The sequence below is a fragment of the Medicago truncatula genome, chromosome 3, assembly GCF_003473485.1.
Source record: "Medicago truncatula cultivar Jemalong A17 chromosome 3, MtrunA17r5.0-ANR, whole genome shotgun sequence".
In the NCBI taxonomy this organism is placed as follows: Eukaryota; Viridiplantae; Streptophyta; class Magnoliopsida; order Fabales; family Fabaceae; genus Medicago; species Medicago truncatula.
Genome location: NC_053044.1, coordinates 52984331 through 53124511, shown reverse-complemented (window position 1 = coordinate 53124511; position 140181 = coordinate 52984331). Strand labels below are relative to the sequence as shown.

Sequence of the window (140181 nt, the reverse complement as noted above, 5' to 3'; positions counted from 1 at the left end):
GATTATATGGAGGATTTCTCTAGTATGACCATTATTTTTTTCCATAAAAAAGCTTTGAATTGCATAAAAAGTGGTTGGGAATATTTTGTTGGGAAGAATAAATTCTTGGAACCTGGTGTTGAAGTACTTATTTTTCTACATAACAATGCTCAAAGTATGAAGCTGAAATATCTAGAACTCTTGTGATGAGTGAGAAAAGTAAAGTTTCAATACTCACATCAAAGCATTAGAATCATGAGTCATGAATTGCAAAGATTTCAAATTCCAAATTAACTTGTCTCAAAAAAAGCTTAAAAAATATCAATGCTTGGTTGGTGAATTGTGCACACAACAATTCTCCATGTGTCTACTGTGTTTCTCGCAGTTCGCATCACAATAGCAGTGGCTCTAGCATCAAGGCCTGATGTTGGTTCATCTATGAAGATTATTGAAGGGTTAGCAACCAATTCCACAACAATAGAAAACTTAAAATAAAAAAATTATGGAAAAACATCATTTCAGATTATATAATCCGGAATGCTCCGAAGGTAAATTTGAAAGAAAAAAAAATAAGACACGCGAAAAAAGACATAAGGTGGGAAAAGTAATGCTCTAATTAATTTAAGGTGATGAAACCTATTTGATATCATCCTAACCTTTGTAACATGCTATTTCATCCTTACTAGTCTTCTTAATATTTAACTTGCTGTAATTTTTAGAAAACTGTAGAAAGATGATGATACTATTAGTTAACTAGGTTGAATAAAATATAATTAGAAGGAAAAAAAATCCTCAAATTTAAACATGACTCTTATGTCCTTCAAGCAATTGTTGATTGTGACGATGTGATTTCTCATAAAAAGATGCGCCCTTGGGGATGGTTTATTACGATGGAATGAAAGAGTTTAGTTATTAAAATTTCATCAAACATGACAAAATTAAAGGTTGGACCGACAAAATTAAAGAAGAAAGAAGACATGGCATAAACAATAACCGTGGTTTTATGTAAACGGTGAAGGTGAGAAAAAACACAAGAAGGGAGGTTGAATTGTGTTCGTTTTTTCTTCTTTTTCTCCTAATTGAAAGTACAGATCAGAAGCAGATAGAGTTCTACTTCTGAAGAGATATTCAGACTAATTGCAGTGGATAAAACAGAGAGAGAGAGAAGAAAGACACAAACAATTTATACAGATTCCTTCCACAAACCGGAAGTCAGTCCTGTCCCCCTTGCACTTCCAAGGAGAGTTCACTATGTAATATCTCATTACAAATGCTAACTACTAAACTTAGTAAGAGACTTCAAATGTTAAAGCACAACTGCAAGAGACTTCCTATGCTCCTGAACACAATCAAGAGACTTTTATTGCTCAAGCACAACTGCAAGAGACTTCTGAATTCAAACAGAATTACAAAGAAAATTGTTTGAAGTTGAACACTTGATATACAATCAGTGGTGTAACACCCCGTTTTTCCAACTTAAAAATTTCAAACATATAATAAGAGTAATCATCACATAAACGGAATGCTACACTTCAAAAATCGTAAACAAGATAATTAACTAATTATCCTTCAACGTAATTCAAATTCCAAAACATTGCAGCGGATAAATTCATCATCATAAATAAAGTCTTGGCACGCAAGCCTCATCAAAATATCTCATAAATTCAGTTAAACAACTTATTCATAAATCAAATACGTAAAGAAACAAGAAATAGCCACAAAAGATCTCATCCCGTTACGTATCAGAGCACCTAAAAGGACACAGTGAGGGATAACCACTCACGACAGCAACTCCAGCTACTTAAATTTGATCACCTGCAAGTTACTCATACGAAGAGCAACATTTCCAAGCAGAAGAGGTGAGATTTCACAAAACAATAATATTAAGCATATAATTCAACAATTATATTTAACAACAAGAAATCATCATAATATTCATCATAGATAATAATGTATCATTTATCATTTCATTCATAGTTATATAAACAATCACAACTTCACAACTTAACATCTTTGACTCGACAAATGCGACTATGCAACTTAAACCTCTTATATGCATGTGGTACCAATCAACGTAATAAGTATTAATATACTTTCAGGGCATCAAGCCCCCAACATAATTGAGTTAAAGCTCCAGGGCATCAAGCCCCCAACGTGGTGAGCAAAGGCTCCAGGGCATCAAGCCCCCAACAATGAATGCTAATGCATGGACACAACATCTTAACAACTTAGAACAACATCATCTTATAAGTCCAATAATTTGGAACATCATCATCATCATCTTAGACCGACTCATGCAGCTTAGTTAAATAACAAACAGCAACATAGGCAGTATGCAAATCATCATGATATAACAATATCGAATGCAATCAACAAACATCTCATTTATCAACATAATCCATTTAAAGTATATACAGCATTATATACAACATCAACTCATATGCATCAGTCTTACTGGAACAATGACAGCAAGATAAACAACTTAGTTTCTAACCTCTAAGATCAACTCACATCAACTCGTGCGACAAAGATCGTATTTAACCTAAACAAGGCAGTCTGTAACACAAGTACTCGCGAGGCGAGAGCCTCTGCTCGCCATGGCGAGTTCAGGTTCAGTTCACAATATTTCATTCTAAAATCTTTCCAGGTTCAATCTCATTCTCTAATCTTTCCTAATCATTATTAGACATGTTCAGGCGCTCAAAACATCTAAGGATCAACTCAAAAGTCAAAAGTACGAAATCTGGATAGCTCTCTGGTCATGCTCGCTATGGCGAGTTCATCTGTTCGCTATGGCGAGTTGCGTCGTGCAACTCGCAAGGCGAGCGATGAACTTCATCACTCGCGAGGCGAGGATCATCGTTCGCGAGGGCGAGCGAAGAATGTTGGCTCGGGCAGAAGTGCAGTTTTCACGAAAATTCATATTTTCTCATGGTTTTAAGCCTAACATTGATTCCATAATTCATCTTACACATTATCTAAGGTCTAGGAACAGTTTCTACATCAATCGAACAAGTTTCCACCGTTTAATCATTAATTCTACAATTTTGACCTAGTTTTCAAAACCTCTAAAACTCATCCTACATCATGTTAAACCTAACCATTGAATCACAGACTTAATAGAATTGCAAAGTTAGTCTCACCCTTACCTTATAACTCAAAATCGCAGCCACTAGGTCTTCTTGCTCCTCTCCTGGCTTTTTCTCCCTTTTTCCAAAAACTGATCGTACGTACGTTTTATTTTTCTAATTAGGTCTTTCCTATTTATATCTCATCTATCTTATCTTATTTCTCTTTCTCCCCCAAAACTCTCTAAAATCTCAAAACAACCCCTAAACTCAATATTTATTTTATTTTCAAATCTTATTTTATTAAATAATAAAATAAGTCACAACTCCTCATAAATCACATAAAATCACCTCAATCATATAAACTTCTTAAATCACACATATATCATATAAATATAATATAAACTCGTCTTAATAACTTCTAGACTCAATTAAATAATTAAATAATTCAAAGAGGGTGTTACAAGTGGTGTTCACAATACAAATCAGATACAGACTCTAAAGACTCTAGAATTTCTAAGATATGAGCTTTGATAAGAAATTCTAAGTGAACTTTGAAGTGGAGAACAATTTCAACAGAGTTTTGGCTTAGCTAATGCTTGGTATTGTTCTTATGAAACTCTGAGTCTTCACTCCTTTATATAGAGGTGTGAAAGAGACGTTGAATTTCCAGCACATTCAAAATAGAGTCGTTTGAAGCTTTTGATAAATCACCAATGATCCTTTGCCTGATATGATTATTGTCTTATGAAGGATCAATTTCAAATGCGTTCCCAATGTGAAGGAACATTGTTGCAGGCAGAGCTGTTTTTCTTGTCTTGTAGCAGAGACAGAATCAGAGTAGTGGAGATAGTGGTTGTACACTTCGTACAAACGTAATATGTCAATGCTCTTTGAAGAATATGTCTTTCAATCCTTTCAAAATAGTCGTTGTTATACTTTTCCAGTCTTCTGCAATCTTAGACGAGTTTGAATCCTTGAAACAACTTTTGAAGCTTTAAGTTGCATCTCCTGATGAACTGCAGCTTCTGGTGATTCACAACTTATGATGAAATTGCTTCTGATGAACTTGCTTCTGATGACGTCATCACTTCAGGAGCACTTTGTCTTCAGGAGCACTTCAAATTTCAAGAGCAGTTTTCTTCAGACGCTTTAAGCTTCCCTTTTTGTTGATGTAATTGCTCTTTATTTGTTCTTCCAAGACCATTTTAAGATGTCAAATTTTTGTCTATAGTCATGTACACTTGAAAAAATATTAGAATATCCAATTGACAATTTTTAATACTTTGTTATCATCAAAACTCTTAAGGATTATTTTTGCTAAACACATTTTGTTCCAACAATCTCCCCCTTTTTGATGATGACAAACAATAGTATTTAAAATGTTCAATTGTTGTTAATCTAATTAACACGTTGATTATTAGGGTATGAGGTTTGTAAGCTCCCCCTGAGTCCAATAGTACTTTTAAGGTGAGGTTTGTAAGCTCCCCCTGAGTTCTATCCATGTTAATTAAATTCATCATTAAGAACGAAATAACACTCAGAATGATCTCACATTCAAAGACTAAGAGTTTAGAAGAAGGTCCTATCAATTTAACTTGATTAGAATTAAATTAAATTAATGGGGCTCAGAGCCTATAAATACTATACATCTACTCCCCTTTTGTCATCAACAAAAAGTAGGTTTAAATATGTCTTTAGTCCTTGCACTTTCATCAGATTTTGGCATTGGCCCCTACACTTTTTTTTTGTTTGGAATTGGTCCCTGCACTTTGTAAAAATATTGGTATTGGTCCCTCTATTAACTTTCTGTTAAAAAAAAAACACAAAACTATTGGTATTGGTCCCTGCACTTTGTAAAAATATTGATATTGGTGCCACGTGGCGTGAAATGATTGGGCCACGTGGCACTCCGTTGGTTGTGTTTTTTTTAACATAAAGTTAACAGATGGACCAATACCAATATTTTTACAAAGTGCAGGGACCAATGCCAAACAAAAAAAAGTGCATGGACCAATGCCAAAAAATGATAAAAGTGCAGGGACCAATGATACATTTAAACCCAAAAAGTATAAAATAAAGACAAAAAGAAAGAGATGAGAAAATAGTGAGAAATTCTGTAATTAACTATATTAAGAAGTTCACAGTGAATAAATATCAGAGTGAATAAATTACTTCAGAAGCAATTGTTGATTGTGACGATGTGATTTTTCATAAAAAGATGCGCCCTTGGGGATGGTTTATTACGATGGAATGAAAGAGTTTAGTTATTAAAATTTCATCAAATATGACAAAATTAAAGGCTGGACCGACAAAATTAAAGAAGAAAGAAGACGTGGCATAAACAATAACCGTGGTTTTATTGTAAACGGTTCTTGGCTAAAAAGACACAACTTAATCAAATTGGTCAAAAGTCTTTCAAAATCAAATATGTGAGGATAGCAACTTTCGTTGGATTTGCACGATTTCATGTTTCGTGCACGTGTGCATTTTCCTTTTGAATAATTCAAAATCGGAAAGGCACAACATTATTGATCTCTCCCATGATTGAATCTTTGCCATAAGTATAGTTGAATCCTCCCAAGAATTATCAATCTGTCACTAGTACTTTTACTACTAATTTCTTCGTCATCACTCACTGTAACGATGTGTTGCAACCCAAAGCTAGGGGATGTTATGTTGTCCATTGGAAAGATCTGTCTTGAATGCCACTTGGAGTGGTAATGTAGTGGTTTCAATAAAAAAAGTCAAGTCACAATTGGTTTTAACAGAATGGAAGAAAAAAAAAAAAGCACGTGTAAAAATGGTGTATAAAAAGAGAGGGAAAGGCGTGAAAAGCACGATGTCATATTCTTCTCCGTATTCTCATCTCTAGATTCTCTTTAATTCTCTGTTTCCTTAATGTACTCATTCTAGCCTATACAGTTATGAAACTTATCTTACTTCAACAATTCAATAAAGCAGTTCTAGGGATTCTACACAAAGATCATCTGGTGTCTCTATCTACAACAAAGCAACGGTTATGTAGTACTTATTGTCAGTGGAGCGTGAACATGTCAAATACCTTATACGACATTGTCTGGTGACATAAGTGAAGCACACCAAGACTCTGGAATACTTTGCACGCCATATGACTTGTTCACTATTTGACGTAATAAGTGAAGCATATGATAAAAGTGGTAAAACGAAGCATTTGGTGTTGCATGCATCCCACAATCTTGGTTTTTTTCTCTCCATAATTAAATGGCCAAAACCAAGATCTTCAGCTATATGTTTTGCTTGCATAAATAAATCAATTAATTCCTTTATTTGTCAAAATAGTCGGTTAATTACCTAATGTCAACTGATTAATTGTTTGAAACAACAATGTATTTTATATTGCATATAAAAAAATTGTATTTTTTTAATAATAGATACATATGTGCACATGCAACTTCTTAGCTAGTTAAAGAAAAATATGAAACACACCTAACCTAAACATAGTTGCAAATTATATCAAAAAACAGAAAATAATTCTAAATTACAAAATATTAGAAAGATAAAACAACCAATAACGAACACTTCGACAGCGAACCGTGACTGGCGACACTTGACAAGCCAACCAAGCATGAACAAACTCCCTGTAAATCTGCATCAAATTGGTAACATACAGTTTGGAGCTTAGACATGTGAGTTGATTGGCAAACCCTCCAAGTAGCAACTTAGACAAACACATACATTGTTGGTTGTGCTATAACAGCTACACCTTAAAACGATTAAAAACAACTACAAAGAAACTCGTATTCAACTAAGATGACAATGAACTTGAATAGACAACATTAGCTGTAAAGGAAACTTGAAACGAACAAAATAAAAGGTAACGGAAGAGTTATTGAACTGCAACATGTACATAAAGTTGGTTGTTCAAATCAACTTCTGAAATTCTATAAAAAAAAAAAAAAAAAAATCACCTTCTGAAATACTTTGTTTGCGCATGCCTTCCGATAACGAAGTCAAAGCTTGATTAGCTCCGCAGTAATCAGAGTAAGTGCTTTACATATATACACAGTGGGGGGAAATCAATATGCATCATACTTATTTGTTGGTATCATCTTAACAAATAATTTCTTTCCACGAGCATTTTGATACAAGAGTCAAAACTTGATTATCTCATCGATGATCACAGTAGAATAATCAGAAACATAGTCAACATCCAGAATGGCCAAAATGAACTTCATAATATCTTTTGAAAAAATGCATAGCTAATTAAGCTTTCGAATTGCCAATATGAGGTTGTACATCAATATCAAGGCTATATGTTAGCATTACAAAAAAAAAAATTGACAGTTAAAAAGCATGTATCTGTTATGGTAAGTTGCAAGATTAGCAAAATGTATCAGCCCAATTCATTCGAAATCAGTAGATGTACCCATAAACTCTAACACCCTATAAACAACAAAATCTATTAGATACTAAATCAATAAAACGAATCTATCCTGGACGAGATCAATATTAAAACTATGTTCTATCTATCTCAAAGCAGTCAATTCATGTTCAAAGTGTTTTTCATGAAGAAGAAGAAAATACACACACAATAACGGCAATGAGTATTTAAATCAAGATATAATGGCACACTGTGAATGTGTGACATTGAATACCAAAGGAAAGTCGGTGGGGGTTGAAGGTGCTCGGAACAAACCCAAAAGAAGAGTGGAGGGCACAACAAAAACGACCATAAAACCTTGAGAATCTTTGCGGATCGTGGAGAACAAAGGCAAAGTGGGGGTAAGTAGAGTACATATTGTACCAAGGACAAGGCTCCGCCGAATAATAGGGAGACCATGTGTCCAGAAATAGCAACACAATTAACTACCCTAGTATTAACACCTTGCAACACTCTGGCATAACTTGCTTTTCAACTATGGGGATAGAGTATTCAAGTCTCATGCAGACAGTCCACGCAAGGCATGCAAGTAAATAAATACATAAATAAAATAGACTACCATTTTCCGAATAATGCTTCAGAAGATCATCCATACAAGGGTTGTGCCTGCAGCTTTTGAGCAAGTTCATGTTCTGGCACATGACATGGCAAGTGTGAACTCTAAGCACACCTGAGATATCCAATATATTTGGAAAGCACATAAACAAGCATAAGATATCAGAATTTTCTTATCTCTGAGATTATTATTGGTAAATGTCACCAATTATTTTGCAGAGAGAAAACAAGGCAAACCTAGCATCAATTTAGCCATTGGAAGCAAGGCATGCAAGCCTCCGACACTGGCCCTGAAAATGATTTTTGATTCATCAATAAAAATCAATAATCAAATCGTGGAAAAATTCCATACTACAAAATAGACAACAAATAAAATTCGTTGAAATGATATTAAACAATATTTTAGATTGAGTTGTACTGTAATAACCATAATACATGAAGGTGTTCATCATTGTTTGGCAATTAAATGATATACATAGTATCAGAAAACAACTGAATAAACAATCAGATGAATTTCTCATAGCACTTTAAGGTATGGAAGCTCACAACTTATAATATTGTAAAAAAAAAAGACAACAAATAAGATCCAGAAAAGGATATATAAGATAAAAGTGTTGTAGCTTGATAATTGATATGTACATATTGAGTGTGGTGTCATAATTTCTAGAACAGAATGAATAGGAGAAGATGATGGATCAGAAAAATGTTGTCTTGTTCAGAACCTAATAATGATGTACATGGGTTAGCAAAAATGAAAAATTGTATAGAAATTTCCCCCAAGTAAACATTTAAAAATTGTGACTAGATGAAACTAAGTTCTTTATCCCCATCAAATGTTCATCATTTGAGATATTTAGTGAAATACGAAGATTAGTCAATAATTCTTCTTTTTCCCAACTTAAAGGACCAGAAGCATACATTGCGCCTAAGGTACGGTGATATGCAATCAATTCTAACCTATGGATTCTTTCTACTACAACCTGTTTTGGAAAAAAGGTGCAGCCTTCGTCCACATCTTCAGCATCTATAGATTCTGCATCATCGCTGCAAGAGGTATCTTCGTCGTCACTTCGGCAAGGACCTGCTAACATATCACCATAAAATCCACCCACATCTTTAACATCTAGAGATTCTGCATCACTGCGAAGGGAAACGTCATCTTGGCAAGGACCTGCTAATGTATCACCAAAAAATTCATTTGCGCTACCACTTATTACACTACAGCTGCCAACTGAACTCATATTACTAGAAAAATCTGGTTCTTGAATGGTTTCAGGAAAGTGTGTTTTAATATTACAAGGTTTCTCCTTCCTTGTTTCATTAGTGAAGGAATAATGCATATATTTTTCACCCATAGTATTCTGTGGGTAAGCAATAGCATCTACCTTTTCCAGCAATGGAGCAGCGGACACTGCTTTGAATCTTTTAGACTCGCCCATAATCACAACTGCGCTCCTCTTTCTAGGATAATCCCCAACATAAGAGGACACACTTTTCAATGTTGAAGGTGAGTATAGATGTAGACAGCTAGCATCCAATCCAGGTGAACAAACATTCTTAGCTTGCTGAACTTCGGGCATCGTCTTATAGTTGTTTGGAATCAAATTCTGGCTAAACTTCACGACTCTAGACTTTGCTGGTCCCTGGATCAAACACAAGCAAATGTAATAAGGAAAAGACACGGCAAAATTTTCAAATTAACAGTAGAAAAAAAAAAATCATCTCAATTCCCAAGTAACAATGATACTAACTTGATGCATAAAACAATAAGATATATTATACCACTAAAAAACTGCTAGTTTGGATTAAATTTTTGGAATAATTTTTTTTATAAGCAATAAAAATTACCTTGGGACTTATGATCCATTGACCATTTTGCCATGATTGGCATATCCTCGTGAGAATTTTGTGGACCTTCAGCTCCATGCAAGATCCATGCACCCTTACCAAGTAGAACTCTTCAGTCATGTCCGTCAATACAGTAGCTTCTTTCCAACAGCCAGCATCCCAAACCTCCACGGTGTCATTACATTCCCAACTCCCAATATTTTCAATAGCAGGGGGGCATGGTCTGATGAACTTCCTTGGAACTCTGTTTGAAAGAGGCTTTGCGGTCACACTAGGATTGTCGTATTCAACGTTGTAAGAGTGCCCATTACCAGAAATAATACGGGCACAATGCCATTCAACTCCATGACCCTGGGTATTGACAAGGATCTCCACTTTACTTCCTTTTACTAATCTCATGGTTACTACTTCAATTCAAACTCAAACCTGTGACATGGCAAACACAAAACTTACAATTATTAACAGTTAAAAGAAAACTTTCAATGACATTGTCAGCTATTAAAAACAATCATATCTTGTCAAAAAATGAGTATTAACGAAAACCTATGAAGTATGATGAAGCACCAACACAAGGAACAGACGCTGATCATGACACTAACACCGACACCGATAGAAATTAGAGAAAACTGAAATAATTGAGTGTAATCACATGTGTCTGTGTGGTATCCACATCGGACACGGAACAAGTCTTCGATTCGGTCCAATAGAGCAAAAAACACGATGGCGATGGCAACACAGATCAAAAGAACACACAAAAACAATTACACTCTTAAGCATAGTTTATCAAGATATCATATTAAAGCTTATGCTATAATAACAAGCACAACAGCAATGATAATTAGAAATTCAAAATCGCTACATTAAGAATATGAAAATGAATCGAAATTTAACGGATGATGAAGAGAGGGAGATAACAAAATTAAAATTCACAAATGCAGATAGAATGATTCAAAGAGTAAACACGATTACTGAAAGAGAATACACGAATTGAAAAAACTAAAATCATATAAAGTTCGAAGAAGATTGATGCTGCTGACCTTTGTCGACGATTGCCAGTTTGATTGAGCCTGAACTCTTCCGATTCCGATTAGTCGCTTCGCTGAGGGTATTTTCCAGATGAAGGAGAATTGAAGCAAAAAGCAAATTAAGATTTAGGGTTACCTAAATTCAAAGATTGAAGATATAACAGAATGTGCTTGCTTCCAGGGGAAATCGATACTCTGTCTCTATAGCTTGGTGTGCGGTACAAGTTTGGATCAACACCTTATGGGCCCTCTTTCGGGTATATTCAGACCCGTTTTGTTAGTATTTATTTATATTCTAAAAAATAGTTTTTATTGAGGGAATATTCTAAAAAATAGTTAGAAATTATAATATTCTCAATTGTTTTGTTGATGTCGTCTGAACATCTTTGTAGCATAGATAGTTTTATAAACTCCCGGAATTTTAAGGTTAATGGTCAAATTCTGACTCTCTATGTAAATAATAACATATTTCTTCAAAAAAAGTAAAACTTATGTAATAACATAGGACATATCAAGAATTTATAGATTTTGGTCGTAAAATAAAGAAATGATCACAAATTAGTTCTTCCAATAAACTTAGAATTAAAAACGAAATGTCTGGTATAATAAAAATTTGCATGTGTAGTTTGTTAAGATGTTTGAGCCATATAGAAAAAAGTATTTAAATAAAAAAAATAATTGTCAAGATGTTGACGGCAGGTGTGCATAATAAACATAAACAAAAATTAAATAAGTTCTCGAAAAAAAATATTGCTCTAAATTATGTAAAAATAAATTAGACATTAATTACTCATACTGAAAAATATTAGATATTAATAAAATAAAATAAAAATTAATTGGAAAAACACTGCTTTTGGTTTTGTCTTTGTAATTGTAATCTTTGTAATATTTTGGTCCTAACAATCCTTATGTTATTATTGTGTGTGTTTACTATATTATTTTTGTTGGTCTTTTTTCAAATAAAAAAATATCGGTGACGGTTTTACACATGCAAGTAAAAGAATCAAAATTAAGTTGTTTGTTCAGCCATAATAATTCCTAAATGTTGTGATTTATATTACTGTGACTATGAATTGAGTTTATGAGTAGTTAATGTTCAAACGAATATACTCCCTCCGTTCACATTTATAAAACAAAAGTCAATTTTTTAGGTTCATTGAATAATTATTGTATCTGATCACATTTATAGATCATATACATTTTTCATTCAATAAACTTAAAAAGTTATTTTTTGCTTATATGTGATTGGAAGGAGTAAGAGATTAAGGTTATGTATGAGAAGTAGAAATTACCTCAGGTTTAGTAGGAATCCACTTAGACAAGTAGGTCTTATCTCAATTTTTTTCCCCTTCGGATGGGTAAAGACTTCAATGGATGAGAAGTAGAAACTTGGACTCTTCAATGGTAGATGTCAAGATTAATTTTAAAGATCCGGCTTATATCAACATCATTTTATTTTTTGGTTAAACTGCATTTTTCACCACCTAAGTTTTAAAATGTTGCAATTTTGACCCATATTAAAAAAATTGCAAAAGTGACCCAATATTTAGGGAAATATGCTCTTTTGACCCCTAACATAAGGAAAATATGATCTTTTGACCCCATGTTGCGATTATGGCCCCTGTTTTATGACACATGACGTCATCTCAGCAATTTTGGGATGAAATGGGCTAAAATTGTCGTTTTTATTAGAAATGGGTTAGAATTGCCATTTTTATTAATAGGGGGATAAAATCACAACATTTTGAAACGTAGGGGTGAAAAGTGCAGTTTAACCTTATTTTTTTTATGTATATATTGAGAATTGTATCTTACATTTTGTTTAAGGCAACGATTTAAACTTCTCTGTAATTATACTCAATAACTTTGTATTATCCACTATCAAATAATAACACCATGTTTCATATTCCAGAAACTTATATCATAGTGTTTTATATAAACATTACTTATTGTAAAAGGGAAGTATTTTTCTCACATCCGGTTTTTGTTTATATCTATGAATTTTTTGGCTACACAATAAAAAGAAAGAAGAAAAAAAAAAAGTCTCTCAAAAAGGTCACTCTTAAGTTATCTGCAAGCAAAGCAGAGCAAAGACAAGACATGCATTCTTGAACCATTATCAAAGGTTCAACACCATTTGCTTCCATCTTAGCTAAAACTATATGCACATTCAGCGGCGGAGCCTTCATGGGCTGGGTGGGTCACGGCCCACCCGGAAAAATTAAAAAATCAACGACTATAGGTCTATTTTTTGAAATTTTATGCAATTTTACGTCGGTTTTATGTTTTGGTTGATCCAAATTCCTGCAAAGTGGTGTAGTGGTCCACCTGAAAATTTAAATAATTCAATTATAGATCTATTTTGCGAGATTTTATACAATTTTATGTCGGTTTTAGGTTTCGGTTGATCCAAATTCCCGCAAATTGGTGTAGTGGCCCACCCGAAAAATTTAAATAATTCAATTATAGGTCTAATTTGCGAGACTTTAAACAATTTTTCAATGATAAATTTTAGTGGTCCACGCTGACATTTTTTTCTGGCTCCGCCACTGCCCCTTGTCCAACTCGTGGGGTTTATTGACAGCATGGTGATGCAAATATCATGGTCTGAATATCGATGACGGTTCTCTTGCAAACTCGTGTAAAGTGGGCTTTGATGGTGTGGTTACGAACTACGAGGGTTTTTCCAGATTGCATTTTATGGCAATGTAGCCATTTTGAATGTGTTTCATGTTGATATTAAAGTAAAGCTATGTTTAAAGTCAATGGTCAAGGGCCATGCAAGGATTTGCTAAACCAAGCAATCGACTCATAATTTGCAGGTGAGTTTGAACTGCAGCCACTGTTGAGTCTGTAATAGGTTGATGTTGATCACATACAACGTTATTTTTAGAACATTAAATGTTCCACATAATTAATGAGAGTATAATGCTTAAATCTCTTACCAAAACCTTCACCAATCTACAAAGTTATCAAGATCAATATTCAAACAAAGAGACAAGGGATCCGCAAATAATAAATATAAATATCTATAAACATACAAGTTATTTATAATCAAAAATAAATATAAAGATAATTCTCAATGAAATATTATAAGCTACTTAATAAAATGTTACAAGCGTCCTTTACAAAAACGTAATGTATTTTCACCTAACTAAACACTACTCCACTCCATAGACAAATAACAAATTACCAACCAACTTATTACACTTTGAGGAAAGAAGCGAGATGAGATTCTACTGCAAACCAATCCAAGCCCAATCCATTTGGTTCGGAAACGGCCCTTAAAACCCTAAAACATCAAATCTCACCCACTGCACTGCCATTTTGCCCCTGCATCACAAACTAGTTAGAGTCGCACTCAACTCAACCCCGCCGTTAAAACCACTGGAAAAAGCTGCCGGAATTCTTCGTCGTAGCAAGGAATCCCGCCGACAACTGTAAGAATATCCACTCTTTCCTTTTCTTTATCTTTTTCTTCCAGGTTTTCCTTCGCTTCTCATCGTGCGGCACCGTAGCGCGCAAGGATGCGATTACAGTGCGTCTGCAGAACGCAACCACCGCGATCCTGCAATCAAGCGGTGCACAGAACGTGGCGTTGGATGAACGATGTTCTTATTTTTTATATATGTATCAATTATTGCTATCTATTTATTTTAAATTATCTGTTTCAAGTTGTTCATGTTATTTATACTTGTATATTTTATTTCTCTATGTTTATTAGATCTGTTATTGCATTTTGTTTAAGTATTTGTTTTATTTTCTGTTAATTTTTGCGAACCTGTGTTTTAAGTATTTCGTTTAAATAAATATAAATAAATTTTGTGTTCTATTTAAACTAGAAGCGACATTGATTGTTGAATTTGTTAGGAGAGTGTCAGAATGCAATTGCCAGAATGATACACGCACGGAGTCACGTGATGATTTTAAGTGAAATCATCTAAGCCCTTGGATTAATTAACATGAATGGATATGATTTACTTAAACTAGAAGCGACATCGATTGTGGAATTTGTTAGTAGAATGTTGAACGAAATTGCCAGAATGTTGCTCGCACGAAGTCACATGATGATTTTAAGTAAAATCATCGAAGCCCTTAGATTAATTAGAATGAATGGATTTATTTAAACTAGAAGCGACATTGATTGTGGAATTTGTTAGGAGAGAGTTGAATGCAATTGCCAGAATGGTCACGCACGTAGTCACGTGATGATTTTAAGTGAAATAATCTAAGCCCTTAGATTAATTTAAATGAATGGATAGGATTTGGTGTCAAAATAAACCTCGACACTCAACGAATCCTGACTCGTTGATGATAACTCTGGTACATTATGGCATATTGTATTCTGCTGTTTTATTATTTGTATCTCAGTCCCAATTGTATTGTACTGGTTTCCGATGCCATATTTCCGCTTTCTTGCTGATACATTTTATATGCGTAACTCTAAATGCTTGCTATTTGTTCCCTTATTGATGCTTATTTCAAAATAAATGAATAAATGACATTTTATTAATAATGCCTTGTTACCTCAGGTCAATGATTGCACTGTTTTAAATTTGATTAGTAAGATGAAGGCCATGACTAAGAAAAAGAATCCCCTGGTGTTTATGGATGTATCTATCGATGGGGATCCCGTTAAAAGGATGGTTTTTGAGGTACTTTATATTCTTTCTATATATTAGTTGTGCTGTAGTTATTGTAGTATACAACCTAATGTGTGATCATCATGCTGTCACAGCTTTTCCATGATGTTGCTCCCAAAACTGCAGAAAATTTCCGTGCATTATGTACAGGTATTTTAAATTTTAATTTGTTTGCTGACTATTCCTTTTTGCTTTCAAAAGTTGCCTTTTCTTCCATCCCAGTCTTTTACTATCCAAGCAAACAGGTTTTTGGACATGTTTATGTACTATCCATCCATGCAACTATTGTTTATGCTTTTGGTTGCAAGTTGGTCTTCACTTGCAATTTGTCTACCTATTGAACGGTGCACTTATCCTCCCCCACCTTTCTGTGATTGATTGTTTTCAGGAGAGAGAGGTATCAGTTCAAATACTGGAAAATTGCTTCACTACAAGGGTTCTTTCTTCCATCAAATTATGAAAGGCTCCATCGTGAAGGTATGTTGTTTTATCTGGTCCTAAATCTAAATTTTTTGACAGTATTTCTATATATGCCCTTTCATTGTGGTTGAACATGGCTTAGCAGTGGTTTCCCATTACCCTTGTTTATGCTGTAGGATACACAGGGCTGATGGTCACAACTTCTTTTCTTGTGATATAGTTTTAAGGTTGTACTTACAATGTTGTTTGTTGCACTTGCAAAGTTGTACATTGAACTTACAAAACTGTCCATCATCATAACTCTAATAAGCTTCTTGCCCAGTTTGTATGCATTATTGTACTGTTATTATGTGTACTAACTGATGTTTTTACTTTTATACAGGGTGGTGATTTTGTCAATCGTAATGGTACGTATTTTATCATTATTATTATATTGCATCCATTACTAGTTTGCTGTCCATTTTTTGATGGTTGCAATTTAATACAATATATGTAGTCACTTCCTTTGTGTTTTTATTATTTGATCATTCAGTTGTCCGAGTTGCAAGCCTTGTTCCATTTGCATGTTTCCTGTGACGATGGTAATTTCTTTTCTAAGTCAATTGGGAACATCTTTAACACAGTTCCTTTACTTGAACACAAATTGGCCTGTAACTGAGTAGGGCTATTATAAATTTTTTATTTGATTTAGAAATTTGGATTAGTTTTGAAATTGGTAATATTAATAGTAATATGTCTCTTAAATATGTTGATTTATTTATTTATAATCTGAGTTCTGTGCTCCATATTTTTATATTTTTGAAAGCATTTCCAGTTGATTAAATACCATATCTTTTGGGTGTTTCGTAATTTTTACTGTCATGGCTTAAAGATTAGTCTAGGTTAAAGTGTATTCTTTTTTATTTCTCTTGATTTGTTGGTTTTTTTTTACCTGTGTCCATTATTTTTCAACTCATCTATGCACTGCATTTTCAGGGACTGGTGGAGAAAGCATATATGGTTCAAACTTTCCTGGTAGGAATAATACGTTCTTCACCCAACATCATACTAGAAAGTGCTGCTTTTGCTATTTCTATCTCAACATTAACGTGGTTTGTATTTTTGGTTTATTTTAGACGAGTCACCTAGGCTAAAGCATGATGGCCCTGGGCTTTTGTCAATGGCAATTGCTGACCGTGATAAGCTTGGTTCTCATTTTATTATCACTTTGAAAGCTGATCACCATCTTGACAGGTTTGCTATTCTAATATTTTTTGGTGGCATTTTACTTCTTACTCGGATTTCATATTTTGTTTGTGAGGACAATGTAAGGTAAATTGCCTGATTGTGCTGCTGTGGGGCAATTTTGCAGGAAATATGTAGTCTTTGGGAGGCTTGTTGAAGGGCTTAAGGTATTGAAGAAAATTGAAGATGTTGGGGATGATGAAGGGCATCCAACTGTAACTGTTAAAATTATTAACTGTGGTGAATATAATGAGGGTACGGATTGCTTAGGTCATTTTGAATAATACAGTTCTACTCCTAATATGAATTCCAATTAACCTACTTTCCGAAAATTCAGTCTCCAACTCTTTTAATTGCACAGTTTTTTTTTTTGTTTTTTTTTTTCCCTCTTCAATTGAAGGTGCTCTATTCTTTACCACTCTTTATTTTAATATATTATTAACCCCTTGATTTGAATATTCATATTTTCAGATGGGAAGAAGGTAAATAAATCAAAAACAGGAAAGGATGGAGCCTGTGAAGGCAATAATCTTGAAACACGGAGGAAGGGAAAGCTCAAGAGGTCTTCAAAAGACAGAAGGAAAAGGAAAAGATACCACTCATCTGAATCAGAGAGCTCTTCAGATTCAGACATGGAATCTTCGGAAACTGATAGTGATTCTGACTCAGATATGTCCTCATCATCTAATATAAGTTCATCTAGTGATGACAGGCGAAGAAAGAGAAAGAGATCCAAGAAAGATAAATATAAACGTGGAAAAAGAAGAGATAAACGCCGTGACAAAAGGCGAAGAAGACGGGATAAGAGATCGAAGCGCAGATCAAAAAGGTATTGAATACTTAGCATTGATTAAATCTTCTGTTATCATGTACAGATTCCAGATTTCAGTAATTTATCTTTCTAGTGATGAATGTATTCTCATGCATGGTAATACACAATGGTAGAGGTAGGTTATTTCCGATGTAGTGCATATTTATACGAATTTCTCAGCCTTTAGTTATATGAGTATGGTTGTTGCTCTATGTATTTTTCTGTACCAATTCTCTTGATGTGTACTATGTATGCATTGAATGGTCTATTGCGGAGATTCTTTATTCGGTTTTTTACATTTTCTTGTGAATGATATTTTCCATGCATTTTTAACAGTTAGAATTCTTTGATGGTTCGAAGTGTATGAATTCGATCTCTGATTTTAACTATCCTTCTTTCAATTTACAATCTTGGATGCCTGGTTGATTAATGTGATGGTCATTTTAATTTGCGGTGTATTCAGAAAATTTTAATAAAATATATTGTAAATTTGCACATTGTCACACATTTAACTAGTCATACTTAGAACACATTTGCCTAAAAAAAACTAGTCATGCTCTACGAAGCACAGATACTGACACGGACAAAGGACATGCCGACACGGCTAATAATTTGAAAAAATCACATAATTCACTGTAATTACAAGTGTCGGTGTCGTGTCGGACCGGACACGACACATATCCGACACCGGGACACACCTAATCCGAGAAGTGTCCGTGCTTCATAGGTCATGCTTAAGGACACATCTTTTCAAGGTCTCATACTGAAGGTCTTATTTTTTTGGGAATCTGGCAGTGATTCAGAATGGTAGAGGTAGGTTATTTTTCCCATTCTGTGCATATTTATACAAATTTCTCAGCCTTTAATTATATGAAATTGGTTGTTGCCATATGTATTTTTCTGTACCAATTCTCTTGGCGTGTACTTCGTATGCATTGAATAATCTACTGCAGAGATTCCTTATTCAGTTTTTTACATTTTCATGTGAATGATGTTTCCCTTGCATATTTTACAGTTAGAATTTTTTGATGGTTTGAAGTGATGATTTTGATCTCTGCTTTTAACTATCCTCCTTTCAATTTACCATTTTGTATGCCTGGTTGATAAATTTGTTGGTCGTTTTAGTTTGTAGCGTTCTTCGGAAACTTTAACATAATATATTGTAAATTTGTACATTTTCACACATTTAACTTGTCATATTTGCCAAAAAAACTAGCCATGCTTAAAACACATCTTTTCAAGGTCTCAAACTGAATGTTATACTTTTTCAGGGAATCTGGCAGTGATTCAGATAGCGAGAGTAGCAGTAGCTCTGATGATGAAAGTCTTGATACTCAACAGCAAGAGCTGAAGCGAAAAGATCGTTATCAGAAAAAAGGTATATTTCGAAGTAATTTAATTGTTTTTCCACATAAATCTCTCTGTGACCCGTAGTTTTCTTTCAATAAAACAAACTGTTGAATACATCTCCTAAATGTTTTTCTTTTTGGTTGAGTTTAATTCATTGAATATATGCGAAACATTTTTCTCTCCTTTTTTATGTCCAGCTGAACTGAAGTCTCCCTCAGTTGTGGAGAAAGATGCACCCACCATTCATCATAGAAAGGAAGAGGCAGGTATGCCAGCGAGCAATGTAAAAACTGTAAAGGAAAATGGAGAGCGGCATAGCAATGGTACTGGAGCTGCCTATAGATCTGACAGAAGTGAAGAGAGGCAGCCTGACGTGATGGATGTTCATTTGGGCAAATCTAGGTCTACTTCCCTCTCTTGTCATGCCTTAGTTATTTATCCTGCTTACCATTTCTTTCACTTATAAAAAATTAATGAGCAGGAGTCGAAGCACAAGCCCTAAGCGACCCATGAGTAAGAGTATGAGTATTAGTCCTAGGAGGAGTAGGAGCAAGAGCCGGAGCATTACCCCAAAAAGAAGATTGAGAAAAAGTCCAAGTGTCAGTAGAAGCCCTCCTCGTCTATCAAGGAGGAGTTTGAGCAGTAGTCCTGTCAGAAGCATGGACAGGAGTCCTGTTAGGAGCATCGGCAGGAGTCCAAGAAGAAGCATCAGCAGGAGCCCGGTGAGGGGCAGGAAGGGGAGAAAGGTCGATAGAAGTCCTGTGATAACTCGTTCTCTTAAAAGTGTCAGCAAGAGCCCTGTAAGATCCCGCCGGAGCAGGAGTTCTCCCAGAGTATCATCACGAAAGAGCGTAAGTCGCAGTCCAGTTAGATCACCTGCAAGAAGCTTAAGCAGAAGCCCTGTAAGAGTGTCAAGAAAGAGCATAAGTCACAGTCCAGTTAGAGCGCCTGCAAGAAGCTTAAGCAGAAGCCCTGCAAGAGTGTCAAGAAAAAACATAAATCGCAGTCCATTAAGGAAGAGTTCAAGTCGCAGTCCAATTAAATCACCTGCAAGAAGCTTAAGCAGAAGCCCTGTAAGAGTGTCAAGAAAGAGCATAAGTCGCAGTCCAGTTAGAGCGCCTGCAAGAAGCTTAAGCAGAAGCCCTGTAAGAGTGTCAAGAAAGAGCATAAGTCGCAGTCCAGTTAGAGTGCCTGCAAGAAGCTTAAGCAGAAGCCCTGTAAGAGTGTCAAGAAAGAGCATAAGTTGCAGTCCAGTTAGATCACCTGCAAGAAGCTTAAGCAGAAGCTCTGGTAGGGTCCCCTCAAAGAGAAGCATTAGCCGAAGTCCTGTCAGGGCACCCAGTAGAAACAATCGCCGCAGTTATTCTAGGAGTCCTAGCCCTGTACGTAGGAGAAGAACACCTCGTGGGGGTAGTTTGTCTAGAAGTGCTTCACCTGATGCTTCGCCAAAGCGTATCAGAAGGGGAAGAGGTTTCAGTGAACGATACTCCTATGCAAGAAGGTATAGAACCCCTTCCCGGTCTCCTGTGAGGTCATACCGGTACAATGGAAGAATTGATCGTGACAGGTAAAGTTATATGCAACAAATTTGTTACCTTTCTGCTGGTATTTAGATTTTATAGTTGAATGATGGACTGAGCATTCTGTCCGCAGATATACAAGTTACAGAAGGTATTCCCCTAGGCGTTTCAGAAGCCCACCACGGGGAAGAACTCCTCCAAGGTTTTTTTCCTCATTACTTATGACAATTACTTTTGTGTGTGTATTATTTAGTTTTTTTTTTTTTTGCTGCATAACTTATGTTGTTATGCCATTGTTAGTTCCTTGAACCATATTATTGATAGCAGTTGAGTCCATATAATTATTTGGAAATAATTTGGAATATACTTAGGTACCGAAGGAGAAGCCGATCACCATCTGTTTCGCCCAGCCCACGCTACCGAGCTCGAAGATATAGCAGAAGCCGCAGCCCAGTTCGCATTCGCTCCCCAGTTCGGAGCACTTCCCCCGATCGATCTCGCCCCTCTCCTCGTGTAGAAAGGCATTCTTCGTACTCCCGGAGCAGGAGTCCAGTGAAATCTAGGTCTTCTGTAGAATCACCATCTCCAAGAAAAGCAAGTAGAGACAGGTCAGCTTCATCATCCAGAAGCCCAGATGGAAAGAGAGGCTTGGTCTCATACGGTGATGGTTCTCCTGACTCGGGCCAAAGGTGAAATTCTTGGTCCCCTATGGTTTTGGGTATTGTTGTCATCTTTTGTGAGCTTGGGGCTTCAATTTTGGAACTTCACCTTCTGCTTTGCTTAATGCTGGAATTTGTGGATGCCAATATACCATGTTTTATTTCTTTGTAGACAACAATGACATGTTAAAGATTCTAATGCTAGAATAAATAAGACAGTACTTGTGAAATTAGGATATGTCCCTGGTGGTGGAGTTATTGCGGTATTTGGTGGAACTGGAGTTAAGGAAAACTCGTATTTTGTTGCCTGCCATGTCCTCGGTAGCACAATCATTTGAGTTGAATTTATAAAATTTTGGAAACGCTATTAGATTTGATCTATAATGCTCCTCTGAAAATTTGAAATCAACCTCCCCTGCCTACACAGTTTGTTTTTTTGAAGTAGCTGTGTATTTTTACCGAAATCTAAATATTAACCGGCTTTGCTTGCTTAAAATTTACTTTAATTGACTTGCACATCAATATATTCTTTCATTATATACTAGACTAAATTTGGATTTAAAAAATTGATCCTGTAGAAAATTGAAGGTTAGTGTATCATGAGTCATGACTTGTACTAAGTACTGACCATGAGATGGACTAAATTTAATTTCATCAATGATAAAAACTTTAGTAATTTGAATCATAATGTAAAGTTTTTGTTATTTAATTATTTAACTGTTGCTAAGCTGAGGGGCAGGCACAAAGAGATGGACTAAAGATCCAAAGAGTCGGACAAAGATCCTAATGCGTAGCAGTTTCCAATGCTAATAAAACATTGTAACTATCAAAAACCCCTTTGTTTTGTATAGAAAACTCATTTGCGTTCTTGTTTTAGCCTTTTCCTAATTCATATCAGCAAAGATATAAATCTAAGCTTAAGCTAATTAAACACTCCACAACTGTTGTTGAAATAGACACCATAGATCAGCGTTGAAATGTCGGTATCATCATCATCATCATCTCGTGTTTTTGACACCATTAATGAATGTCTCATACTGGTACAATCAGATTCTCATGAAACTCAGGAGAAAGGTCTTCAAACATTGGCTGCCGTCACCAAGGTAAGTCCCCAGAACAGAACTTTGCTAGCTCAGATAGATGGAGCAATCTCAACATTGGCCACACTCACAAATGCTTCCTCCTCCATTATCCAAACCCTTTCCTTGTTGGTCCTCTTTAACCTTTCCCTCAACCTTGATCTAAAGCAATCTCTTGCAGATATGGAAACCATTTATCACCTCAATTCTCTCATTAACTCATCATCATGTTCCATTGATTCATGCAAACTTGCCTCCTCATTGATTTGCAGTTTGGCCATGTTTGATAAAAACAAAGCCAAATTTGGGGTAGCAGGTACTGTTCAGTTGCTGGTGAAGGCCATTGAAAGTTCTCTTCTTGATTCTGCCGATTCACATCACCTTTTGAGTTCTTTGGCTGAACTTGTTCAATTCCATGGAAATTGTACTTTGGCTGTTCGAGGTGGAGTGGTTCCGGTGCTGCTTCAAGTTGTTCAGAGCACTGATAATAACAATGAGGATTTAGCTGGAACATCTCTTACTGTTCTTGGTCTGCTTGTGAGGTTTGATGAAGGGTTGAATGCAGTGAAGAAAACAAATGAGATAATAAGTTCAATGTTAAGTGCGTTAAGAAGAAGGTCTTTGTTGTGTAAGGAAGGTGCAGTTGATATTCTTGTTCGACTTTTTGATGACAGTGATGAATGTGTTAGAGAGGCTTTCATGTTTTCAGAATTCTCAAGTCTGTTGGCTGATATTTCTGTAAGAGGCTCAGCAAGAGTGAGGGATAAGGCTGATTTGCTAATGAGGAAGATTGCAAAGGTGAGCTTAGAGACTAACATGGAATTAGCTTGCTCCCTGTATGATTATTAGCCTTAATCAGGTTATTATTACAAGTTAAATGATGCCATGCTTCAGAGTTATTTTAATCAATTCTATCGAGAATTATGCATATTTCCTTTTAATCTTACACGATTACATCATCAAAATTCGTTGTGATATTCGGTTTTATCTAACACAAACACAAACTAAATAAGCCTAATGCATGTCACACAAACAGATATTAGTTCTATCTGCCTCAAGTATAAAAAATAAAATAAGGAAAAATATTTATAGACACCCAAAACTCATATACTTCTCGAGCAAGATAGGAATAAAAGAGATTGATGTGATAGGAAGAGAAAGATAAAAAAAAAATTGTTGAATGAATGTATGAAGTTTATGGGTGATCAAATATATGAGTAGTAAAAGTAAGTAAGTCTTTGATGTCAATAATGTTTTCATCTCACCAGAAACTTGAATCCACTTAGTTTAATACTATCTGCGTTATTTTTTTTTTCGTCATAGATTTTCTTTATTAAAGGTAATGTAATCCTATTTAAAACATTGTCACATGATAAATGTGTGCTTATTTTTCAGCTGGGACTTGAATTTTGTCTGACACGTGGGAGCTAGTATGTTCCGCTAGACCCGACCTTGTTGGTCCTTTCCATTACTTTTAAAGAGTAGTCAATTTAAAGTTGTTTATATAAGTTAAGAAAAATGATAAATATTTAAAAAAAAATAAAATATTTCCATATATTCCTTAATTTTTCTCTTGCAATAATAGATAGTTAGAAATATCATTGACATGATTAATATAAAACATGTTCGTTAGTATAAAATAGTTTTGCACACGTATCAAATTACATCACAAGACACGTATATCTGTTCTCTAGAAAAACATAAATCTGCGAACATGTTTTAAGAATTAACATAACAAATTAACATAATGGTGGGATATTTTTTAAATGCATGTGTATTTTTTATTCTTTTTACAATGACAATGCAGAATTTAAAGCTAATTTAAAAGTTTATTTCATTATTTATTTATATAATAAGTTTAGATTACCGTATAAAGCGTTGAGTTTAATATGCACGCAATGTCAATGTAAATTAAAGTACACTTACTTTTATCGTCTCCTACCCTTTCCCTTATGTTCTTGTTGCCTCCGTATTTTTCCTCCTATTCTTAGCACACTTTGAATAATTGTTATTAATTATGTTTTTTAGTTTGTTAGAACAAAGATAGTATATATCTAAAATTGTAATTTTTTTAGCGGTATTTATTTATGTATATGACAGTATACCGATTTTCTGTTATTTTATAGTAGTAGTAGATATTAGATTTCTAGAATACTTTTTTTTCTTTCAAATAGTCTTGAAACGAAGGAGTAATATTTGCCGTTAATTTATCCGGCATCCATGGATAATTGGATATGATTTCTTTTCCTCCTCATTCCAACGATCAGCACTGGTGACACGCATTTATAAAGTTTTTCTTCTTTTTTTCTTTTGAAGCTGTCCAATATTCTACAGCAAATCAGCAACATAACGACGTAATAACTTTTTTCTAAGCATATCTCACTGATTTTTCAACCAGTGCAAACAGTAAAAAGCAAAGGCTAGTTTTGTTTAAAATACTCATTATCACAGTATTTACTCTTTCATAAGTCAGAACATTAAAAATGTGTCTAAGACCCGCGTCATTGCCAATGAGATGCAGATTACAGAATATCAACGGCGCAATAATAATTTAAAATCTATCAAGATGCCCGACACATACCATTCGAAAATGAGAATTTCTACGGTGTGCAAAAATCAACTACTCGGGTTGTTATTAAAATTATGGTTAAAATGTTTATTTATTTATTTTGACAAGAATTATGGTTAAAATGTTTAATGAGTTAGCGTAGCTAGTTAGTAGGGATATTGTATATTATATGCAAGGTCGCAGTTCAAAACACACTACTTCTTTACATTTAAAATGGATGAGTTTTAGCCACTAAACAACTCGAAAAAAAAATAAAAAAATCTAATGAATTACTTTTGTTGTTTGTACGGTGAAAATAATACAGCTGAGAATATGTACGAAAAAGTAAATATCCTTGTTGGATGTTTACCATGTATGTAAGACGAAACTCACCTAAAACCATTCAGTTGTGTCAATTTTAATGGTTACACTACTCCACCTATAATATTATTTTTGTCAAAACAGTAAAAATATGAAGAAAGAAAAGTTTTTAAAGCGAAAACTCTGGCTTTTTTTATCTACACAAAAATCCACGTCAAATAACATTTATGGTAACAACTCTAAACATGTTTATTACAAATTACCTTGCTTATAGAAATGAATAAATTTGTTAGTGTCAGACCAGATGAAAAGCGTCGTAAGGCTGTGATTTTTATTTTTTTTTTAAACATGCTTATAGCATTTCATTGATAATTAAGGATTCAATACATTCGGGTATATCATAATAAATAGCGGGACTAATTAAGAACGTGACTTCTCTTGCAAGTGTATGAGCAACCGCGTTGGCTTGTCGCTTAAGAGTATCCACATTTATTCCACCCATATGGGTGGTTTAAATGGACCCCACTTAATATATTATATTACTTCACACTTCTCAATTATTTAAACCACTCAACTACATTTTTCAAATATCCATGCCACTCATCCAAAACTCTAAAATGGGTCCCACTAAATTCATAATATACTATAAATATATATTTTACATTAATATGTATAATTCAAACAAATTATTTTAATTATATCAGAACACATTAAAAAGAAAACAACATATATTTAAAACAAAATTAAAAATATAGAAAAAAATATTAAATAGCACAATACACGAACATTTTGTCACAAAAAAAATAAAAAATGCAAAGACATTAAAATAAACTACTAGTGCAGTTGGTAATAAATTGAGAAGGCAAATGATATTTTGTTTGAAAAAGTGTTGGTGAAACAATAAAAAAATAACAAAGGCTACCGTGGTTTAGTTTGGCAACTGTGGAAAAGTAGGATACCAATTGTTGATGCAATATCAATGCTCCCCTGACACACAGTGTGACATGTAGACCAAAAAAGGCAAAAGACACCATGGATAATCATGCTCTAACAAACTCCACCCTATAGTTAGAAAATAAAGAACTAAAAAGCAAACGACAAGATGAAATAATAGAGTCAAATTCGGATGTGTCGTTCCTAGTAGACAGAAAAGCGTCTGATGTCAGCTTCGAATCAGTTTCAAAATCCACACCATCCATCTGCATATCACTTAGCCATTGTAGAGCCGAGTGCAAACCTATGAAGATGAGAAAAACACAAGAAGCGGAGGTTGAATTGTGTTAGCTTTTTCTTCGTTTTCTCCTAAGCTGAAAACACTGATCAAAAGCAAATAGAGTTCTGCTTATGAAGTGATTTCCAGAACTAAATAACAGCGGATAAAACAGAGAGAGAGAAGGAAGAAAGACACAAAGCAATTATACAGATTCCTTCCATAAACCGGAAGTCAGTCCTGTCCCCCTTGCACTTTCAAGGAGAGTTCACTAAAATGTAATATCTGATTACAACTGGTCACTGCTAAAACTAGCAAGAGACTTCAAATGCTCAAGCACAACTGCAAGAGACTTCCTATGCTCCTGAACACAATCAAGAGACTTCTAATGCTCAAGCACAACTGCAAGAGACTTCCAAATTCAAACAAAATTACAAAGAAAAATGTTTGAGGTTGAACACTTGATATACAATCGGTGGTGTTCACAATACAAATCAAATACAGACTCTTAAGACTCTAGAATTTCTAAGATATGAACTTTGATAAGAAATTCTAAGTGAAATTTTGATGCAGAACAATTTTGATAGAGTTTAGGCGCTTTCAAATTGTTGTTGAGTCTTGCCATTCTCTAAGTCTTCACTCCTTTATATAGAGGTGTGAAAGAGACGTTGCGAATTGCCAGCACATCAAAATAGAGTCATTTGAAGCTTTGATCAATCACCAATAATCTTTTGCCTGATATGGTTATTGTCCTCTGAAGGATCAATTTCAAATCCATTCCATGTATGTAGGAACATTGTTGCAGGCAGAGCTGTTATTCTTGTCTTGTAGCAGAGACACAAACTGAGTAGTGGAGATAGTGGTTGTACACTTTGTACAATTGTACTTTGTCAACGCTCTTAAAAGAACAATCATCCAATGCCTTCAAATCCTTTCAAAATAGTCGTTGCTTCACTCTTCCAGTCTTCTGCAATGCTTAGACGAGATTAAATCTATTGAACAACCTTTGAAGCTTTAAGTCTTGCATCTCCTGATGAACTACAACTTCTGGTGATCTTCAGCTTCTAATGAGATGCTTCTGATGACCTTGCTTCTGATTGCGTCATCACTTCAGGAGCACTTCTCTTCAGATGCTTCAAGCTTCCTTTTTGTTGATTCCATTGCTCTCTTTTGTTCTTCCAGAACCTAATAATGATTCCAAATTTTTGTCTATGGTCCTGTACACTTGAACAAATATTAGCATATCCAATTGACAATTTTTAATACTTTGTTATCATCAAAACTCTCAAAGGGTAATGTTAAACATAATTTTGTTCCAACAACCTAAAGCTTCACCCACATCAATCGAAACCATACAAGGATATGTGACTGTCTTGGCTAACACAAAAGTACCATGAGTCACGAACATAAATTCCAATACATGTGCGATTGAATTGAGAGGAAAAAGCCGCGTCAATGTTGCATTTGTACCTCCCCGGGGTAGGGTGCTGCCACGTTTGAGTGGTAGGTTGTGCCAAAGTGGAAGCCCCCAACGCAAGGGTCGGTGAAGTGCAAGAACCGCAAGAGTATTAGCCAGTTGCCAATCAACGACCATATTTCTAGCACGCTCCACTACCGTTGCACTGGTTTCTGTGACATTATCCCAAACTCTGAGGTTCCGGTGTTTCCAAATGCTCCAAAACACTGTTGCCAGACGCTGAGCTAATTCCACAGACAGTTGCTATAGTAGGGAGAAAATAGCATATGTAACCGAAACAGTAGAAGAAAGAGCATGTTGTACAGATCCCCACAAGTCGGTTCTGTTCCACACCTGTACAACAAAAGAACAATAAAAAAACACATGCTTAAGATCCTCATGGTTTGAATCACAACTAGCACAATCGGTCGGACATACAACTCCTCTATCTAACAAACGGACTCATGTTGGGAGGCAGCCCTGACACATGCGCCATAGTAAGTTCTTGACTTTTGGTAGGGCCTTTAGATTCCAAATCGCAGACCAATATTCTGGCCGCCAGTTATAAGAAGAGTCGATCAAATCAGTTACACATAATCTGTATACACTACGCACAGAATACCGACCATGCTGTTCCGCTTTCCAAACGATTCTATCTTCTGTAACCTGATGTATAAGCGGGGTATGAAGTATTTTATCTGCTATATCAGTACTAAACACTTGTTTAATCACCTGTTCATTCCAGCTTTTGTCATACAAATTCATCAAGCTATTAATAGTAAAATTTTGAACAAAAGGAGCACCTGGAATCTCGCTACTAATAAACTCCCCATTGTGTAACCAAGGTTCGTTTAGGATAGATATAGATGCACCTGAACCTATACTCCACCGAGCACCACCACGCACAAGGAATCTAGCACGCATAATGTTGCGCCAGACATAGCTAGGGCTATGCCCTATTACAGCCGTGAGGTAGGAGCCAGAAGGGAAATATCGAGCTTTGAAAATCCGAGAAACCAAAGAATCTGGTTCTGTGATAAACTTCCAACCCTGTTTTCCTAGCATAGCTAAATTAAAAGCAGATAAGTCTTTGAAACCCATACCTCCATGAATTTTTGGGGCGGATAATTTCTCCCAATTCATCCAGCGAATACCGCGTTGTGTTGTTCTACCATGACCCCACCAAAATGAGTTCATCATCTTCTCAATTGAGTCGATTAAGGTGGTTGGTAACTGAAAAATGGGCATCACATATGATGGGATAGCCTGCAAAACAAATTTTATCATAACCTCACGACCTGCTTTAGAGAGACACTTACCACTCCAAGAATTAATTTTCTGCCACACGCGATCCTTTATATAAGCAAACGTTGCATTACGATCTCGACTTATCATATAAGGTAAACCCAGATATTTACCTGTGCCCAAAACAACCTGAACTCCAAGAATAGTAGTAATAGTATGTTTGAGAGTGTCAGACACATTACGACTACAATAGATATAAGATTTTGGAAGGCTAATAGCTTGACCTGACGCTAACTCATAAGTAGAGAAAATATTTTTCATAACGTTCACCTGCATCTCATCAGCTTTGAAAAAAAGAAAACAGTCGTCCGCAAACAAAAGATGGGAGACAAGTGGTGCGCGTCGACAAACTTTTGTACCCGTGAGCTCACCTCGTATCTCAGCATCTCTAATGAGCGAAGATAAGCCTTCAGCACAAATAATACACAAATACGGGGAAAGAGAACCCCCTTGATGCAGACCACGCCCCGGAATAATGGGACCAATCTGTTCACCGTTAACGAGCATAGAATAATCGACAGACTCGATACACATACTCATCCAATTAATCAAACAATTATTAAATCCCATTTTATTCATAACAGCCCTCAAATAGTCCCAACCCATGCGATCATAGGCTTTGCTAATGTCAAGTTTCAGAGCAACATACCTGTCTTCGCCTCGCGTCTTGATTTTCATAAAATGCAAAACTTCGATTACGACCATAGCATTATCTAGGATAGACCTCCCCGGAACAAAAGCAGATTGGTTATCAGAAATGCATTGAGACAAAACTTTCTTCAACCTGTTTGCTAGTACCTTGGAAATAATTTTGTACAAGACATTACAAAGTGCTATAGGGCGCCAATCCTTCATACTAACATGCGCATAACCTTTTGGAATAAGAGCAATGTTAGTAATATTCAAATCAGGAGGGAATTGTCCCGTATCTAACCAAGCACACCATTTCTTAAAAACATCGTCGCTGCATAAATTTCAAAAGTGCTGATAAAAACCCGGATTATAGCCATCAGGACTGGAGCACTTGTCCGGATGCATAGAGAAAATTGCATCACGGAATTCGACCTTGGTAAACGGAGCAGTAAGCATGTCATTATCCGAGTCGGAAATAGCAGAATTAATAACATTTATAACAGAGGCAAAGTCACCAGTTTGCTTTTGGAAAATATTGGCAAAATATTGTTTTGCCACATCTCTCAAGCCTTGCTCATTAGTAACTTTATTACCGACATCATTATCAAGAGAAATAACGCGATTTACCTTTTTCAAGTTGTAGCAGGGGCTGTGATTGTTATACATATAGTTTTGTTCTTTTTAATAATATACATATAGTTTTATTTTACGCTTAATTAGACATTTGGTCTCTTGATTAATTTACAGGTTATGTTTTGACCCCTAAGTAATAAATATTACGTTTTAATCCCATAATTCCATCTCTGTTTATCAATTTGGTCTTATTCTGTTAATTTTAACCTACAATGTATAAGGTGGATCAATATTGTATGTGGTCCACCATAAATTTTATAATTACGACCCTTTTATGTTGAAAATGTGCCATAATCATGTCATATTATATGTTAAAAATAATTCAAAATTATGATCATTAGGAAACAAAAATACCCCGTTTTGTTTTATAGAAACTAAAATCAAAATCCTCAAAATCTCCTTATCTTACATGTCAGTTTTATAATAGATGAGTTAGGTTCAATATAAAAAACACAACATGTTAATTATTATACTTTTTTGATATAAGGATATTTTACTTTTTTTTTTTAATTTTATAATCGAGAATATTAACCTTTTTTTGTTCTTTTAATAATTTTATTATAATATCAATTTATTTTTTGGTCAGGTAACCTAGTGGCTAGAATTCACCTTACAAGGTGAATAAGTGGGGTGTTCGGGGTTCGAACCCCGGCCCCTACATATAATAATGCATTGTCCTACCAACTGAGCTATGCTCACGGGACTTATAATATCAATTTTAATAGGTATATATTGTCTTTTTATTGATATAATTTATTATTTTAACAAGTGTCAGAAGACTTAGTAGAGGAGAAATATTTAGTTGTATGAATACAATTTTATTCATCCGTTCCTAAAAAAAAAAATTCATTTGTAATCTTTTAGTACTAAAGGGAGGGTTTATATTTCATCAAATAAAAAGGGAGGGATTTTAAAAAAATGAAAAAATAAAAAGGGAGGGTTTATATTTGTTGTTTTTGCTATGTCCTTTCTTTATAAGAGAAAATTTCTTTGAGTTAGAATGTCACATCATGCTTCAATATTTAAGAAAAGTGTTTACAAAAGTACTTATAAATTGTCTATAAAAAAAGTCATGATGTTGACTGCGATCTAAACTGTGGTTGAAAAATATGAGTTAATTATTTAACAACTGAGTCAATATTTATCGACAATTTTGCTATATTCTTTGTTAATGCTAAATGTGTAACAAAAAAAGGGAAAGTCGTGGGAACTAGACCAACAAAGGCAAGTCATGAAGAAAAGCAAAAAAGCCCATATGCTTTAGGTTTTGTTTCTCACTCGGTGAGGTTTGTGGAAAGAACATAGAATCAAAGATATAATTTTTTATATAAATTTGTTAATGTTTTTTTTTAGAGATAAATTTTGTCAATGTGTTTTTTTATACAAATGTTCACAAAAAAAAATAAAAATATAATGATTTATATACAAGAGAGAAATATATAGCAGAAAGTTGATACCCCCAAGTAGGAGCGACATCATTCAACTAGTGCAGGTTTCAACTTTGAACTCTATTTCCTTAATTAATGCAACTATTTTACATGCTAATTTCATTTTCTATTGGGAACAATGGAAGGTGGCAAATGTCAAAGAAAATAAAAGGTTTTATAATAGCCAAAATATTCTTCTTGTTTTCTTAGCATTCCAATTACTTTACTTAATTTCAACAAGCATAGATTCTCCAATCTTATTATTCTCTTTGCCATTACACAGTAAAATACTTACCCTTATTCATTTTTTGCTTCATTTCTTGTGTGTGGATTCTAGCTCACAACAAAGGGTTACAACTTTTATTTTTTAAGCTGCTTTAGTTTCTATTTTTTAGTGCTTTTCACTTTCTGTCTATTTTTCATGAGGTTTTAGCTAGTTCTATAGTAGGGTAGCTGATGCAGATTCATTGATATTTATTTATTTATGTTTTCATATTATTCTCTCATTTGGGTATAAATAGATGTTGCTAATGTTGGTTTTCTTCATTCCAGAAGCTCAACAACATAAGCATTTTGCCAATTACCCGTTTGAGTTGAAAATATGAGCAACAGAAACTTCTCAGCTAGTTCTGGTTAGTTGCAATGTGAACCAATGCCATCTCTATTGCCCTGCATCTACATTCATGGATTTACTAGTTTTTTTTTTTTTTTTTTTTTTTTTTTTGGATATAAAAATATCACTAATTTAGTTATGTTAAGTATTTTCTCATTCATCTTGGGGGGTTTGTATCGGGTTGTTATATTGGGTCTAACTCATCTTTACAAAATCAGCATGTAAGATGAGGGGTGCCACTCTTTATAAACTCTAGTTGGTCTTATCTTTAATCAATGCAGGATGCCATTTTTTCAATACACCCCTCACGCCCAACACTATTGGGCTTGGTGCGTGTATATAAGTGGTGGGTGGCCCGAATCGGTAGGCTCCAATACCATGTTAAGTTTTTTATATTAAGCCTTAGCTAACTCATCCCTTATAAAACCGACTTTGTAAGGCGAGGGGTGGCATAAACTCTAGTTAGGTCTTATCTTTAATCTATGTGGGACTTGGTTTTTCCAATAGTTTGAACTTCGGTCTTTTAACTCCTGCAGCTTTTTTAGATTTACCAGTTAAACTTTGTAGAAACTATACCATCTAGGATTAAATGTACTTTATTGGTTTCATGTATCAGGTAGTGGAAATGCTAGCAGGACATTTGAGTTTGGAAGGACTCATGTGGTTAGACCTAAAGGGAAGCATCAAGCAACTATTGTTTGGCTACATGGTATTGGCGATAACGGCTCGAGGTATGTTGCTAACTTGAATGTTTATTCTATGAAGCGCTGACACATACATCAGACACAACACTGACAGATCGACTCTGGTAATAATTTGAGAAAATGAATTAATTGAATGTAATCACATGCGCTGGTGTCGTGTCAGTGCTACAAAGTGTTTTATGCAATCATGATTCAAAGAAGGATACTCTCTTTATTAGAATTTAGAATTGGAATACATTTGAAGATTTATTTGAAGGAAAAGTTTTATTTTAAATAAGCTGGTTAGCAAATGGAATTAAAAGTTATATTATGAAAACTGATTGTGCTCACAGCAATCGATTACCACGCATTTTCTCAATGTCCATGTTAGTGTGCATGGCTTTTCAGTTTGGAGTTGGTGTTATTTGGAACTTTAATATTTGAAAAAGTTTATTCCTCTTTATTGGTAAACTTAGTTTGTGTTGATACCTTCTCTTTGTGCTTGAGAATATGCCTTTAGAGAAACAATAAATTTGTTTTCTTCTAGCAAATTTAAAAGGAATAGAGTAAGGGAATGTCAATATCTTGTCTTCTTCTGTTGAAGTTTGTTTATTAGTAAGTTCTTAAACTACAAATCCTCTTTTAGAAAATCTTACCAATTGATTTGGTAGGATAACACAAAAGGTACTGTCAAAAAAAGAGTTATTATTAATACACCAGCATTTTTTTAAGTACAGTTTATAGTCTAGATAATGACAACTAATAAAGAACACATACAGTCCCTATACATGTAATAAACTCTTGACTTCCATAATTTTGAAATCATGTTGATCAGTGCAGTGAATCATATAATAGAACTCATGCCATTTATAAATATGTGGTGTGGTCCCAAAATAAGGTAGGGGTATTATAATTATAAAGTGTTTTCTTGAAGAAACCTTATAATAGTTTCAAAAATCATCTTTACTAGCAGAGCTCTTAGACCATAAATAGTTCTTATATTTTTGTCAAGGGTCATACTAAAAAATGCCACAAGAGCACCAATTAAGGAAGCCAAAAATAGTAGTTTTGTATAAGAAAGAACAATTTTTAAACTCCTAAAAAGTTGAAGGCAATACTTTCCCTCACACCAATGCCCTAAGGGCACACTCATTAGTATTTTCCTTTTATAAATTAACTTGTTTTTTTAATCAAGTTGACAAGTTCAAGATTGGCCTATGGTGAATAACATGGACTTTATTCTGTCTTGCAGCTGGTCCCAACTATTGGAAACTCTTCCTCTTCCAAATGTAAGAATATGTGTATATTTGACATTGGCATTTTTTCAATAGATACGTTAATATTTGGAAAAGTCATGTACTTAAGCAGCTACTATTTATGATCTTGAAATTTATGTTTCAGATTAAATGGATTTGTCCAACTGCTCCTACGCGGCCTGTAGCCTTATTTGGTGGATTTCCTTGCACTGCTTGTAAGGCTAATTGATTTTAAATTCTATATTGTTCACTTGAAAACACCATTGCTCTTTGACCGTTTTCCTTTGGCTGCAAAATTTGGCTTCTGTATATTTGGTCTAGAACAATAATACCGACTCCATTTCCACTGTAGACAATAGTCTAATTTGATTTACGTAATGTTACCAGGGTCTGATGTTGGTGATATTTCAGAAGACGCTCCTAATGATTTGGAGGGTTTAGATGCTTCTGCAGCACATGTTGCCAATCTTTTGTCAACAGAGCCTCCAAATAGTATGTTTTCTATTATCCCTCGAGAAGAATATTGGTGTGATCTTTCTATTATTTACTTCTTCATATTGACTAAAGTGAATATAGTAGTGTTTTTGCTTATTTAAGAAATTAGAGCTAAGCAACCTTATACATTTATAATTTTAGATTATATACATTGGACTGTTATTACTAAATTTAAGGGACTTGTAATTTGACTTAAATGGTACTGTCCACTGTACAGTCATACTCGGTATTGGTGGCTTCAGTAATGGTGCTGCAACTGCACTGTACTCAGCTACATGTCATGTTCTGGGACACTATGGAAATGGAAACATTTACCCTATTAACTTAAGCGCAATTGTTTCATTAAGTGGCTGGCTTCCTTGTTCAAGGTTTGGTTTCTACCATTTGTCAAGAACAATAAGGCATATCCACCCATAATTTCCTTTTCTGTAAGCTATATACATAACTCAGAAGGTGCTAATTGATACAGGACCTTAAGAAACCAGATCGGAGGATCACGTGATGGTATAAGGCGTGCAACATCGTTGCCCTTATTTATCGGCCATGGAAGCGGTATTTATAATTTTTATCACTATCCTTGTTAACTTGAAATTTAAAATGTTATAATATTTCCCTTTCTAATAATTTCGGTATAAAAGCATGATTTTTTCATCTGTCCTCCCACATGATTTCTTAAATTTTCTATTGAGAGGCCTGCACATTGCTTGAGTTTTTTTTTTTTTTTTTTTTTGCATTAACCCTCCGGTTCCAGGGAAAGGGGCCTTGGTAATCCGGAGTTTGGCCTTGAGGTAAGGATAGCCTGGCCAATAGTTCCTGCGCTGTGTGCTCAAAGAAAAAAGAAAAACGCTTTGCAAGAGTTATTATGGGTTAAGACTCTTAACCACTACTTAATACTTACCCGAAAGGTCAACAGTATTCGTATGCATGGAACTCCTTGTTTGAGTCTTTACTGATTTATCACAAGCTGCAATTACCATTCTAAATGGAATGGTTCTTACTTCTTAGACATTTTTCTGATTTCATTGAATTATCTCAACATTTAACAAAAATTTGGTTCACTTTTTACACATGTATCAACAGTCACTCTGAAGATGTGAAATTGATTTCGGTTTGGAGGTTCTCTTGAATTGATTCTAACTTGAAGCTAGGATTTGTAGCTTTTGCCTCTAAATGTGATTATTACACTCAAGTTTATTATTCAACTCACTTTTAACTTAAATTAATTTTACAAAATCAATTCAATCAAAATCAATTTTCACGACCTTATTGTAATTCAAGCTTCAAAGCTGTTTGTACAATCTTAAATCACGGAATAGCAAACTGATTTCATGCATGATGGCCACGTCGCAGATGTTTATATTTAATGTTTTTTTGTAGCTGATGATGTGGTTGCATATGAACATGGAGAGAATTCTGCAAGGACCTTAAGCTCAGCTGGATTCCAGAATCTTATATTCAGAAGCTACAATGGGTATTCAATTTATTTTTTCTTTATTTATACAAAGTCTAAAGGCGATAATATTTGTGTATGACATGAAATTAATCTTATATATTATTGGTGTGCAGGTTAGGTCACTATACAGTTCCTGAAGAGACTGATGAAGTTTGCAGATGGCTAACTGCAAATTTGGCACTTGAGGGGTTAAGGTTGAACTAGAGAAGTAAAGCTTAATCATCATGTTATAGATATAGAAGCATACTTTCAATTTAAGCAATTAAAAAAGGGGTTACAGAATAGATAGTGGTGTGGGGTATATTGGTAATGGTATAGCCTCTTCATTCTCTCTCTACTATTATCTTGGCACTAAATAAAACTTTTATTTCTCCCCTTCAAGGGTTACTCATTTTTATTCTTCTGTGGGATTGGAAATGCTTTGGTGGGAAGACATGGACATGGATAATTTGCTCTACATCTAGCAAATTTTTATTCAGCCATGGTTATGTATGTTGCTTTATGTATTTCTATTATGTCTTTGAGACAAAATGTAATAAGCCAAACGTGAATAAAACGAGTGCTAGAGTTCATTATATCATTTGACATTTTATTAAGATGTTTTTTTTTTTTTTTTTGGGGTAAACCAACATATTATCTACGCACAAATGTGAAGACCAATCTCTTAAGGCGCAGCGAGTACATCTTACCACAAAATTTGCTCGATTCACAGTGATGTTAGTGTGTTTGTCCCTATATCTCGTATGAATTTGTGCTTATTAGAAAGAGAAAAAAGGGTGCAAAAAGCAAGTCATTGTAGGGACTAAGAATACATAGTTAAGGCCCGAGAAATAAAGAACAGTCCATGATTTTTGCTAATCCTAACCAAATACAACCGTCCACTGCCGAAAGAAAACCAACGCAAAAAAGAAAAATGAAAACTTGTAATTGCATTGTGTATAGAAACATAAAAAGTATATTATATAGTAGTAATTAGTGAGGTATTAGATAATTGAGAGATCGATATTAATTGTTTGAAGCTCGTGCACTCAAAAGATCAAGGAAGAAGGACATTAGGGTCAAAAACAGTGAAAAATCAAAGAAGATGGACATTTGGGGACTCTCATGAGCATATTATAAAAGATTTTGGAGGTATAAAAAGTAAAAGAAAAGGAAAAACTTTTATCATTATGAATTTATGATGGCGTCACTCACGTCTTTCTACCAACTCACGTGCATGCAACAATTAAAAACAAAACTATGTAGATGTAACACATACCGAGTACTGACATACATATATACGTATTTTTCTCATTTTGAATAATAAAAATTGTGTATTACTATTATAACTCTCAACGAGTAAAAATAATAATATTATAAGCTCGCTTTCAAAAAATTATTATAACTCTAGAGGCAAGTACCTTAGGCGTTCTTGTCAGAAAAAAAATAAATAAATACCTTAGGCGTTTGTTTTATGAATTAAAAAATTATTTTTAGGGTTAGCTTACCTGAAAATTTGTTTTATGGATTCAAAATTGAAAGTTATAATTTAAAAAAAAATCCATACAGTATTTCATCAGGATGGCACATTTTTACTCTCACATGATAATAGTCCATGTAAATTTTAAAAGTTATATGATGCTATTCCATTCTTGAGAACCTCTCTTCCTAAGAATACTTTTTTTTCTTAAACTTTTAACAAATGTGAATATAGTCATTCTTTAACTATATATTTTTTAAAATGGAATTCGTAGACTTGAAACAAACACACCTTAATATTACGTCATGTATAGAGAGATGGACAACACTAGCAGATAGTTCAAATGATTTGAACTAACTATCAAAGAAATTGAAGTAAATATAAAAGACGGGTTATAAATGCAAGTAAACCGGTGATTATTAAAGAAAACTATTTTAAATGTATATGCAAATTGAATAGTTGTCTAATATGGATCCAGTGTAATAGTTAATCCTCCTATTTTTAATAAGTGTAATAGTTAATCCTCCTATTTTTAATAAATCCAATTTTACTGTTCTAGACCGACAAGAAACCTGCAAAAGCAGGACCCATAGGACCTACACTTGAGGAACCATAGACAACACGACGAGGGAGCACACCAAGCTCTATTCGGGTAACCACATAGACTCCACTGATCACACCACATTTTAAGTGTCTTCATGCCTATGTAAGGGTAATTTCTCATCACCCTCAAGGTACAATTCACTTTCACCATTTTTCTGCACTTTTCCACATCTCTCAGATTCTAACTTGAGCGTTAGAGTGTTAACGTGCCTGCAGACATCTTTCACCTCCGCTGTAAAGATTCAACCTCTGTCACACTGGAGCACCATGGATAACCACTACAATTCATCGATCGTCACGGGACCGACCCTTTACCTTTCTTTGACTTTGAGAAAGATCCCACAAATCGTCCTCCATTGACATCATTTGGTTAGTTTTATCATACACTCTTCTAATCCAACCCAAATCGTGTGGTACTTTTTCCACTTCCCCTTTCCTAGTGAAGGAGAGAAAGTTTTACAAGATCATGCAGCTAATAAGGTCTCATTGCAAAAATGAGTGACGACTAAAATATAATTTATATTCTTCCTTTTTTTATTATTATAAAATTCAGTTTTTACTAAAAATAGTAGATGTATACATTTAGATCATTTTTAGTACGTCCATATCAAACACATTTGTAGATTGAATATATTAATATTTAAAACTATATATTCATTTACGTGTTCACGCTACATACCTAGGTAGCTAGTAAAATTTGTTGAATGCGCTAAAATTTAGAGCCTCCTATTAAATTCATTGCATTATTTGATATCAGGTTTTCACTATGAATCACCCACTATTTATATCCATATCCAAATCTGAAATTGATGGACGCGAGAGAATATGTTAAAAAGTTCCACATTAGATGAGAGATGGTATATACAAATGTTTATAAGTGACCGCAATCATCAACTCACAAATCAATTTTATGAAAGTTGTGTTAGACTCAATCATAATTACTAAGATACCATATTAACAATATGATTAAAAAAAGATTATAAGAAAAAGATAAAGTAAATATAGTAGCATATGTATACGTTAGGCGTCCATGGGTTTGATGATATGGCCATGCATGGAAGCATTTCCCAATGAGAGAATCGAATCAGTACTCTCCTTACCCTTTCTTTTTGCTTTCAACAGCTTGCTGCAGCCTTCTTTACCCTTCCCCAAGAAATTAAAATTGTGGATGATTTCTATTAGTTAGATTTAATATTTCCATTTTTTTTATTTAGTTTGGGGGATTTTCGTTGCTATATGTTTTCCCTATATATCTCTCTCTTTTTTGTTCACAAAAGAGAAAGGAAAAGGGTGAGGGAATATATGACAATGTGAGAAAGGAAAAGGAACATGACAGCGAAAAAGCCATATAAGTGTAACGAAGGGGAAAAAAGAAAAAGAAAAGATGGTCAAAATATGAACCTCGAAGACTTCTCTTCCATCATCATCTTCAACTATCTTTATCGAAACTATACCAAGTTTTGTTCTCCTTTCTTTGGTTTTTGAACTATTCCTTCAATTCCAATCGACATTTAGTCATCAATGAGAATCGTTTCTCTTTCACTAAATGGTTTCCTAGTGCAATAATTTGAAAACCAAGGACGTTCCTTGAAGTAATTGCCATGCAACTTTTACTTTTACTTCGCCTACGTCTTGGAGCTATACACATTTTTGGAATATATGCTCACTTCACATATCTACATTTTTTTACCGCACTCTCTTTTGCACTCAATTTTTATGTTAGAAAAGAGAGAGGGTGAAATTTAAAAGAGAAATTCAGATTTCAATCTCTTTTTACTTTTTGCCATAAAAGATGGATGTTAATTAATACTACATCAAATAATTTGAATGGGAGAAAACAAGAATTCAACGTCTTAGAAATGGTGGTTGGGCCGAACACAATTCCATGAAACTGACTAATTGTGAGGTGAGGATCGTCCCCACATATGAACACATTTTCACGACCAACACTATTGGGCTTGGTTTATGGACATAAATGGTGGGATGCTCCGATAGCAGAAACCTGATAGCAGGTGGTCCAATGGATCTTGAAGAGGCTCTAATACCATTTTAAAAATGGTAATTGGGTCTAACACAACCCCACAAAACCGGTTTGTGAGGTGGGGATTGCCGCCACTTATAAACACATTTTCAGCCATCTCCTATCCAATGTGGAACTCTTAACACAACGATTAATAATTACAGTACTCTTGATCTTAGCTTATAAAATACAAGAAATGGTCCAGTTGGAACTTTATTAGGAAAATGCTTATTGTTATAAAGAGATATTAGTCGCGCAAAAATTTATAAGAGATACTCGCACAAAAAATCAATCAGATTGAACCTAATCGGTTAGCTTCACAACTAATTGACCATGGTCAATCATTTATAAGGAAACTTTAATCAATAAAAGTTGATGTTCTTGAACAAAATTTTAAATTAAATACATCAAATTTTGTTGATTCAACTTTTTCGTATAATATTATCAAAAGTAGTATTATATATGATCTCAATTATAAGAAGAAAAATAAATAAAAAAACCATCAAAACCAATGAGTTATATTTATTAATGTTGTTTTTGAGTGTTTTATCGATACATATAATAATTTTAGAAGATATTTTCATTTAGGGACAACTTTTAATCACTATTTGGGACCGCTTACAAAGAGTAGGGTTGATGCATAACGTTGATAAATTATCATCTACATAACTCCTAACATATGTACCATAGTATCTTATCTTTAATGTGATTTGAAATTCCATTCAGCAGACCTCAAACATTCGACTGAATCAATCCATCTCTCCTGACGGTGAGGATTTTGAGACTTTTTCAACGGAATTCTAAACGTTCACATAGTAGGTTTTTTTTTTTGTTTTTTGTTTTTTTGTTTTTGTCATGGGACTAAAATGAACTGCAAAAAAATTGTAAGGAATTAAATTGTCTTTTTTTTTATTTACACGCCGAACATTGATTTAATTAGGTTGCTAGGAGGATTGTAGACATTTTACATTCCGTGATCTTGATCATTAGGAGCATCTTCAACGAGAGATGTTTTGTCTAATAGCATGTAGAATAAATAAGAAGGGTTGCTATTGAGATGCAAGACTTGTATAATCATTGTTTCTCTCTTGCGTAAATGTGGTTCTATTGCATTCTTTATTCAATTTCTTTCATCATATTTCAAATAAAAAATTAACGAATGAATTCAATGTTAAAAATGAAGTGATTTTTTAAGAGTTATTCCGTTTGAGGAAATGAGTGTTTATTAGACATTAAAATTAAAGTTGAAGTGATTATTTGATGTGACTACTTTAAGCTACCTCTTAATAAGAGTACCATTGAAGATGTTAGTAAGTAGGTTAGTAAGAGGAAGTATTAAAAAAGAACATTACCTAGCCGTCACCCTTGAAGCTACCTCTTAATAAGAGTACCATTGAAGAACCTTTCTTCCTCTCTCTCTTCTCTCATTCTCAAACCCTAGCTGTCACCTTTTTCTTCTTCTTTTTCTTCTTCTTTTTAGAGGGGTGATTTTTGGGTCAATTTTGACCTAAAAATCACCCCTCTGAATTGTTTTTCCTTCTATCCTAGTTGAATAAGTGATTTCACATATTTTTTGTTTTCTTTCGTTTGTTTTTGTGATTTCGTCGTCTCTTTGTTTGTTTTGATTTTCCGTCTTTATGCGGTGTGTTTTTGATTTCCCGTCTTAGTGCGGTGTTTATTTGATTCAGGTTGAAAGATTAGCTTTTAGCAAGTGCAGATCCGATCAATGACAATGACTTTGGCGTCGTCAACGTTGCAGATCCGGAGACATGAGTATTCCAGAGACATGAATATAGTCATATTTGTAGGCATAGGTACTTTGCCGTTTTATGCTATTAACATGGATGATGTGGGATTGTTCACAAATTCATCCATTTTGTTTTTAGCGAATTTGGATTTATATTGTATCGATGTACTCTATCAATTTGAATGAATGAATATCGTTTATTTTTGTAAAAAAAAAATAAAAAAATTACCCAATGTGGCTATGTGATATTATAACCATTTTGACTTACGGCAAAAATAAATGAATCCTTTATAAAAAAAAAAAGATAGAAATTAAGTCTCTAAGTACAAAAAGAGGAATATTCAAAATTGTAAAGCATGACCGATTTTTACCATATGGTTTGTGACGACCTCATAACTCCCAGCCTAGGTTATGAAAACATAATATTCAAAGTGAGACGTGACACCTCCTTACAAATATTTTTGAATATAGTTAAACTGCATGGGCCATACTAGTAAGCACTGGGGTCAACAATCTCTGTGATCAATCTTAAGGTTTTTCCTTGAAGTGTGAGGAATATTCATTTTGTCGGCTGATAAAACAAATGAATTGCGTTTCTTCTTATCCAAATTTTATTGTGATTCTTTCCCCGCCAATTAGGACAGTCAAAAGGTCTTATATTATATTTATGACTATACTACAAGATTTAAAATATAGGGCATATATGGGCAATGCAGTGTCTAGAGATTACAGTGCAATGCTAATTTTACTTTGTGGAACGAAAAAGCGCAGCTTGACAAAGTTGAACAAAACATACTAAACTTCAATAGTTATTACAACTATTTTTTTTAATAAGCCAAAAATAATATATTAAAACCTCCCCTTAAGCACAAGATTGTTTTTCGGTCACCTGCGAGCTCATCCATAAAGTTGAGCATCAAGCCTAATACCTATGTCACACAAATTATCCATTAAACTAATTTGTTTCACAATCTAGGTAATTTCTGGTTACCGAGAACCATTTGTTTATTCTTTATTTGTCGTATCTGATATCTCTACACTGAGATTAATCTCTTTTATGCGTTTTTTCATTCCATCACCATTCATTTTTTGAAACGGAGACTTCACATGAATGGTAATTTTTTTTTTAAAAATTTCTAGATTTCCCTTACATATTTTGGGATGTTGAATGAAGAAAATTTGCTGCATTTTTTATTTTATTTGAAAAACATGAAGGTTTTCAATAAAGAGATGGAGAGTGTTGGGTGCTAGCAAGACACTTTCAATTGATGGAATCCATATAAATTGAAAAATAAAATAAAAGAGTGCATTGACAATTGTGTTGCTAGCTGATTTGTGCTGATAAAAGAACGACATCCGACTAGCAGCAACGATTGTGGAGCGAGTTGGGGGTACCAAAAAGTAAATGAGGTTTCGAGATAGAAATAGTGTGTTTCTTGTGGAACGATCAAGGGTTCTTTTTATAAGCATGGGAACAGAGCTGTTGAAGAGCGACGAAGTTCAGTAAAAGTGAAAAATTGGGTGATTATGATGGTCGAAAGTGTTATGGATTATGGAGAATTCTAAGTTTATGACCGTTGGAATATTTGTTCGGTGCATATCTGATGCAAGAGTGGTGTAGATAACAATTGAACTATGTTGGACGAAGGTTCCATTAGTGTCAAAGAAGTGGTTGGGCCCCCTTGAGATTGACATTCTACCCAATGTCAAACAAGTTTTTTAAATACCAATGGCTTGTGTTAGATGTTTCATTGGTAAAAAATATGGAGTATATTTGGGGGGTCTCACAAAGTTTGATGGATCAGTATAAAAGAGGCAGTTGCGTGCGGAGGATACCTAAAAAAAATATTGAGGGAGTATAAATGGGGTAAAATAGAGTGGCCGTTGGAAAACTCCTTATAACCTTTTTTCGAATATAGTTTTTGATGACATAGCAATTGGTAGAATTAAGGAAGCCAAAAAGAAAAAAAATTAATTGGAGAGGTTACCTTACCCTACCCTAGTGCGCACTGGCTGGCTAGAGATTTGTCCGAGAATCGAGGGAGGGACTTGAATAATTTTGGCAGTATATAAAGCCACCATAATCTCAATTACTCTTCTCATCACTTTCATTTCAACTTACTCACTACTCTACTTCTCTTCTCTTGTACTACTCAACTCACTCACTCACTCACTCAAGTGAGGTAAGTAAATATTGTTACAACTGAATTTTGTATAACAGAATGAACGTTAAAGTTAACATACACATTCATTCTAATATTTGATATTTGTGTATAACAGAATTAAGAAGAAAGATGAGCAGACCAGGAGATTGGAACTGCAGGACATGCAACCACCTCAACTTTCAAAGAAGAGAATCTTGCCAACGATGTGGGGAGTCAAGAATGACTTCTGGCTGCGGCGCCGTTGATTTTGGTGGCTCCTTTCTTGGTGGAAGAGGCTCTAGCTCCCCTTTTCCTTTCACCACCGGCCCTGATGTCCGTCCTGGTGACTGGTATTGCACTGTTGGAAACTGTGGAGCTCACAACTTTGCCAGCCGCTCCAGCTGCTTCAAATGTGGTGCCCCTAAGGATATTGATACCTTCTCCTCTGACTCCTCAGACATGCCACGATTATTGAGATCACCATACGGTTTTGGAGCAGGCAGCGCTGGTGGCGGTGCCTCCACTCGCCCCGGCTGGAAATCCGGTGACTGGATATGCACCAGGTTTCATGTCAATCATTTCTTTCATTATACGTTGCAATTTCTTCTCATATCATATATACTTCGTGATACTTTTAAAAATATTGTGGTTGGACCTAAATCAATCCCACAAAACTAGTTTTTAAGTCTCACTTATAAACATGATTATCTCTCGTCCAATATGAAACTCCCACTAACATTACCAAGAACTGAAATGTGTAGGTCTGGGTGTAACGAGCATAACTTCGCCAATAGAATGGAATGCTACCGATGCAACGGTCCAAGGGACTCTAGTACTGGAAGATCTTCCTATTTATCGTGAACTTTCTCCATCTGGTAATTCATTCAGATATCATTTAATATATATATATATATATATATTAAAGTTACATTGCATGCAATAATTAATGTGCTCCTTTCTTATTTTTAATTCCAGGTTTGATGTCCAAGAAGAGATAATTGAGAGAGGCTATAATATTTCCTAGAGATAGTTACTTATTTTTGGTCTCTATCAATGTTTACTTTCGTTTTTCTTTTGATTTTCTTGTATCCAGCTAGCTAGCTAGGAATCTTTAGGTTGGAATATTTTGATTTTGAGTATGGTTGGCGCTGATTAGTGTAGTATCTCGGCAGTTAGCTATGTATCTAGCTAGCTAGCCCATGTACTTTTTTTGAGTATCAACGATTTTAATAATATTAGTGTTAATGTGTTCCTTCAGTACTCTCTCTTATGATTAATTTGATGCAAAGATATGTTCTGAAAAGAATAAAAGATGCTCTCTTCTCTTTTTTAGTCCCTCAGCGACGTACCTTTATATTCAATAGAGCATTACGCAAGAGAAAGCTAATTTTATGCTTTTATTTTGGTTTCTGAGAATGCCACCCGAATTTTATGATAAGATAAACCCAACCCATAATCACTTTTGAGCTTAGTGAGAAATGAGAGGCAAGGCCTTAAACAATGACTTTAAATTACTTAGCTTGTAGTTAATGAGCTAATATCGTAACTGATAGCCAAAACATATTCTTTTAATTAAGATAATGAAGATAAATGTGAAAGAAAACGTCGATATAAGCTCAAACAATGGTATATGTTTGTAAGAGAAAATTGTTATCAAACAGCTCAACCTTAGAATACAAATTTTTGCACCATTAATTATCCGTTATAAGTTAGTGTTCTGCCCTTGTCAAACAAACTCCAGATGTCTTGAAAAATAAAAATAAAAATAAAAAGTTAAAGTTGATTACATTCATGTACAAAATGAATATTTCTAAAAAGAATATTCTATATATAAAGAGAAATGATATTTGTAAAAATATTTTAAAATAACTCTTGGTATAACATTTTATTCTCTCTTCTTTTGGGATAAAATTAATAGAGAGTAAAAACAAAATAAGAGTATGAAAGAAAAATAATTGTCACAAAATAATTATACAAGTATCATTTTTCATACATAAAATAAAATAGATGCGTTAAATACTCAACATATTTTTGGTAATGTATGTGAAAGTTAAAAATAAGCTTAACAAGAGAAAAGAATAAATAGGAGATAGTAAGGTCTATTGCAATTGCGCAACGCGGAAGAACATAGGTGTAGTGTGGCATTATTGGTTATCAAGTTATCATGATTTGGACCATTTCTGTTGCAATTTTGAATAAAATAATAAATCAACCGTGGTCAGAAAGGTTTAACTCAATTGACAATGCCAATATTAATAAACTGAACATTTTCATTTAAGTACGACCCGGTGTTATTATATGTTGTTACCTTCTTTGTTTTGTTGTTGTTGGCAAATACGATGTTCTCATGCTAGTTTTTGTAGTAGTTTGCCTCTTTTTTTACATATCACTAATTTTTTGGAAGAGTTATTTAAAGTGTTAATTTGTGATGTTCAAGTTTGTTTGGTAAAAAATGCTCAGTTTTTTTTTTTTTGAGATAAAATGTTTCAACCCTTTAATCTCATATTTTTCCAACATATTTATCACACAAAAATGGATAAATAGCTTAAAGTTCCATTCCGGGCCCCTGCAGATAAGGATTCGATATCAAGAATCCAAGTCATTTAATCAATACTACCTCAAACTAATTTCTTATTAATCAACGGAGGGGGTTAATCATATATGTTACTTAATCAAAATCAAATTAAGCTTCCTGGTTCCAATCAAGCAGATAAAAAATTAGTATTAATTAACATAGGATTCCATAACTTTACAAGCTTATGATATATTCCCTGGGTTTCCCCATTGACATGTTGGATTACGTTTAATAGCAACATTTATTGGTCAAAAGTAACCACAACTTCATTAGTGTCTGCTACTACACTCCATTATATAGCTTTTAACAAGATTCTCTAAATTCACTTTAGTCTAAGCTTTATGTTACTTCATATGCTTTGTTCAATCATGTGCTTTAGTACCCTCCTGTGCTACCTAGCTTGCTCAATCATGTGCTTTGAGGTTCCAAATTTTCATTCCATTGCAATTCATTCGTCATCATTATTGGTTGAGGGAGTTGCATGCACTCATTACATGAAAGCTTAAATAAAAAATCATATGCTAAGGATTGATCCTTGAAATATGTGATTAGGGGATTTGGATTTGGTGTAGTAAGTGCGACGCAGTTATTGATATCAACCATCCAATCTCAAACGGCTAAGATCATTTAAAGCTATGTCTAATATTGTTTGAGTCGATTTGATCTCGAATTAACGATCAAGATTGTTTACTGTGTGAAACTGAGTGGAGTTGCAAATGCTCCTGATCCGGGTTTTAATTGGGTGGAGATTTAATTGAGCTATTTGTTTAAAAATAAAAAATAAAAATCAAGTGTTGGAATATTTGATGTTTTGTTTTCAAATTATAATTTAAGTTTTCAAGTATAAATGATTCATAACTAGAAACAGTGCGCATTCATATACTCTTTATAGTCGAGTGCTTTTTCTTTTGTGAGTGTTTGTGTGTGAATTTGTCTCTTACATGCCAATCTAACAAAGACAAGACCTACCAAAGAACTTTGTTCATGAAAGCATTGAAAAACATCTTTAATCATGAGGATTTTGTAATGTCACATAGGTCCCTAAATGCCATCAAAACTAAACTAGGTCAGATTGAAAATCCTATACTGTGGCAGTCAAGGTTAGCAAAAATAAGAGGACTTTATATCCAATTCCATGCACTAAAAATATGGGATACACTTTCAAAAGCTTTATTTTCCCTTTTCTTTTCCTTTTAACCCAAGTAAGCATGTTTAAAGGCCTCCTTTTTATTCCTTTAAAATAAATGGTTATAGCTTTGGTTTACAGGTCAAACACACTACGCCTCTCAAAGTAATACATATATAATTGAGATTCATATTATGTGCTAGTGCTACGTGGGAAAAAGCAGGGAACATCATGTACCCAAACTCAAAAATAAAAGGAAAAAAGTTCGTATATCAATAAATTTTTCTTTATCAATTTCATATATTAATTGTATTGTAGCTACTCAAGTGAAACATGGATTTTGAGTTAGAAAATAAGATAAAATTTCACTACCAGTTATTGTTTTAAAACAATTGTCTGTTAATCTCAAATTTGGTTGGAAGGTAAATATATATAGTCTAATTAAATATTAAGTTCAGTCGAAGTGGTTTCCAAAATATCCCTCCGGACAGGGAAGTGGTTTCAACTAGATTTCTATTTTTTTTGCTTATATATTTAGTTACTGGTTATAAACCTTTCAAATTACAAATCTAGTTGAAACCACTTCAGTTTCTGCTCTACTTAGAGTCATAGATTGAGACAATTTCACTGATAATTTTTGGACAATTTTTTTTTTTAAACCAATCCTTAGACGCTGCTCTATTGAAGGATGCTAATGCAGAGGTGATTAGAAATCAAACCCTTATTGTGCATGTGCTAAATTCCGTTGGTAAGAAAGGAAGGTTCATCTACAATGACAAGTTTTATCTATATAATTTTTTGGCAAAATTACACAATTAGTCCCTTAACTTTATTTTAGGTAACACTTTCGTCTTTTATCTTTTTTTTGTCACGATTTAGTCCTTTATATTATAAAATAACAACATAGTTATCCTTTTTTATGAAAAAAATAATCAAAAACTCCAAAAAAAAAATCATCAAACTCATAGGCAAACGTAAATCTTCATCATACAAGCATATAAAATCAAATTTCTTTGAAAAAAATCTCATAAAAAATGATGAGATATTGTCATTTTATAACATAAAGGACTAAATCGTGACAAAAAAAAGATAAAGGACGAAAGTGTTACCTAAAATAAAGTTAGAGGATTAATCGTGTAATTTTGCCTAATTTTTTTGCTTTTATTGGTGACACTAGTGAGAGTTCAAATCAAGAGTCAAGACCTATAGAAAATAAATTAAGAATCTACGTTTAGTTCTATTATTGGAGTGAATACTATAGGAAGTACTTAAATCCTACCAAGAACTTGTCATTTGATTAATCTTAATTGGAGCTTAAAGCTCAAGTTGTCACCCAACAACTTAGCAACTATAGTTACCGACTGACAGTACCCTCATCCTGATTTTTTTTATCTCAATTTGATATATGATGCGTCGTAGATATTTATCTAAAGTTTTTTCTTCTACAAGGAATTATTTTTAACTCAAGATATGTACAAAATACAAAAATTGTGTAAAGATGCAAAAGTACATTGGAAAAATATATATAAACAACCCAGTTTTTGCTTGACAATTGTTCTTTAGGCACCCAAGAAATCCGAAGAGTAGTTAACTACTGCTTGAGAACACTTTCTAAATCAGGTGAACCGATTTAAAAAGAGCCAGATGGCAGTTAACTGCTGTTTGATTTGTGTATGAGAGTAATCATTGTGTGCCTAAAGAGCAATTGTCGCAAAGTTTTATTTGGCAACATGATCAAGTTGTTTTTTTATTTGGCAAGTTACAGGATTGGTACGTGTATAATCTCTCAAATCTCGTCTCTGGTAATGAATTAATGATAACTCAAATTAGCTACAATGTGATATAAGTTATGAAGATGGAGGAGCTTAGACATTCATGCTGAGAACTTTGCTCAACCAACTCTGCCCTAGGATCTTGTTTTTCATTTGGTCGCTCGCATTAATCAGGGCACTAAGCTGCACGTTCGCCATTTAGAGAAGAACAGGTTGGTTAATATCAGTCTGAGTTCCCCTGGTATTGGATGTCTGAAGTTGAACAATGATAGTGCTTCTAAGTGCGGTGCTCTCTCTGATAGTTGTGGAAGTTTGGTCTGGGATTAAAAGAAAAGATGGCTATGTGGTTTCTCCAAACACTTTGGCTATTGCAATGCCGTTTTGGCGAAGTAGTGGGTTGGTTTTAAAGGTTAATGTGGATTGATCATTGTCATTCCTTTGCAAAATTCGTGATCTCCTACAGCTTGATTCCCTATTGTCATAGACAGGCGAATATTTACGCAAATAAGGGTTGTCTTCAAGAGGTTCCCATGTTTGATTTATGAGTATCCCCCCACTGACTTGGGACAGGCTTCACTACATATGATGTTTTGGGGGTTAGTAATCACTGTCTTATTCCACTGTAATCTGTATCTTTGCGCTTAGGCCCCTTCTTTTACGAAAAAATAATATTTATAAGTTACATTTTTTTGAATAATTTGCTGCTTTAAATAACAAAAGTCAATGTGGGAAACTTGTAATAAATTGTTATTCACTTTCCACGCCAAAATGAAGCTCAAGTAAAAGATGCAGACCATCAGCAGTTTGTACATCCTATCAACTTTGAATTTGAACTACTATCTTAAATTCACACATGATTTTCCTTAAAAAGAGAGTATAAGAAAACCCATGTAAGGTCATTGATCTAGTTATGAAGGAGTAGGTAGTAATGAAGATCTATTACGGCAAGCATTGCTGCAGCATCAATCACATCCTCATTCTATCTAGTTGGAGTTCTATTACCTTAATTTGATTGGTTTATCTTTTTTCACTTACCACCATGTAAGGTCATTGATCCCCTGGTTAATTATTGGGGGTTTCATAAATCTTTCACGCAAAACACCTATTTATATAATATTAGAATTTCAATCTAATACAACAAACATGATAATGAAACCATTGGAACAAACAACGTAAATTGGTGATAATAATGTCAATAATCATGAACTCAACAATGATTGAACTTACTACTAGTACTTACATTATACTGCTGTACAACTTGCAAGATAGAACAAACTGATTGAAGTAAAGAGAGAACAAGTAGTAAAATTCCAGCAATGGAAGCAGCAGTTTGCCAAGGAGTACTGCCATAATCACGCCTGAGAGTAGCCTTCAGTTTATGCCAAGGATTATTACAAAAACCATCAAGTCTTTAGGAAGAAGACAGAAATGAGAACTGAAATTTATATGTGAAACATTTTTCCAAAGACCATTATACAAGTTTGCCACAGAATCACTGTCTGCAAGCATATTATCCTGTATTCCTCTCTGAACAAGTATATCCGCATCCCTACCGATATTTATAAGGTAATCCAAAACAGAAATATAATCATAAATATAGGAATCATGAGGGTAATGAAGCAACCATATTCCAAATAAAGTTACGGTCCGGTCCTCAACTCTTAATTGAGGAATTTCAAGAACTCGTCCGGAAAACCTCAAGTCAAGTAAACATGTAGTTTTAGTGTTCACTTTAAACCTAACTCCAGCTTCTAACAACTCAGTGGTGCTGGGTAGATATATCATAGATTTGTCGAAGTCCATGATGATTCTACCCGGCTGCCTTTCAATAGGATGTTCCAAATGAAATATCCTAATCAGATCAGTGAAGTGCCTTATACTAATATCACCGTCATCAAAATCCAATTTTGATTTATTAATAATCAAAATAATAAAAATAATAAAAAGTAAGTTTAAGAAAAGAAGGGATCTTAGACGTAGTGATATAAGTCAATGAAAGAATGTAAATATTTTCAATAACGAAATAGGGAAGCTGATTTTGAAGTAAACAATAAATCTAATCTTACAAGACTATCTAACAAAGGTTTTAAGAGAAACCCATTATCTTAGGACCAATGATCACAATAGGATCTCCAGAAAAGCTCAATTATGAACCCGGAATCAATTAAGATTAACTTAACAAATTCATCATGAGTAAATTGTAGGGTTTTGGAATAAGAGTGATTGAAATGAGATAAGATGGAATCTATGTAGCAGAACAACGTGTTCAAACTTCTCTCAGCACGTTGGAGATGTTCCATGTTTTGAAGGTGGGGGTGGTGACGGTGGTGAAAGGGGCCAGTGGAAATGAGTTTGGGGTGTATGCATCTTGGTTGAGACAGTGAATATTAGAGTGAAGATGTGACTGATTAATTATTGAGATTCCACAAGTACTTCATGCAAAATCACTGTACATGAAATTGCAGTTTCAATCTAAAACAACAAACAAAACAAAGATACCATTGAAGCAACATAAATCGGTAATAATTATTACAATAGTTATGAATCCGACAATGATTGAACTCACTAGGAGTCATTATATTGCTTCATAACTCGCAAGACAGAATAAACTGATTGAAGTAAAGAGAATAAGTAGTAAAATTCCAGCAACAGAAGCAGCTGTTGCCAACTAGTGCAAAAATCATGCCTGAGAGTAGCCTTCAATTTAAGCCAAGCATCACTCAAAAACATAAAGCTACATTTTTTAAAGATCACATAGAATAGAGTAATGAGAACAGAAATTCAAATGTGCAACATTTTATAAAGACCATTAAGCTACTTCGCGGATTTTCTTAACAATAGCTCTGAAACGGTTATCAGTTGGAGATTGTATCGCAGCTGCCCTAGCACCCTGATACCATCTACCATACTGGATTCCATATTCATCAAGTATGATCTTCACAAGCCGTAGTGTGGGCTCATGGTACGGAGCTTTGTAAATAGGGGCAAGTTGTGACAACTTAATATCGTCAGAATAATTAGCAATTGTCAATGGATTAATATTTCCCTTACAGTAGACACAAAGTGGACCTGCAGCAATCTGTGCAGCTAGACCAGCTTGATCAAAATTCCTATAAGCTCTTACAGCTGCTTGATCAAAATTCCTATAAGCTCTTACAGCTGCTGGATCAAAGTACCCATAAATGGCCTTATAGGGCATGAGTTGAAGAGCTTTCTTCACCAACGCAGGGCTGGATAACCTTACTAGCATGTATGAAAATACATTGTTCTCAGCATTGATGTCTCGCAAGGTCAGCATGTCCATGATTTTCCCAACTGAGCCAGCAGCATGAATTTCCCTGCAGATGTTAACCAATCTTGTTTCACTGATAAAGTTGCCACTTACTTACCTTGGTAAATGCATCATAACATTTTAATCTTCCATCACTTATATCATGACAAAAGGCATGAAGGGCCACCTTAAGGACAAGATTTGTCATCCTCTTCCCATTTGACAATGTCCTACTTGAAATATTAGCAGAAATGTCTTTATCAACTGTTGCCAAATCACCCTTATCAGCTGGGATCATGTCTGTATGAGCCAACATAGAAACAATGCAAGCAAAATACCTATCCCTCGCGTTAGTGATATCTCCTGAGTTATCTTTCAATTGCATGGCAACAGCATCTGCATTATACCCATGATTCTTAATCTCAAATCTCGGATATGAGAGATCAAATCTAACAAACGTATCAATCTCACTCAATGACTTTAACTCTTCAGAAACATTTAAATCTATAAGCATATCTTCTGAAAATTTAATCATTGTATTTTCAGGAATCACCACCTTGTAACGTTCTTAATTCTTAGTTCTTTTGAAACCTAGTAAACAAAATTTGTCCATTTATGGGAATGCTTGAGGGAGTGTAAGAGTTCGAGAATAATAATGACAGTAATGAGCAACCATTTGAAAAAGGGAACCAGCAGAAATTTATCGAAAATGATAGAAACCAAAACGACAATCAAAAAGAATTTTGGGGAACGTTATGTGGGTCCAGGCAGCAATGAAGATAGGCGGCAAACAGTTGGAAATTCCAATTGGGATTCCCAATAATTAAGAGTTATGATCGGGCCTCATATGCAACTTTTGGTAAGATGCACTTACAGAATCTACAATGAAGACCCTCAAATTGAAGATCTTAAATGGATCTCACTTGTACACGTCACTTTTTTATTATTTTTATAATAACAGTACCTAATAGGTACTCTCCAATGTAGATCTTCTAACAAAAAGTCTAAATGGATCCCACCACTAACTCTTAATCATTTAAATTTCACCACTAACATACTCCCTCCGGTCTCAAATGTAGGGAGAAAAAAAAACACACCAATTAAGAAAATGAATTGATTACATTGAAGTCATGTTAAAAAAGTACAACTTTTCAATTTTGTCATTGTCATGTTTTAGTAATAATTAATGAAAGTGACTCTTGAACTCATGGAGATGGGGTAAAATTGGAATAGTAGCATTTATTAGGTTGCTTTTACTATATTTTTTCTTACATTTGAGACCACAATTTTTTTTGTTTTTTTCCCTACATTTGAGACCGGAGGGAGTATTATTTTAATAAAAAAGTGTGTGGGGACCACTTAAAGATGGAAGTCTTAAGTTAGACCCCATGTCTTAGAAGACACCCAAACTTTTTTCCACAATGGAAGTACCTATTAGGTACTAGGTCTTAAATGGTGAAGACCTCACCATTGTAGATGCTCTTAACTAACACCCAAAATATTACACCCTCGTCTCAAATTATATGACATTTTGGAGATTTCACACGTATTAAAAAATGTAATTAATTTTGTGTGAAGAAAGATATTATGAGTTGTTTTGAGAAATTATCCTTAATAAATGATACGAGAAAGATAAAAGAAAGAGTTAAAAAAATAGAGTAATAAATAGTTAAGGATATAATAGGAAAGTAACATTAATGTTTCATTAATAAATTGGCGTATAATTTAAAACAAATTTTTTTTTTTGAAAGCGACATATAATCTAGAAGAGAGGAAGTAGTTGTACCATGGAGACTCTTCTATTTTGCTCATGTTTGAATTATATTGTCCAAAAAATAAATCTGAAAGATATCATAACACAGAAGACCAAGTATTTTGCCAACAAATCAACAAAAAAAAAGTTGTTTTATATTGTAAAAGAATTATAAATTATATTATAAATACTTTGTTATCTTTAAATAACAGAAGTTTAGAACATATATTTACCTTATTTGGGGCCAATTGCCTCTATTCCTTAATATTTTTCTGACCATTTGCAAAAATATCTTATCATTTTAAAATTTTGGTAAAATTTACGCATGAAATTATTTTTTCCTAAATTTTCTTTACCTACTTAAAATTTTAGGAAGTGTCAAAATTCTGTCATTAGGATTTCTCTTCTGCCCTCCAAACTGATAGAGGAATGTGCAGATTCATATTCGATACCTTGTAGCAGTTTGCTGCCAGCCTGCAACCAATCTCATAGTTGATACATCATAGCAGATTAAGTGGTATTGTTTTCGGCAATCATGCCACGTAATTCTTTGATGTAAACCAAATTCTCTACCAACATTAACAACCAAAATCAGTTGGCACCATTAAAGGAATTGTTAATCACTTTCTAAGCCAAAATCAAACTCAAGTAAAAGATGTAGACCATTAATAATTTGTAGCTCCAATCAACTTAGTGTTTGAATTTGAACCACTAGATAAACAAGATAACTTTAATTCACATATTCAAATAACTTTCCTTAAAAAAAATAAGAAACATATACAGTTGCAAACTTGCAGAGGTAGTTATCTATGAGTTCTACTCCAGCAAGCATTATTGCAGCACCAAACACTTCATTTTATCAAGTTGAATGCATATTGCATAGAAGAAAAAATAAATAATCAAATACCAGAAATGCTAAATTTTACAAATTATTCAAGTACTGAAAGCACCAAAGTCTTAAACTTAATTTGACTGGTTTAACTTTCTTTCACTTATCTCCTTGTATGGTCAACGATCCACTGATTAACTATTGGGGTTTCATAACTATTTCATGCAAAGTTTATTTATATGAAGTTGCAATTTCAATCTAGTACAACATGCAAAATAATGAAACCATTGAAACACTTAAATTGGTAATAATAATAATCACAATAATTATGAATTCAACAATGATTGAACTTACTATGAATCATTATATTGTTGTACAACTTGCAACACTGCACAAACTGATTGAAGTAAAGAGAGAATAAGTAGTAAAATTCCAGCAATGGAAGCAGCAGTTTGCCAAGGACTGTTGCAATAATCACGTCTGAGAGTCGCCTTCAATCTATGCCAAGGATCATGACAAAAACCATTCAAGTCTTCACATAGAATAGAGTACTGAGAACTGAAATACAAATGTGTAACATTTTTCCAAAGACTATTAAACAAGTTAGCCACAGAATCACTATCCCCAAGCCAATTCACCAGTATTTTCTTCTGAACAAGTATATCCACATCCTTGCCAGTATTAATAAGGAAATCCAAAACAGCAACATAATCCGTAATGTAGGACTCACTAGGGTAGTGACATTGCTCCAAAGCAACCATATTCCGAAACAAAATTTCAGTCCAATCCTCAACTTTCAATTGAGGAATTTCAAGAACCCGTCCTGAAAACCTCAAATCAAGTAAACACTCACTTTTAGTGTTCACTTTAAACCTCACCCCAGCTTCTAACAACTCAGTTGCACTCTGTAGATGTTTCATTGGTTCATCAATTCTAAGCGGCCGTCTTTGCAAAGGATGTTGCAGGTGGAAAATCCTAATCAGATCAGTGAAGTGCCTTATACTAAAATCGCCATTATCAAAACCCAAGTTTGATTGATTGTAATATGCAAAATAATCAAAACTAAGTTCAAGAAAAGAAGGGATTTTAGTCTTGGGAACACTAGCGTTAGTAGAAGTAAATGAAAGATTGTAAATTTCTTGAATAACAAAAAATGGCAATTGATTTTCAAGTAACAACAAATCTAATCTTATGTTAGAAGCTAACCAAGGTTTTAAGAGAAACCCATCATCTTGAGACCAATCGTCATAATAGGATCTCCAGAAAAGCTCAATTATGAAACCAGAATCGATTAAGATTAATTGAACAAGCTCCTGTTGAGTAAAGTCTAGGGTTTCAGAATAACAGCTACGAAAATTAGGTATAGCAGAATCTATGCAGTGAATGAAGGTGTGTAGAGTTGTCTGGGTTCGTTGGAGAAAAGCTTTGAAGTAAATGAGTTTGTGGCGCTCCATGTTTTGGAGGTGGTGGTGGCGGTGACTGTGGTGGAAAGGGCCAATGGAAATGACTTTGGGGGTGTATGCGTCTGGGTTGAGACTGCGAATAGCAAAAGGTACTTTATAGATGCAACAGTCGCTGGTTACCGGTGGTTCTGCTTTTTGGAGCATCGAATTAATATTATTCACCATGTCATCGTGGTTCATCATTGTTATGTTTGGTTTGAGAAAATGAAGAAGAAGCTGTTTTTGTACAGTTGAATTTCAAGTCTTTTTTACTAGGCGAAGCTTCTCTTTTGAGAATTGTTTGTTATGTCCACATTGTGCGACACTATTAAAATACGATTTTGTCCTCTCGATAGTTAACGAATTTGAAATCTGGCATTGTAGTTTTGCGGTTGAATTGTTTTTTTTTTTTGTTAAATTTCGATTATATAGGTTCGATTATATAGATTTTAGATTAATTAAGTTTTTGATCCTTATAAATATCTGCAGTTTTGTTTTTAGTCCCTATAAAAATAAATCACATTTTTTAGTCCCTACAAAATTTTCCGTTAGTGTTTTTAGTCCCTGTTAAATTAAAATTTGTTTAATTATGCTTAAAATTTTAAAATTTTTAATGATTTTTTACATACTTGTTTAAAACATAATAAAAGGTTCAGCCACAATAAATTAGCTCAAAATTTTATTTTTAGGTCCAAATTTTCGTTAGTTTTATCTTGAATTTTTAGCGTTTTAAAAAAATTATATTTAATTCATTACATGTTAAAAAATTCTAATTTTTTATAAAAGAGATTATTATAATGTTCTTAACATGTCTGTTAAAAATATAAAATTTTAAGTATAATTAAACAAATTTCAATTTAAGAGGGACCAACACATACTTTTAGTCCTTGTAAAATTAAAATTTGCTAAATTGTGTTTAAACTTTTAAATTTGTAACATATTTTTCACATACTTACTTATAATATTATACAAAGTTCCTCCACAAAAAAAGTAACTTAAAACTTTATTATTAGGTCCAAATTTTCATTAATATAATAATCTTGAAAATTTGGATTTTAGAAAAATTCATATTTAATTCATTACATGTTAAAAAACTAAAAAAAAATTACAAAAGAGTGACTTACGATGTTATGAACATGTATGTAAAAAATCTTTCAAAAATTTAGAAGTTTAAGCATAATTAAACAAATTTTAATTTAACAGAGACTAAAAACACTAACAGAAAAATTTGTAGGGACTAAAAAGTGTGATTTATTTTTATATGGACTAAAACCAAAACTGCAGATATTTATAGGGACCAAAAACTTAATTAACCCTAGATTTTATTGATTTTATGATTTTATGATATGTTAGGATAGTTTAGGTTAGAATTGTTAGAGAACTTTTTTTGAATTGTTAGGTTTAGGTTTTGATGAATCCTTGTAGAATTGTTAGAATTTTTTAGGTTTAGGTATAAGTTTTGATGATAGTTTAGGTTTAGTTTTTGATTTTATGATTTTATGGCATTGTTGTTTAGTTAGGTTTTGATCGCCATTTGTTTTTAATGTAGATATGTCTCAGAATCAGAATCAGGGTAACGTTCAAGGTGATGAGAAGAACAAAGAAAAATCGTCTATGACGTGGCACGGAATTGTTTGCGATGGTTCCGAAAAAAATAAGGGTAAGGTACCGGTGTACAATCACTCGAGGTTGAGGAGGAGCGGGAGGACATGCTATTTTGGTCCTCAACCAAAACAAGGTGCCGCAGGGACTGTAGCGGGAAACCTGATTGACTTGTGTGACGAGAATGAATGAATGAATGCGTAATTGTTTTCGATTTTTTTATGTTTTATTTTTGTGTTCAGCAAATTTTGTTTGACATTATGGTACTTAGAATAAAATCGCATTTGGAATAATTTCGATTAAAGTCGCGTTTTTAATAATTGCGTATTCGAATAAAAACTAATTAAATCTAACGTGAATCAAACTAATTAAAATTGTGTAATGATAAATAAATTCGAAAAGTGAATAAATAAGATAATTATTGTTCCATTCAAAACAAAATATATGTAATCACATTACATTGCATTACACATTACATTACATTTCGGAATGTACCTTCCAACTGCAATAGTAATCTTACCACTGAATGGGGCAAATTCAAACTTGCTATCCAGCAGGACTCTGGTATTCAATCAGCATCTTGAATGCTGGTATTCAAGTGTCAAAAGAATGAGGTGCATTCCTTGACACTTGAATACCAGCGTTCAAGACGCTTATCGGATGCTGGAGTCCTGCCGATTAACAAGTTTGAATTGTCCCATCCAGAGTAAGACAATTATTGCAGTTGGAATGTGCATTACAACTGCCACAATTGTCTTACCTTTGAATGAGATAAATTCAAACCTGTCAAACAACAGGACTCAAGCATTTCGCTCGACATTCATGTTTTTCTTTGAAAAGAATAAATTTTTGTTAGGCTTGCTTTAGATGATGGTATTCAAGTGCCAACGAAATGAGGTTCATTCCTTGACACTTAATACCTTCATCTAAACCAGCCTAACAAGAATTTAATCTTTTCAAAGGAAAAACATGAATGCCGAGCGAAATGCTTGAGTCCTGTTGTTTGGCAGGTTTGAATTTATCTCATTCAAAGGTAAGACAATTGTTGCAGTTGGAATGCACCTTACCCTAACTAATGACGATCTTCTGGCGGAATCAAGTTGTTGATGATATCTTCAGTTGATCTCAGCAACGTCACCCGCATATCGACCCACTGGAACATACTGTGCTCCCAAAACATGCTCGTCACGTTTTCGTCGTTTGTTAATTCCACCCAAGTGAATGAAACTCTCCCCTCGTCGAGCGTTGGACGTTTATATCGAAGGTGTTCCACCCTCCTTGTGTCTCTGGGGTTGACTCCTTGGTTGAATTCAGTCAGTTGATCCTTGAGACCTCTTAACGTTACACCAAGGCACCGAACCTTCAACCTCTGAGGTTCTCCGCCGTTGAATTACGCATGAACGTCGATCCACCCGGCCATTGTTTCAAATCTACACAATAAGAAATTAAAAACAATCAATGAAAAACTCATTCAAACATTTCATCAAACACTTGATGTGCACATTATACATAGACTCTAAAATTCATAAAAATAACCCTAAAATTATAAATCATACTCCCTCCGTCCCAAATTGTATGTCGCTTTAGAAAAAAAATTTGTCCCAGATTATATGTCGCTTTACAATACCAATGAAATATTTATGTTACTTTTCCTATTATATCCTTAACTATTAATTACCCTCTCTTCTTTCAATTATTTCATTTATCTTTTTCATACCATTTATTAGGGATAATTTTGTAAAACAACTCATAATTTCTCTTCCCCACGCAATATTAATTACATTTCTTAATACGTGTGAAATGGCCAAAACGTCTTACAATTTGGGACGGAGGGAGTATACTCTTACTAAAATAAAAAAATTAATCATATAATATAACATAAATCATTCAACTTATGTTTAATCATATAATATAACATTAATCAACTAATCTAAAAATGATTTATAACATGTAAATCTAATTAAAAACTAAAATAAAAAAATAAATATAAAACAACAAAATAATAAATAACCCTAAAATTCTAAATTATAACATAAACATGATGCAAATATTTTAACAACATTAATCAACTAACATCCACCCTAAAAATTAATTATAACATGTAAATCTAGTCAAAAACTAAAAAATAATAAATGTACTCAAAAACTAAAAAATAAAAACATTTATAACAACTAAAATGTAAGTTAATAGCATTATAATTACTTACTTGTGATTTTGTTGAATAAATTTGGTTGTGTTTTTTAGAGAGTTTTGCGAGAGAAATTTGAAGAAGATGAGATGAATAATGAATAAGAGAGCTTATGCCAGATTTGTAGCAGAAGTTCCTCGGCAGTTAACTACCGAGGTTTTTCTCGACAATTAACTGCGGCCGAATTTCAAATTCCTCGACAATTAACTATCGAAGGAGCAAAATTGTATTTTATTAATGTGGCACAGCCTTTATCTAAGGTGAGAACAACAATTCTCTCTTCTTTTTTACTCTTCAGTTTATTGAGAGAGAATTTGTCAAACTGTGGACCCCACTATCCAAGTCCTTTTAAAAAAAAATAAAAAAAAATGACAATATAAAGAGAAGATTTTTTCTGTTAAAAAATAGTACAGTAATGTAAAAAATGACCACAATAATTTGAAAGCATTTATACAAAAAGATAGATCCATCATAAAAGGGTATTGCTTATGTTTGGATTATTGTAGTGAATCATTGGTTTAGCTTTGTACTTAAACTTTGTAATGATTTGAATTGTCTTTATTCAAATCCTTTATGAATATTGCATCTTCGTTGTTCTCGTATTTTCTGCTTCATCCGAATCCTTTATTCATATGTTCTGTTAACTTTGCATCTTCGTTTTTCTCTTAATTTATTAAACAACTTAATAGGAATTTCATTTTATTCCTCTCTTTTATTTGTGTTTAAACTCGTCATATATATGAGCTTTCTAACAAGAGAAGGAGTAAAGACGGCTTTATATATTTGCACTTGATAAATATCCACAATTGTGCTCCGTCTCTCTTGGGAGATTCTGAATTTGTGCTCGATCCCTCTTGGGGAGCCGTCCAAAATTTATGCTCGATCCCTCTCGAAGAAAGTCGAACTTTATGCTTAATCACTTTTGTATGTATTTCCCTTTTGAGTTGGAAACAATACTTTTGGTTGTTAAGGCCTCAACTTCCCCCCAAACAGTATTATATTAATATAGGATTACCCTTACGAGATATTTGGTTTGCCATCAAGACATGGGTTGAGGACTACTACTACAAAGATGATGACGCAATGGAAGAGGATCATGGTGACAAGAAAGATGAGCCTTGGTGGCCAAAGATGCACTATTATTATATGGATTGCTTCAACTCTCCATGTTGTTGTCAACTTTGGACATTATCCATATGGAGGCTATCCACCAAGCAGTTCTACTCTGAGTCGGTGACTCATGCCTGAAAAAAGGACTCAAGAATACAATCAACTTGTGGAAAATCCTGACAAGCCTTTTTTGAAGACAATTACTTCACAGTTTCAAGCTGTTCTTGACATTTCACTTTTGAAAATCTTGTCTGGGCAGAGAGAGACCAAACATTTAACATCTAATGTAAAGGCATTGGATTGGAGGCTTTTTGAGAAGTTTGACAATAAACTTGCAGAAATTGAGAAAAGGATTGTGATAATGAACAATGATGAAAAACTAAGCAAAGCAACGTGTATGGTCCAGTCCAGTGAAGGAGGACGAACTGGCATAGGGATTCCTAATAGCATCTCAATTTAATATGGTTGAGGTTCTTGTATTAGATATAGAAAACTTAGTTACATGTTAGTTAGATTAGTTAGAAGCTAGTTTGCCTAATTTGGCGTATGTTTGTTTCCACGTCAACCAAGTCCCTAGGCGCACGTTTTTTCCAAGCAACAAATGATATCTTCTCATTTTCACAGCAAATTGGTGCTAGATGCTTGGCTGCGGCAAAAAGTTGATCCAAACACATAATTAAGCTTGCCTAGTGTCTAGGTTCAATCCTTGTTGTCATCATTGTACACAACAACAAAAAAAAACTTACTCAAGAGAATTGCAAAGGTGTTGAGACTTCAGACAGAAACACAAGTTGCGTACGATTTTCTGATGTATATTCAAGCTACAAACCCCTCCATAGGGTCATGTGATACCAGTGAAGTTTTTAGTAACCTAAACCCTTTTTTACGAGTAATGATACATAGACACCCTTTATTCCCATACACCCTTGTACACGTCATGCATTAGGAAGAGAAAAGAGGAGAGAAAAGAGAAAGTGTGCTTGTGTGGGATCCACGTGACTACGTGTCAGATTTTTGTGTGGGTGTCAAAGGGTGTATTGCCACCTAAGGGTGTCTATGTATCATTACTCTTTTGTTAAATTGCAATTCACAAACATGTGCTTCTATAATCTTGTGCTGTAAATTGGGACGATCCTAGTAAATGCTAATTAATATTCTCGCTCGTTATTGATTGAAACCCTTCTTATCCAAAAATCACATTGAACCTTTTATGAAAGACGAACTAGGGAGTTAGTTAAACTCCTCCATCACATATACCTGATCAAAAAAAACACTTTAGGATATCAGTTTCCAATATGTTTTTTTACACGTGTGCTTCCCTAACCTTCAACGACATGCTGATTATTTAATATGTTTTTTTATACTCCTTTCAAAAAAAATATATTAACCATTTTATATATAAATAAAACCTCTCCATCAGTTATCTTATCTACATTCTATTCTGATATCATTAACAAACATGAATTGAATAACCATTTTTATCAATTACTTAAAGCCGGTTTGTAGAAATTGCTAAGAAGTATTTTTGTTACTTTCTACAAATTAAAAAGCTCAATCAATTAATGCTAAAATGAAAGTTTAACAATTCTGGGAAAAAAAATTGAACTATGTCTCTGTGCCAAAAGGAATTTGGAAGAAAGGCGTACAAGTTTAACATGTCAAAATGAGAATCACTTATTTCAGCTTAGACTTTGATGAGCTCTTAAGAGGTTTCGCAGTGGACCGGACAGGGGCCGCCCTAGCAGTAACCTTCTTCATATCATACTTTACAGACAAGAAGGCACATATCATGGCAAACACCATTGTTGGGTAGACGTAGACAGCTTTCGCAGGATCGGTATTTACTGGCTTTCCTAAAATTCCTTCTTTGACCAGTCCCCATATCACAAGAAGTGATCCAAACATGCTCATTCTCCCGGGTTTCAGAATACCAACAAGTGCTCCTGCTACTGCGAAGTAGCTTCCTGCAAGGACCTGATAAATCATTGAAAAATATCCAGGTTAGCTGAAAAGTGTCAGCATAGACCTGATGGAGATAGAATATGTGCTGCAATGAAAATAGCTGAAATATCCAAAGGGACTTGTTACAAGGCAGATGAAGGTATACCAAAATGCAAATAGACAAAAACAACTAGTGAGCATATTTTATGCGAGTTTTAGGAATTTTTGTTCCTTTAATTTATCAACAGCCTATTCTAATTGCTGTAAGATTTATATTATACCTTCCTTGAAAAAATGGCTTATGCAAGTAAAACTTGAAATCCAATAATCAGTTGCTATGTGGGTGTTCAACATACATGAGCCATTTCAAAGGAAATTGTTTAAAAAAAAAATCACAACCAACCATGTTTGAACAAAATACTTAATTAAGCGCTTGTGCTATAAGCGTTTATCAAATCAAATATACTCTTTTCGGTCACATTATAAGCAAAAATTCACTTTTCAGATTTATTGAATAACTTATATATCGAGAAAAGTTATTCAGCGAACTTGAAAACTGAAATTTTGTTTATAATAATGACCAGAGGGAGTAAGCTATAACAACTATAAGTCATTTTCATAAGCAATCATGAAGAACTTATGGAAACAATCTGGAAAAAGAAAGAAAAAAAAAAAAACTATTAGACATGTCATAAGTTGTTTCCATGAACTCTCTCAAACACTCTCACAAGTACTTATGCTAGAAGATAAACTCAAATAAACTAATCCAAACAGATTCTAAATACAGAACAAGAATGGAATTTGAATGCAATGATCTAACCTCCAAGCGTTGAAGATCGGTTACTGCAGAAGCTTCCTTGATGGTGGTCAAATTATACACATCCAACAAACTATCCCAAGTAGGAACAGTCATGTTGTGGATGAGGCCATTTAAAGCAGCACCAGGGTACAAAAGACCCTTTACAAGTGGAACAGGAAACACATCACTTGCAACTAACTGGGATGATGTTACATGTAAAGGGGTTGTACACAAACCAGATCTGCATGTCACCCTGTAATCAAAATGATAAATTTTCAATTCAAATATGCTCAATTTTGCTATAACCTTATGTATGAAAATTTGTAAGAATAATTATAAGAAGAGATAAAAGAGTTTGGGAGTACCTGAAGAGAGGGACTTGGAAGATGATGATGAGTAGGTAGATGCGTGCTGCGATTGAGGAAATGTTCCAACCCTTGGATGAAGATGGTGATTTAGAAGATACAACTTGTGTTGCCATGGAGAAGGAAGAAGAAGATCTGATGCTTCTCGACGATGGAATCAACTTCTTCCCAGTGCCAACAGGAACACGGTGTCCCCATCTTATTTTCAATACTTTATTTTGGATTAACTTCAATTTTTTATTACTTTTTTTCATGTACTCTTTATTTTGTTTTTTTACTTCTTTTTTTTTTGTTGCATTTTTTTTAAATTAAATATGTTTTTTTATCTTTATTAATATATATCAATTTTTCGTTTTATTTTTCTTTAAATTTGTCCTTTTACTTAACTCAGTTGGCAAGGACAATGTATAATATATGCAAGGTATAGTGTTCAAACCCCGGCCACCACAAAAAAAAATCTCTAAAAGTTTTTCATCTTCACTTTTAGATTCTAAACTATACGTAGAATTCATATTTTTGAATAAAAAATTCTCCAAAATTGTAAAAATCTCTCCAAAAAAAATATAATTTTTTAAAAAAACATAAAAGTTCAAGCGAAGGTTGGACTTGATAAGTTTCCCTAGAGCAAAATTGAAAGATACGGAGCGCAACTAGATGTTTGACGGTTAAATTGGCGTCACCGTTAATTTGAAAGCAATGTAAAGGTGCCCTAAAGGCGCAGGGCGCCTGACTGTTTTTTTTGGATGTTACGAAGTATCTGTGCACGTTTTTCTAGGTAACTTGGATAAACTTTAGGTGAGATTCTTTGGTTAGAAAACACATTCAAACATTTTAGGTAGTGAGATTTTATTAGAGGTAGAGTATAAGTTTTCTCCCTTGATTTCTCTTAGGATCTTCTTTTGAGTTGAGAATTAGGAAAAGGGTAGGGTTTGTTCTTAGATAGCTATTGAATCTGATTTCGTATAACTTCATTGTATCTCTTGTAAAGACTCGTTGATAGTGGACTGAGCAACTTCTCTCTCCTCACATGTAGGTCAGTTTTGGGTTGAATTGAGTAAACTATGTTGATGTATTTGTCCCTCTATTATGTTATCTTTATTCTTATGTTTGATTATTGATTGTCATTGTTATTTTCTTCACGTCTCATATATATGAAATTAAGCGGCCCAAAACATGTGATTTTTTTTAATTATTATCATTCTAATTAAACTCTCCCTTAATATATGTAAGAGGTTAATTCTTATTGTTATTCGTTGATTGGATCCATCTTAAATTTCTCTTCTTGTCTTAGGTTTCTATCCCATCATAATATCTCTCCCCTTTTGGCATTTATCAAAAAAGTTTTTCTGATGATGTAAGAAAAGATGAAGTAGAAATTTGGGAAGTAAGAACACAATATTTTGCACAAAAAATATCATTCAGTTCAAATTATTATTTGAACAAAATACATGAATAATGTCATTTATGATCAATTGAATATGAATTGACATAAATTAATTTTGGTCACCAATGATATTCGACAAGCTGACATCGGTGTCAGAGATATCGAACTCATCGCCACTTTTGGTGGATATTGCACAAGGAGTTTTGGAGACAAAAGAGAAGCGGTTGAACCCTTAATTTCTTCTTACTCAATAAGGTGTTTAGTAACACATTCAACTTCGTCTCAACATTAGAATATTTAATTTTAGTTTAGCAATTAACTTAGGGTTAACATCAAATCAAATTATGATTAATTGAATATTAACCCTAAATTAATATCCAATTAGTTTAGGGTTGATATCCAATTAATGCTAAACTAACTTTCAATCTATGAAACGACGACAAAATATACTTTAACAAGTGAATTTTGGTATACTATAATGCATTATTATGGTGTAAATGCGTTAATTTTAGAACATTGTAATGCATTGTTTTTGTATTGAGATGAAAAAATTGGTTGTAGTATTCAGGAAGAAACTTTCGAAAGTACACAGACGTTTTTTTTAAGAGAAAAAGTATACATACTTCTAAACAGAGGCGGAGCCACTCACATGATTGCGGGGGCTCCTGCCTGCACAAACTTTTCTAATTTTTTTTTTTATATACATATATATATACTGCTAATAACACCCCACCTACTATTGCTAACAATTTCTAAAATATCAAACACTCCTACCCAGTAGCCTAACTGCCCAATCCCAAGGCCCAACTAACACAATTCTGATTCACACCAACACAACACACGTCCCGCCATCCACAATTCACAATCACGCTTTCTTTCTTTCTCTCTTTCTCACAGTGAACAAACAAACTCCCTCTCTGTTTCAACAACATCAAAAAATCAACCACATCCACATCCTTGTTTTAAAATAAAACTTCCTCTTCCTTGTTTCTTGTGTCTCTAATCTTCTCATTCCTTATTTTTTTTTCTCTCTTCCTCCATTGGTGGTGATCTAAGAGGTACACTCTCTTCCTTATTTATATGATTTTAAACTTATTTGTTTTGTTTGTTTATTATTGTAATGAGAGTTAACATCTATTATTACCTTGTTGATATTGAATTTATGTTGATTGTACAAACTTTATTGTTAGGGTTTGATAAGTGATTATTTGGGATTATTCAACAATCTTAAACTCTACTACTATTTTATTGCTTTAAGTGTTTGTGTTGATGTTTTTATGTTCTTTTTATGATTGATTTCCTATGATTTTTATGTACTCATGAGTAGTGTTTATAGGGTAGTTATAACTTATAAAAAAAGTAGTGTTTTTAGAATTATAAATTGATTCTGCTATGATCAATAAACTTGTAACTTGTAGCAGTAAACATTCAATGAAGAGAAAGAGATTTTACAAACCAATTTCAGAATCAGAACAATCATCAACTCCTAATCCTAATCCTCAAACACTTGATGAATGTGAAAGTATACAATTGGGTCCACCTTTGAAAAAAAGATGGTTAGAATTGGATTTGGGAAAGCTTCCTAGTGATCATGGGTTGAGGCCAAGACTTTTAGATTATCATCCAAGTGATAGAGAGAAAATTAGGAGATACTATTTTCAAAAGGGCCTTTGTCAACCAAGAGAGATTAATTTTCCACTTACAAAATTTGGAGATTCCTCTCGTAAGTTTAATTTGGAATGGTATTCAAAATATGGCGGTTGGTTGGAATATAGTCAAAAGGAAGATGCAGCATATTGCTTATGTTGTTATCTCATGAGATCACATCTTAAAGAACATAGAGGTAGTGGCGAGGCCTTTATAACAGAAGGTTTTACAAATTGGAGAAAAAGTGACAAGTTCCAAGTCCATGTCGGAAGTGTAAACAGCGCTCATAATCAAGCATTGAGAAACTGTCAAGATCTAATGAAACAAAAGCAACATATTGAAGGATATAATGGGGCAAGCAACATGCGAGGTGAATATAATGGTCTCAAAAGCTTGATATTGAAAGAAAATTGTTCTACTTTTTATATTCGTTGTTTTGCTCATCAACTCCAATTAGCTCTTGTGACATTAGCAAAAAAACATTCTGACATTGCATCATTTTTTAATCAAGTAGCTAATTTGTCTAATGTTGTTGGAGGATTATGTAAGCGTCGAGATGCTCTTCGTGAAAGTCAATTTAAAAAGGTAGAGGAAGCATTGAAAGTAGCAAAAAATAACTAGTGGGCGTGGCTTGAATAAAGAAATCGGGGTTAAGAAGGCGAGGGATACTCGATGGAGTTCACATTATGGTACATTACTTAGTATAGTTTCTTTATTCTCTTCTATGATTGATGTGCTTGACATGATTGAGGAAGATGGAACAAGCTCGGATCAAAGAGGTGACACAAAGCTTTTGTTGAAATGTATGCAATCTTTTGAATTTATTTTCATCTTGCACTAGATGAAAAAAGTTTTGTCAATTACTCATGAGTTATCTCAAGCACTACAAAGAAGTGATCAAGATATTGTTAATGCCATGAAATTAGTCAAAATGTCCAAACAAAAGTTAAAAACTATAAGGGATAGTGGTTGAGATTCTTCGCTCGATGAAGTTTCATTGTTTTGTGAACATCATGAAGTTGTCATCCCAGATATGGATGATACCTATCAAACATTTAAAAAGTCAAAACGCAACTCAGAGAAAGTTTCTAACTTACATTACTTTCAAGTTCAATTCTTCTATCAAGTGATTGATCGACAACTTCAAGAGTTGAATAATCGTTCTTCAGAAGTGAATACTGAGTTGCTTCTTTGTGTAGCTTGTTTAAACCTAAGAGATAGCTTTTCTGCATTTGATAAGAAGAATTTGATTCGTTTAGCTGAATTTTCTCCTTCAGATTTTTCTCCTGTTCAACTATTGGAACTAGATTCTCAACTTGAAAATTATATTGTAGATGTATGCTCTGAAGATGCATTTTATGAATTAGAGGGGATTGGTGATTTGAGTATAAAGATGGTGGAGACAAGGAGACATATTGTGTATCCGTTGGTATATTTGCTTTTAAAGTTATCTTTGATACTACTTGTGGCAACTGCAACAGCTGAAAGAGCTTTTTCAGCTATGAAGATTATCAAGACTCAGTTGCGAAATCGAATGGGTGATTAATGGTTAGATGATTGTCTAGTTACTTATATAGAAAGAGAGATTTTTATTGAGATTGAAAATGAGAAAATCATTCGATATTTCCAAAATATGAATAGTCGCATAGAGGACAATTGTAATTGTTGTTGGCAGCTGGGTTTTGGTTTGGTGATGACCTTTGTTGTTTTTGTGGTTTTGGAGCTTAGGCAGGGTGCTCTTTTCCTACTATATATTGCAGGTTTTTCTTTTTGTCTTTTGCTGCAGTGCTGTTGTGTTTTCCTGCTATATATTCCAGCGGCCTATTAGTATTTTAGGTGTTTATTTGTGTTTTTTGTTCTTAGTATTTTAGCACTTTGTTGTTAATATATATATTCCTGCTATGTAAAATATATATATAGTGCCTCCACTAGTTGAAATTCCTGGCTCCGCCCCTGCTTCTATATATATATTTTACAAATTGAAATTGTCATTTAAACCAATACACACACGTCCTCGTGATCGTGAGCTTAGCTCAGTTAGTAGAGACAATAAATAATATATGCAAGGTCTGGGGTTTAAATCTCAGCCACCACAAAAAAAAAACACGCACGATGGATGATTGACGGAGACATTAAAAATCGATGAAACATCAAATCTAAATTAACAAATAGATTAAAAGAATTCAGCCTCAGAATGCTAAACTTTTTTCATAATAATATGAGTTAGTAGTTAGAGGGGTAACATTTTTTTTTTTTTACAAATAGAGTGGTAACAATTTTTTGTACCCATACATTTGTAAAAATATATTGTTATGCATTTGTACAAAAATAAGTAATAAAGAAAAAAAAGAAATTATAAAAGAATTGATGAAAAAAAACGAGACACCAAATACATAATCAACTTTGATGATATTGCACTTCTAATTTCAAAGTGGTAAATTCATAAAAAAATTAAAATTTCATAAGTTGTCTATAAAATAAAATGTTGCAAAAATTTATGCGATTATTCATAAGAAAAAACAATTATTTAATCAATAATAGATACACGATACATAAATATATCAAGAGTTAAATTTTACGATCACTCTATATTCCCATCACATGTGAAAAATGAAAGAGATATGAATTTTTCTATATCATATATTGACGGTTTATGGATATAGCTGATTGTTGAAATGCATGACTTCAATAATCATATTTAATATATGAAGAATGTTGATATGTATTCTTTTTAAAATATATTGGTAGTATGTGCATGTGATTGGTGATACTATTTCCGATCGAAATACATGACTTTAAGAGTGAGGTTTAATCTGTGAGTATTAGAGAAAATCATTTGCATGTGCAAAATTGTACTGTTAATCCACCACAATTAAACTCAGGACAATCATGTGTTTTTTCATTTTTTTATATAGAAAATTTAATATTTATATTTTTTTTTTGAAGAAACAAGAATATTATATATATATATATATATTTTTTTTTGAAGGAAGAATATTTATATTTAAATGTTGTTGTTTTTGAAAGAATTTAAATGTTGTTTTATAAATCGTTGATGATAAAAGTATCCAAACCTTCAAAACCCCATCATCATCGTGGTGCAAACAGAGAAAAATGGCCGTCGCGAACCAGTGTTTATCATATACCCGTTTCGTCACAGTCAGAGGAACCCAATCCTCTCCTTTGCAGCGAAAACCTCTTCTCTTCTCCTTCACTCTTCCTTCTCGCTCTCAAAACCTCTACTCTTCAATTGTCACCGCCTCTTCCAAAAAGAAAAACAATAAGGTTATCTCTTTTCAACAATATTATTCCAATTCCAAAGCCAATACAACTCAATGATTCATACTTCACAATTGTCTAATTTATATTATGCTTTTTAATTTTTACAGAAAAAATTGACTCATGTTACCAAGGGGAATGAAGAGGAGGAGGAGGAGGAGGAGGAGGATGCTTTTGAGTTGCTATTCAAGAAACTTGAAGAAGATCTCAAAAACGATGATGATTTGTCTAAAGATGATAGCGATGAGGACGACGAGATAAGTGAAGAAGATTTTGCTTTGTTAGAACGTGAGTTGGAAGGTGTGTTGGGTGATTTTGATGCTGAATTGTTGAACACAGATATCAGCGAAACACAAGGTGATAATGATGTAGAGAAAAGTAGCGGTGATGGAAATGAGAATTCGCTGAAGCTTAGAACTTGGCAATTAAATATGTTGGCTAGAGCATTGAAAACTGGACGCCGCAAACTAAGTGTAAGCCTTTTGAATTTTCTATTTTTAGCCTAATTTGTTGAGTTTAATCTTGACATATTGTTTGTTAGCGTAAAAAGTTGTACCCTTTAAACAAGCATGAACAAATCATATATGTGACTTTAAAAGTAGTTACGATTGAAGTTAAAGATTTTTAATAATCTGATAATTATGATTGATTTACATAGGAAAAATATTTAGACCAATTAGTTATATAGTGTGAGCTTATAAACGTGTGTATTCTTTGCACCACAACTAAGTGTATCAGATGATAGGAATAGGATTACTTAGTTATGGTATGAAGAGGTTAAGTGCTATTGTTTCTCACCTACTTCAAATACCTGTATGATCTGCATTTGAGTAACACCATACAAGACACGTGATTAAGAAACCAAAATGTTTGTTAAAAAAAAGGAAACCGTTCGCTTAAACTTTTTATTCGAAATACTGTTAGTAATATGAAACACATTCTGATTTGCTTCCTTGACTTGGCCTTTTGTCGTAGTTGATAGAATGAAGCTTCCTATGACCTGATTCATTGATAAGGAGAAGGAAAAAGTAAATTTGATTTTTTTAAACAGATGAGTGTTAGTAGTTAGTTAGTTTAGTTAGTTCGGGAAAACAGGAATGCTAGTAGGAGGGATTGAACCCTACACCTCCTGCATAGAACTTCTTTGGCGTTCCTATCCAAACCACTACACTACTCCTTCGGGGACAAGAAAAAGTAAAGTTGATTGATTAACCAGGTCGGGGTCCTGATTAAAGGCAAATATATTAGTTAATATATTAAAGAGTGGAGAAAATCCCTAATGTTAACTTCCAGACTCATTTCTCAGTTCCGTCTTTCCAATTTGTTGCAGATAAAAGCTCTTGCTGCCGAGCTCTGTCTTGATAGAGCTCTTGTTCTTGATTTGCTTCGTAACCCTCCCCCGAGTCTTCTGATGCTGAGCCTATCGATTCCTGATGAACCTAAACCATCAGCAGTATCACCTGAAACTACGCCCGGAGATTCTTTTTATAAAGAAACAAGTGCAGATCATGCTCATGCAGAATCTGGACCGAAGAAGTCTAACTTACCTATTCATGACATGCAACAGAATTGGTCTTCTCGAAAGAGATTGAAAAAGGCTCAACTTGACACGCTGGAGAGAGTTTACATGAGATCAAAGCGGCCCACTGTAAGTTAAACTTGCCATACTTCAATATCACAAGTTTTATGGTGCTAAATCATCCATACATAACTAGTAAAATCTTCATCGGCTTATTTAACTACTTGTTTTATTTAATATACTCCATTTTTCTAGTCCGGCAGCAATTCCCTCTTAAATCAGAAGTTATGTTTGAGAAACTTAAAGTAAATGATGCTTGCATTAGTATTCTGGTTTTATGCAAAACAATTAAGATGCCTAGTTGTATCATCATGTATGCTTTTCACTGTGTTTCATGATTATTTGTTATGTTCATGCTTAATATCACGCTAGTCTACTGCACTTATACTTTGAGACAACAAATCCAAGACTGGCAATACATGTTAATCAATTGCTCTCGTTCTCGGTCCTCAAGCTAAGTGTCATATAGTGGACGACTTGAAACTAAATGGGGTAAATGTCATGTAAGGGGACATGTGATATATTTAGTATCGGTTGAGAGCATGAGATATAAGAGTTGTTAATCTTGATTATATATATAACTGTACATAATTGGTCAATATCCGATTTACAGTTATTATGTAATTAAGATAAACTCCTCCCATGATGTCAACCATTATGTTATACGCTTCTTTGTGCGGCCAATTCTATAGTGCACAAATGAGACCAAGTCTTGTATCATGCGTAAGCTAATTTCCACCATTGAACCAATAAATCTCACTATTAAATTAAACGAAATATGATGTGACTTTTTAATCTAATGATGGAAATGACACGTGTGCATGATGTAAGACTATTTTGCTTGTCCATGTTAGACAAAGCCTCTTTGTGCCTATATTATATTGAAAGTTAATAAACATTATATGCATCCATCGCTGCATATTATAGCATTAAAAGTGACAAGCATGTGTCTTGGTATATGATAATTCTGCAATTCTCCTTATTTCACAACTTGTTAACTTCAACATCCTTACCTGTCTGCCTTGAATTACAATGCAGAATGCAATGATTAGTAATATTGTGCATGTTTCAAACATTCCGCGGAGAACTGTTATCAAGTGGTTTGAAGACAAACGTGCCGAGGAGGGGGTTCCAGAACATCGTCTTCCTTACCAGCAGTCTGCTAATGAAACAAGTTGAAGATTTTATTTTCTTAGTTGTTTTTAATGATGCAAGCTATATGAGAAATCTTTTCAGTTGTATGAAAAAAAATGTTTCACCAGCATTGATCACGCTTTGAGGGTGAGTTATATAAGGAAGTTGAAGTACCGCTGATGGTGATTATTAAGTTGATTACAACACCAATTATCAAATTCCCTCAAAAAAGAGTCCGCTATAATGTCAAACACCAAATGTTCTCGTATTTATTTTTAAGCTTTACGCAATGTTGCAAATTGGCAAAAGATGTTTCCATGCAAAAGGCTGTGTCCGCGGTATTCTCATCGTTGCTTGTATCAAAATCAAAATATTTATTTATAATAAAAAATCAACCCATCATTTCCTTTTTAATTATAGCCCGAAAAGGACAAAATGTGGATTTAGAAAAATTGGCTGTCAATTTGTAAGCATCTATTGTCGTAGGCTAATAGCAATTTTCTTTTTTTGGTTCTCTCTAAGCATTTATTGTGATCGTTGTCGTAAACGAGGAAAATTTGAGTGCAAAGAATCACTGCTGGATTAAATAATCACTCATAATAGTTCCAAGTGTTGAATGTGGAACCGTAAAATAAGATTCATAATTGACTCAATATGCGTTTATATGAAAGCATCCTGAGTAATAAACAAGGAAAATAGTTACTTTCGCACAGAAAAGACAACAATCACAAATACAACACAACAAAGGTAATAAACAAAGCAAAATTAAGAAGATAAAAAAAAGGAAAATGGTTATTTTAGCACAGAAAAAAGAAAATAATTAATTACGAAAGATTATGATAGTTGAGAGCATTATATATAATATGATGAGATATGATAAGCATGTAATAACAGGGCAAATATGTAATTTGATTGTGATAAAGTACATCTCAACTAAACCGATAGGCACCGACAGCCAGAGAAAAGAAAACCGGAAACAACCGGTATTAATTCAGACAGCTGGTGCCACCTCAGTAAATATTCGTCATGCTAATTATCACAAGCCGTCGTTTCTCACTCAAAACAATCGACACGTGTAGTCATGTAATTGGTGATTCTCTTAATAAGTCAATATACAGTGAGCTGAACCGGGGAAAATAGATCTTAAACAGCTCGTAACTCGAACCGAGAAAACAAGTCCAACCGGTAAAACAATAATAACAATAAAACAGAACACAAACACTCGTTGTTATCAGAGAGTGTGTGTTGTTTTTGTGAAATGAGATAGGAAAGTACGAAAAATATTGCGTGTTGAGTGGGCGAAGATTTTAATGCTTTTCCTATATATCTGAACGCAGATCGAGTACTGTACTGAACTCTATTGATCTGCATCACTCTCTGTCACAACATGGAAGCCTCTTCCGGCATGGTTGCTGGCTCCCACAATCGTAACGAGCTTGTTCGTATTCGTCACGATTCTGCCGACAGCGGGGTTAGTTTCTTACTTTCTCATTTCATTCTACTGATTTTTTCTTACTTACAACTTTAGATCAGATCTGGTTGGTTCGAGATTGCTATCAATTTTATCTTCAACTTTTTTTTTTTTTTTTTTATCAGAAATTGATTGATTCATGTTATAATTCAGATATCATAATATATAAGTTTATAATTTTAATGTAAAATTGTTTATGATATCTTACAGCCGAAACCATTGAAGAATTTGAATGGACAAGTCTGTCATATATGTGGTGAGGATGTTGGAACAACACCCACCGGTGATGTGTTTGTGGCTTGTAATGAATGTGGTTACCCTGTTTGTCGAGATTGTTATGAATATGAGCGAAAAGAAGGCAATAAATCTTGTCCTCAATGCAAAACTAGATACAAAAGGCTCAGAGGTTGGTTAATTAGTTTGTTAGTTACTTTTAATGTGTCTGATCTATTATTATGTGTCTTGATTTTGATTTTAAATGATGAATCTGGATCAGGGAGTCCTAGAGTGGATGGAGACGATGAAGAAGACGATGTTGATGATATCGAGAACGAGTTCAATTATCGACAAGGAAATAATAATAATAATAAGTCAAGGAGACAGTGGGATGATTCAGACAGATCAGCTTCATCTTCTAGACGCGAATATCAGCAACCTCCTCTTCTCACCAATGGCCAAACTGTAATCCTTTGATTCTATTAACTGTTTTAGGCTTTCTAAACATGTTTACATTTCTGAATCTTACTTTAGATTTTGTCTGCATATTGTCTTTATTTTTTATATCCTTGAGATGTAGTGAATAACAACCATAAAAAAGTGTTAAGATGAACTTTTTTTTTTTTTTTTTGGTCAAGTAGCCGAGTAACTAGAAATTCACCTCTTAAGGTGAACAAGTGGGGTATCCAAGGTTCAAACCCCAATCCTTGCATATATAATGCAATGTCCCTACCAATTCAGCTAAGCTCCCAGGGGCATATGAACTTTTTCTTTATTCTATGTATTTCATGTTTTTTATGTTCCTGTCTAGGAGTATATTTTACTGTGCATTACATGAAATTGTGCATACATTTTTTATTTATCTTTCACTGACAATTAGTATTGACAGATGTCTGGCGAGATCCCTACACCTGATAATCAATCTGTCCGAACTACTTCTGGTCCTTTGGGCCCATCTGAGAAAGCTCACTCACTTCCCTATATCGATCCAAGGCAACCAGGTATAGTGTAACTTGAATTTGTGCTATTTAGTTGTTAGATTATTGTGATTTTACAATTGACTGTATATTTGATATTACAGTTCCGGTGAGAATTGTGGATCCATCAAAGGACTTAAACTCATATGGTTTGGGAAACGTTGACTGGAAGGAAAGGGTTGAAGGTTGGAAGCTGAAGCACGAGAAAAATATGGTACAGATGACCGGTAGATATGCTGATGGGAAAAGCGGAGGAGGAGATATTGAAGGGACTGGTTCTAATGGAGAAGAACTTCAAATGTAAGCCACTTATTCTGTTTGGCTTGATGTTTAATGAACAGCTAATCATATGTGTGAGGTATCAGAGAGCATTCATTGTTTGTTTATGCTAGAGGCTCAATTTATTTTTCTACGGAAAGTGTTCAAAGCAATTTTTATCCTCCTTCTCATGGTTGTCAAGACTGCTATCTAAGCAATAGAGTGTATTGATCTTGTTACCTCTTCAAGAGTTGGATCACATTTGAAATCACAATTAATAAGATCAGATTGAGAATGGGATTTTTTAACCAAAAGGGACATTTTTTGGGTCATGATGTGACTCTGGTCATCTATTTGCATACTGAGGTGGTAGTAGGGCATCCTCAGCTGTACCTGTAGATGATGGAGAAAGTTGGATGGAGGAGATTAATGAAGATGGAGATGTTAATGTTATGGGAGGAAAGGGTTGAAGATGTTAGGGATTTTATCTAGAGTGTAGGCTTGGAGTATTTTTTTTTTGGGTGGACTTTTGGTTGTGTTATGTTTGAATTTTAGCAAACCTAATGTTATGTATGTTTCTCATTATGACTTGTTTTGGGTGTTGTGCTTACGAAATTTCTGTTGAGTTTACTTTAAATATTTACTCGGATTGAATTTCATTTCAAGTTAAAATGGCCCTTTGTTTCTGTTTTTGACAGGGTTGATGATGCTCGACAACCTATGAGTCGGATTGTACCTATTTCTTCATCTCAGCTGACCCCTTATCGTGTTGTCATCGTGTTCCGGCTGATAGTTCTTGGTTTCTTCTTGCAATATCGTGTAACTCACCCGGTAAAAGATGCTTACCCACTGTGGTTGACTTCAGTTATCTGTGAGATTTGGTTTGCATTTTCCTGGATTTTGGATCAGTTTCCAAAATGGTCTCCCATTAACCGTGAGACTTATCTGGAGAGGCTTGCCATAAGGTTTGGATTGCTATGTTTCCTTTACTGTTGGACTTGGCTTGGTTTAGCCATGATGCGACATTTTCTGTTCCACTAATCTTAGTTTGTCTTGTGTAGATATGATCGTGATGGAGAGCCATCACAGTTGGCTCCTGTTGACGTATTTGTCAGTACAGTGGACCCTCTCAAAGAGCCACCTATTGTAACTGCAAACACTGTTTTGTCTATACTTGCCGTTGATTACCCTGTCGACAAGGTTTCTTGCTATGTATCTGATGATGGTTCAGCTATGTTGAGTTTTGAAGCCTTATCTGAAACAGCCGAGTTTGCAAAGATGTGGGTGCCCTTTTGCAAAAAACACAGTATTGAGCCAAGAGCACCTGAATTTTATTTTCTTCAGAAGATTGATTACTTAAAGGACAAGGTTCAACCCTCTTTTGTTAAGGAGCGACGAGCAATGAAGGTTGTTTTTGAAGCATCATGTTTCCATTTCCAGTTCAATATTTATTTCTAGACATGTAGAAATATTAAATATGGATATTTGTGCTTAACAGAGACAATATGAAGAATTCAAAGTAAGGATCAATGCCTATGTGGCCAAAGCTCAGAAGATGCCAGAGGAAGGTTGGACAATGCAGGATGGAACTCCTTGGCCTGGAAATAATCCCAGGGATCATCCTGGAATGATTCAGGTATTACGATTTTCTCCACAATCCGCAGAACCGCCACCATTATTGTTATTTTCAGTTTAGTTATATTATTTTGTGGTATGCAGGTGTTTTTAGGTCATAGTGGAGGGCTTGATACAGATGGCAATGAACTTCCCAGGCTTGTTTATGTGTCTCGTGAAAAGCGACCAGGCTTCCAACATCACAAGAAGGCTGGAGCTATGAATGCTTTGGTTTGTCCTATTGAAACTTCTTATATTATGTGTTCCATGGCGTTGTCTGGTTTATTTTCCTTTTAATGGCTGTGTCCTGTCCCGTGTTTTGTTTTGTTCTCATTGAAAGATTATGTCAGAAAGCTGAATTTATATGAAAAATAACCTGCCAAGTGGTGCTGTGAGTCAACACAGTACAATTATAGGCAATGTTTAACAAATTTCTAAAGCTTCTTTAGGATGTGAATGATTGTGCTAGTCGATCAAACGATGGCTGTGCTTTTTATTTATCAGAAAGATAGGTTTCGAACATATCTAACCTTGGTTTATCTTGTGTGATGTAGATTCGAGTTTCTGCTGTCTTGACCAACGGTGCATATCTTTTGAATGTCGATTGTGATCATTATTTCAATAATAGCAAAGCTCTTAAGGAGGCTATGTGTTTCATGATGGATCCTGCTTACGGAAAGAAGACATGCTATGTTCAATTTCCGCAGAGATTTGATGGCATTGATTTGCACGATCGATATGCCAATCGCAATATTGTCTTCTTCGATGTAGGTCTTCATTATTCTTTTGTAATATTGCCAATTTGTAATTAAAAAATTATTTTCTTTTGGCCCTTTCAAAAGAAAGAAATATTTTATTTCCTTGCATTACACTCCAACTGCTTTCGCTAAACTTGAAAAACTTCATCTGCCAGATCAACTTGAAAGGCCAGGATGGTATTCAGGGCCCTGTCTATGTGGGAACTGGTTGCTGTTTCAATAGGCAAGCTTTGTATGGTTATGATCCTGTTTTGACTGAGGAAGATCTCGAACCTAACATTATTGTTAAGAGTTGTTGGGGTTCTAGAAAGAAAGGAAAGGGTGGGAATAAGAAGTACGGTGACAAGAAGAGGGGAGTTAAAAGAACTGAATCCACCATTCCTATATTTAATATGGAGGATATAGAGGAGGGTGTCGAAGGTAAGCTTTTATGAAAACATATCTCATTTAACTCCCTCATATACGGTTTTTCATGTGTTCAGAATTTAAAATGTTTACTTCATGCAAGAAAGTTGTTTGCTGTAACCTGGTTGTAGACATCCTTAGATTTGTCTAAAAAAATGATATCACAATGTCTTTTGGCAGGTTATGATGATGAAAGGTCACTACTAATGTCTCAGAAGAGCTTGGAGAAGCGTTTCGGACAGTCTCCAGTTTTTATTGCTGCCACATTCATGGAGCAAGGTGGCCTTCCACCTTCAACCAATTCTACAACTCTTCTTAAGGAAGCAATCCATGTTATCAGCTGTGGTTATGAAGACAAGACAGAATGGGGCAAAGAGGTGAGCATGTGTATTTACGTTGTGTTTTTTAATTCTCGTCCTTTGGTATAAAGAAATTATTCAATTCATATACACTGTCTGTCTAGAGAATATTGACACGTTCAATCAATCAAAATCATCAGATCATTAGATTTTTTTGACTCTAATCTTAACTACTTCTAAAGTCTCCTAGATATTGGTTCTGATTTGCTGACAGCATAAAACTTTTTAACACCCACAATGTATCAAAATTAAACTCTACGTTAAACTGATGAGTAGCTTGTTTAGCTATTAATCAACATTTTCTGACTTCCCCAGATTGGATGGATCTATGGTTCTGTGACTGAAGATATCCTGACTGGGTTTAAGATGCATGCACGTGGTTGGATTTCCGTCTATTGCATGCCACCTCGTCCAGCATTTAAGGGTTCTGCTCCCATCAATCTTTCAGACCGTCTCAATCAGGTGCTTCGGTGGGCCTTGGGTTCAATAGAGATCTTCCTTAGCAGGCATTGTCCTTTATGGTATGGCTACAATGGAAGGATGAGGCCTCTCATGAGGCTGGCTTATATCAACACAATTATCTACCCCTTTACCTCAATCCCATTGCTTGCGTACTGTGTGCTTCCTGCATTTTGTCTTCTCACAAACAAATTTATTATTCCCGAGGTAAATGATTTCTTCTCTCATTTCTGGCTGTTAACCTTCTAACTACTGATTCTGGATCTTGACATTTTGTTAATCTTATGCAGATAAGTAACTTTGCAAGCATGTGGTTTATTCTCCTCTTTACCTCCATTTTCACTACTTCAATTCTGGAGCTTAGGTGGAGTGGTGTTGGTATAGAAGACTGGTGGAGAAACGAGCAGTTTTGGGTTATCGGTGGAACATCTGCACATCTTTTCGCCGTGTTCCAAGGGCTTCTCAAAGTGCTTGCAGGGATTGACACAAATTTTACCGTTACATCAAAGGCAAATGACGAAGACGGGGACTTTGCCGAGCTATACGTGTTCAAATGGACATCACTTCTTATCCCTCCTACAACAGTACTTATTGTGAATTTGATAGGTATTGTGGCTGGTGTGTCTTTTGCCATAAACAGTGGTTACCAATCTTGGGGTCCACTATTTGGAAAGCTCTTCTTTGCTATATGGGTCATTGCTCATTTATACCCTTTCTTGAAGGGTCTTTTGGGGAAATCGAATCGCACACCAACTATTGTTATTGTCTGGGCCGTTCTCCTTGCTTCTATATTCTCTTTGTTGTGGGTGAGGATTGACCCCTTCATCTCTGATCCCAACAAATCATCATCCAATAGTCAGTGTGGTATCAACTGCTAGTTTATCTTGAAGATTCATTTTGTTTTATTATCTCCTTTTTGATTTAGAGACATCAAGGTTGCTCTAGTGTATATAAACAAGAATTCAGCATGGAGTTTGTCCTATTAATGCATGAAAAATAGGACGGGGATTAAGTTATAAACCTGCATAGCATTCTTGTTTCTATTGTTTATTTATTTACAAGTTTAAATTCTTTTGTCCACGTAATGTAAAATTTGTTTATGACAAGAATATAGTTAAAGCAAACAAGGTGCATTGTGATGATTGGTGGTTTTTTCTATTGTGAGCTAGTGTTGTCTCGCATGTGATGAACATTTTGATATAATGTCTTGATGATCAGAGTTGTGTTGGTGACAAAGATTAATGTTTTAATTTGCATGAATGTCTCTTTCTCATCTTTCAGAACCTTATCATGGACTCCTTTGTCATTTAAATATCAATTTTTATCTTGTTTTTAGTGGAAAAAGACACCTATAATACTGTAAATAAATCTTGTTTCTAAATGTATTTATTCAAAGAAAAAACTGTTTCTTTAGAAGCTTTCACAATTTTTTTTAACAAACAGCAGAACACTTGCAAAAAATTTGCTAGTAAATACAGATATGAAAAGAATATTGAAACAATTGTGTTGATGATTATCAGAAAAAAGACACAATTTGTGAGAGAATTACTCCAACGACAAAACCACTCTTTGAACAGTTTTTTACCTTTTCTTAGTTACCAAATCTGTGTCAAAACACACACACACACACACACGACAGATCAGGACATAACTTGCGAAAATTAATGAGCAGAAGATATCTTCAAAAGGGATCGGAAATAACTTCTGAACAGTATAAAAGGTGCGTTTTTGATATTTTGGGTGCCCTGTGGGCAACGTCGGGCTCTTAACAACAAATTTCATACTTAAATCTATCTTCTCATGTGTATTTATGAACTTGTACAATAATCTAGAGAGAAAAATTGGAAATACCTTGCTCAACAAAAATCAACTTCATAAAATATGATTGGTGAGTAGTCTACCGTCAATTTCCAAAAAGAACAGGATTACAAAGTAGATTTTGAACTTGAAGATGTATAGCCAAGACACAATGAAAAGCCTGGCAGCAACATAAATAAACAAAAAACCAACATTCCATTCTCAGAGGGGTTGAAAAAAAATCCAGTAAAACAAGAGAAACCAAAAATAAGTTAACCAAATGACGAATGTATCAAAAAAGTATGCAGCAGTTCCGCAACTTGGCATTGGTGGAAACAAAAACAATTGACTCAGCCTATTCCTCCTCGTCATTATCTATCAATATCTTCTTGCATGCTTCGTAACACATGAAAGAGATTCCAGCGGCTGGCACTAACTTCATGCAACTAGGTCCAAGCCCTCTATATAGACCCTGGATCCCTTCTTGTTCTAGTATGCTAACAAGGGCATGAACCACATTTTTGTAGACCTGTCTTCCACTGAGAGCTCCAACTTGCATATGCTTGCGAGCCACCTCAAGTGGAAAAGTTGCAGTACTTGAAATAGCACCAGCCGCTGAACCAATCAAAAGGGTTTCAAAGTTGCCGATCTTCTCTTGTTTGAAAATTTTCCGGTATGCTTTCCGCAGAGTGTCGTAGGCAAAGTAATTGGTAGCCGAATATGGAATAACTCCAATAAGACTAGGTGTCAGGCCTCTGTAAAGTTCTGCAGGGCCCTCTTCTTTAATTATTTTCACGAAAGCGTCAAGGAGACCATTGTAAACACCTCTCTGCAATATCACTAGTCAAGCTTAAGTTTCACCTTCTATTTTCAAATACGATGCTAAAACATTAATATGGAAAAGCAAACTTATGTATATAGGCCTTGTTTGGATAAACAGTTTAATTAAGCGCTTCTAGCATAAATACTTTATTTTAAAGTACCATATAAGTGCTTACTATAAGCTATTTCTATAACAAAAGATAAAATAAAGTCAAACTGTTTTCATATAAGCTATCTTGGAGAGATTAAAGAAATAAACTGAAAACAACTTATGGATATGTCATAAACTGTTTCTTGAAACTCTTCCATAAAGTCTCACAAGTTATGTCAGCAGATAGGTTCAAATAAGTCAATCCAAACAGATTCATTATATATACATACCTGGATAGTTAGTCTAGTCTTGAGTAGTTCAAGCGGATACGTGCATATAGTTGAACTGACTCCAGCACAGGCACCTGCAATCAACGATGCAGGAACTGAGAGTTTGGACTGCTCTCCAGGCTTTGCGGATAGGTTCTTGTTTACCGTATCATAAGCAAATAGCTGTAGAAATAGGCGAAAGTAAATTGAGATAAAGAATAACTACGATGTAGACTACAAATTCATTTATTATTGCCAGAGTAGATAATTAATGCTTTTCTCATTGGCTGACTATTATAAATTTAATTAGCAAGTTAACGTGCAGAAAATTTGAAGCACAGACTAAAAGAGACATACTTGCTCATTGACTTACCTGATGGGCCATTTATATATTTAAGACCCCCACCTAAAAAACAAGAAACAAGAACAAAACACTATCATATGAAAGTTCTCTAGCAATATAAATCTAAGAAACTTAAGCCCTAAAACCACTAAAGAATTAAAAGAGGGCCAGGGAAATGTAAGGCATGGAAATAAAACTTAAGAAGTAATTGAATTCTCAAAGCAATAAAACCAACTATCTGTCACGGAGAGCATTCAAAGAGGAAGGACCATGGCCAAAATATGCAAAATATCATCTAAAGCTAGTGTGTCACTAACACATACAGCTAAGGTGCATCCACCCTATATTTTATTTAAATGTATAACATGACCTAACTAACTCACTACTATTATAGTAAACAGTTGAAAGAAGACAATGACATGAAATAAATAATTGCACAAATTGTCAATGAGTAGATCTATTGATGAAAACAGCTGAAGGGTAATCTAGTGCAAGGGGCTTCCAACATAAGTAGAGAGGTTGTCTCCGTAAATGAACCCATTAATACAGAATTATAAAACAATATACCAGAATCAGGTTTGAAGGAAAATCAGCAAATGATGGCTTTTGCAGTTGCATATCATAGTAAATCAGCAAATGCTCAAAAACTCAATTTGTCTTTCTTAATAAAAGAACTTGTTTTTTTTTTTTTTTGTCAACATTGAAAGGGTTCAAAGACCCAGAAAATGAAACAGAAACTCAAGTCGGAGAAGCTATTCCCGCCAATTCTTCAAGCCGAATTTGACAGTCCCGTTGGTTAGTAGTTAGTACCTTTGAGTCAGAGAACTGAGCTAGCCAATCTAAAGTTCTATTTGCTCCTCTAAATAGCATGACAATTTGTCCATGGCTCTAGATAGATCACAAGGGTGGATATCATTGCACACATGTTCCTAGCAAAACCTGCTTAACTCCACAATTTTGTCCCAATACAGAAATTATACCGAGCATTGGTGCATTAAATCCATTTTGGCAATTCTAAAAAGTTCTAAAACGATAAGAATATTTGGGATATAAAGCTAGCTGTGACTGTCCTTGAAATCTTGGAAAATATGATATCATGGCTTCCCTACCCAATTAATAATCCCTAATCAAAATTGCAGTTAGTATATCATAGACTTTCGATATGGTGGACAGATCTTTAATCATGTAATCCAGCAACATTATCAAAACACCATTGAAAACAACCAAGTATCAAATGCTATCATTAAGGGATAAATAAAACAAAAGCATACGATGCATTACCTCAATGGCCTTGCTAGGAGCAACCCGAATGACATTAACAAGATTTCCCCTAAACAAACCCTTCCATCCATCAGTTTTCATAATATCCTGGAAAACCTCAGCAGTAGAATGACCACTACTTCCCACCATCAAATGAGTCCTAATAGTCTCCAAAGGTGCCACAGTGGTTCTAGAAATTGCACCAGCTATTGCTCCACTACACAACCTCCTAATAGAAGGATTCCTTATCTTAATCTTGAGCTTAAACCCACCATTTTTATTCTTCACCTTAACAACTTCTTCACCTTCCCCCTTCCCTGTAACACCATTAGGCTCGAATTTCAACAGTGATTGAATATACTTAACGTATAATTCACTGAAAGGAAATTTAGGGTCATCAACATTTTCAGGGGAATTAGAATCAGAAGGGTTTGGTTGTGGAACACCAAAACCTATTCCGACTTGACCAACACTAGCAAACAAACCACAAGGATAATAGTAATACTCATGAGATTGAGAAAATAAATTAGAAACAGAGAAAAACACATCTCTTTTGTCATCAAAAAGTTGGATTTTGTTCCTACCCATGAACAGAAAAAGAGGTTTTGAATGGTTATGTATGATAAAGGTATGCTCCTTTTCTCAGCACAAAGTGACTAGGTGAAAGTATTCATTATAAGACTAAGATGGAATGAAATGAAATTAATTGAATGCTAAGGTTTGTTTTTTGTGTGCGGAGGAGGAGGAGGAGGTATTTGCTCCCTTTTTGTGTAGTGTTTGCTGTGCCACCGAATCCATACCTTCTTTTTCATTTTTTTTAATCCCTTAATTAGTAATTAATTTATTAATTTTTTTTTTTTTTTTGAGAAGTTTGTTAAATAAAAATTAGAATTAGAATTTGATACTGTTTTCTTAAGGCAAGGATTTGATTCAATTCTATTTCTTCAACAAACAAAAAAAATTGATACAATTCTTACAAAAAAACTTTATGTTTGGGTGATTGACATTGTAAGAAAATCAAAGTGAACTCGAAGCTAAGTTCAACCAAGCACGTGCCGACATGTGTTTCATATATTCGTGTTTGACTTGAACTAAATCCCCACATTTTCATGAAGGAGATTGCATTTTAAAAATCACTTATTAAAAAAACTAAAACATAATAGTTTGTAATATAGTTTTTGTGTCATCTTTGAAATAAGTTTTATGTAAAAACAACTTTCATTGATAGATGATTACAGAGAAAATGAAAAACAGAGCAAATTGAATGCACTTTACATTTAATTTTTCTTTGGAAAAGATAATTTTTTGAAAAAACATAATTAAATATGATAAAAGTTGGTCTTTTTTGCTTATAATTTGGGACAGAAAAAATGAGTTTTTTTTTTTACTTATAATTTGAGACGGAGGGAGTACATGCAGTTCCCAACATTCTTGCCTTTTTCTCCTCTTCCATACCGATCATTTGACAATTTCAATGTATTCATTGGACAAATTTTCATAACAAATCTTAATCGGACTTCATTTGTGTATCATTAAGGCGAGAATGTTATACAATATTGACTAATTTAATAGTGAAATATAAATCAATTCAACTATTTTTTCTCTCTTACAATCTTTTATGTTTAAAAAAATTGTATTATCACGTGTCACAATTGAATTGACCAATATCATCTGACATTAATGTCACACAAGTGCAATCCATCTTAAAGAGTGTCCTAACTCCTAAGTGACATTAATTAACATTATTTTGAGGGACTTTGTAAGACCTTTAAATGGTAGTAATTTTTTTATAAAATTTTGTGTAATAATTAATACATTGATAATTAAAACATTTGACTTTGTTGTGGAATTTTTTTTATTTTAGAATCCTTAAAGAGTGTCCCGACAATCCTCGTTAGCAAGAGCTTCTTTAATGAAAATCTTTTACTTAACAACTACCTCAATCTATCAAGAACCCCAATTGAAAGAAGAAGAAAAATAGGTACATATCAGTACAACTGTATAACAACAACTCTATTTCATCAATAGCTAACGGGTATTGTTATCAAAATAAGAAATCTCGCCATCTCAAATTCATGTGATTTTTTTCAATTTTTTTCTTTCTTTCTAAATACACATAACACATCAGTAGACTTATTTAACGACTCTTTTTAATTTCCCACCATTGAAATCATTGAATCCTCAATAAGTACTTTCATTATAAAAAAATATATTGATGAGTCTTATTGTATACATGGAACTCATTTAACGACTTTTTAAATTTACTATCATCATAGATGCTCTTAGCATTGAGTTGCGTGACATATTAGAGAAGTTCTCACACCTTGTGAAGCTTTGATGGTTAGTAAGTAACAGGGCTGAAGAAGAAAAATGAGCATAATCACAACATAAGAATATAATGTGAAAAATTCTAAAATCGGTGAAAAATCATGACCGTTGTCTATAAAACCAAAGAATTTTACTATGTGAAATTTTTTACGACACAAAGACTTCTCTCACTCTCACTCCAATGCTCCGGTACAACCACACTATCACAATCACAAAGCAAATATTTAAACTAAGTTAGATATAAGTTAAAGTGCTACTGACTAATGCATCTAAAAACAAAGAACTTAGGTCTTTATATCTAACATTGGTCTTCCCCTTGCTTCATCACACTAAATGATGTGAGATTTCTTCAATAGCTATTATTTTTTAACCTCCTTCTTTATTTAAGAATTGACAATCAAACTCAACACTAACTACAAAGACAAGGAAAAACTGAAATTGAAATCAACAAACAGGCGCAGACTCACAAATTAAAATCAAAACTCACTTTCACTCAGCTCAAATCCTTGATTAAAAACTTTACAATACATTGAATATTGGCTAAAAAGAATACCACTAATTAGCCGTCGATAATGGAGCTCACGCATGAACAGGATCTTGCATGCTTTCTCATATTCCATTAAGATCCTGGTGGGTCATTTCTTTTGTTTGTTTATTTATAAGCTACAAAATCCCTTTCAAACTCGTGCAGCGCCGCACTCTTATTTCACATTGGAAACTAAATATATATGTGCTCTTCAGGAAGTATTAGCTTAATTTATAATATCCTACAAAAATTTGGATTACTACTTACTTGGCAGAGTCAAATGAAGGGATGTTAAAATTCCACAAAGTTCATCGACAAGTTTTTAAAATGAAATTATTAATTTTAATAGTGAACTTGATAACCACATGACGTGATTTCCATTCCTAAAAGTAACGATTAGTTTAAACTTTCAATTAAATCTTAAAAAAACATATACATTGTCGTGATAAACATGAAAATTAATACAGTAAGAGATATAAATTGAGAGTGTGCGCGCAGCATTGGATGTACCATCAAGCAAAAAATCATAGTTTGCGTATCATAGCTCAAAAACAAATAATGAGGTCATTTATGCTTGTAATAATTTCAAGCCTATTGTTCAAACAAATGAGCATTATTCTTGCAGATGTTGGTACTGCTTCTTCTTATGGTCCTCCATATATACGTGAGTAGACCATTTATTCATTCAATATTTCTTACTCCTAAGTATATATATATATATATATATATATGATATATCATATTATAGAACAATGTTTGATTGTGCAGCTACAGCTTGTGATGGGAATAGGAGACAGCAGTTTCCACCAGGAAATATATTTGTGGCAGTGAATGAAGGGTTGTGGGATAACGGGGCAGCATGTGGAAGGAGATACAGAGTAAGGTGTGTGAGTGGAATCAACAAGCCATGCAAAGGTGGTAGCAGTATTGATGTTAAAGTTGTTGATTCTATTACTTGTACAAAATCCTCATGCCCCCACACTTTCCACATGTCAACTGAAGCATTTGCAGCTATCTCACGTTTCCCTAATGCAAATATCAATGTTGAATACATTCAGTAAGTTTATACATATATATTAATAACTATTAATTCTTCTTTTTTTACGATTATTCAACCTTATGGTCTAATTAACCTAATCTTGTTCATACAGGATATGATATTCCATCGAGTGGTCATTGCTGAATTTTGTAGAAATTACTGCAAAGGTCATTAATGTGTAACACAAATATATGGAAATGATTGAATTAATACACGATATATAAATATAGAGCTTGTAGTATATACATTGTTGTTGTTTAATAGTGAGAAAGATTTTGCTTCTCCTAGTAGAAGCTTTATGTAAAACATCCATGCATTGCCTATGGCAAATTAGCAATAATTAACAACAGTTGTTACAATATTTGAAAATGGAATTGAACATAAGCAACAAGAATCTAAAACTGGTGAACCAATTAAGTGTACGTTTTGATGAATATATTGAATTGATTAACATCAAATTGCGTATAATGTTCTTTTTTTTTTCAAATAAAAAACTCTGTATTCAGCTCAAAAACCGACTAATTTGAAAATCAATCTCCTAAGTCATATCCACTAGCGAGGACCCAATTGAATGCTGAGCTCTATATGGACTGACCCAACATAAAAATTGTTGACACCTGCAGAGTTTAAACCTAAGATCTAAAAAGAAGCACATTCTTAGTTCTCAAGCCCTCACGATCAAGTCAAACCAGGGTTTAATAGCTTTTGCACACAATCATAGATCACTTGCCAGTTGCCGGATTTGATTCATTAAAGCTTTACGAGGAAAACAGAAATATTACTCAAGATAATGAATTTTGACCATGAATTAATCTATGAGTGGTCACACACGATAAGGCTTAAACCTCTCCACTCAATCAACCCCATTTTTAAAAAGGTTTTGACCAATTATTATATATTCACTATGAGGAGTGCCGAGTGGATATTAATTACTTAAATGTAAACTTCAGTTCAATATGCAATAATATGGTGTATGGATACATATCACATCATACATCCACCACTAATTTGATCATCTAGCAGGCATAATAAATTGAGAATATTTATATATTAAGAACGCCAATTAGCACACGAGGAGAAAGTGGTTGGAGAACTCATCAACTTAGAAGGGCTGCCATTAGGCATGACAACAAAACCCATACCCGTGGTTATCCGCCCGAACCAAATCCAATTTGACGGGTTTTCCCCGTTTTGACTGGGTTTGGGTATGGGTATGGGTTTTCCCCGATCTCAAAACACGGGTATGGGACGGGTAACGAGTATATAGGTACCCACCTCGAACCCATACTCAAACCCGTCCCAAATGTAAAAAATTACTTTATATTGATATGTTATGTTATTTTGTTTGATGATTGTCATGTTAATAAAAACTACCATTGATATTTAAAGGATCAACTAAATCATTTTGTCTAACAAATGTGAAAGTGAGCTTATTGTTGGATAATGTATTACAACGTTGCTCTAAGGGATGCAAAAACACTTCTATTTTTTATTAAAAAAATTATTTAATGCGGGGACGGGGATGGGGCGTGGATACCCGAACCCTTCGGGGACGGGGATGAAATTCAATTTCTCATCCCCGTTAGATATGAGTAGGGTAACGGGTAAGTACATGAGAATCAGGTATGGGGACGGGGAAGGTAAAACCCGTCCCCACTCCGCCCCATTGCCATGCCTAGCTGCCATACTGCTTATATTTAAAACATATAGTTATATTATGTAGTTAGAGGCACGTGTTGATAGTTATTAAGTCATGCAAGAATTTAATTAATTGACCTCATACGATATAAAAATTCAGAATTTATCTCTTCAAATGGGCAAGAGATGCTAGTATACCTTAGAGCATCCACAACGGTGGAGAGAGAGGTGGTTACGAAAGCACTCTCTCTTCAATTTGTACGAGACAAGTTTATTAAATTGTATAAAAAATTAATAAACTTTATTGACATACAATAACATTGAGTTATTAATAGGATTCATTTAATAATTTTTAACTTTGCTGAGATGATGTTTAAAATTATTAATATGACTCATGACTTATTTAGTATATGACTCAATTAAGCACCTAATAGAGGACTATATTGTAAATGGTCTTTCAACTCATATTTTAAGAACTTTATAGTGTTTTATTTTATGCTTAATAGCAGTTTTGACCCCTTAAGTATCAGAAAGTTGCGATTTTAGTCCCCTAACAAAATAAAATACAATTCAGCCACATGTGTAATTTTTATTTTTATTTTAAATTATCAAAAAAATAAAAAATATTAGAGTTGTCAATCAGCTCATTTGTAGAAATTCTAACACTGTGTAAATCTCCTTGTCTCTCTGCTTTCTTGATCAGAGTTGGCAATCCTTCCACACATGAAATAAACAAGTATGGTGAGAGTGGTTCACCTTTACGAAGACAACTGCCTAGGACAACATGTCATGCTGCACCACCGTTGACAAATAATGACTAATCAACGGTTTCCACACATAGTACGATCCATTTAACTCATTGCTCCAAAAAGCCCATCTTGATCATGATATCTCTAAGTTAATCTCAATCAATGTGATCATATGCTTTGCTAATATATAACTTGAGAGTGAGACATAATTTTTCCCTTTCGTCTTGGTCTTCATATAGTGGACAATTTCGATGGTTGTCATAACATTATCAAGAATAGATCTTTCGGAAACAAACGTTGACTGGTTATCTAACATACATTTGTCAAGAACGAGTTTTAACCAGTTTGTGATAACTTTGGCCACCACTTTGTACAGTACATTGCACGGTGCAATAGGACACCAATTTCGCATAGACTCTTGTTGAAATGAGTGTGATGTTGGTTGCATTAAGTCTTGGTGGAAACACACCTTGAGCATCGTGTTTGATAGACTTTTGTACCACACATGTTTCAAAGTCGATTATTGTGAGATGGATGGAATAATAATATTACACTCGTTTCTAAATATAGGATTTGCTTAGCACTTTTTTTGTACATTTTTATTCGTCTTCGTCAAATTTAATTATACACTTTTTAACCAAAATATCCCTACTTACTTTAACTTTTTCCGTAAAAAGTCATAAATAGAGTGATGGGCAAGATAAATTAGGTTTGTAATTTTCAAATGAATGAAGTTATTTTTGGTAGCAAAAGTCATTTGAAAACTCTCACTGTAGATCTATATGCTAAGGTAAATCTATTGAGCATTACGAGAAAAGTCAAAGCCCGCGGCGCAAGCTTAGGCTTTCAAAAAGCATCACAAAAAAATAAATAAGCCAAGTGAATGGTTGTTAGTTGCTACCCAACAAGATGCAGGAAATGTAAATGAGAAATGTGAGGAAAAATCTCTTTTTAACACTCTTTTTAGTAAGAGAGTATGTGTTAGAAAAAATATGAAAAATAGAGTGTCCATAACCCTTCTAAATGCAAATAATCAAGTTAAAATATGACCACTAGTATTTTATTTTATTTTTTGTTTTGGAAAGATATGACACTGGTGTTATTAATTTGTTGAACTAAATAGGATTCTATGATTTGCTGAGTAACCAAAATTATTTAAAAGAAATAGACTAACAAAAAACATCATCATGAGTTTTTGTAAAAAGAAAATTACATGATAAGGTAGTTCATGAACTAATAACTTTTAGTACCTAATAATAGAGCTACCACCTGATACTTATGGTCATGGTTTATTACTCACACTAAAAAAATCAACACCATACTACAAATAGAGTGTACTGCATAACATGCTAGAAGAACAGGTGCAATCATATATGGGTACGGCTGAAATGAATTTATTGATGGGTCTTACCCTTCATAGACCGATAGACATATTCACACTAAATGTTTTGGACATGAGTTAGCATTTTTTTTGTCTAGTAGCCTAGTAGCTAAAGGCGCTAGAGCTCACACAATTAAATATGGAGAAGTGGGGTGTCTGGGGTTTAAACCCCGACCGCTGCATAAATTATGCAATGTCCCTACCATCTAAGTTAAGTTCACAGGAACACATTTTTTCTTTTCTTATATAATAAAAGAGGAGTAGTGATATTTATACATCTATTTGTAACAACTTCTATGACAACTTTTTTTTTTATTGGTAAAAAACAATAGATAAAAATAAAAAGAAAGAATAAAATGATAATAAGAGTATGAGAAAAAGTTGTCAAAAGATTGTCATTGTACAAATATCATTTCTCTAAAATAGTGAAGAGAGGAAGACCTTAGAATAGTATATCCCCTCATCTTACATGTCGATACAAACAAAACTATGCCTGCTACCAGCTGCAACTCAAATTAATACAGACAAAAAATATGAATACTTTCAATTACACGTGTTGATCAGTTGGTTAAAACAAGTGGTACCACTCTATTTTAAAATTGCCGGTTGCTGCTGATTCACATACACAGGAAGGACAAAAAGTACAAGTGTGATTTTAAATTATACTGCTATGCTATGGTTTAATTTCCAAATAGATGATAAGTTTTATGAGCAATAAGACAGAACAAACTTTTCTAGATCACACAGCATGATAGTATGTGATAGTTCTGAGTTCAATCACCATTTAGCACAGAAAGTAAGTAGTCTTCACTCTCTTTCTCAGCTTTGTCGGACAATCTATTGAGTAGATTTGCAGCTAGAAAGGGAACAGATGTTCTTTGAGAAGGAAATGTTAGTGGACGTGTCATGTCCTCATCAATTCTATCTTATGATGCGGCAATTGTTTCATAATATGAGGAAATAGAATAGTGATAAGAGTAAAGTGTACATATTAGACAAATGCAGAACAAATTAGGTGCAACTTCATAATAGTCATAAAACCAAAATGGTCTGATATCAATGTCAGCTTCTTGAAGTATGGTAAAAAGTTCAAAAACATATTAATCATATTTCTTGATAATAGCCAAATGAGAACAATGAAATAATTTTATATGGCTATGTTTGAGCCAAGAGACTTCTGCACTAGTCACCGGCTTTGGATGCAGGTAAAAGAAATATACATCATTAAGGGTCTAGAACTATGTATGGAACCATAGAACATAATGCTACATGTTTGAGTTGGTGTAACGTTTGGCGAAATCACAATGCCATTATGGTTTTGTTGAATCTCTAAAATGTAGTTTTTATCAAAATTTACCGTTGATTCAAATATGCACTCGAGAACATAAGCAGACAATGAACACAGAACAGAAGCAGAGTAATTCCGCAACATCTTGGCTAAGAAACCATGTATTCAATATAAACTCATCAGAGTTAAACCATAGCATCCAATTACTATATTATTCCTCACTAAATCTTTTTAATCGCTTTTCAACATCATATAACAGACCAGAATATGCAAGTATAGACAGACATATAATAGACATGTACTAGTACTATGAATAAATAAGCATTTAAACTCAAAATACTGATAGTCCCTACCAACAACATAACATAAAACTAAGCACTGGAAAAGGAAATTTAAAAAAAAAAAATTAATCATAAATAAAGGATTTGAGACACTTCACTCTAGTAATAACATATTATTGGCTCTACCAGCATCAAAATGCAAATCTCAAACCCTAATAATACTATAGGAAAAAACAAAAAAAAAATACCAAATCTTGGCTATTTTCTCAGAGGATTCAAGTTCCTTGTTGTTACTACCTTCAGATCTAAACACCAATTGATCCTCTTCCTTATAATAACTTATTCTTTTGTTGCATAATCTTTTTTGTCTTTTCTTTTTGAGATTCTTGAATTAAAAGGTAAATGCAATTGAATGAAAATCAATTCTGCTGATCATTTCTCTTCCCTGATCCATCACCTTCTCTATCCTCAAGCAACCTTCCAGTTTCTTCATCAGCTTGTGTAACCTTCTTCTGTGCTTCTTTAGCCTTAAGTGCCTGCAACTTTGAATGATTATAATAAGCCACACCCAAGAAAGCAAGACCATACCCAAACAAATTAATGGGTGTAACAGTATCCTTAATCACACTCCATGAAAAAGCAATCAAAAGCCAATCTTTAACAACACCAGCAACATTCATTGTCAAAGCAGATGTTTTCCCAACAAGAAGAAAAACAGCAAGATTCAAAGCAAATGCACACAAAGAATTAGTCCCAAAAATGACAAAATCAAAATGAAAACTTGAATTCTCTTTCAAAATTGGATATTCCACAAGGATCCAAGGAACAGACAAGAAAACCAAACAACAAGGTGCAACATAATACAAGGACGTAATTGGATTCAATGAAATCCCTTTGGATGTAAGCAAGATTTGAATCATAACCAATCTGGTAGCTTCGAAAGCAACAGCACCAAGCTGTAAAATAACCCCCCATGTATCAAATCTAGCTTCACCATAAGCAGCAACAGCAACACCCATTGAAATGGAAAGCATGTTAAACATGGTATCATTTTTATAAGATTCTTTTCTGAGACCAACGCCGATGGAATAAACAGCGACAGGCATAAGAGCTTTAAGCATTTGAATAAAAGAAACAGAGAGATAAATGTAAGCGGAATTTGATAACCAGAGAGAAAGAGAATAGAGTGCTCCGATTGGAACAACGGAAGAGAAATAAACTTCGCGAGACATTGAAACGGGTTCAACGAATTTGAAGACACGAACGAGAAGAATAGCTAGGGTTGCACAGAAAGACATGTGGATCATTGTTAGGGAAATTGGGAATGGCCAATTGTACATCTTTTTGTCTAAGATGTATTTGTTGTAAACGATAACAGTGAATGATAAGAAGATCCATATCGCTACGTATGTGTAGGATAATAAGATCTTCTTCATTACTCCATCGCTTACAGATCCACCTTTCCCCATTGTTGTTGTTTGTTAAACTCAGAAGAGGAAGAAGAAGAAGAAGAAGAAGAAAAAGAAAGAGTCTCAGATTAGAGAGAGAGAGAGAGAGTTATATATATAACTGATTAAATATTTTTGCGAATTGAGAAGCAAAACAACTCTATAAATTAAATTATATTTTAATTTTTTTGACAAAAATTAAATACTATTCATTCAAACTAGTACAGTCATCCCTTAAGGGACACATTTGGCTTTATTTCACATTATTTATTTATTGGTCAATGTAATTTAAAAGTATGTTATCTTTATCAATTATTGTGTATTATATCCGGTCAAAAAATTATTGTTTATTATATAGTATTATTATAAATAATTAACATTTTTTTTCTATAGTTGCTTAATTGAGTAATGTTTTCTTAAAGAAAAATGTTATTTTTATAAATAATTGTTTTTTTCTAATGTCTTTTTTATGACTTTCAACTTTTTTATTTCACGCAAACGATCAAATCATTCATACGACTCTTATATCGTTGATTTTTAAGTGTTTTTTTTTTTTTGTTTCTTTTGTACAAAAATTGATTTTTAGTAAATTAATTCTGCAAAATCGATTATATCCAAAAGTCATTACCATTGTGGCGAATAATGGTGCAAATTACTGTTGTAAAAATAAAATAGTTCAAATTATAGGCTGAGATTCTCTAGAAGAGAAGGTGGCCATAGTCACCCAAACAATTAAAAAATATAGTAAAATTAAAAAAAAAAATCAGAAAATTAGAAGAGAATACGAAGAAAACGGTTTCACTTCCTTCGTCGTTTCACTTCCTTCACCTCTCTATGGTTTGAACCAATACTATGGTGTTCTCAACCTCCTTCTCCTCATTACTGTGACTTACCATCATCGTTTGGTTTCACTTTTGTGACGCTGCTTCACTCATCTCGCCTCCGACGTGCTACGTCGATTCTGAATTTCCGTCGTCCTTGTTCCACTGTGTTGCAGACCTGAAGCTTACTCCAATGGTAGAAACGACACACGTAGAACATGATGCAAATCTTCACCATTCATCACCACCTCTGGGCACCGGTAAGACTTTGTTCTTTGTCGATGAATACACACACGTAGAACATGAATATTTTGAAAGTATTTGGACAATATAAAATTAATATAAAATGTCTATGAATATTAACATGTCGACTTTATATTATTTTTTCCATTTTCTAGAGAATGTGAATATTACATCCAATCCAATGGTTGAAGGTGTAGAAAAATTGGTGAATGATATTGTGCAAGAGAATAATGTTAGTAATGTACCACACTTGGAAATGGAGTTTGAGTCTGAGGCCTTCACATATGAATTTTATAATGAGTATAGTAAGAAATGTGGTTTTGGTATCCGTCGAGAATATGCAAATAAAAGCAAAAAAGATGGAGTTCTTACTTCAAGAAAATTTGTGTGCTCCAAAGAGGGTAGACGCGGTGCTGACAAACGTGATTACTTGACAAAAGATGCTCGAGCAGAAACTAGAACATGATGTTTAGCACGTATGGTTATTTCACTTGATCGGAAGATTGGAAAATACAAGGTTATTGACTTTGTAGCGGGACATAATCACCTTCTTCTGCCAGCTGAGTATGTTTATATGATTCGCTCTCATTGACACATATCTGAGTCACAAGCATATCCCAAATTGTATTGGCCGATGAATCTGGATTGAAACCAAAAGATTTTCATGAATTTGTGTCAAAACAAGCTGGTGGAATAAACATTGTTGGTTATACAAGACAAGACCATAAAAATTTGCTTCGCACTAAAAGGAACAACTCGCTAAGGTATGGTGAAGTAGGTGCGTTACTAATACATTTCAAAAAGCAAAGTGAAAATCCTTCATTCTTTTATGAGTTTCAGATGGATGTTGAAGAGCAAATAACAAACATATTTTGGGCGGATGCACAAATGATAAATGATTATGGGTACTTTGGTGATGCTGTCACTTTTGACACCACATTCAAGACAAATAAGAATTATCGTCCGTTGGGAGTATTTGTTGGCCTTAATAGCCACAGACAAACAATTGTTTATGGGGCATCATTGTTATTTGATGAAACAATCCCTTCTTTTCAATGGTTATTTGAAACCTTTCTCAAAGCAATGGGTGGGAAAAAGCCTAAAACCATTCTAACAGATCAAGATGCAGCAATGGCTAAGGCTCTTTCTTTAGTCATGCCAGAAACATTTCATGGATTGTGCACTTGGCATATAAGGGAAAATGCCCTAAGGCATGTGAATCATCTATATCAACGAAGCTCACAATTCTGCTCAGATTTTAAAGCGTGCATTGATCTACACGAAAAGGAAGAAGAATTTTTGAGTGGATGGGAGACTTTACTAGTTGAGCATAATGTTTCTAAAGACTCATGGCTCCATACTATTTTTCGATTCAAGGAAAAATGGACATGGGCTTATGTGCAAAAGACTTTCATTGCAGGTATGAGATCTACTCAATTAAGTGAGAGTTTTAATGTTGATTTAAAAAACAGTGTTGTTTGTTTTGAGTGGATGGGAGGCTTTACTAGTTTATTTTGGCTACTTTTATCTTATAATTTGATGACAACTCTTATTTTGGCTACTTTTCATTTCCAACTATATGTACCATTTTGCTATAATGTGAAATAGAAAAGGTTCTGCTATAGTTACACTTGAAAAAAATAATATGAATATGGTATATTTGATAACAGTACAAAGCCAATTCATTACACGAAAATCCAAACATTACATTTGATATGCTAATTTTATTGACGACGGATGGGTGCAAGCCGCACAAAAACCAACCGCGCAAGCGAAAAGAAACAAACCAATACAAACAAGGGTGCCGTATATAGGTGGAACACCCGACACAAACCCCTGAAACAACACTCCCTAAAGCAACTACCAAAATAAAACCCTGCCGCCTAACACTAGAGAATGATGCAAAGGTATTCACTGAACCAAAACAGCCGAAAAATGAACATCCGAACAAGAGAAATGGCCCCCTACGCATACAGCTGCATCAAAACCAGCCCCCTTGCACAACAAACCGCGCAGAACCGCGCCACAGATAGCTGCTGGCAGCTGCTAACACCAACTGACAGCAGGAGCAAATAGCACCAACCGCCCCCTACTGATGGCAGACACCAACCAAAACCGCAGCACTTGCAATGAGTACAAAACCAGAAGCCCCAAAATCTAAAACACAGATGACAATACAATTCAATACAATGTTGGGCTCCTCTAAGGATTATTCCTTTAGGACAACAATACAACAGCAGGACATAAAAACAGTCCGCAATACAGAAAAATAAACAACATTTTAACCCTTGAGCTTCATCATTGCTTATGGACTTGGCTCACTAACCCTCCCCACTATGATATATTATCATATATGTAGCAGCATTACATGTAACAGCAACCAAAGTCTTGCTCAAATTATGAATATCATCACTAGCAAAATCTGCAAAAAGAATAAGCCAGTAAAATAAAATACAAAGTGAGTTCCTCTAAATTGATATGAACAATTGAACATGTATGTATGCAAAGGTATCTGTCAAAATTGAAGAATTAGAATGCCAAGGGAAAACCTTCATGTCTTTGTTGTCTTCTAGAAAACATGAACGAGAAAGGGCAGATTTGGGTTGTCGCAGTAACATATGGTGTTGGCTTCTAGAAAGGGTAGGTTTGCGAAGAGGCACGACGGCGGCAGTGGCGGAGGGCTTTACTTTGAGATGCGGTGACGACGTAAGTGACGGAGGTCGTTAATCGGAGAGACAATTGTGAGAGATGGAGAAAGTGTATTCTCTCTCTTCGTATTCACTATTCCCATCCATGTTTTCTGATTTTTTTCCTTCAGTAAATCTCAGTCATTGGAGTTTTAATGTACCATGTGTCAAACTCATACTCAACCAACTTGAAGATCTCAATTTCTTAGGAAATGGAGAGGATTTGCACCCATAGTAAACTTCAGAGCTACCACCGTGGTCGCCAAAAAAATTGAGGGGATGAAACATTCCAGTGATTATAAAAAAAAATAAAAAAAAAGACTAAAAAACCGATTTTGTAAATTGAGGAGTAAAATTGTAATATTAATAGGAAGACCATGACTTGTTCCCTCTTTATGTGTGATTTTGTCTCCATTTTGTTGATGTTAAATTTGATAGTTCAGTAGTTCACCAAACTTCTTATACATTTTTTGACTGGCACCTAACTTTAGATATTGGGTCAGTATAATGCAATCAATCTTCGTAAGCTTAACTCAATTAGCAGAAAGAAACAATGCATAATATATATAAGGTTTGAAGTTCAAAATCCGGCCACCACAAAAAAAAAAGTATAATGCAATTGAAAAATGTGTTGGTTACACTTCAACAAGTAAACCATTCATTCATACGACTTAACCAGGCATGGAGCCAAGGAGGGTGACAACTGACAAATGCGCACAAAGAAATTAACTCAATCGGTGCTTAGACATGTCGTAAGTTTGACTGCTAATTTTTCTCTTCATTTAAATGCTACAAAACAGAGATGGTAATAACTTGAAATGTGCTTGCCACTTCGAGTTATTGGCGCAAATGTTGGGATCAACCAAATTGGGCCACATTAACCTCTCAATTTCAACCAATAAAATAATTGGGTGATTAAATTCAAGTGGTAAATGAGCTACGAAATCATTCATTTAAGAGAATCAAATTCGAATTTGAACTAAAACAATATTTGAACATACTTTATTTACTAATTGATATAATTTTCATTATCGGTGTCCATTTTCTTAGAAATAATAATGATGATTAAGACAAAATAATTAAACAAAACATCATTGTATAATATTTGAACTCCAAGAGTACCTCCAAGCTACTATTGTTTGTATTGACAACACTAATAATTTCCAACACCACTTATTCCATTTTCTTCCGCCGATAACATTGTTTACTTTTCTGTTCCGTGTGTGTTAGGTGAGGATGAATGACCTATTCTCTGTGTGGGGTTTGTGTTGCATAAAAGGCCATAGACTATATACTCGTCTTTGATGTTGACACCGTACCATAGAATACAGATTCTTTGGTTCACTCCTAAGTCCTAACTTGCCCAAATGCAGCAGCATATTTGTGCCCTTCATTCAAGGTAACATTGAATCTTCTATTTTTTATTTTAATTGATTTTATTTTTCTTATAAGGACGACGGAGGATGACGTCAACTCTTTAGAAGGGGTGATGTAGATACAAATATTCTAACAATCAAGTAAATTCGTGATCGATGGGCGTGAGATATTTAGGGTTAGAGAATAATTAATGTTTTCTTTTTAAGGAAGAATGATTAATGTTATTTATATAACTATTTGGTAACAATTTTTGATACAACCATATTTCAAAAAAAAAACTTTTGAGACAACCGGTTTCTTCTCTCTTTTTTTTTGGAATAAAAACGATAATGAGAGAGAGATAGAGAGAGAGAGAGGGAGTAAAGATACAATGGAAGTATGAAAGATAAGATTGTTGTAAGCTTTATACTCTCATTATATTTTAGAGTGACAATTTTTTGATAAAGGACAATTTTTGTAGGTTATAAACACTGGTATTTCAAATTTTATAAGCTTCCTCTTTTCTACTTCATTTCAAGGACAACATTTTCGAACTATATTTTGGTCAAAAATTATAGATACTTAATCGAATATAAATAATTTCATGAAATATCATTTGTCTCAGCAAAAAATGAAAAAAGAGAAAGAAGAAAGAATAGGAGATGAAGTAAAGAAATGTATGTGAAAGAAAACGAATGACTGCAAGGGGAGATAAAAATTAGAGGAATAATATTTGTATAAGCATTTTGTGACAATTTTTATGATAACTTTATTTTTAATATTTACATCATATTTTTACTTTTTCTCTATTATTTTGGTTTATTTGTTAAGATCTATTTTTCATTATAAATTTATAGTTGATTCGTAAGTTGTCATGCAAATAATTATTCAAATAACACACCTATTAAAATCAAGTGTGATCCTATATATTGTAAAGTTTTTTTTGTTCTTTTGATAGATGTAATCATGTAAAGTTTCTTTCTACACGCTTGAGAAAATACTTACTTGGTGATCGATCAATCATATATGTACACTTTTATTCCATCATCACTACATGATAATTAAATTTTTGTCTATTAATGATGTATATAAAGAATGATTAAAGAGCTTTCTAAAGTGCTGTTGGAGGGTAATATCATGAGTATTAGGCTCCAATAATTGCCTAACTTGGAGGATAACCCAGCCACCGATGGATTTCAATTTTCAACAATCGAAAATCTTATCTAGAAAAGGACAACAAAAATCAGAAAGAGGAGGGAGTTGTTGTCTGTTGGTGGGAAAGTGAAAACACTAGTTTTAAGTGTGTATGGTACTTTGAAAGAAAAAACAAAATACAATCTCATTCCATCGTTGATTCTTAAAAGCCACAAAAAAAGTCCACTATGAGTAGGGGTGTGCAAATTAACCGATGATCTATCTACAGCATAATAACAAAGTTGTGTTTCTCTCTAAAAAAAAAAAACTAAGTTGTGTTATTTTATTGAGCGAGAGACTTCCCTATTCCACTCTTATAAATACTCACAAACACCTCCTATCATTTTTCTTCCTCTTTACTCTCATTGTCCAACCAAAACCCTTCTACGCATACGTGTGCATGCACACCAAATTGAGATCTCACGGGTACTGTCAAAAAGAGGAGGAGGAGGAGGAAGAGGAGGATATACGAACATCAACTTGTCGACCATAAACTTCTTGGTCAACCAAATTTGTTATTGGTTCAACATCAATTACTTCAAAAACATGTGACATTCCATTATCTTGTTATGTTGCTTCTTCATCTAAAAATTTGTTTTGTCTTGATGGCAATACATCATTCCTGTATGCGTCGTCGGTATGAAAGATAAGGTGCTTAGTACATTTGTCTGGCATTGTGTGCCATAATGAACGAGTCAACCAAATTATACCTTTTGTCTAATCGTATGTCAAAAAAATTTGTACTTTGGATCAATTTTGGTTCCATTATCAAATAGGTCAAACCACTCATAATAAAAAAAACACAAGTTTGTTATCATGCTCTAATAAATGTAAGCCAATTCATATATGTGTTTATATTATTTATGTGATGTATATTAAATTGGGGGCGACGAACATACACAAATCATTTTTCCTTGGTGATTTTATTTTTGCCATATAAATATGAAAATGCTTACAAAAAGTTCAAGAAATATTAAATAATAGGGTTAAATATAATTTATGTCCCTACAAGTTGGTTTTGGAGAGGAAGAAAGTTAAACCGGAGAGAAGTTGATTAGCCTGACTTTCAAGAGAATAGATGGTGACCAATCATTAAAATTAATGAAGAACATTGACTATATGGTTGAACCGTTTCAATGAACTTAACCAGAGCCCCCTCTAAAGGAGAGCTTAGAAGCACCATGTTATCTATCCCTCCTGTAAGACACCAAAATTGAAGGGAAACCCCTCGCGACACGGTGATCCTGTATTGACACAGAAAGTGAATAATGCACGAGACACCCTTAGAAAAAACTATAAAAGACTTCTACTTTCTTTGTCGGAGCTACTATCTTGATAAAAGGAAAAACATTGATTTTGTATTTTTCCAACACGATGGTAAATATGTCGGTTTTTATCAAACAAATAAAATATTGTATCCACAAAGACCGAACTTAGTTAATTTGAGTTTATACCAAAAAATTTCTAAACAAGGTATTATTAAAGGTTTTTATGGTTTGAATCTAAGTAGCTTCCTCCTAATTAATTGTGTATTGTTTATGCCTCGTATATATATTCATCATTTTCTCAACGTACGTCTCCAAACCAAGATTAATGACGCGAAATAACAAAGAGACAACTGACTTCTAATGCATATTAGAAAAATAGTTGATCATCTCTATGGATTGTGCTCAAAAAGTTATACATGATATAAATCTACCCTCGATCTCTCGAGCGAAAACACCTATACATAATCTAAACCATATCCCTTAAATAAACAATCTTGCCAGAGTCTGACCAATTAAAAGATCAATTATGACACACTACATCAACGGCAAAGCATTAAATAATATTCAGACTAAAATATATAGAGAACATAAATCATATACAACGGGCAGACTAAAATTATCATGTTGAAAGAAAGAGTGTAAGGAGTGAAATTTGCAGTGATGGAGTTTTCATGCAATTTTTATTTTCTGCTTTTTTTTAAAACATGAAGAAATTGCATTTATCTTGCTCGTCTTGTTTGTTCTGACAATTTGCTTTCATTTGCCGACGTAAACATGAACAAAATTCATCACATTAACTTATTCAAATTCAAAGACTTATTCAGAAGAAACTCAAACTTGAAAGTTATTATATTACTCCCTCCGTTTCCAAATCTTCTTATTCCTAAACAAAGCTTTGTTGCCCTAATTTTAACCTAATATTTTAGCAACTTTTCCCTCCTTCAAAACCTAACCATATTTCCTAATTTCCCTCCTCCAAACCCTAACCATGATTTCCTAACTTCACTCCTCCTAAAACCTATCTAATTGATTTCCATAAACCATATCTCCTAACTCCCCTCCTCCAAACCCTCACCAATATATTTTAATCCTTTCTCCTAAACGGAAATCTCTTTCTAAAACCATACATTTCTCCTTAAACTGAAATTTCTTAATCAACATGGCTTCCAGAAACATTCAAACTTTGCTATCATACCACTGCCTCACTGATAACCATATCTTCATTCCACTCTGGTTTATACTAAATATATAGACTTTTGCTCTTATTCCTCGATGTTGTAAAATATAAATCATTCTTTCAATCCCTTTTAATCTTTTGTAGGTCTATACGTTGGTGAAAAACCCTCTTTCCGATCTTGACAAAGCAATCAACAAGCTGAGACTGAAATACAGATCATATATCGTTGAATATGACATTGATGTTGTATGTGTTTTTTGCGAAATATACGTATTCTTAATTATTTGCATTCTATTTTATCAACGTTTGTGATGTTTTTGTTTGTTATTTTTTTAGGGTGCAGTATGCTTGCCAAACATGTTTGGCGGTGATTTTGGAGATCAAATTGGGTGCTATGCAATATTGACTGATCTTAAGTCCAACAAGTTTGAAGCATTGGTCGACAAAGTAAACGGAGCATTTTTTCTCACAAAGGGATGGAAAGCGATTCGTGACTTTTACACAATCGATCTTGGTGCCTGAATTACCTTGGTTTTTGTTGGTGACGGACAGTTTGATATACAGTTGTCTGATAGGTTTCACAAGAGTATCCCCTACCCGGTTTTTGATCCCCCTATGCATTTCCTTCTTGACAAGATGAATTTGCAAGCAACTTTCGATGACCATCTCCCCCCAATAACATCTCTTCTCGCTTATCGTCACAGTATCACTGACATGGTTCTTGATTTCGAAAAAAAAATTAACTGAGTATGATGTTACTAAAGGTTGCATGGTATGATACACTTTTCGTGTCCACCTTAACTTCTTTTATTCTTTTTCCGTTTAGTTGATATAACTTACATGGATTTCTAATTTTGCAGATTCTACTTTACACCGGCAATGTTCCACAGATGCTAGATACACTCAAGACAACTGTGAATATTATCGACAATTGCGGTAACTTATGGGTGTGTGAGCTAACTTTTGCAACTTTTCCTTATGAACACTTCAAGATAGGACGGCATTGGAATAGGTTTGTGGAAGCTCGCAGGCTCCGTGAAGGTGTGAAGATCAGAGGGGGTGCTCCGATGGTTGGGTCACATGATACCATCTAACAATTAGTCCATGTTTAGATAAATTGTGCAACACCTTTCCACTTTGAATTTTAAGTTTTAGTTTCTTAGAGTTTTGGAAGCATCTATTTTTTTGTCTTTGAATTTAGCAAATGTCCCTTGAATTTCATAAATAATTTAGCCTTGCTTGCTTTGGTTTTTGATTTATATATTTGTGTTTGTGCTCCTCAAACTATATTTAGTAGCATTGCTGTGTTATTGAAGCATTTTAGTAGCATAGCTTTTAGTAACATTATTAGTAACAATTACTACCTTTTGGTGACACTTTTAGTAACATTATTACTAACAATTACTAATCCTAATCTCTAAAATATGTTTTGGGTGGAATCAAACTAAAATCCTAATCCTAATTTCTCTCATTCAAGTAACTAAGAAATTTCATCCACATCTCTTAAGTAACTTTTTGGTGGAAACAAATTAAAATTCTTATTTCTCTCATTCAAATAATTACGGGATTTCATCCACATCTCTAAAATATGTTTTGGGTGGAAACAAACTAAAAATCCTAATTCCTCTCATTCAAGTAACTACTAAAGATTTCATCCACATCTCTAAAATATTTTTTAGGTGGAAACAAACTAAAATCCTAATCCTAATTTCTCTCATTCAAGTAACCAAGAGATTTCATCCACATCTCTAAAGTAACTTTTTGGTGGAAACAAACTAAAATTCTTATTTCTCTCATTCAAATAAGTAGGGGATTTCATCCACATCTCTAAAATATGTTTTGGGTGGAAACAAACTAAATTCCTAATCCTAATTTCTCTCATTCAAGTAACTAAGAGATTTCATCCACATCTCTAAAGTAACTTTTTGGTGCAAACAAACTAAAATCCTTATTTCTCTCATTCAAATAATTAGGGGATTTCATCCACATCTCTAAAATATGTTTTAGGTGGAAATAAACTAAAAATCCTAATTCATCTCATTCAAGTAACTACTAAAGATTTCATCCACATCTCTAAAATATGTTTTGGGTGGAAACAAATTAAAATCCTAATCCTAATTTCTCTCATTCAAGTAACTAAGAGATTTAATCCACATCTCTAAAATATGTTTTGGTGAGTCAACTATGGTAATTCTTAAGTCAAAAAAAATGTCCCATCAAAAATATTAATTTCATTTTATTCATATTAATCTTTATCCAAAAATGTTGAGCATAATTTTATTCCACTTCAACTACATCCCTTTGTTCTGCGCCCCTTCCCTATTTACATGCCAATTCTTAAGTAAAACAAAGTGCCTCATCAACAATATTAATTTCATTTTATTCATATTAATCTTTATCCTAAAATGTTGGCCACTTCCTAATTTTGTTCCACTTTTTTGTGCTTATCCTGATAACTAATACTATTTATTGCTCAACCGACATATCCTACTAACACGTATTGCACCTTTTTCCTATAAATATATCATAACCTATTAGCCAAACCATCTCAATCTAAATAAGCATCCTCTTTCTTGGAAAGGAAAAAACAAGCCAATGATGTCTGCCAAATACACTCCAATCTCAGCTGTTTCTAGAGGAAGAAAGAATCTCAAGATGTGTGTGCGAGTTGCTCACATTTGGTTGATTCGAGAGAAGAAGGTCCCCACTAGCATAATTTTCATGAACATGTTACTGGTCGATGAAAAGGTTTCTGCATGTTTGTACTCTTAGCTTTAAAATTAAACTAATGTCATCGTTGTTTTTTAGTTATGTAATTTAACCAGCTGTTTAATGTTGTTGTTTTCGTCAATAGGGTGGACGTATTCACGCCACAGCTAGAAAAGATTTGGTGGCAAAGTTCAGGTCCATGGTTGAAGAAGGGGGTACATATCAGCTCGAAGGACGGGTAATATCTGGTTCTAATATCGGTGAGAAGGTGTTTATTTCAAGGTTATCGCTAACACCATCTGATAATAGAATTCCTTTCAAATTTAAACAAAGGCAATTTTCGATATCTGTCTCATTTGCAATGACTATTAACAAGAGTCAGGGTCAGTCGCTAGAACATGTTGGTGTCTACCTACCGTCTCCTATTTTTTCACATGGACAATTGTACGTCGCAATATCACGGGTTACTTCAAGGGGTGGTTTAAAAATATTGATTAATAACGACGACGACGATGATATCGATGTTGCATCAAATGTGGTCTACAGAGAAGTTTTCCGTAATGTGTATGACTTTTTTGTGTACTGTTCATTTTCTTACTTATTGAAACTATTTGCATGTCAACGAACTTCAATTTCCCTTTCAAAATTATATGTTATTTTAAAGTAACAAGAACTACGTACTAGAATTATGGAACAATAACAAAGTCTTTGGTATTGACATTTTGCTTTGATTCATGACAATTTTTAGATTCACGCGAACTACGGTGTCTTATTTTTAAGTGAATATTATCTTTTTTAAATGACACGTGCGTTAGCACGGGTCAATGGTCTAGTATAAGTAAAATTTTACTTTAGGTTTACGTGGTTCATAATATAGACCACATACAACATTAATTGAATAAATCTAAAAAGTAAAATTTGCTTATATTTAAAAACGAAGAGTATGTCTCAAGCTTTAAAAATAACATGACAGTGAGTGTTGAGAATAGAACATTCCTAACACTTCTTTAATAAGTGACCTTTGGTAAATACTCGTGAGTTCGTTAGCTGTCATGCAATCAACTTTAGTTTCAATTTGTGGAACAGCACAAATATAGTTCCTGCTCTTAATAACACATTTTAGTATAAAACATGTAATCAAGAGTCTGCGTTTTAGGCATATAATTTTTTTGTAAGACTTCTTGTTTTAACTATAAAGGCCTTAAATGCACGTTTTATACCGAAATATTATGTGCTTAAAATGCAGACACAGAATACAAAGAAAATAACGTATTAAACTATTTAGAAATCCGTGGATAATAGGTAAAGCAACAGGTAAGCCTACACATGGAAGGAACTTTCTCCACCTGCAAAATCAATTTGAAAATAACTTCCAGAAAAAACAGTTTTTGAGCTATCCAAAAGTACACTTCAGAACAACTTTTTTCCATCCAAAATCATGTATGATTTGATAGAAATGTGAGAAAAAGGTAAAGTTGCTCTCAGTAAAAACACCAAAGACATGAGCAACAAAACCAGTACGCTATTCTGTTTCGACCTATTAACGTAAATTATAAGAGTGTATTCAGTTCAACCACAGTATTACCGTCACATACTTAAATCAAACACAGTCATAAAAACAAAGTACAACACAATTAAGGCAACACATACGCCATCATACAGAATGTCTAACACCGATCAACGGTAAAGTAGCCTAGGCCTGGCATCAGCATGGTCAAATCAAAAAGTTGCCCTTTTCAAAAAAAACTCTGCCACAAATTCAGTTGATGAGGGTACTCATTCCGTCCAAACAGCCCAAGTGTTGCCCCAAAGCAATATCCACTATGATGGCACTGCACATGGTTGAAACCAAGTCAGAAGAGACTAATATTAGAATGCAGAAGATATCTAGACTTAACAAAATAGCACATCAAACTAATTATGCAACTTGGTCCTCGGTTACTCTTGCTTCTCGGGTCAGATTTTCTCATTAAAAAAAATTTGCCAACCACAAAAATATGTTCTTATTTTTTAGGGGATAAAAGTGCAATTAAATTGTTCAAATATACTATTCAGTTATTTATAAAAAAAATGTAAAATTTTGAAGGGCATGAAAAATTATCAGTATTTCTTAACTCCCCACATACAACGAAAAAAATTGTATTTCCATAACATCATGAAACATAATGTTCAGCTAAGAAAACGAGCATTTGGAAAGACAACGGCTAGTAATCCAGTTCAACTCCAATCATAAATATAAAAATTAGGTTGCAGAAAGGGATACTCTATCAATTTTAGGAAAGCACAAGTCTTGCTTTTTTTAATGCATTGATAAAAAACGATCGTTCAAAATTAGCAAATGGACTAAATGAACTAACAAAAAGAAAAACCCAAGAAAAATTGAAAATAAATTCCTAACTATAATTCCAATTTCGTTCTACAAACAAATCATTACAGGAATTAATATCAATGAATGAAAAAGCACTTACTGTAGGTAGAGGTATCAATCTGCTCAGGAAGCTGCTTTATATCTATTTCAAACCTTGACTGAACCTGCAAATCGCAACAAACATAATTAGAAATGCTAATGGACAACAAAATAATGACAACAAAGTTAATCCCTTACATTGTTGAGAACATCAACATCAGAAGAACACGAAACAAATGTAATTGCAAGGCCTTTGGTTCCAAATCTTCCAGCTCGGCCAACCTGTAAAGTATCCTTCCAAAAGAGTCAGACTACCCTAAACCAAAATTTAGTGAAAGTAAATAAACGAAATATCAAAATAAAGACAGATCATGTTTATTTATACCCTGTGCAAGTAAGTGTCTGCAGAATCAGGCATGTCATAGTTTATAACAATATTGACACGTTCAATGTCAATCCCTCTACCAACCAAATCTGTAGCAACAAGAATCCTAGAATGCCCCTCCTTGAAACCTCTATAACGCTTCAACCTACAAATAAAATAATAAGATTATACACAAATATCAATTGTTCACACGACCATTTCACTCTAATAGAATAACAACAAAACTGGGGTAAAAGAGACAATGACAAAACATCAAATCAATATAATAAACCCACTGCAACAGAGTTGTCAATAGACAATTAACGTATAGCTACCAACAGCCGCACTTTTTCCCTGAACTTCCATTGTCTGTCATTCAAAGAGTTAAAAAAAATTATAGATCTGAATTTGTTCTTTCAAATCAAAAGTGGTCTTTGCTAATTCACTAGAACATTCAAAGCCATCATTCCTCAGTGATGTCATAATAGCATTGAATAAATCTCATATATTCACAAAGCTAACACAAGTATGCTATTTCGTTTTTAAATATATACAATTAACAAGCTCTGAAAATGCTTAGACAAGAGGTAAATTATACACCTCCTTTCGGCACCATTATAGAGAGCTACTGGTCAAATACCTCTTTTAGTCCTTTTAGTTTGACAAAAGTACCAGGGTAGTCCTTTAGGTTTTTCAAGTTTCAAATAGGTCCTTATTACCCTTTTAAGGATCAATTTGAAACTTAAAAAACTTCAAATATGTGCATTAAATTAAAAACTTAAAGGACCTATTTGAAACTTAAAAAAACTTAGACCTATTTGAAACTTCAAAAAATTTAAAGGACCTATTAGAAACTTAAAAAACTTAAAAGGACTAACCCGGTATTTTTGTCAAACTTAAAAGGACCAAAAGATGTATTTTGCCTTAACACATTTCTGTGACATCCACACAAAATCCCCAAAATCGTTCGAAAAAGTACACAGCAAAAAAAAAAGTCCAATAGAATAGAAAAATGAAAGAAAATGATTCCCAGCATCCGCTAACATAAAACAAACCTTTCTTCTTGGGACATGCCAGAGTGAATGCATATAGAAGGAAAATTGCACTCTATAAGTAGTCTGTCCAGCTCAGCGGCTCTACTAACACTTTTCACAAAGATAACAACTTGGTTGAAGTCTAGGGCATCAAGAAGATCATTCAACTTGCGGTTTTTCTCTTCCTCTTTCAATTTGATGTAGTGCTGTCACGACAGACAAGAAGGTAAGGAATACAGAAAAAGACATTTTAAGAGGGGAAAGTTTTATTAAAAAATAAGCAAACTTGAAAAAAGCCTACCTGCACCAGTCCATGAAGGGTTAACTTGGCTTCATCATCAACATAAATTTCCATAGGCTGAAAGGAACAAATTTGACAGTAAATCAAGTTAGGGTCCGTCCTCAAGCTAATGGAATCCACAACGAAATGAATGATGGATGCAGATCCCTTGAACCACAGTTCTTGTCCACGTGTTTTGTCTCCTTGCAGAAACTTTTTTTGTCACCGACAAGTGCCACGGACATTGGATACTTGCACCCAAAGAAAAATGACAGGAACAAACCCAAAATATCTCAACCCAACCAACCCACCCACCCATCACCCCCCCTCTTCAAAGAAAAAGAACACCCAACACAATGAAAAGCCCATACCCAACACTAGCAAATATTAGAGAGAAAACAAACTTCCAACATGAACAACAACAGACCGACAAAAGTACATAACCCCACAGTCAGGAGCATTACTAAAAATCCCATCCACATCTTCTACTCCAATCCAGTGCCAACCCCACTCCAACTCATCAGCAGGTTGTTTAGTAAAATTGGACAAATGAAAAGCAGTACATAAACAGAAACCCTATCAGAAGTAAAGATTGATGAAACCACAGCATTCAAACAACTAAAAACCTCAGGGAATGTAGGAAGTATGAAAAAGAGACTTCTAATCAAGTAGTACTGGCCATGAGAAATTACATCTTGCATAAATTTTTTGCAGACTGGGCGGATTTCCTTGCTGAGTGTTGCTGAAAACATCATAACTTGCTTATCGTGGGGAGTCAACTTGAAAATGTCTTGAACGTCTTTCCTCATGTCTACAAAAAAAGCATCATAGGAACAATAAAAACCACATGGAAAATAAGAGAAGACCAATGGTAATATTTAAACTAAACAGAAGGACTATTCAGCACATACCCAGTGATTCGAGCATCTTATCACACTCATCTAAAACAAAATGACGAACATTCTTCAATGAAAGATTCTTCTCCCTAGCCAATGCTAGTATTCTTCCAGGCGTTCCAACAACAATTTGAGGGCACTCATTTTTCAATAGATCCTTGTGAACTTTGATATTGACCCCACCATAAAAGACAGCAACCTTCAGATCGGGTAAGTAGGTACTAAACCTCTCAAACTCGTGGCATATCTGAAAGGAAAAGGTTGCACGTCATAAATAAGATTCTAGTGTAACAAATTCCATAATTTTCTTATACTGATGCCCCAATAAATACCTGGTAAGCTAGTTCTCTTGTGTGACACAGAACAAGTGCAGAAACTTGGCCTGGAACAGGATCAATCTGCTGCAAAGTCGAGAGAACAAAGACAGCAGTCTTTCCCATTCCAGATTTAGCTTGACAAATTACATCCATTCCTAGAATTGCTTGAGGTATGCACTCATGTTGCACTGATGATGAAGCAAAGAAAAAAGGCCCGAAGGAACCAACGGTAAGTAAAATAAACCATTTCTGACGCTTTTAATTTGATAGCGTTACCAAAGCATGTTAGTTCTCCAGAACAGTATTGTGATAGATGTATTACCTGTTAAGTATTAAAAAAAAAGTGATTTTAGTTACATATGAATATACAACATAACATTAAACAAAAATTATAAAGGATGAATGAATGAAAAAACAGTCGGGATTGCAAGATGTGTAGTTAAAAGCCACTTGTACCAAAATTTCGCAAAGGAAAAAAGAAAGAGAAAAGGAGTAGAGGGAGTGAAAAAGTAGTATTTAGAAGATTAAACCAGAGTAATTCAACATAATATTATAAAGGAAAGAATGAATGAATAAAACAGTCAGGCTTGAAGACAGTAACAATCCCATTATCTGCAGAGCCTAAAATGAGATTGAACAAGACTTCATCATACTCTTAGGGCCTATTTGGATTGGCTTATCTGAGCTTATCAAGTGGCATAAGTTTTGTGAGACTCTTAGTCTTTCAGAGAATTTATGAAAACAGCTTATGACAATTTTCATAAGCTTTTTTCAACTTATTTCCTCAAGTCCTCCAGTATAGCCTATAAAAACAACTCAAAGCGATATACAAAAACAATCTAACATCATTATTAGCTGCAAATAAGCTTATTTATCCAAACAGGCCCTTGGTCCATCCACTATATGTGAGGTGCTAATTCGATCCTTCAGCAAATTTTGAATGACTTTAGTCCTCCAATTTTAAAATTAAATCCCTCCACTGCTACCCTATTCTTTTAAGAAATTTAACAATTCACAATTTAGTCCATCTTCAAACCCAAGTCGCATCGGCTAATATTACGATTAAAATTTTATCAAAACTTGTAACTTGATCAAATTCAAAAAATAATTTCATATCCCGCATTTATCAAAAACCTCCAATGAAATTAAGGATATTAGGTAGAAATTACTCCATATGAAAGGATCAGAGTTGATTAATCTATGTAACACAGATTTTAAACTAGAAACACTCAAGGATCCAAAATTGCAAAAAAGTACAGTTAAACTGAATACATATATAATAAATAAAGATTGGAAAATTTGCCTTCAGAAGGATGTTCAAAACCCGAATCAACGATAGCCCGAAGAAGCTCTGGTTTGAGAAGAAAGTCTCTAAATCCTGAACTGTGAATTCCAACATAGCCCCTGACATAAAAAAGAACAAAGACACATTAACTACATAGAAAAAACATCATGGATCTATGTCATAAACTCGAAATTGATACTAAGTATAATCAGTCGCGTGAAATAAGAACAACTTACTTCTTGGTAGCTTCACCGTTGACTTTAGCTCCGTTGGTATCGGGAGCTTTGTCTTCTTCTTCCTCGTAATCAAGAAGCTCTTCCTCGTAAGTTTCGTCCTTTGGTTCTCCCATTATCTGCAATTAATGGTGTTAATTGAATTAATTAATCATTCAATCAAGCAAATTAATTAACCCTAAAATTAATAGAGATTTGGAGATAGAGAGTATTCTAGGGTTTTAGAATAAGGGGTGAGAGTACCTGCGAAATGAAAGAGTGAAAGGAAGGTTGTGAATTGAGGAATTAGGGTTAGGGTTTCGAGAGAGAGAGACTGCAAGGTAAAATTTGTTAGACGAAAAAGAATTTTGGGGGAATAAAAACCTCCGCGATACGATGCCGGTGGGTGAAGTGAGTGAACAACGATGACAAAAAATTGATAATTGGCAAATGGATAGAAAGCAATTTATATTATGCCACCACCACCGCCATGTTTTTATATGTTTTAAATATTAAAATTAGTCAAATAAGATAATTTTTACTCGAGTCATATTGGTTTGGGATCGGTGAGTGTGTTGCTCTTCAAAATTTTAGATTTGATTCTCTCCAATGTCAATTTAATGTATTAATTTAGTTTCTTCAAAAAAAAATTACTCAAATTGATATGAATCCCCTTTTTAATTTGAGTTCGACTTGTTTAAAATTCATAAACAATTTGATTAGTTTGTTTGAGTAAGATAATTCATAAATAAAAGTCAAAGCAGAAAGATAAAGGGATAAATTATGAAGAGTAACTAGTTTGATTAATTATATTCAAAGAAATTTACAAGTGTGGTGTTTGTCGGCAACATTAGTTATATTGTCTAAAATATTGAGGCCGACAAATTTATGCCTTGCCCGACTATTTTGCGGGTAAGCATGATTCTTTATGTTGTAGGGAATACAGGTGCCTCAAGTTTGGTTTGATCTTCCATACTTCATGGTGTTTTTTGTTTCCTCTATCCATGCATGCATTATTACATTGGAACATATCTCTCTATAGAAAGTTGTTTCAGTTAGTGGCATTGTAAACACGGAACACGAGTAAAACACCAAATTGTCAAGTTTCACTTAAATTTGACTATTTTTGTCACTTCCACAAACTTTGTTAACCTTTATGGACTTGAGAAAGACTCAGCTGTCTCGCATTCGAAGTTTTTCCATTTGATTAACCTTCATTTAGTATATAGGATTTTTCTGACCCTAAATTTTGGTTGTTTGTCGTTCTCATCAAATGTAAATACATATTTTTAAAGGGAAACAATGTCTTGTGTATCATAGAATATTTGGGGGATTTTTTTTAATAAAACTGTGACTTACGAAAGTTTAAAATACCTACTTTTATAAATGTCATAGTCTATTTTAGTTGTCCCTCGTAAAAAAAACACATGGTTCAGCAACTATAACTTGTCATATTTTATTAAACGGCATGTCAATATCTTATTGAATGAATAAGCAAAACATTTTTACATTGACAATGTATATTTATTTACAGTATATTCAAATTGTACATCTATCTACAGTATATTCAAATGAACTAAAGTGAGTTGGGTCTCGTGGAATGAGTTAAACGCCCACAATGTGATAAACTAACATTTGAATCACAAAAGCACATGATACACATAAAATATGATCACCTCGTGTGTAAGACCCCCTCCCCTCCACGTGTATATGAAGGTGAGAAAAACACACGAAGGGGGGTTGAATTGTGTTGGTTTTTTCTTCTTTTTCTCCTAAGCTGAAAACATTGATCAGAAGCAGATAGAGTTCTACTTCTGAAGTGATGTTCAGGACTAGATGCAACAGACAAAAACACACACACACACACACACACACACAGAGGAAAGACACAAAGCAATTATACAGGTTCCTTCCACAAACCGGAAGTCAGTCATGTCCCCCTTGCACTTCCAAGGAGAGTTCACTACGTAATATCTGATCAATTGTTCACTGCTAAAACTAGCAAAAGACTTCAAATGCTCAAGCACAACTGCAAGAGACTTCCTATGCTCTTGAACACAATCAAGAGACTTCTAATGCTCAAGCACAACTGCAAGAGACTTCTAATTCAAACAGAATTACACAGAAAAATGTTTGAGGTTGAACACTTGATTTACAATCAGCGGTGTTCACAATACAAATCAGATACATACTCTTAAGACTCTAGAATTCCTAAGATATGAAAGTTGATAAGAAATTCTAAGTGAACTTTTGAATGCAGAACAAATTCAGCAGAGTTTTGACACTTGAAAATTGTTGTTGAGTCCTTTTTCATGCATTGTCATTCTCTAAGTCTTCACTCCTTTATATAGGGGTGTGAAAGAGACGTTGTGAATTGTCAACACATCAAAATAGAGTCGTTTGACGCTTTGATCAATCACCAATGATCTTTTGCCTGATATGGTTATTGTCCTATGAAGGATCAATTTCAAATTCATTCCCATTGTGAAGGAACATCGTTGCAGACAAAGTTGTTTTTCCTGTCTTGTAGCAGAGACAAAAATAGAGTAGTGGAGGTAGTGGTTGTACACTTCGTACAATTGTACTTTGTCAACGCTCTCTGAAGAACAAACATCCAATGCCTTCAAATCCTTTCAAAATAGTCACTGCTTCACTCTTTCAATCTTCTGCAATGCTTAGACGATGTTAAATCTATTAAACAGCCTTTGAAACTTTAAGTCTTGCATCTCCTGATGAACTTCGGCTTCTGGTGATCTTACTTCTGATGAGATGCTTCTAATGACGTCATCACTTAAGGAGCACTTTTACCTCAGGAGCACTTATCTTCAGGAGCACTTCTACTTCAGACGCTTCAAGCTTCCTTTTTGTTGATTCATTTGCTCTCCTGTTGTTCTTCCAGAACTTATTTAAGATGTCAAATTTTTGTCTATGGTCATGTACACTTGAACAAATATTAGCATATTCAATTGACAATTTTTAATACCCTGTTATCATCAAAACTCTTAAAGGATAATGTTAAACACATTTTGTTCCAACATCATATGCATGAGTTTAATGTGTTATTGCTTCCTAAAAAAAATCTTCAACTTTTCGTTCCTATTTTTTTCCGTCCATATTTTTTGTCTTGGCTTTTAAGTCATACTATGTCCATCCTTCATATTTTTGGACGAATGTTTAGATTATTACAAGAATATCTCTAAAATATTGAATTTTTAACAAAGCATGAATTAAATATGAAATTTTAAGCGCCAAAAGCATAAACATTTATATTTAATTCATGTTTTGTTAACAATCTCAAATTCTTTTCGGAAGAGATTCTTATAATATTCTAAACATGTATGCGAGAAAAATCAAAATTTTGAATGATATTCATAAGTTGACTTAAAAGTAATAATAAAAGTAATAATTATAAGTGGTGATTGAAAACTTTTGCATAACTAAAAATTAAAAAGACATTCTAGGCGAACTAAAACCAGAGTTGACTTTTACATTTATATATATATTGAACACAATAAATAAAAAGACGTATTTTATAATAAGGTAAACATTTGACTTTTACTTTTACTAAATATACATTTTTTTTTACAAGATTTTACTAAATATACATGTGATGCGCGACTATCATCAGTTGTTTAATATTAAATAATTCTCAATAATAAATAATCATTATCGAAGAATTTAAAGCATATAAGACGTATGAATTCTCTCTAGGTTTTCTCTCTTTAGGTTTTTCTCTTCCGTTTCTTCATTGATGGGTGGTTTTGGGTCAATTCTTGACCTGAAATCACCCCTCTTCATCATTTTTTCTCTATTTCAATCTAAATAAGTGAATTTCACATTAATCTAGGTTTTTTCTTTGTGATTTCATCATCTAAATGTGGTGGTTTGTTGTTCGTCGTCTTGTGCGGCGTTGTTTGATTTCTCGTTTTCTTGCGGTGTTCATTTTATTCACATTGAAAGATCGATTATTCAATCAAAGATTTGAGCATCAACGTTGCAGATCCGGAGGCCATGGATATTCCGGTGACTTTAGTTTTATCATATATTTTTGTAGGCATTATGCCGTTATATGCTATTAACTTGGATGCTGTAAGTTTGTTCGCAGATTCATCCTTTACGTTTTTAGCAGTGTTGAATGATGTAATTTTATGATTTGAATGAATGAATATCATTTTGTTACCGTAAAAAAAAATGAATTCTTGTAATATATTTTTTCCATTCACACGATAGACTTTTAAAAACTTCTAATCACTTATTTAAAAGGTCCAGACATTACCCATGAGAATCGAGTCTACCGAAAACGGCTCCGATGATACCTTAAGTGGAGGAACACATATTGAAAATTATAAAAGAAGACCCTCTTAAGAATTTGTCGTTCACATATAGGATTCCTTGAATATTTTTTAGGTTCATTCATTTAATGATGTAACATCATTAAATGAATGAACATAAAGAGTAAATTTTACTTATATTTTAAAACGGAAGGAGTATTATTTAACACACTTAATCAATTTTGGTCATTCTATTTTTACATGTTCACGGAACTGATTCCCCATTTTAAAACACATAAATTTTGGCCTCTTTATCAAATTTTTAGACTCAAAAAACATGATGTAACATATTCTAAATAACGTGGCACACAATTTGATGATTTAAAATGATTGATGCTCGTGGAATTGCAAGAAACATCCCTAAAAGCTTCAACTTCATAAACTAATGACATGTAAATAAGTAATTAATCTACATCATTCAACACCATCGGATTGTTTTTTGCATCATTTAAAAATAGAGAGAACTTGATTACTTTATTACTTTAATGTAGCACGCACAAAAGTACAAAAATGATTTGACCAGACAAATCAAGAAAACAAGGAAAATAATGTGTGTTTTAGTTCTACCTATAACTTTCCCTTTTGAATTGTAATTCTCTCTTTATTTTTCTTCTTGGATGTAAGAAAATTTATTCTCGCCGCTCATACTTGCGAGCCCATAATTGCTTTCCATTGACCCAATACTTTGCAATACGTCCCCCATTCAAAATTCTATCAAGTGTTTCCACATAGTTCAAGACCATAATTGCATACATAACTTGATGACTTGATTTTGCATTCCCCATACGAATAGTCTTTATACTGTCGACCCCAAAATTATTTGTAAAAAAATACACCACTTCTCCTTTTGTAACAGGGAAGCCTCTTGAAAATGTTAAGAATACAGTTTTATCTATATCCAACACATCATCAAATAACCTCGTATTAGTCCATATCTCAAAACTAGTTAAATCAAGTACCTTAAAATTTGTTGGTGGTATGTTGAATTCACCAAATACTGGATGAGGGAAGCCAGGAACAATAATGGGTCTATAAGGGTGAGGTAGTAGTAATCTACTAGCACAATTTTTACCCAAAACTTGCAGTAAAATATCATTGAAAATTATAGAACATGTTTTATTTAAAACATTTTTTATACCATCTATGATAGTGAACCTGTTTTGCTTGAAAACTTGGAGAGATATCTTTCTTTCCACTACAGTTGTGGTTCGAAGCAAACCACCATCATCTGGGATGGGGCATTCTTCTTGCTCCAAACACATCAGGCAAGATACAGCTTCTTGAGCCACATCATTGATTATAGTAGGATGAAGACCAACCAATTTTGAAATTATACTCACATAACCAATGTTTTCTAGCCAAAGCCACAAGGCCATGATCAAAAGAGACTGTGATGGGTTATAGGCCCAATGGATGACCAGACATGAGAAAATTTCACGATCCATTTCGTGAAACAGACACAACTGTTCAAAGGAAATAGGAGCCATAATTTTAAGAAATGCAAATGCAAACAAAGTTTGGTTTATGAGGAAAATAAAAACCAATCAGTGGTATAAAAACACAATTTTTTGTGCATATTTGGTAAATTTCAAAGCACATAGAATACTAGCAAAGTAAACATTCAAAATATAATAATTATTGAATTAGAAAAAGAAAAATGTCATAAAATAAGTATTAATTTATTATTTTTTAACTTAACATTTTTTTTTTTTATTATAATTATTATATTTTTAAATTAATATTATGCGCATATAATCGACTATGCATCATATCACTCTTAAGTATATTACACTCAATGGTTGATAAAAAAATTATTGAATATTATTTACATTTTAAATTCATTTAAACTATGTAAAATATACAAATAACACTCAATATTTTTTTTAAACTAGCAGAATAGCAAGAAGCTATAACTACCCAAAATACATTAAACAAAAGAAAGGAAACAAAACACAGAACAAGAGGTGGAGCACTAGACCAAAACCTCCTTAAAGATTTTCAAATCTAAAACTAGAGAGACATTCCGATCATGTTTCAATAAACTAAAAATGTGGGATTAACTGCAAAGGTAAATTTAGTTTTTTTTTTTTTGAACAAGCAAAAATAGAATATAATAACACTGCTAAGATAGCCCTTTCAGCACAAGGTATACCGAAACAAAGATAAATTTAGTTGTTGACCCTTAATTGAAATGAAAATAAAAGAGTGGTTATATATGCGAAAATGTTAACAAGTATGAATAAAGTACTACTTAAAAGATGAAAAAGAAAAACATTTACTAAAGTGTATACATTTTTTTTTACAAAACTAAAGTGTGTAATTTTGTAAACTATCAGCATTAGAATGTTATATATTAAATTTTTGGTCAATAAAGATATTTATTTTTAAAACATCTACTTGCTGTTTTATAAATAATTAACAATGTTTAATGTCCTTCCTTTTAATTAACCAATGTTCTTTTTTTTATACGTACACACATATTTTTTTTGAAAGAATATATATTATTGAATGTCCTACTTTATTTTTCATATTATTATATTAATAAAATTATCATAACAATAAATAATTAGCATTTCAAATACATGATAATAATAAAAAGTATTCACAAAAAATATTATAACAGTATTTCATTCATTTGAAAGTTTTGTTAATTTTTATTCTAAAATAATTTAAATTTTGATGAATCATGGAAAAGATTAACGGCTACACTCAAATCAAGAGAAAGTTTTGATAAACACATTTTTTTTTTAACAAACTAAAATGATATATATATATATATATATATATATATATATCAAGATGAAGCACCCCGCACAAGGTGTGCAAAGAGTGAATCACCCAACATTATTTACAAAGACTATGCTAAAATGAAGAAAGCACCAACAAAAAACAAACAGAACTAGTGGACACCCACCCATACATAAAATATGATGTTTCCACCAATCATGATAACCGTAACTAAAAGCTATCTGTTGATAAACACATTATTATTGGAGATTTTAATGTATTACTCTAGCTACATTTCATTTATCCACATTTTTTTTAAACAATATTTCTTAGAAACTAATAATCAAATAATACATCCTTACATAATAAATTCGAAAAAATTATGGCAAAGCTTTAGTATTTTAATTTTTTTTAGAATTTCACCTTCCATACCGTACATTTTTTTTTATATATACGCAGTTAGCCATTGAGTGGTTAATTCGAAACATAACATGAACACATTTTGAACATAAAAGAATGATAATTTTGAACATAAATTGGCCATTAGAGATAAAAAAGCAAAACAATTTTTTTTTATGATGATAAAATCATCATGTATTTATTTTTTAGAGACCAAAATCAAAATTTGCTATATTTTTAAGAACATAAAAACGTATTTAACCCTTTATTTATTTTTTAGCAATGTTACTTATTTTTTTATAAGCTTACAATTTCACCAAAAAGTAATCATTCACGATATATAATAAAAAAATTCTTATCTTCAAACCCTAGGCCACCACCAAAATAAATTCGGGGTTTAAACCCTGCTACCATCAAAACAAAACCTTCTAATCCTATTTTGAGATAATCAATGATCGTTAACTAAAAAAAATTATTGTTATCATATTCGTAGTTTCCTTTCTAATTAATCATGCGAGAAACTTGCTTATATTTCTGCTCATTGTTTAGTTACGTTTGTTTTACTTTGAGATTGTTTTTTTAATTGAAGAATATAATCTTATAGCGTTGCTTTAATATATGAGCATTTGATGTCAGAAAAAAATATATACATTTTTTTTTAAAGATTGGTGGATAGTGAATCCCAAAACTCGATACAATAATTAAGTTACACAATCTCGATCACAAGTGGATGAATTGTATTTTAAGTTTTTTTTTTTATTTTTATCATTGAGTAAAATCAATATAATACCGATACTTTAACAATATGTTTCGTATAGATTTAACTCGATAAATAAGTGGAATATGCAAGTGATTGTTGAAATAGAGTATCCCTAACACTCTTACAATAATTTTATTCTTATCTGAAAAGAAAAATATTGAGTAAACTATTAATTTGGTCTCTGTCTTTGTACATCACTCTCAAATTAGTCCATGATTATATTAATATTTCAAACTAGTTAATGTGTTAGTCAAAATTTTCTCAATTAGCCTTTGACACATAACGAGAGTTAATCGAAAAACTTTTAACAAAGACATAATTTTTTTTAAAATATTAATAGAGTCAATGATTAATTTGAGAATGATTTACAAATATGCATACGGTGGTTTAGTCGAAAAATATCTTATCTGAACTACAATAATATCTCTTAACGGTAGTGTCCAACGTCCATTACCAACAAAATATCTCTTTATCCTTTTAATTTTCCAATGGTTTCTGCTCTGTGCCTAACCCCTTCATGTCTTGGTACTAAAATTTTCTGTGTTCAAACTTCTGAATGTTCAGGTCTGAACATAACAAGCCATACAAATACGAACCGAAAACATTTCAGGGTCAATTATGGGTTCCAAGGCCCTCCCACAGAGAAGTATTGCCTTGTCACTGCAAAGGTACATTTATGACCATAATATATATATATATATATATATATATATATATATATATATATATATATATACTTCCATGAAAAATAGTTAGCAATGTTTGTATTATTAAGCTTTTGATTATTTATTTATGTAGGCTACAAATGACAACCAGCAAAACACAAAACCAAATAGTGTCATTTGTGCTGATTGTGATGGAAATGGTAAGATGTCATGTGGTTAGCTAGTAACTAACTATTCAATTTTAATTTACTTTTGTTTTTTTCACTATGAATGTGTAAATTGTTGATATTGAACAACAGTGCTTCTTGTATTGTATTAGCGGTTCTTGAAGGTGAAAATATATTTTGTGCAATTAACAGGAGCTATTGTCTGTTCTCAATGCAAAGGTAGCGGAGTGAACTCTGTTGATATTTTTGATGGACTGTTTAAAGCTGGTGCATCCTGTTGGCTTTGCGGGTACCTAATTAGTAAAATCATTCTATTTTATACGAGTATTGTTTTATTTTATGTGCATTCTACGATCTGATACAGAAAAGAAAACCTAATTGTTAATCTAGCTTTGTAAATGCAAACTTTTGAATATTGAGTCTTCTAACATTATTGAGGAACATAATGAATATTAAGCCATGCCCCCTTCCGATTAGGCCTTGTTTGGATAAACAACCTACTTAAGTGCTTATGTGTAAGATATTTTTATAACAAAAGATAAAATAAAGTCAAGTGTTTTCGTCTAAGCTATCTATCAGCTGTTTCCATAAGCTATCATGGAGAGCTTATTGAAATATGCTGAAAACAACTTATAGAAATGTTATGAGTTGTTTCTATTAGTTCCTCCCAACAATCATATAAGTATTCGTGTCAATTTTTTCTAGCTCAATTTTTTCTAGCTCCAAAAGGGAAGAAGGAAGTTTTGGCAGAAGTGTTAAAAAAACCATTTATTTTCATATTATTGTTCATCTTCTTTTTACTTCAGAGGCAGGAAGGAGATGTTATGTGGGAATTGCAATGGAGCTGGATTTATTGGTGGCTTCTTGAGCACATATGATCAGTAAGGAGGGACAGATCCAACGATAGCGAACAAGTTCAGTATATATTAATTGTTTTGGTTCAAATACTTTTCACTCTTTAAACTTTGTGTTTAGTTATCTCAGTTCACTTGTAGCCATAGTGGTTGCTAAAAAAAAAGATGCAGGACACTATCATATGATGCTCAAGGAAACATAGATGCTCTAATGTATATCAAATATTAATCCATTATTACATACTTCATTGAATGGCAAAACAGTCTTGATTTCTTTCTATACACTACTTATTTAGTTATTCATCTAGAACAGTATAAATAAATATTCAGGTGATCACAATTCACCAGCCATAATTGATGCTAATAGTAAGATATCTCTTAAAGACGGTTCAGATTATTTTGACTAAGACGAGTAGCTTCAGGATCCATTCTATGAATGTGCTACCTTTTCCTTGTCTCCACAAGCTTCACCTGACGTTTTAGTTTTTACCCCTTGCTTCTGCAAAAATTCCGCATACATGAGCAAAACTCATACATGTACCAGTTGTATCACCTTTCAAAATTACAAAGACTAAATAGAAAATGCTTACTGTTGAGCTTTGACCGCGAATTTCTTCCAAGGTACGCAATGCTGATAAAGTTAGCTTGATGAGCACATTCTCCATATTTTCAATTTCAGCAATTTCTTCAGGAACCTGCATCAGCTTCTCTTTATTTTCTTCATTTTCCTCACTAGTTGATGTGCAAGGGCAAGAAGGGCTATCATTGTTGGTAAAAAGAATGTTCAGTAGCACCTCACACTCCTTAACAAGGTTGTTAAGCACATCAGTTTCGAAAAAGGGCTGGTTCAGAACCTCTTGGATAAACGGCAAGCGAAGTAGTCCACCAGTTCGCTTATCGTGTTTCTTTATTATCTTCACTAAACCTGCATAAACATTCATGATATATAATCTAATAAATTTCTCTTTTCAAATGAATTAAAAACACACACAAGTCAACAGTTACATTATTCATGAATATATAACTATATCAGATCTTAGATTAGAATTTAGATCATGCCTGTGTAGTTAAGTGCACTATAGTTCTCCAACAAAACCATCTCCCCATGGAAGTCAACTATTTCCCTCCATAATGACATCAACTCCAAATCTGAATAATCCATGACCCTGTCAACTCTGTCTTGCAACTCCTGCATAAAGAAAATTACGAAACATACAACATATGTCAAGGCTGGACCAATACATATTGAGGCATACGACGGATTTAAAAATAAGGCTACCTATGTTTATGTTACCTTCCATTTGATGATGTATTCTTCTTCCTTGTTAACAAAGAAAGTGTTGAACTTGTCAATCTCAACCTCCAATAGGCAAAGGAAGTGGCTGACCTGGTGAGCATCCCATATGGGAGGGGTGTGAGCATCTTTGGGACACATAGCCTTCAACTGTTTCTTCAAGTTTTTGTAGGACAAGAACTGGTCGCGCCATTCGGGCAGGGTCTGCTCGATTTGGCTCTTCAAGATCTTCCAGAACTTCATGACAATGTTAAGATCCTTTGCTCACTTTTTTGCACAAGGGAGTGATCAAAGGGAGTGTTCAAATGAAGATGAGTCAAGTGTATTTAAACTGATGAATTAGTATTAAATTATGTTCTATGTTCAACATTTGCATTGGTTAGGCCGGTTTTTTCCTATATAAAAATACAGTGCGGGTATATAACAGTATAATTCTATTTTATGTGTTACTTTTCTTGTCTTGTTAGATATAGAATATTCTCTTGACCTTGGGCAACCTAGTGCCATTCCATGGTGCTTTTGGATAATTCCACGGTCATAGGATGCAACGTAGTGAATTGTCGAGAAGCTATATTTGGACTCATATTATCTAAAAAATATAATAATCACAATTATTGATTTTTTTTATTTTGACGCAGTCAGAATTTGAAAAATCTTGAATAAGTAATAGAATATGCAATGGCACCATATGTATTCATTTTGGACCAATCGAAGGGGAAATAAAAGAAAGAGAATCGTTAAATGTAACTCAACAAAGTGGGAACTGGGAGTGTATCGTATATTTCTCTGTTCAATACAAAAACACAAAATGGATTAAATATAAGACCCCTTTGTTATTTTCAAGTGCATTAATTAATTTTTCACCATCATACCCCTATTTATTTTGTATATTTTTCTTCAATCAACATTAAATACTATATTAAAAACATAAATTAACTCTCTCTCTTAAGGATAAAATTGTAAAACCAATAGTAATTACCAACAAATTTATTATCACTATCAATTTTCTTAATTCCCGTTATTTTTTCTAAAGGGCCCTATAATTAGGGACGGAGCTCCGTCCCTAATTATAGGCCCCTTTTGAAAAAATAACGGGAATTAAGATAGTGGATATATGTTTGTAACGAGAGTTGGTTTATGTTTTCAACATGTTATTTATTGCTAATTGAAAAAAAAGATGTATGATAAACAGGGGCATGTATGTAAAGAAATAATTAATGTAGTTGGAAATAGCAAAAGAGTCTTATAAAAAGGGACAACAAATTTTCTCAAAAGGGTCTTATAATTAGGGACGGAAGTAGTAGTTTAAGTTTATATTATTATATTATGTGCATAATATTTTTTTTTTTTTTGCTTTCGTACCAGTTTCCGACCCACTAAAGGTGGGCGACTAATTCGGCTCGTGCGTAGAGGCATGCACACTGACCAAACGTTGTTCCCCATGAGAATCGAACCCGATATTCCCGGGATACGTCCTTGGAAGGAGCTCCTTGCCACTAAAGCCCAAACAAATTGGTTTATGTGCATAATATTTTGTATATAAACTAGAACACAAAGTGGGAACTAGTTTTTAATGCACACAAAATGTATTGCAAATTCAAATTAATGGTAAACTTAAGTTTATATTATGGTTCTTGCTAATAAGTGTTATAAGGACATTGGTTAATGAATTTACAAATAGAAATTTTATCTTTAAAATATAAGATATCATTTTATATTAAGTAATTATTACACACTTTTTTCATGAAAATTTACTCGTTTTGAATGCTTAACCAATGTCCTTAGGACACTAATTAACATTCTCCTTATATATTATATACTTGATACTTCTTTTTAAAAAATCATGACATGTATTTACTCATAACTTACGAGGGAAATATAAAAAAATACATAGAATTAATCGGAATATTATAGTGGTATCTCAATCATAGTTTTAAAAACCAGACATATAAATGATTCGGTAAAGTTACTCGGTCATTGATTCAACCACTAGGTTATTGGTTGAAACACATAACTGAATCAGATTAAACAAAATAACTCGATTGTAAAACTCGGTCTAGGTCTACACATATATTAAATTGTGATGAATCAGATTAAACTAGATCACCTAACTCGATGAATAAAAAACTCATAAAATCTACCAATTGTTAAACTCATCAAAATTAATCATAATAATGTGCATTTTTATAGCTTTACAAAATCATACCATATTTAAATAAATATTAAAAATATATTTTAATTTTAATATGAGCAATGATCTGGAGGTTGTGCTGTTATGGTGGAATGCTTTATTATTTTATTTTTATCAAAAATAAAATAAATTACAACTTCTTTTGACCAAAATAAATGAACAACTCGAAGCATATACGTTTAGTCAAAAGTAACCAAAAAAATACGTTTAGTCAAAAGAGAATCGAAGCATACATGAATAGTGTACTGGCTTCCAAAAAACAATAGTAATAGATAAAAAAAAACGTGAATAATAAAATACAAAGTGAAAAAAGTTTGTTTATGCATTTGAATATAATATAAAAAGTTGAATTAATCACAAAACTGCTTTATATTCTATTGGTTAAATCTTATGCCTTTGCTTTAATTGTTGGTCGCGTGTTTGACTCCCTTTCATGTCAATTAATAGGTTTTGTTTTTTATTTTTCGAAAAAAAAACTAGAAACGTGGTTAAATTGAAGCACTGATTCAGCCAATTAGAAAAACCGTTAGGTCATTGATTTTTATCGGGTTTGGTCGATTCTCACCGGTTTAACGCAACATAGCTGATCCAATAAACACTTCGAACTGTACTCCACTGGTTCCCATTTGAACCGGTCCGAATTTTAAAACTATGACCATAATCCTGTAAAAGAAAGAAAAAGACACAGGGTAACCCCAATTATTAAAACATTTTTGGGTTGAGTTCCAAAATCGAAGGCAGCCTAATATTAGATTTGGTCATAACTTGCCAAAAGAATGAATAGTTAGGATCATCGCGGGGAAGTCTCCTATAATCACAACTAATTTGTAGAAAATACTAAGAGAAAATGTTAACGAGTGTCTCAGACACTCTTTAAGATCTTTAAATAAAAACATTTTAAAAATTTATGTAACCAATGCATAAAATATAGATTACAATTTGTGATTCAATTGTTCCGATTGAAAAGAAATATTTTGATTTTTGAATTTCAGCCCTTTTTATTCTAAAATAAAATAAAAGAAGTACAAAACTTATACATAGTCCTACACATGATATTTTTGTTGTTTCTCTCACAAAGATGTTTATTTTTATTTTTAAAAGACAACTTTTTTATACTTATTTTAAAAAATAATTAAAAACCATCTCTTTATGAGAGGAACAACAAAAATAAATTTGTGAAACGGACATTAAGTTTTGTTCTAGAAAAAAGCATGTAACTCATTTGATAGTAGTTAAAAACACATATAACTTTCAAGAAAAGCTAATCAAAATAAATATTCATTTTTTTGGGTAGAAAAACAATTATTTGCCTTAAAATAATTTTGAAATTTTTAATTTTTAAAATATCTATATTAAATTCCCTAAAAAAAGACCTATAAAAATAGAGTTTTTTTTAAAGGAAATAAACAATAGATGAAAGGTTAAGTGTATAAGTATAATTATGAAGAAAAGGAAGTACATACTACATTCTCACCTTACATTGAAAGTCACACTAAAATTGACACTCATACTCCACTCACTCACTCACTCACTCACTCAAACCGCGTGTGAAGTGAAGAAGAGAAGATAACAGAATCCGAAACAAACTTTACACTTCGCTCCCAACTTCCAATTCCACTTCCTTCCTTAAATCACTTTCTACAATTACATTTTTTTTAACGGAGCTTTTTTTCTTTCTTTCTGAGAATTGGTAAGGGGGTGTTAAATTTGCTACTTTCTTCTGTTTTCAATTTTGGCTATTTTACTATATTTTTTCATTAATGTATTATGCAGGTTATCAGTCTTTGATTTCGCCAAGAAAACGCTAGGTTTCTTTCTTGTCTCTGTCAAATTGTTTCTAGATTCTGTAAATTTTGTTTGTTATTTCTTACCTATCATTATGTTTATTACGATGAATAACCCTAACAATGTATAAAATATTGTTCAAATGAAAGAACATCAAAAGAAAATTAGCTAAATTAACTGCAATGACTCAACTTTGTTTTAGACATGTTTTTTGTGTTCCCCTTTCTTGGTATCAATTTGTTTCTGTATAGTTAGAACTCGCCGGGATTGTCTCGGGTACATTATTTTCATTTCTAGGGTTTTCTTGAGACTAAAATTAATTTGCTGAAATTTTCATATCCCTGTGTCTCTTTATCTCAATATTCTTTGTCAATTTTAGAATGTTTGATGACTGATTTGTTGAATTTTCTTTACAAGATGGAAATATTCCCTTTCCAATACCTAATTTTTTGTTTTATATTAAGTATGGTTTATAGTGGAAATCTCAATTTGTGTGATTTTGAATTTACAGACTTTTGGTAACATGGATTTAGAAGGAAGTGTAAAAGATTCAGTGCTTACTACTACTCAAGTCAGCATCGGTGGATTTGACTCTGATGTCAAAGCTTCTGATTTGGTGTCATACTTGGAATCCAAGATCGGATATGTTGATAGATGTCGGCTGAAGACTTCTTGTACTCCTCCGGAGTCATATCCAGAATTTACTATGACTGATACAAAACAGATAGAAATTACGGATGACTATAAGAAGGTGGCACCTCATGCCTTTGTGCATTTTACTTTGCCGGATTCTGCAACTGAGGCCCTCAATGCTGCAGGTCGCTGTGACCTAATTTTGAATGGTAAGGTGTTAAAGGTCATCAGTGGGCCACAAAATCCAAACTTCCTGAACCAAAGGAGGCGAACTGAAGCTCCTTTTAAGATGTCGGATGTAATCGTTGAAATTGGGACTTTGGTTAGCCCGGCGGATTTTACTGTTGCTTGGAGAGGGTGCGATAAAGGGGTAAACTTTCTAGTGGACCCTTTTGACAAAATATGCAAGATTTGTTTCAATAGGGATACTGCATTCTCATTCAAAGGAATAGGTAAACAAGCAGTGATAAAATGTGATTTTAAGGTGGGATTCTTGATTAGAGACATAGAGGAGATCCAAAGATATGATGATACTTCGCATCTTGTTGTTTTATTACGCCTAGCTTCGTCACCGTTGGTTTGGTACAGAACTGCCGATGACGACATTGATGAATCGGTCACAATTGATTTGTTAGACGACGATGATCCTTGGATCAGGACCACAGACTTTACCCCCAGTGGAGCCATTGGACGATGCAATTATTATAGAATATCAATCCCACCACGTCATGGTGCCAAATTGAACAAGGCCTTGGAATATTTGAGACGCCAAAGAGTGCCACGGATTCCGCTTAAACGGCCACCTAAGATACAAAATGAACCTGATTTTGGGGTTCCCATGTCAGATGCTTTCTTCTACATAGATTCTCAGAAGGACATTTCTTTTGATATAATGTTCTTGATTAATGCAATTGTACACAGAGGAATATTCAATCAGTATAGTTTATCAAACAAGTTTTTTGAATTGCTGAAAAACCAACCTAAGGATGTCAACGTGGCTGCTCTGAAGCACATATGTACTTACAAGCACCCAGTGTTTGATGCAGCTAAGAGACTAGAAGCAGTCCAAAAATGGTTGCTCAGAAATCCAAAATTTTATCAGATCTCCAAGCAGTCCGATGATGTTATGGAGGTTAGAAGGCTAGTTGTTACCCCAACAAAAGCCTATTGTATATCACCAGAAGTTGAATTGTCCAATAGAGTCCTCAGAAGATTTAGAGAAGTTTCAGACCGATTCTTGAGAGTCACCTTTATGGATGAAGGACAGCAAACACTTAATAATTATGCTCTTAACTATTATGTTGCTCCCATTGTGAAGGAAATCACATCAAACTCCTTCCAACAGAAGACGAGAATATATAAAAGGGTGAAGACAATCCTGGATGACGGGTTTTACTTTTGTGGCCGAAAATATTCATTTTTAGCTTTTTCATCCAATCAACTTAGAGATCGTTCTGCTTGGTTTTTTGCTGAGGACAAGGACATAACTTGTGATGATATAAGAAATTGGATGGGTAGGTTTAATCAGAAGAATGTTGCAAAGTGTGCGGCTAGGATGGGGCAATGCTTCTCATCCACATATGCATCAGTAGAAGTTCCTGCGAATGAAGTTAACTCGATGCTCCCTGATGTGGAGAGGAATAATTATGTTTTCTCTGATGGCATTGGTATTATCACTACGGATCTTGCAGTTGAAGTTGCTGAAAAATTGAAATTGGACAAGGCACCCTCGGCTTACCAGATCAGGTATGCTGGTTTTAAAGGGGTTGTAGCCTGCTGGCCCGCTAAAGGGGATGGAATCAAGCTTTCTTTGAGACCCAGCATGAACAAGTTTCAATCCACTCATACTACCTTGGAGATCTGTGCCTGGACTAGGTTTCAACCTGGTTTTCTTAACAGGCAGATTATAACATTGCTTTCAGCTCTGGATGTGCCTGATGAAATATTCTGGAAAATGCAGGAGGGAATGATTTCAAGTTTAAATCAAATGCTGGTTGATCGAGACGTGGCCTATGATGTTCTAACCAAGTCTTGTGCCGAGCATGGAAACGCTGCAGCAATAATGTTAAGTTGTGGCTTCAGTCCCAAAACAGAACCTCATCTTAGAGGCATGCTAAACTCTATACGTGCTGCACAACTTTGGGGCCTTAGAGAAAAGTCTAGGATTTTTGTTTCATCAGGCAGATGGTTGATGGGCGTCTTAGATGAGTTGGGTGTGCTTGAACAAGGGCAATGCTTTGTTCAAGTGTCTACTCCTTCTCTTGAAAATTGTTTCTCAAAGCACGGCTCAAGATTTTCAGAGACCAAAACCGTGCACGTGGTTAAAGGTATAGTGGTTATAGCCAAAAATCCATGTCTTCACCCTGGAGATGTGAGAGTTTTGGAGGCAGTCGATGTCCCGGATTTGCATCATTTATATGACTGTGTTGTTTTCCCTCAAAAGGGCGAAAGACCCCATACAGATGAAGCTTCTGGAAGTGACCTTGACGGGGATCTTTATTTTGTCACTTGGGATGGAAATCTCATTCCACCAAGTAAGAGGAGCTGGCCACCTATGGAGTATGCGGCTCAAGAAAGCCGGCTTCAAACACGGCAAGTCACTGTCCAGGTGTGTGCTTTTTGAATGTCATCTATGTAGCTCCATACTTAATGCCTATATGCTTTGTATATGAATGTAAATGGGTAATAACAATATAGGACTGTTGATTTTCGCATGAATTATTCATAGCATTATGACTTTGATTAGCAATATGTTTACTACAAGGACTTGCCAAACATTTCTTTTGATTGAGCATACAATTTGAGTATGCTAGGAACTGTTTCTAATTCTGCGCATTAACTTGATTGTATTAGGAACTGTTTCTACACACACAATTATAACATCTGAGTTAAATGTTGCGACTGTGTTATGTTGCTCATGTTTTTGTATATACTCTGTAGCACATTGTTTTTTTAACTTGTCTTGATGTACCAAACTTCAGTAGTGAATTTTCTTGTCGAGTATGTGTTGTGAAAATGAGTCAGCTGTATTAAGTTGTTTTGTCGTCCACGCTGCAGGACATCATAGATTTTTTTGTCAGAAACATGGTGAATGAGCAGTTGGGTTCAATTTGCAATGCACATGTGGTACATGCTGATTCCAGTGACTACGGTGCCTTGGATGAGAACTGCGTACACTTAGCTGAGTTAGCAGCTACCGCAGTTGATTTTCCGAAGACCGGTAAGCTTGTCACCATGCCCTCAAATCTGAAACCGAAACTGTACCCTGATTTTATGGGGAAAGAGCACCATCAATCATACAAGTCCAAAAAAATCCTGGGGAGACTTTACCGGAGGATTAAAGATGCGTATGATAAAGATATTGATGCTCCTGAATTCAACTGTGTGTCAAGTGATATACTTTATGATACAGATCTTGAGGTTCCAGGATCTTCTGAATTCATTGCTGATGCATGGGAGCAAAGGTGCTCTTATGATGGCCAGTTAAGTGGATTACTGGGTCAATACAAAGTGAAAACAGAAGAAGAAGTTGTCACTGGACAGATCTGGTCCATGCCAAAATACAACAGTAGGAAGCAAGGGGAACTTAAGGAGAGGCTGAAGCACTCGTACAGTGCACTGAAAAAAGAATTTAGGCAAATTTTTGAGAAACTGAAGTCAGATGTTGGAGAATTAAGCGATAAAGAAAAAAATTTGTTGTATGAACAAAAAGCTTCGGCCTGGTATCAGGTGACATATCATCCTAAATGGGTGAAGAAATCCCTTGATTTGCAGCTTAAATCCTCAGATAATCAGAGTGCAGATAGTTTGGGGAATATGGTGATGTTGAGTTTTCCATGGATTGCAGTTGATTACCTTGCTTGCACAAAGACAAGGCATCGGAGAGTTAAAGATTTTGACTCAACCAAGCAAGTTGATTCTCTGGCGAAGTATCTATCTGAAAGGTTATAGTTGTTTTGTGCTTGATCATGGGCACAAGGCCGCTCTGCCACCGTCAATAGTTTTCCTTTTGGCATTTAGTTAAGCTACTTTGGTTGTAACGAGTTTTTTATATTTTGACTCACAAAACCCTCATTTGTTTTTGAGACTGCATCATATAGTAATTAGTGCTTTTAATTGTAATCTGGCCCTGTTGACTGTTGTGCTTGTGATTATATAGATTGTAGAAAGTATAATGTTGAGAAATTTTCAGTATGTAAAATAAGTTTATTAAAGTTACCTTGTAGCCTAGTTGCATACAACTACCTTGCAATTTACAAAGGTCAAATCTTTCGAACCAAGTTCTATCCCTATTCCCCAATAAGTATCAAGACTTTCAACAGCCGAGTTTTTTCCATCCCCTCAACAAGTCCGTAAGACCTCCATTAATTGAAGTTGTATTTTTTTTTTGAAGGATAATTAAAGTTTTATTGTAATTCAGTTATATTGCTTTAATGTATATATGAAATGAAAATGGTATTTTTGTGAACTTGGATATGATATCTCCATTGTAATTCAGCTATACCTCATCTTGAAGAGTTAATAGCTACCACTCTTGATATAATAAATGTGATATTTTCATGACTCATGTTTGTGCTTAAAGTGGACCGGTTTAGCTTAATGGCAAAACAATCTGAGTCACATAACAGGTAATTTCACCGTTCGATTTAAATTTTTGCTTTTGCTTCCTTTATGAAATGACTTTAGTTTGAACTTTTTTGTATGTTAAGATGTACTTTGTCTATGTGTGTGCCAACAGCTTAGAGTGAAAACCTACATTAATTGGTAACTACTGCTCTTTTTGAATAAAACTCACTCCTTCCCGTTGACTGATATAATAACAGTTCACAGTTCAGAGTGAAAACTTCATACAGGCTGATGTATTATGTATAGCCATCAACGAAATTTGTACAAATCAATTAATTTTTCCAAAAATTGTACTAGTTCCCCACAAAAGTACATAGAGAAAGACATTGTTGAGATGACCTTGTATCATTTCCACGATCATAAATGAAGGATGTTAGGACATACTGTAGCATGATTTTCACACACACAAAAAAAGGCTCTTCACCTCATTATACTACATCCGTCCTAAATATAAGACCCTATTGAAATTCTTACTTTCAAATTTTTAACTCTATTAATCATTTTTTTACCAATATACTTAGATATTTTTCTGCAACTTGTAATAAATATTTTGATGGAAACATTATTATCTTTTAAAAGAGTAAACTAAAACAATACAAGTTGTCAATAAATTTCATACCAATATCAACCTTCTTAATTCTCTTGATTTAGTCGACGAACTCCTATATTTAGGGACAATGTACTGATAAAAAGTCTAATCTCATTGATGGCAACACCAGTATGTATTACTTTTCTCCATGATGCATGGGAGTATTTATTGATAAGCAGCTACCTGTTTCATCTCCTCCTTTATGTCAATTTCTTCTTTATGATATTGTAGACTTCGTGGCACCTATGACCTATGCTTGTTTAACTTTGATAAATGTAGACCATATACTTTTTATGCTCTGAAACCGTTATTTCATTCATTTTGCTACTAGTACTTCTAAAGCTTCACAACCATTTGCTTTTAACTCAGCTTGAAAATTATGATACATCAGTACAATTGTGTCAGAGACTTTAGGAAAAAAACGGCCAATGGCATGTAGTTTTCACTTTTCAGTCTAATTTATTTTGGTTGTAAATATTCATTTCTAAACTTGTACGGCCTAAACATGTGATTGCAGAAAAAGTGGTTAGTGATATAACTTAATTTTTTTTTTGTTCTCTCTTTTGAATCTTGTAAATTAAGGATATGTTTGGGAGAAAAAGATCTTAACATTCTATAAAGCATTTAGATTATAGATTATCAAAAGGGATTTAGTGCATGTTTAGATGGATGGTGAGTTTGGACAAATCACGGCAATAACGTGTTGATTCTCCAAAATGTAGCTTTTGTCAAAATTGGGGAGGCTCACCGTGACTATGTCAATATCACCGGCAAGCCGAACATTCACTTGATCTTCTAATGGTCTAGACAGAGAGAAAGTGGACGGTATACCAAGTTTTAATTGCTTTTAGGCATGAAGAATTGGAGATTGAGAATGAAGTATCTTAGTATGTATATAATCCTGTGGGTGAGTGATTTAAATGGCTGGACATATCTATTGAAATAATATTATTCATAGATATTCTTTTCTAATTAACAATTCTCTAATGCACTTTCTTTTTCAGAGGAAAATTACTAAAGAGATAATCTTGAGAATTATTCCAGCAGAGGTCCATAGCTAAGAGGACATGGTCCAAAGGTGAACATCAATTAATAAAAATGAATGGCCTATATTAGGCATGTCATTACTGCGAGTGATACATTTGTAAGGCCAAAATATTGAAGACTACAGATATTTGTAAGATTGTAGGGTATATGAGATAATGTATTCATACACAAATAGTTGATTGTCGTCGTTACGACGCCATTCCGGTACCCTTCAAGACTGCTCTCCGTTTCCCTTCCCTTGTTACTCTCTCATGTTTTTGTGAAATCTACTTTGGCTGCTGCCATCTTCTATTTGGCCGACACCTCGACCGCCACCTTAGCTCTGATTTTTTGTCTTTTTTGTATTGGTATGATACAACTTACAGTAACATGGATTGGAAAACAGGCAAGGAATTCTCATGAAAATACTTCTTTTTTTAGCAAAAAAATCAGGGTGAGGAGATAGATGTATTGCAGTTTTTTCTATGACTATTCCGAACTTAGAATTCAGATGCAAATATATAGAAGAAGAAAATAAAATAGTTAGAAGCTTAGTCAATTACAATTATTGCTTCAATTATGAATAAGAGAGTCATTTGATGGGATAAGTCTTTAATTAGGCCCCAAATGTTCCTTTACCTATCAAGGTCATGTTCTGATTGGTATGGCAAAGACTAGATTATCTCCAACCATTGTTTGTTAATTCAAAAACAACAATTGAAATTGACAGATTAAATCGCTTTTTATATAAATTTTCAATAATTCCAACAATACTTCTTCTTAATTTGATCCTAATTCTCATGTTTCCCAACCACAATATATTGCATACTGTATTAAGTAACTATCAAAGTGGCTATTATCTATTTATCAGCACTTTGACAGCATATACATATATTTTACAGAAAAACACAAAAGTACATGAAAAAAAAAAGAGCAGAAAATGGCATGCATGGAGTTGCTACATTTTTAAGAACCATGTCCATGACATGAAATATTTCTATTTTCTTCCTGCTGAGAGTTAATTACTTGAAGTTGATCCACATGGATAGTTCCAATTAAGTAACTCTTCAATCATCTGCAAAGCAACTCTTTCCTCTTCTTCTACTACCACCCTATTTTCATTATCAGCATTACTATTATTACCACCATCAATAGTGTGTTGTTTTGATCCTATCTCTTCTGACTCTATAGTCTTCTTCTTCCCACCAAGTTCAACCCTCATGACCCAATTAGAATCAGAATGTGGTCCAGCTCTTTTTTGCCACACTCCAATGTGAGAATTATCATTATCTAGCCTCAAACAAGTAAGTGATGGAGAAGGGTCTTTGCAATACTTTCTAAGCTTTGTGCTGAGTAGCTCAGAGAGTGCCTTGGGAGACAAGAAAGAATCATCACCACCACCACCATTATAAGGGGTGTCACTAGCAACTTCTTCACCTTGATTCTTTGTCACAGGGAAATTAGTCTTTGCACTTTGACCATTCATCAAAATTGCAGCTTGATCATATGCTCTTGCTGCTGCTTCTGCCGTCTCAAATGTTCCTAACCACACCCTTCTCTTTCTGTAACATTTATCAAACACAAAAAAGCAACTATAAATAAATAAAATGTACATAATATAATGTGACAAAAATAAATAAATAAATTTTATATATAGAATATAATATAAGATGTAGGTGCATTGTGTGGATTTCATTGATATAGAGTTAAATGAGGGAATTACAACAAAGGGTGGCGAATTTCTGACACCCAAGAGCCCCACTGGCGCTGCCTGACTCCTCTGAACTTCTTTGTTTGTTGTACCATATTGATATTTCCTTGGTTGGGGAATTAATAAAGCTTATGCTTCTGAGGTATACATAAAAACATATAATATAATGTGAAATGTGTATGTTGATGTGAGTAAGTAGTGATATTGCTAAATTTATTTATATTGGGTTGTCGGTGTGGAAATATGAGCATAGGACGAAAAGTGGGATTGAAACAGTACATATGCAATAAAAGTTTCACCAGCACAAGTTTGATAAAATCCATAGCTAACTTATTAATTAACTACTGAAATAAATGAGTGTAGCAGGTAGGGTTATCTTTTTTGGCTATAAAGATATAATGTATGCATATGCAATGTTGCAAACTTGTGATCCACTCTCTAGGCTTGACTATAGAGTTGGCATATCCACATGTTATTTATTGACAACTTTGTTTACTATGTAGAATGTAAAGAAAAGTAATGTATTTCCAGCTCAACTAAAACTTTGTACGGATTGCTTCCATTTTTATGTTGAGAATGGTGACCATGGGTCCATTTACGTTATAAAGTTTTTTCTTATTTTCACGTGAATTCTAAACTATACCAACACAATTACACCTTTCTGTAGTGTAAAGTACATTTTATCTATGATATAATGTAAAGTACTACTAGTATCTAACATTCATAATTTTTGTGTATTTATCACTTTTTTTTTTTTAGTTAATATCTGTCTATTATTGTTAGGAGAATAAATCTAAAAGGATAGCTCAACATAAACGATTAGTCTGTTATTTATAAGTCTCGCTTTTAGGTAAGACTAGATAGCTAATGTAGTGATCCAAATAATTATCCTTTAAATTAACTATGTGATAGGATTTCAACCAAACACTTATATTTTAGCTTAAATATATTGTGTTCCATACCGGTTCTTTGCCCATTCTAATTGGATGCTTGGTCCAAAAGGCTAAGTGCTATCGTGTTTCCACGGGACACAAAAAGATATTACATGATCAAATCACCGTTATCGTGATCCATAAATCACACTAAGATTCACACAACAATTGATCATCACTCTTTTTACACCTAATTTATTCAAGGTATCAGACTCATGATAAAAGATACATTCTCTCATTCTAATAAACTTTTTGACCGTCTAAAACCCTCACTTAGTTAGGATTCAAATTCTTACAAGTATAAGTACGCCACTCTCGTGGAGCCGCAACGTGGTCCACCACCACAATTGATTAGCTCTAGCCATTGTCATTAATCCTTACTCGATCATTATGAGTGTTTTATTTCATTCTATTTTTAATTTTAGAAGTGAAGAAAACAAATTTGCCATTCAATATTGCAAGAACATGAATAATTGAATATAAGAAGACTTCTAGCTTGTTGCAAACAAATCAAGTCCTTGAAAGCTAAACTTCATAGCCGATATTAATTTGTCATGAGATTAAGATAGCCAATTACCTACTTTAGCAATTATTGTATATTTGTATTGTATGAGCAACAATATAGATGAGAAAAAAAAAATAAAAAAACAAGACCATACCCCATTTTATTTCATTTTCTTATTAGTCGTGATCGTAATAATCATAAAATTGTACAAATAAGACTTTTTTTGGTTTGTTTTTTGTTTTGTCCTCTTCTATGCGTGTGTCTTAAGGCAAAGTAAAACCATTTATGGACACAACTAATTGACTTCGTCGTCTTCGATCATTTTATGGCTGTAATGGTGTGTCTTTGGGAAGGAATGGGTTGAAAGGTTGTTGAGCTCGTTAACTATTTAACTAATTAACTAATTATTTAGAAAATAAAAACCACATGTCACTTTATCATTTGAGGTTTTGGCACGTCAATTTATTGGTAGGCCAAATGTTGTTTTGGAAATATCGTGACACATCACACCCCGTACGATATTATACATGTGCATGTCCATTCCATATACTGT

At 33.7% G+C, this 140181-nt stretch overlaps 22 protein-coding genes, 1 long non-coding RNA gene and 1 pseudogene across 34 annotated transcripts; 13 read left to right on the top strand and 11 right to left on the bottom strand.

The window, feature by feature from the left end:
- Positions 1-6489: 6489 nt before the first annotated feature.
- On the bottom strand, positions 6490-11131 carry LOC11436071 (uncharacterized). 5 transcript variants are annotated; one of them, XR_003010494.2, is made up of 6 exons: positions 10911-11130; positions 9874-10299; positions 8983-9668; positions 8263-8315; positions 6998-8140; positions 6490-6675 (listed from the first exon to the last, which is right to left on the bottom strand). XR_003010494.2 is itself a non-coding variant. In XM_024779716.2 (6 exons), the coding sequence occupies exons 2-6, from the start codon at positions 10270-10272 to the stop codon at positions 6578-6580; spliced, it is 1347 nt and encodes a 448-aa protein (XP_024635484.1). In that variant the 5' UTR covers positions 10273-10299; positions 10911-11131; the 3' UTR covers positions 6490-6577. The 5 variants fall into 5 exon arrangements, 2 of the variants coding, with proteins under 2 accessions (XP_024635484.1, XP_013461888.1); XM_024779716.2 differs by having other exon boundaries at positions 8030-8140; positions 10911-11131; XR_005645346.1 differs by having other exon boundaries at positions 6998-8315; positions 9006-9668; positions 10911-11128.
- Positions 11132-14084: 2953 nt separating this feature from the next.
- On the top strand, positions 14085-21887 carry LOC11432469 (peptidyl-prolyl cis-trans isomerase CYP95). 2 transcript variants are annotated; one of them, XM_003603385.4, is made up of 14 exons: positions 14085-14338; positions 15431-15553; positions 15637-15691; positions 15930-16018; positions 16344-16368; positions 16937-16975; positions 17077-17194; positions 17313-17440; positions 17657-18014; positions 19268-19374; positions 19544-19748; positions 19828-20913; positions 21000-21068; positions 21238-21887. In XM_003603385.4, the coding sequence occupies exons 2-14, from the start codon at positions 15467-15469 to the stop codon at positions 21557-21559; spliced, it is 2688 nt and encodes an 895-aa protein (XP_003603433.2). In that variant the 5' UTR covers positions 14085-14338; positions 15431-15466; the 3' UTR covers positions 21560-21887. The 2 variants fall into 2 exon arrangements, with proteins under 2 accessions (XP_003603433.2, XP_024634046.1); XM_024778278.2 differs by lacking the exons at positions 14085-14338; positions 15431-15553; positions 15637-15691 and adding an exon at positions 16494-16542 and having other exon boundaries at positions 15927-16018.
- Positions 21888-22502: 615 nt separating this feature from the next.
- Positions 22503-23453, top strand: LOC11428827 (uncharacterized). The gene has a single exon (XM_003603384.1). It carries the CDS (start codon positions 22503-22505, stop codon positions 23451-23453), a length of 951 nt encoding a protein of 316 aa, XP_003603432.1.
- Positions 23454-32176: 8723 nt separating this feature from the next.
- LOC11432468 (acyl-protein thioesterase 2) lies at positions 32177-37217 on the top strand. 4 transcript variants are annotated; one of them, XM_024778123.2, is made up of 10 exons: positions 32177-32202; positions 32690-32769; positions 33367-33481; positions 34686-34722; positions 34835-34904; positions 35077-35181; positions 35402-35552; positions 35654-35736; positions 36562-36655; positions 36751-37217. In XM_024778123.2, the coding sequence occupies exons 2-10, from the start codon at positions 32739-32741 to the stop codon at positions 36839-36841; spliced, it is 777 nt and encodes a 258-aa protein (XP_024633891.1). In that variant the 5' UTR covers positions 32177-32202; positions 32690-32738; the 3' UTR covers positions 36842-37217. The 4 variants fall into 4 exon arrangements, with proteins under 4 accessions (XP_024633891.1, XP_024633892.1, XP_003603430.1 ...); XM_024778124.2 differs by lacking the exon at positions 32177-32202 and adding an exon at positions 32265-32309; XM_003603382.4 differs by lacking the exon at positions 32177-32202 and adding an exon at positions 32348-32419.
- Positions 37218-44510: 7293 nt separating this feature from the next.
- Positions 44511-45867, top strand: LOC11431968 (uncharacterized RNA-binding protein C17H9.04c). The gene is made up of 4 exons (XM_003603380.4): positions 44511-44649; positions 44747-45173; positions 45372-45485; positions 45586-45867. Exons 2-3 carry the CDS (start codon positions 44761-44763, stop codon positions 45469-45471), a joined length of 513 nt encoding a protein of 170 aa, XP_003603428.2. The 5' UTR covers positions 44511-44649; positions 44747-44760; the 3' UTR covers positions 45472-45485; positions 45586-45867.
- A 5423-nt stretch (positions 45868-51290) lies between these two features.
- On the bottom strand, positions 51291-52467 carry LOC11431967 (UPF0481 protein At3g47200-like; annotated as a pseudogene).
- A 573-nt stretch (positions 52468-53040) lies between these two features.
- Positions 53041-57652, bottom strand: LOC11431966 (UPF0481 protein At3g47200). 2 transcript variants are annotated; one of them, XM_024778083.2, is made up of 2 exons: positions 56291-57652; positions 53041-53750 (listed from the first exon to the last, which is right to left on the bottom strand). In XM_024778083.2, coding segments are annotated over exons 1-2 (1293 nt in total). In that variant the 5' UTR covers positions 57583-57652; the 3' UTR covers positions 53041-53749. The 2 variants fall into 2 exon arrangements, with proteins under 2 accessions (XP_024633851.1, XP_003603426.1); XM_003603378.4 differs by lacking the exon at positions 53041-53750 and having other exon boundaries at positions 56213-57652.
- A 4756-nt stretch (positions 57653-62408) lies between these two features.
- LOC11436616 (linoleate 9S-lipoxygenase 1) lies at positions 62409-62738 on the top strand. The gene has a single exon (XM_024779067.1). It carries the CDS (start codon positions 62409-62411, stop codon positions 62736-62738), a length of 330 nt encoding a protein of 109 aa, XP_024634835.1.
- A 1068-nt stretch (positions 62739-63806) lies between these two features.
- On the bottom strand, positions 63807-65652 carry LOC11428825 (uncharacterized). Its single transcript, XM_003603374.4, has 3 exons — positions 65384-65652; positions 65040-65271; positions 63807-64252 (listed from the first exon to the last, which is right to left on the bottom strand). Exons 1-3 carry the CDS (start codon positions 65635-65637, stop codon positions 63953-63955), a joined length of 786 nt encoding a protein of 261 aa, XP_003603422.3. The 5' UTR covers positions 65638-65652; the 3' UTR covers positions 63807-63952.
- A 1829-nt stretch (positions 65653-67481) lies between these two features.
- On the top strand, positions 67482-70368 carry LOC120579467 (uncharacterized). Its single transcript, XM_039831838.1, has 2 exons — positions 67482-67825; positions 68186-70368. Exon 2 carries the CDS (start codon positions 68199-68201, stop codon positions 69033-69035), a length of 837 nt encoding a protein of 278 aa, XP_039687772.1. The 5' UTR covers positions 67482-67825; positions 68186-68198; the 3' UTR covers positions 69036-70368.
- Positions 70369-71449: 1081 nt separating this feature from the next.
- Positions 71450-74820, top strand: LOC11436060 (protein OVEREXPRESSOR OF CATIONIC PEROXIDASE 3). The gene is made up of 4 exons (XM_003603372.4): positions 71450-71699; positions 71804-72166; positions 73024-73341; positions 74311-74820. The coding sequence occupies exons 1-4, from the start codon at positions 71529-71531 to the stop codon at positions 74449-74451; spliced, it is 993 nt and encodes a 330-aa protein (XP_003603420.1). The 5' UTR covers positions 71450-71528; the 3' UTR covers positions 74452-74820.
- A 973-nt stretch (positions 74821-75793) lies between these two features.
- Positions 75794-82183, top strand: LOC11426766 (cellulose synthase A catalytic subunit 1 [UDP-forming]). Its single transcript, XM_003603371.4, has 14 exons — positions 75794-75877; positions 76088-76283; positions 76374-76558; positions 76983-77094; positions 77175-77370; positions 78027-78293; positions 78390-78735; positions 78827-78964; positions 79048-79173; positions 79497-79709; positions 79856-80120; positions 80286-80482; positions 80780-81130; positions 81214-82183. The coding sequence occupies exons 1-14, from the start codon at positions 75794-75796 to the stop codon at positions 81799-81801; spliced, it is 3264 nt and encodes a 1087-aa protein (XP_003603419.1). The 3' UTR covers positions 81802-82183.
- Positions 82184-82771: 588 nt separating this feature from the next.
- Positions 82772-86287, bottom strand: LOC11436059 (adenine nucleotide transporter BT1, chloroplastic/mitochondrial). Its single transcript, XM_003603370.4, has 3 exons — positions 85527-86287; positions 83924-84085; positions 82772-83549 (listed from the first exon to the last, which is right to left on the bottom strand). Exons 1-3 carry the CDS (start codon positions 86091-86093, stop codon positions 83076-83078), a joined length of 1203 nt encoding a protein of 400 aa, XP_003603418.1. The 5' UTR covers positions 86094-86287; the 3' UTR covers positions 82772-83075.
- A 2577-nt stretch (positions 86288-88864) lies between these two features.
- LOC11436058 (EG45-like domain containing protein) lies at positions 88865-89759 on the top strand. The gene is made up of 3 exons (XM_003603369.4): positions 88865-89023; positions 89128-89416; positions 89511-89759. The coding sequence occupies exons 1-3, from the start codon at positions 88918-88920 to the stop codon at positions 89515-89517; spliced, it is 402 nt and encodes a 133-aa protein (XP_003603417.2). The 5' UTR covers positions 88865-88917; the 3' UTR covers positions 89518-89759.
- A 4977-nt stretch (positions 89760-94736) lies between these two features.
- Positions 94737-96287, bottom strand: LOC11423352 (probable sugar phosphate/phosphate translocator At5g25400). The gene has a single exon (XM_003603367.4). The coding sequence runs from the start codon at positions 96202-96204 to the stop codon at positions 95155-95157; it is 1050 nt and encodes a 349-aa protein (XP_003603415.1). The 5' UTR covers positions 96205-96287; the 3' UTR covers positions 94737-95154.
- A 697-nt stretch (positions 96288-96984) lies between these two features.
- Positions 96985-102033, top strand: LOC112419903 (protein FAR1-RELATED SEQUENCE 5-like). Its single transcript, XM_024778050.2, has 3 exons — positions 96985-97264; positions 97403-98667; positions 101165-102033. The coding sequence occupies exons 2-3, from the start codon at positions 98088-98090 to the stop codon at positions 101176-101178; spliced, it is 594 nt and encodes a 197-aa protein (XP_024633818.1). The 5' UTR covers positions 96985-97264; positions 97403-98087; the 3' UTR covers positions 101179-102033.
- On the top strand, positions 97198-97713 carry LOC112420283 (protein FAR1-RELATED SEQUENCE 7-like). The gene is made up of 2 exons (XM_024779066.1): positions 97198-97264; positions 97403-97713. Exons 1-2 carry the CDS (start codon positions 97198-97200, stop codon positions 97711-97713), a joined length of 378 nt encoding a protein of 125 aa, XP_024634834.1.
- Positions 98889-100390, bottom strand: LOC11432466 (uncharacterized). The gene is made up of 2 exons (XR_003009994.2): positions 99797-100390; positions 98889-99669 (listed from the first exon to the last, which is right to left on the bottom strand). It is a non-coding gene; the product is annotated as an uncharacterized lncRNA (long non-coding RNA).
- Positions 102034-109058: 7025 nt separating the features above from the next.
- LOC11431965 (DEAD-box ATP-dependent RNA helicase 15) lies at positions 109059-114917 on the bottom strand. 2 transcript variants are annotated; one of them, XM_013606432.3, is made up of 12 exons: positions 114818-114917; positions 114458-114573; positions 114240-114340; positions 112952-113124; positions 112635-112866; positions 112416-112534; positions 111745-111801; positions 111465-111649; positions 110431-110575; positions 110244-110327; positions 110107-110170; positions 109059-109470 (listed from the first exon to the last, which is right to left on the bottom strand). In XM_013606432.3, the coding sequence occupies exons 2-12, from the start codon at positions 114568-114570 to the stop codon at positions 109460-109462; spliced, it is 1284 nt and encodes a 427-aa protein (XP_013461886.2). In that variant the 5' UTR covers positions 114571-114573; positions 114818-114917; the 3' UTR covers positions 109059-109459. The 2 variants fall into 2 exon arrangements, with proteins under 2 accessions (XP_013461886.2, XP_003603412.1); XM_003603364.4 differs by having other exon boundaries at positions 114698-114885.
- A 4476-nt stretch (positions 114918-119393) lies between these two features.
- On the bottom strand, positions 119394-120209 carry LOC11431964 (uncharacterized). The gene has a single exon (XM_003603362.2). It carries the CDS (start codon positions 120207-120209, stop codon positions 119394-119396), a length of 816 nt encoding a protein of 271 aa, XP_003603410.2.
- A 2877-nt stretch (positions 120210-123086) lies between these two features.
- Positions 123087-124616, top strand: LOC25490029 (protein BUNDLE SHEATH DEFECTIVE 2, chloroplastic). Its single transcript, XM_013606431.3, has 4 exons — positions 123087-123318; positions 123449-123515; positions 123675-123771; positions 124289-124616. Exons 1-4 carry the CDS (start codon positions 123139-123141, stop codon positions 124365-124367), a joined length of 423 nt encoding a protein of 140 aa, XP_013461885.1. The 5' UTR covers positions 123087-123138; the 3' UTR covers positions 124368-124616.
- LOC25490028 (SPX domain-containing protein 2) lies at positions 124520-126082 on the bottom strand. The gene is made up of 4 exons (XM_013606430.3): positions 125631-126082; positions 125396-125525; positions 124927-125261; positions 124520-124835 (listed from the first exon to the last, which is right to left on the bottom strand). Exons 1-4 carry the CDS (start codon positions 125871-125873, stop codon positions 124767-124769), a joined length of 777 nt encoding a protein of 258 aa, XP_013461884.1. The 5' UTR covers positions 125874-126082; the 3' UTR covers positions 124520-124766.
- A 3198-nt stretch (positions 126083-129280) lies between these two features.
- Positions 129281-134477, top strand: LOC11431963 (RNA-dependent RNA polymerase 6). Of its 2 annotated transcripts, XM_039831832.1 has the most exons (4): positions 129281-129511; positions 129595-129627; positions 130117-132847; positions 133297-134477. In XM_039831832.1, the coding sequence occupies exons 3-4, from the start codon at positions 130130-130132 to the stop codon at positions 134188-134190; spliced, it is 3612 nt and encodes a 1203-aa protein (XP_039687766.1). In that variant the 5' UTR covers positions 129281-129511; positions 129595-129627; positions 130117-130129; the 3' UTR covers positions 134191-134477. The 2 variants fall into 2 exon arrangements, with proteins under 2 accessions (XP_039687766.1, XP_024635088.1); XM_024779320.2 differs by lacking the exon at positions 129595-129627 and having other exon boundaries at positions 130118-132847.
- A 2725-nt stretch (positions 134478-137202) lies between these two features.
- LOC11428823 (ethylene-responsive transcription factor SHINE 2-like) lies at positions 137203-138510 on the bottom strand. Its single transcript, XM_003603360.3, is given in 3 exon segments — positions 137203-137500; positions 137502-138042; positions 138204-138510. Coding segments are annotated over 3 exon segments (678 nt in total). The 5' UTR covers positions 138287-138510; the 3' UTR covers positions 137203-137446.
- Positions 138511-140181: the final 1671 nt, after the last annotated feature.

Bases quoted from the DNA above. Each gene is read 5' to 3' on its own strand.
- LOC11436071 (XM_024779716.2), bottom strand. From the start codon at position 10,272: ATGAGATTAGTAAAAGGAAGTAAAGTGGAGATCCTTGTCAATACCCAG. The intron at 9,669-9,873 runs GTAATTTTTATT...TGTTTGATCCAG, and splicing joins AATGGATCATAAGTCCCAAG to GGACCAGCAAAGTCTAGAGT. The intron at 8,141-8,262 runs GTTTGCCTTGTT...TGGATATCTCAG, and splicing joins AATGGCTAAATTGATGCTAG to GTGTGCTTAGAGTTCACACT.
- LOC11432469 (XM_003603385.4), top strand. From the start codon at position 15,467: ATGAAGGCCATGACTAAGAAAAAGAATCCCCTGGTGTTTATGGATGTA. The intron at 15,692-15,929 runs GTATTTTAAATT...GATTGTTTTCAG, and splicing joins TTTCCGTGCATTATGTACAG to GAGAGAGAGGTATCAGTTCA. The intron at 16,369-16,936 runs GTACGTATTTTA...CTGCATTTTCAG, and splicing joins TGATTTTGTCAATCGTAATG to GGACTGGTGGAGAAAGCATA.
- LOC11428827 (XM_003603384.1), top strand. From the start codon at position 22,503: ATGTCGGTATCATCATCATCATCATCTCGTGTTTTTGACACCATTAAT.
- LOC11432468 (XM_024778123.2), top strand. From the start codon at position 32,739: ATGAGCAACAGAAACTTCTCAGCTAGTTCTG. The intron at 35,182-35,401 runs GTATGTTTTCTA...TCCACTGTACAG, and splicing joins GTCAACAGAGCCTCCAAATA to TCATACTCGGTATTGGTGGC. The intron at 36,656-36,750 runs GTATTCAATTTA...ATTGGTGTGCAG, and splicing joins ATATTCAGAAGCTACAATGG to GTTAGGTCACTATACAGTTC.
- LOC11431968 (XM_003603380.4), top strand. From the start codon at position 44,761: ATGAGCAGACCAGGAGATTGGAACTGCAGGACATGCAACCACCTCAAC. The intron at 45,174-45,371 runs GTTTCATGTCAA...TGAAATGTGTAG, and splicing joins GGTGACTGGATATGCACCAG to GTCTGGGTGTAACGAGCATA.
- LOC11431966 (XM_024778083.2), bottom strand. From the start codon at position 57,582: ATGATGAACCACGATGACATGGTGAATAATATTAATTCGATGCTCCAA.
- LOC11436616 (XM_024779067.1), top strand. From the start codon at position 62,409: ATGCCTGAAAAAAGGACTCAAGAATACAATCAACTTGTGGAAAATCCT.
- LOC11428825 (XM_003603374.4), bottom strand. From the start codon at position 65,637: ATGAAAAAAAGTAATAAAAAATTGAAGTTAATCCAAAATAAAGTATTG. The intron at 65,272-65,383 runs GTACTCCCAAAC...TTTTGATTACAG, and splicing joins TTCCAAGTCCCTCTCTTCAG to GGTGACATGCAGATCTGGTT. The intron at 64,253-65,039 runs GTTAGATCATTG...ATGATTTATCAG, and splicing joins CCGATCTTCAACGCTTGGAG to GTCCTTGCAGGAAGCTACTT.
- LOC120579467 (XM_039831838.1), top strand. From the start codon at position 68,199: ATGAAGAGAAAGAGATTTTACAAACCAATTTCAGAATCAGAACAATCA.
- LOC11436060 (XM_003603372.4), top strand. From the start codon at position 71,529: ATGGCCGTCGCGAACCAGTGTTTATCATATACCCGTTTCGTCACAGTC. The intron at 71,700-71,803 runs GTTATCTCTTTT...TAATTTTTACAG, and splicing joins CCAAAAAGAAAAACAATAAG to AAAAAATTGACTCATGTTAC. The intron at 72,167-73,023 runs GTAAGCCTTTTG...AATTTGTTGCAG, and splicing joins CTGGACGCCGCAAACTAAGT to ATAAAAGCTCTTGCTGCCGA.
- LOC11426766 (XM_003603371.4), top strand. From the start codon at position 75,794: ATGGAAGCCTCTTCCGGCATGGTTGCTGGCTCCCACAATCGTAACGAG. The intron at 78,294-78,389 runs GTTTGGATTGCT...TGTCTTGTGTAG, and splicing joins CTGGAGAGGCTTGCCATAAG to ATATGATCGTGATGGAGAGC. The intron at 80,121-80,285 runs GTAAGCTTTTAT...GTCTTTTGGCAG, and splicing joins TATAGAGGAGGGTGTCGAAG to GTTATGATGATGAAAGGTCA.
- LOC11436059 (XM_003603370.4), bottom strand. From the start codon at position 86,093: ATGGGTAGGAACAAAATCCAACTTTTTGATGACAAAAGAGATGTGTTT. The intron at 84,086-85,526 runs GTAATGCATCGT...CTATTTCTACAG, and splicing joins CTCCTAGCAAGGCCATTGAG to CTATTTGCTTATGATACGGT. The intron at 83,550-83,923 runs GTATGTATATAT...GTGATATTGCAG, and splicing joins AGACTAGACTAACTATCCAG to AGAGGTGTTTACAATGGTCT.
- LOC11436058 (XM_003603369.4), top strand. From the start codon at position 88,918: ATGAGGTCATTTATGCTTGTAATAATTTCAAGCCTATTGTTCAAACAA. The intron at 89,024-89,127 runs GTGAGTAGACCA...TTGATTGTGCAG, and splicing joins TTATGGTCCTCCATATATAC to CTACAGCTTGTGATGGGAAT.
- LOC11423352 (XM_003603367.4), bottom strand. From the start codon at position 96,204: ATGGGGAAAGGTGGATCTGTAAGCGATGGAGTAATGAAGAAGATCTTA.
- LOC112420283 (XM_024779066.1), top strand. From the start codon at position 97,198: ATGGTAGAAACGACACACGTAGAACATGATGCAAATCTTCACCATTCA. The intron at 97,265-97,402 runs GTAAGACTTTGT...TCCATTTTCTAG, and splicing joins ATCACCACCTCTGGGCACCG to AGAATGTGAATATTACATCC.
- LOC112419903 (XM_024778050.2), top strand. From the start codon at position 98,088: ATGGATGTTGAAGAGCAAATAACAAACATATTTTGGGCGGATGCACAA.
- LOC11431965 (XM_013606432.3), bottom strand. From the start codon at position 114,570: ATGGGAGAACCAAAGGACGAAACTTACGAGGAAGAGCTTCTTGATTAC. The intron at 112,867-112,951 runs GTATTTATTGGG...TTTTCCTTTCAG, and splicing joins CAAGAGAACTAGCTTACCAG to ATATGCCACGAGTTTGAGAG. The intron at 111,650-111,744 runs GTAGGCTTTTTT...CTGTCGTGACAG, and splicing joins CCCTTCATGGACTGGTGCAG to CACTACATCAAATTGAAAGA.
- LOC11431964 (XM_003603362.2), bottom strand. From the start codon at position 120,209: ATGGATCGTGAAATTTTCTCATGTCTGGTCATCCATTGGGCCTATAAC.
- LOC25490029 (XM_013606431.3), top strand. From the start codon at position 123,139: ATGGTTTCTGCTCTGTGCCTAACCCCTTCATGTCTTGGTACTAAAATT. The intron at 123,319-123,448 runs GTACATTTATGA...TTATTTATGTAG, and splicing joins ATTGCCTTGTCACTGCAAAG to GCTACAAATGACAACCAGCA. The intron at 123,516-123,674 runs GTAAGATGTCAT...TGCAATTAACAG, and splicing joins TGCTGATTGTGATGGAAATG to GAGCTATTGTCTGTTCTCAA.
- LOC25490028 (XM_013606430.3), bottom strand. From the start codon at position 125,873: ATGAAGTTCTGGAAGATCTTGAAGAGCCAAATCGAGCAGACCCTGCCC. The intron at 125,262-125,395 runs GCATGATCTAAA...ATGTTTATGCAG, and splicing joins TAGTGCACTTAACTACACAG to GTTTAGTGAAGATAATAAAG. The intron at 124,836-124,926 runs GTAAGCATTTTC...GAATTTTTGCAG, and splicing joins TTCGCGGTCAAAGCTCAACA to AAGCAAGGGGTAAAAACTAA.
- LOC11431963 (XM_024779320.2), top strand. From the start codon at position 130,130: ATGGATTTAGAAGGAAGTGTAAAAGATTCAGTGCTTACTACTACTCAA. The intron at 132,848-133,296 runs GTGTGTGCTTTT...TCCACGCTGCAG, and splicing joins CACGGCAAGTCACTGTCCAG to GACATCATAGATTTTTTTGT.